Source organism: Sinohyriopsis cumingii, chromosome 19, assembly GCF_028554795.1.
Source record: "Sinohyriopsis cumingii isolate HCF-2022 chromosome 19, ASM2855479v2, whole genome shotgun sequence".
In the NCBI taxonomy this organism is placed as follows: Eukaryota; Metazoa; Mollusca; class Bivalvia; order Unionida; family Unionidae; genus Sinohyriopsis; species Sinohyriopsis cumingii.
Window position 1 is genome coordinate 18951363 of NC_142979.1, and position 144179 is coordinate 19095541.

The following is a 144179-nucleotide window of genomic DNA, read 5'->3' on the forward strand; positions in this document are numbered from 1 at the left end:
CCTCGACATAGACAATATAACTTTTAACAACTACTGTTTAATTCAACAGATATAATCTAAAATCTCGAACTAGAAAATAGAACTTTAACGACAAGTATATTTGATACAATACGTGATATTGGAATTCTTGACATATGACATTAAAATTTAAACGGCAACGTTCTGATTGGACCATATTTTGTCCGCTACGGCGCCTCGTTGAGAGCCTCGTTGAAAGCCTCTTGGCCTAATACACAAATAATTAAATTTTATTCAGATCGAAATTACCGTCTTTAGGCACGGTCAAAGCGTATGAATACAAATATATCTCTGGTAAATATTATTGAAAATTGACCCAAGAAGATACGGTAACTTTAGAAAGGGGTCAAAAAGGAATTATAGTTGTTGAAACCAAGTTGATACCGTACTTACTCGCTTATAAGACGAGACCAACTGCAAACTGGACAGACCCGGATCTACCGTCGCATAATGCCCCTGAATATCTTGTATATGCAGTTTGTTATGAGTTATCAAAAGAACAAACAACAGACACCTTGATCTACCGACACATAATGCGACGGCATATCAGGGTCTATATTGTTTTAGTTTAACTCGGCGTATACTCCAGCAGAGACGGTATGTTTGTGCATATTAAACCCAATACACATGCAATTTCCTGGCACATTTACTGTCATGCCTATGGGAAGCAAAGATAAAACCATCGACCTTTCCTGATGCAGTCGTCGTTGGAGTGGTTATTAGCTTCTGCAGAGAATTATTATTCATATATACTGTACAGTATAATCATCATCAACTTAGTCATCTACATTCAGCATCAACACATGCACTGATATGATACCTTACGTTTTAGGTATTGTGGTACCTCATAGTGTATTGAAACAGTTCTTACGAACTGCAATGGAAAAACTGCAGTGGAAATTATTTAAGAAATGCAATGGAAATTCCTTAAGAACTGCAATGGAAATTCCAGTGGAAAATTGTGGTAAGTAGTAGAAACACCATCATCAGCAGCGAAAATCAGCAGCAGCAGGAGAATCGTCATCTTCGTCATCAGTGTCATCATTTTATTCATCAATAATGTTAAGCATTATGATCTCATTGGTGTTACTTCATTATCTAAAATTTCTATCGATACACCTTGCACGGAAATCAAAACAAAGACGATTAAATCTTTCCGTAGTTGTTAACATCAGTCACGAGTTATTGCAGTAACAAAAATGGCCTCCACCTTGACTAAACATCATTTCCAGTATGGTTGCCATAACTCACTGTCGTCAGAATGTTAGATTTCGCCGTTTTGTTTGTTTGTGTGTGTGGGGGGGGGGGGGTTGTTGTTGTTTGTGTGTTTGTTTTTGGTTGATTTGTCTCCAGGTTAAATTTGTTAGGGGTACATTTTAAGTTTTAAAACTGATTGGATTCAACCATGATCTTCAATTCTCAACAATATATTTATTTTCTTCAAAAGATCTTAGAGTTTTTTACATTAAAGGACAATAATAATCGTTCAAATAAATTCGAAAATGAACCATGCCATAAAATCTATTTGTTTATACGCATGTCTTTGGATCCCATCAACGTAACAATAGGAACTATAGCTATAAAGATCATTGTTAACAGGAGAGTTGCGGTAAGGCAGTTGAGAGTGTCGGATTCGTAATTTAAGATTCGTGGGTTGAATCCCCACCTCCGTCAGCTCGGGTCAGCTGGTCAGAGTCTCCCTGGGAAAGGCGCTTAGCTCCCATAAGTAGTAAATGGGGATAGATTAGCGACAATGGGAATTAGCATTACAGAGACCTCTGGGTCAGATTAGCGACAATGGAAATTTAACATGGCGAAAAATCGTGGGTCAGATTAGCGACAAGGGAAATTAACATGGGAATAAATCGTGGGTCACTCTAGCGACAAGGGGAATTTAACATGGAACTATAGTGTGGGTCTGTCTAGCGACAAGGGGAAATTAACATGGGGAATAGAGTTCGGGCTTTTGGGATTTTTTTTTTTAAATTTAAATTTAAATTTAAATTTAAATTTAAATTTAAAAAAGGGGTAGGCAATGGAAAGGCTATCTCTTTTTGAGAAATATGGCTGGCCCTGAAAAGGGCCTTTGGGTTTTCTTCTTCTGCTTCTAATTTCTTCTTTTTCTCCACCAAGTTCTTATTTTATCTCCAACACTCTTTCTCTTCTTCTCTTTCTTTTTCTCCTGCTCTTCTTTCTTCTTCTTCTCTTCCTCCTCTTCTTTCTTCCTCTTCTCATTTTCTTCTTCTTTTTCAATCTTTTCGTTCCATTTGCTTATTCTTATTCTTTCCTCTTCATCCTCCTTCTCCTCCTTTATCTCTTTCATGACACCACTAATCTTGTCCTTTACCTTTTTTAAGTTATTAATTTCCATCTTTACACGATGGGGACTATAGGAATAATGGTCTTCAACCAGTCTTATCAACATCTGCTCCATCATTCCTAAGTTGTCTAAAACGTCTTGTAATGTTTGTATTTTGTCCATTTGGTTAGAAGCCATCTTCTTTTTTTATTCTTTGCAGAATGGTTTGAACGACGAATACTATGGGTTCTTATACTTAAAGCGCGTACGTGAAGGAAAACATCCCCCTAAAACGTAAAATTGATCTTACCTAGATCATGACCAAACAACGCGCGAACGTGAAGGAAAACATCCCCCTACTTTTTCATTTCATATAATAAAACCCAAACTATACTTTTTCATTTCATATAATAAAAACCCAAACTATACTCTCCACATACGCTAAGAAACAATAAACAAAATCCATAATCTACTATCCACACAATCTTACGTGAGCGCTTACAAAACCCAAACTATACTCTTCACATACGCTAAGAACAATAAACAAATCCATAATCTACTATTCACACAATCGTACGTGAGCGGGTACAAACACAAACACAAACACACAAACACAAACACACAAACACATACGCTAAGAACAATAAACTAATCCATAATCTACTATCCACACAATCGTACGTGAGCGCTTACAGAACCCTAACTATACTCTTCACCTACGCTAAGAAACAATAAAGAAACCCATAATCTACTATTCCCACAAACATACCTGAGCTCTTACAAGCACCAACACACAAACACATACCCTCACACTATCTTAAAAAAGAGTTAGTGTTTATAATCACACTACTCTACCTACACACATTGGCAAATCGATCGTTATTTCTTTTCTAGAGTATTGGGTAGCCCTGAAAAGGGCTGTTTTTTTTTTGTTTGGAACTTCATGGACACCTGGTTAATGGTGGCACCTTCCAGGCCTGGCGCCGCATACACATCTTATCCCCCAATTACTTTTTACCTTTTGAGGGGAGAGAGCAGAGGCAGGATATGTCGCTTCAGAATCCCAATTTTCGCTCTCTGGGATTCTGAAATTTCTTCTTCTTCTCTCCTTTTCCTCCTCCTCCTCTTCTTTGCATCTTCTCTCCTCCTCTTTGTATCTTCTTTCCTCTTCTTTATATCTTCTCTCCTCCTCTTCTTTGTTTCTTCTTTCCTCCTCCTCTCTTATCCTTCCCTCCTCCACAATGGCTTCCGCGGCCAGTTCATTTAATATGCGCCTGGCATATTCCAGATGCACATGAAGTTCCAACAGTTTCTCCAGTCTCGTGTTCATTTTTGGTGTTGATCAATCAACAAGGGTAGCTGGACTGCCGAACGAGTTTCAATTTATAGTGAAAGCGCGGACGTGAACGAAAACATCCCCTAAAAACATAAAATTGATCTTACCTACATCATGACCATAAAACAACGCGCGGACCTAAAAGAAACACTCACTCACTTTTTATGCTACCCATCACTATTTTAAAATTTTTTATAAATCACTTCAATAGACTATCCACATACGCAAAGCAATCCAATCTAACCTCAAATTTACACCTCAAACACCAAAAGAAAAAGACATCATTTTAATCTACTGTCCATACCAACTTACTTAACCACTTACAAACACAAACACACAAACACATACCCTCACATTTTTTTAAAAAAGAGTTAGTGTTTATTTTCACACTACTCTACCTACACACATTGGCAAATCGATTGTTATTTCTTTTCTAGAGTATTGGGTAGCCCTGAAAAGGGCTGTTTTTTTTGTTTGCTATGGCATTCTTTTTAGTTTCTAAGAATGCGATGTCCTCTGAGGATAGACTTTCTGGCGATAGGTCTGCTTCTTCGGAAAGAGAAGAAGAACTCTTTGGTGTCGATACGACAATCGACAAAGCCTCTGTCAGCTTCAGGTTGCTGCTGCTGCTCTTGTTGTTGTTGTTGCTGCTGTCTCTGAAGTCTGTACTTCTCTGTCCATTCTTCTTTTTCCCTGTTCATTTCTTCTCTGAAGAGCTCTTCTATCAGGTCTTCAGTGATTTTTAACATTCTCACATTCTCTATTTCTTCTGGCTTCGGTATCAGACTGTGTCTGACCCTATGCAAATTCACGTAGGCTTCGTTGAGTTTAGCTAGTTTGGAGCACATCTTCTTAGGAGGATGAGTCGACAATGGATGGTTAGACTGGAAACTGCCCCGGTTCTTAAAGTCAAAGCGCGGACGTGAAGGAAAACATCCCCCACACGGTTTTTGAGTCGCAACGTTCAGTGAGTGTCATGAGAGGGATAGTAAGAAATGAAAGAGCATCAATCCAACATTCTTATAGCTAAACAAAAGACAAAGGCATTTTTTTCAAAACACAACATTTTTTATTCAAAAATCACTTAACACTAAACAACAACTCTAACATTTTTAACAATAATCCAACAATATAACATCAAACAATTTTTTCAAAACACATCATTTTTTATTCAAAAATCACTTAACACTAAACAACAACAACTCTAACATTTTTTAACAACAATGCAACACTAAAAGTTTCTCCACTAGGTAAAGAGGGATAACAGTCTTCCATGGTTTCTAGTAATCTAGGATGACTTCTCTCAAACTGTTGATTTCTATGGTATTATCGAATTCTGCATACAGGATGACGTTCACCGTTTCATCAGGGTCTCGGTCTTTAAACTGAATTTCCACACGAATCTGGCCGGATTTTATAGGGTGGAAATGTCCCTCGTCGCTGCCTTGGTCTGGAGTGAAATCGAAAGCCCACAAAGCGTAGCCTCCTGCATAATCCTCGTACGTAATACCGTGACTGGTATTGGTTCCTAACTGTCCGGTGGCTTCGTACAAGGACAAGTACGATCTCAAGTAATTCTTCTTTTTAAAGTCAGGTTCGAAAGGTCGGGTACACAAGGTCTTGCCATCGCGACTGACTTCGATTTTGGACACGCCAAAGTGTTGAAAGTAGAAAGGATTTTTTTCGGCAGCTCCGTTGAAGGCTGTATTCTCGACGATACCAACGATCAAACGTTTGGGTAACTGTCCTTGGAACAGATGATCTTCGATCATGGATCGCTGTCCCTTGGGAATGGTGAAGGTTTTCACTTCCACGCGTCGTATCGGATACTTGGCGGTCGTTCTGCTCAACGTCTGACTGATGTCGTTTCCCACTTTAGGTAACACTTCCACACGGCGTACGTATAGTCTGGCTTCTAGGATTTTGGTTTTGTAACCGTCACTATCAGCCATCAAATGGAAAGCGGCACTGCTACGATTCAGTCTCAGGCGGACATCCACCCCGTTCAGCAAATACTTTTCTTGCAACCACATGTCCAAATGCAAACGATCCATCAGTTCTAAACTTGTGTTGGCTCCCGTGATTCTCTTTCTTCGTTCTACAAATCCATCATTGTTGTCTTTCTTTTCATCAGTTTCCAATATTTCAAACTTGGTAGGTTCGTCAGCTTCCCATACCACACAGGCATTGAGATGAGTGTTCTTGGCATCTATTCCGTACGTCAAGAGATTTTCCAGGTAGGCACGATAAGAGTAAGTATCCATGCTGCTACTGACCAGTTTGTTATTCAAATACAAGTCCACTCCACTGAACAAGGAATGCATGAAATTGTTGACGGGAGCTACTGCTTCATCGTCTATAGCACCTCCAGTCTTATCTAGAATTTTGACTTTCAGGTACAAGTAACTGCTATTCAGATCGATGTAATCTTCGGGCTGTCCTTTGATTTCAAACTCGATGGGAGCGGAATCGGTCAGTGAGGAGACGGGGTGAAATTCCACCCACTGGGATTCTTGCATCGTCATCATCGTGGGGGGCATGGCAAACAGATCCAGTTCCGTCTTGGAACAAGCGCAAGATTCTCGGTGCATCATTTTTTTGTCTCTTTTCTCAATAATCGAAAACGTCTAAGTCTCGAACGGTTCTTCTTTTCTTGGCCTTTCTCGCTTGAAGTCTGGTGAAAGGGTGTTTTCTTCGTCGTCTCTTTCTGCCTTGTCCTTGCTGAATGCCTGACTCGGTAGCGTGCAGGGCATTTATAGGTGTTTCTCGTTGGCCTAAAATGTCTTTGCCCGTTTGCAGCAAGACATTTTTGCCTGCCCTCATGAAGGCTTCTTTAGGGTTTTGTTTGTCGATGATGACATTTTGGAGAAATTCTTTGCCTTGTGTCAGTGCCGCATCTTTCAAGGCGTGCAATCCGCGTGTCACCATCGGTTTCAACACGGGGGCCACCGAACGAAAGGCCGATTTTAACATATCTCCTAAGCCGTGTCCTCGCTGTCGAGCAACCCCTCGGTACACTGGATACATGACTTAAGAGTCGTGAGAGAACCGTTTTCGAAAATGGAGTTTCACCGTGACTTTTCCTTTGGTGAATGAAATATTTTGTCCCAGATCTCCTTTTATAGCAATGTTGACCGTGTCCAAATACGACTTACTGACAGGCAAATAGTGAGGATGGACAAATTCGCGGTGGACGTGGTAAGTGTTTCCACCTTCCTCGTCAGTGTTCGTGGCAGAATCCACTTTGAAAGGAATGACACGCAGTAACGGTACGGAGGTGTGTCCCACCACGTTGTACTCCACCACATCGGAATACACGAACATCAAATTCAGTCCTTGGTTCAGTTCTACCGGGGCACGAAATAACTTGCTAAAAGACTCGTTGTCGTAAACGATGGGTAATTCGTTTTTCTTGATCATGGTCTTTCTCATGTCCATGTCTCCGCCCAACATGTCAAACAATTCAGGACAAAATAAAATGGACAGGATTTTACTCCGTTCAAATTTCATCAAGAAGCGACGAGCTGCTTTGTGGTACTCCATGGTGACATTTTTGTTGACATGCTCCAAAGCTTTCAGAAACACGACATTAAACCTGGAGGTTATGGTGCTGACCAAATGTTGACCACTAAAATAATAGCCTGGGGGAATGAACAAGTGATAGGTGGTGTACTTTTGTGTACGGGTTTTCTTGTCATACTTGACATTGCTATCCATCCACTGTTGCATTTGCTCGTCATGAACTTCCACATCAAAAAAATTTTGATTGGGAAGGACATTGAGGACTTGGGTCGGGTGAATCATTTCTACTAAAGCCACTTCCCAATGGGCTTCGTGATCTAACTGGATAGCTTGAGGTAATTTGGCCGTGTAACAGCACAACGTGTTCTTGGGAAACACCTCCATGGAACTGTCACTGGGTAAGGTTAAGTAAAATTGGTTTTGGTGACTCATAATTCCAGAGTTCTGTGGCTGTCCGAGGGGTTACTGGACGTCAGAGGCGTGTCTCCGTCTAAAATGGGGTTCTGGTTGTGATTGAAGTGGTGACTGGCACTGGCACTGGACACAAGGTTCCCGGGGTTCCCGTTCGAGGTGAATTTCAGGGAGGGATTAGGAAGCAGGTAACCGATGCAACTGCTCAATAAAATGGTCCACAATTGTTTGTCTCCTTGTTGCAAACTCAAATTGGCGATGGCTGCCCCGATGACACAATACACCACGAAGATTTGGCAGAAAAAGACGATTTGCGTTTTAGGCACACGTTCTCCACACCACACCCACAAGGGTTGTTTTTGTAAATCTTGCACAGAAGAACTAGGTGAAGGAGGAGTGGTCGACGTAGCTGCGTCTGGTGTGTGAAAGGGCATGATGGTCACTTCTTTTTATAGTCGATGACTTGCGAAGCGTCGATCCAAGAATCAAAACTGGGTGGATATCCTTTCCAACGTACTTTGACTTCTTTGACACGTCGTTTGCCCACTTTACGGGTTCTGCGTTCGAGAATGCTTTCGATGTCGTACACGTCGTCTTCTTTTTTGGTGACACGTTGTAACTCGGGCAAATAAAACGTTCCTTTGAGCACTTCTCCGTTCATGTCTTCCAATTTATAGACGGCAGGATGACGGCCATGCACTCGTCCAGTGACGCGAAACAGTTCGGTCGTCCAGTTAGGTAAGTAACCTTTGTCGAAAGTGCGTTTGGTTTTGCCAATGCGCACCCAATCTCCTACGGCCAACTCTCCACTTTTCTTGGGGACAGCCCTCGTCGGGGACGTACCAAACAGGTGCTCAAACACCAACACTTCGTTGTCGGGAGTCACGTCTTGCGGGGCACGTCCGATGCTTCGATGGTAAGATTGGTTGTACGCTTGCACCAGGTGCGGTAAGATGTCGATGTACTTCAGAGTGTGGTGATGCGTAAAATATTTCCACATGCGTTCTTTCAAAGTGCGTTGAAAACGTTCCACGATGCTGGCTTTGGTTTCGGGATTCTCGGTGGTAAAAAAATGAATGTCACGTTTCTTTAATTCTTTTTGGAAAGCTTGGTTCAGAAATTCGGTGCCTTTGTCCGTTTGCCATCGAAGAGGGTGACGACCGCTTTGTTTCAACACCCGTTGCAGGGCTCGCACTAACTCGCTGCTCGATTTGGAAGTCAAGGGCACGACCCAGGCAAATTTGGAAAAGACGTCGATGACACAAAACAAATATTTGTAGCCACGATTGTAGCTGGCCAAATGAGAGACATCGGCTAAATCGGCTTGCCATTGATGATCGATGCCTTCCACTCGGGTGCGACTTCTGGCAAACTTGCGTCGAATGGGTTTGTGTAAAGTGTAGGTAGCTTGTTCTTGTAACCATCGTTGCACTTGAGGTAAACGGAGACTTTTCAGTCGCGTTTTGGCAGCACGATACAATTTTTGAACTCCTGCGTAACCTGCAGGATGGGAGGGATCGTAGTAAATGCTATCTAAGACTTTTTCCATTTTTTTTGTGTTGGTTGGTGTGTTAATAAGACACCCACTCTTGGAGGATGCTACTCTTTTTCTCTTGGGGTACTTTCTTGGATTGCAATGCTTTGTGTGTGCGGCCAGCAATAGGTGTCGAAGAGGAGAAGGATGTCTGAGCGGGGGATATCGGTTCTTGTTTCACTTCTGTCTTCACTTTCTTTTTCTCTTGTGAGGAAGAAGGGGTGGCCATCATCTTTTTAATCCATCCAATTCTGGAGGTAGGTGGTGTTGTTAACTTGCGTACTTTTTCTGGTGGAGTTTGAAACCCTTCCTCTTCTTCTCCTTTTTCTGTCTTGGTCACGGGTACTGGTGGTACTGGTACTGGTACTGGTGATGGTGCTGGACTTTTCATCAAGGTCTTAAAATCTTTCAGAGTGGGTAGAGCTGTTTCGTCTAAAGCTTTCTGGTGAAAGAGTTGCAGTCGTTGCAAGAGTTGACCGTACTTTTGCGATTTTTCTGTTTCGGACAAATCTTGGCGATTCATCAAGGACTGCAATTCGTGTTGTAACTGGGACATCTCGCTCAAATGGGGATTGGGAGGTAATTGCGGGGTGTGTTGTTCTTGCCACCGATGGTATTCCATCCATCGTTTGTAAGGCACTAAAGCTAGTTTTCGTCCTTCCATGGGGTTGTCAGGGGTCAATTCTGAGATCTTGGGACTTCCGAGGCCTTTTTATCTTGCTCCCACCAGTCCTCCCAACATGGTTCCCAAGACTCCTTTCAGTATGGGGCCTAACAAGAGAGGTAAAATACCTCCACGTTGCACTAACATCTTCTTTTTTTGACGAATGGGAATTTTCTTTTGAACCATTTGGCGAAGAACGTGACGATGTTTGCCTAAGCATTGTTTCTGGTGTTTGGACAAAGGGATAGTGCCTTTCAAAACGTTCAAACAACATTCGCACACGGTATCGATGACCTCTTTGGAGGCTGTTTGAATGAGTTTTTTTCGTAGGGGTGGAGAAGCTTTGGACAGGACAGATAACATGTCCCCATGTTTGGCTAAACGTGGTGGCAGTCCTTTCCTTTTCTTTCCTTGGGGTTTTCTGGAGGGTGACATCTTTGAGTCTTCAGGAGCACCAAAAAACACTGATACCCGACTTGGTCACAGGCCTTTTTTATACTGGAACGCGTCGCCACTGATTGTCTTTACGTCGTATTAGTTTGAGGACAGGCATGACACGTCGTGCAGGGGTACGTAACGGACTAAATCGAGCCAGTTCTTGCTTGGACAAATCCAGTAAACTTTGTAACATGCCCGATCTTTCTTGAACTTTGATTTTGGGAGAAGGTACTTTGTGAGCAGCAGCCACTGCCACTAAATTGGAAGGTCCTGCCACTGGGGAAGTTCTTTTGGGGTCATCAACGGAGAAGTTCTTGGTGTGATCAACGTCTCCAAGTACTCTTCAGTTCTGGGTGTCATTAACGGAGAAGTGGACAAACGTGAAGCTGCCGGAGACGCAGTCACTGCCGTGGCAGGTCGTGGTTTGCGAGTGTAAGGTTGCGTCCTGGCCGAAGTGCCTCTCTTGCGACTAGTTTTCTGTGGACTTTTCTTTTTCTGGGGGCTTCTTTTCTTTTTCCGGGGTGGTGGTGGTGTCTGGTCAGAGGAGGGTCCTGCCACTGGAGAAGTTCTCCTTGGGGACCTGGTCTTTTTCTTCTTGGGGCTTCGTTGGACTTTTGTCTTGGGTATAACTTTGGGGGCATTAGGATCCCATCTTAAGAGTGAGCGAATGATGACCCCTCCTAGAGTACCGCTCCCTCCAGGTTTCAAAATGATTTGTTTTTTGGTTTGAGTGTCGATGCGGGGATCGGCCAGTTGGACCAAAGCGACTTTGTTTCGATCGAAAAAGCGTTTGGTTTGATGAGGAATCTGAATGATTCCTTGGAGTAATTGACGTGCCGTCACCGTGAACCATCGTAAGACTTCTTTGAGACTAGCTTCTAAGACACGAGCTCGTGTTTGTGGATTTTTTTCTCGACTGATGCCATACAAGGCACGAATCAATTTGACGGGAAGATGCGACTGAAGGGACGTCATTTTCGCACTATGTGAGACAGACGAAAAAGGGTCTGAGGTTTTTATAGATTTTTTTATGGGGAGTGAAATGAAGTCGAGGACGGAGACGTGTACAGTACAGGCCCTCCGTCTTGGCACCAGTGGTGAAACAAGTGGGTACGAAATCGCAAATCCTCGGGGGTCGTAGGTTTCAAATCGACGAGTAAATAGGCGTGTGGCGTTTGAGTGGCATCGTCGTACGCCTGAGTCAGCCAAGGCGTTCCTAACTGTTTGGCTAAGACTTGCACTTGCGATTTATCTCGAGGGCTTTTAAACAAGACCACGTAATGCGCATTGAGACTGATGGTGCGATGGGCTTTACTTTGTTGAAACAAATTTTGGGTGATGTAAACGACACTGGCATTACGGTGATGCCCTTTGCGCGTGAACCACAGTTTAATTTCTTCTTCGTCTTCTCCTAACATGTCGTCGAAAATGACCAAATGGGTTAGACGGGAGTCAGAGACGATGCCGTCGTCTTCTTTAGGAATGCCTTCCACAAACACGATGGAATCGCCTTCACTTTCTCGCAAGAGGCTGTACGCCGATTGCCACTCTTTGTAACACCACACGATTCGTTGAGGGGGTCGATCGATCAAATGATGTTTATGTTCGATCAAACGTTTGACGAATTCGGTTTTGCCTGAACCGCTAGGTCCAGCAATGAGCATGTTAAAGGGATGGCGAAGATACAAAGCCTCCCAACTGGCACGATCTAAGTGTTCGTCGATGACTTTGACAGTAGAGGAAGAGGGAGCAGAGACAGCAGAGGTAGCCATGGTGTGAGAAATGTCACTTGTGACACGAAAAACAAACAAGACAAGAGTTTATATACTTTTTCAGAACACGTTTATTGAATGTTTCAAACATGAATACGAAAGACAAAAATGCATAAAAGCCAAAGGCTTAAGTACAAGAATAAAAGGCACATGATAACCATGAACGTGGAATAAACACAAGTGTCTGTACAACATGTTTTGGGTAAAGTTCTAACCAGTTCTATAGTAGGGGTAAGGTCACACAATTGTCCTCCCGAAAGGGTCTTTCAGGCCTGTCCACGACAGTCCTGTCCTGGGTGACGGGTTCTTCTGGCACCGTCACTAACACAGGTTGAAAAGTAACTTTTTTCCTTGAATAACTCTCGTGCATACTGGGCCACCTCTTGTGTCCAAGCCTCAAAACCCTGGTCTCGGTGATGTCCAACATTTGACTCCTAACCAATCTGGTTTCTTCTTCGTCAACGACATGGTAAGTTACTTCAATGAACAATGAACTATCGATCTTGCCTAGGGTTCCTTTTCATATACAGACCAATACCGACGTGACCGTACGGTAAGGTGAAGTGATTGGGAAGTCGCACTCGCTTCTGGTATACAATTTGATAGACTTTTTCCAAGGGTCGACTGACGATGTGGTGAGTGGGTAAACGTACAATCTTGTTCGGTTGATAGGTGGTCACTTTAAAGTTTCCATCCTCTCCCGATTGCAAGGCTTCTTTCAATACCCCAAAGTTGACCACTCGACTGGTACGATGATTCAGAGTCAGTCCTTTCACTTTGCACGTCGTGTGCACTTCTCCTTGTTTGTCCCGGTATTCGTAGCCGTAATTTTTGGGACCACCACTGACGAAACTTAGAATCTTGTCGTCGGGATGCTCGTCTGTCCAGGCTCCTAAACGGTCTCCTTCGATGTCAGGGTGCTGTTGAATCGGGTGATGGATGTAAATGCAACTGTCCGTGTCAAAGTACAGGACGCGTTCTTCTAACAGTTCTAAAGCTTCGTACAATTTTAAGCGAGCATGAGCTGTCACGTAAGCCGCAATGATGACATTTCCAAAAGGGTTGTCTTGTACAAAGTCCAGATCTTCTTCGTAATTGATCAAGATCAAATCCTCTCGAACGACGTCCACGTGTTTCATGTATTTGGTTTTGTCGTGAATCATCTGGAAGTAGCGGGAAGGTTCTGTCAAATATTCCGTCTTGGGTAAACACGGTCGTTGTGCCATTTTACCCCACAAGCAATTTAACATCACTTTGGCAAACGATCGCCTGCCTTCGTTTTTTTCGATGTGGTCTAAAGAGATGCCTTCTTGTGCGTAGTATTTCTCTTTGAATTGTATTTGGTCTTCGGGAGTGTGACACCAGGAAGGATAGCCGCTGGCTTCTTGTTTCAGTTTCAAAAAGGCATCCACGTAGTCGGCGAAAATGCCTTTCTCAGTAGGGTCACCCTTGTGGTACTGTTGTGTCTTGGGAAAGTGGCAAATTTCGTACACTTCTAACAGTTGGTATCCCATGTCCAGAGCTTTGAACAATTCCACGCTGACCCAGGTTCCCGTCAAGGCACGTTCTTCCTGGCTGTGATGGCAAGGTTGGTCCTGGTTGCACGTTTCGGCACAAGTACGGCACAAGGGAAACATCAGTTTGCCTTGACAATGGTGAGGTAAGACGGGATGGTATAGGTTCGTGGGAGGCAAAACTTTACACTTGATCAAGCCTTCGTATTGTCGAATGTTTTTCAGGTCAATGTGTTCCGTCAACAATTGCGGGTGCCCTACAGGAAAGCGACAATATTTGCACACGTAGGGATACAGCGAACACACGTCCAAGTATTTGATTTCTTCTCCTTTCTCTTCGTCGGCTTGGTACAGCAAACAGGTGGCATTGGTCCTTCCTCCGTACAAACTATCCCTCGGGTTCAGCGGGTCCATGAACTGGTAACTTTCCACGAGGCGTTTAAACTCGGGATCGGTTTTCAAACGGTGATCGTACTCGTGTTCCCACATTTCCACCACTTGGTATCCTTGCTGTTCTAACTTTAGGCGTCGCTGACAAGTGTCCTGGTACAAGTCTTCCATGGTTCGTTGCAAAAACTGATTTTTAGTGTCACGGTCAGGGTAACAGACGGGACATCCGTGAAATAAGCAACCGTTAAACTCGTACACGATCTTGGGGTTTTCTAAGTCCCAGCCATCGACCGAATACGTTCCGATGGTCTTTTCGCCTCCTCCGTTGCGGGCATGCTGAATCCATTTGTCTTCCTTGTCGCACAAGTAATGTAACCAACGTAGGGCTTTGACCGAGTATTGACGCTTGACATAGTGGGTCGTTTGAGGACTGATGACAGCCACGGTGTTTTCAGGCATGAATCGTTGGCGGTACACTAAGGAACACGCTTTGGCAATGGTGCAAGCTTCTTTCAAAGGATCGACCCCTCCGTGTTCCATGAACAGTTCTCGAAATTTTCCACAGCAACGTCGTAAAATGTCCACGTCGGAACGACAATACTTTAGCATTTCTTCCTGAAAGTCGAAAGGGTCGGAGGCATGAGCCTGGTACCAAGCGTAGAAAGCTTCTCGTTGTTCGGTACGCATGTTGTCGGGGTCGTAATAGTGAGCCTCAGGCAAATGGGGTAGAACGGCATGTTGATTGGCTTCCGTATTGAAAAAGTGTGGAAAGTACCCTTTAGCCATTTCTGTCATTCCAAACGTTTTAGGCATTCGACTCAAAGGCATGGCCAAGTAACTCATCGAATCTTTAAACTGTACTTGTCCCACTTGCATGAAAATGATTTTGGCTCCGTTCAAAGTGACTTTAGGACGCTCGGTGCCTTGTTCCGCATAGTACCTCAAAAGAAACTGTCCATCGTATCCGGAGAAATTGTGAGCCATCACCGTGGCATGACGATGACAATCTCCGTAACGTTCGATGTCCTCTTGGCTCCACGTCTTGTCGATGGGGTCTAAGACCCATTGGGCAAAATCGGCTAACGTGTTTGGTCCCCGAAAGATTTTTTCACGCCCTCCGGGAATCTTGCTGCAGTGAGGGCAATGACTGAAGATAGGTTCTTGAATGCACTTCTCGCACGCTCGATGAGCCACGCAGAAATTAGGAATGTGAATGCCGGTCTCTTGCATACATTCGAAATCGAAAAAGATGAAATTGCCTTTCTTCTTGTGACCGTCCTCTTTCTCTGGTGGGGGTTGGTATTTTTGCACGTAGCATTGGTGTTCCAAGTCCACGATGCGGTGACAAATGTGACATTTTTTTTTTCCTGAACATACGTGTGCCTTGGTACTATTGGTACGTATGCCTTGTCTACACGTAGGGCACAATCTCAAGAGTTGACAAGCACATTTCTGCTGTGAACCTTGCGTCTTCAGATGTTGTTGGTAACAGGTAGGACTGACAAACGTGCGCAAACAAGTCGAACAAGGCACTGGTCCTTCGCTCAGACAGGGTGGAGAGGCCAAACATCCTGGGCATTTCATTCCACAATGCTTGTGTTGCTCTCGATTGTTATAACCATAGTCACATTTCTCACAATAATAACCGTATCCCAGGAATCCAGTGATACTGGTAATGGTATCGAAATGGTCATCGTGATGATAGACATGAATGTATTTTCCGTCCTTAAAATCTTGGCCTCGAAACAACAGAGTTCCACGCATTTCTTGAGGGTGCACTTTCAAGGTGTAGCGTGGAGCTAGGGCATCTTGCAATTTTTGCATCTCAGGAATGCCACAGGGTGTGTCTTTGGACAGTCCGGCTTGTTGTAACAGGAGTTCTGCTTCGTTTCGTTGTTTGGCTCGATCGCATCGTTGAATAGTTTTCCAGGTTCTTTTCCATTCTACCGTGTCGTTCTTGTTGGCATAGGTTCGTCCCACCACGATGGCACGGGCTAAACACATCTGGTCTTGAGGGTTGTTAATTCGGACGAGACTCTTTTTGGTGTTGCGAAGGTCGTCCACCAATAACATCTTTTTGCATCCAGTTCCTTGAGGAGGAGAGACGTGGGCCATTTTCAGTGTGGCTTTACCATCGGTGATGTCAAACTGGTCATTAGATTGTTGCACCTGTTGTATCTTGTCCATGACTTTGGAAGGGGTCAGTTCTGCGGGTCTGCTAAACTCGATCCAAACAGGGGATTTCAAACCGTCGTGATCTATGGATAGTGTCAAGCGATCGTCTTCTTTGGCTTGACATTGTCGCTTGAGTGCGGTGAGCAAAGAATCCCACATCTCGGTGATGAACCCTTCTGCTTTCTCCAAGGGTACGTCGGCCTTGAAATCTTTAAACTTCACCGTGTAGGTGTAAGCCGTGGTTCTAAATTTTCTAGAGGAGCGCTTTTCCGTCTCTCGAATGGAATAGTACTTTTCAGGGTTGACTAAGGGTGGTGAACTTGGTTTAGAGGGTTCGGATTCTGGTTCACTCATGTCCTCTTCAAAATCACTGGCATGAATTTGTGCCAAGATTTCAGCCCTGGTACGAGGCGATAGATCACGTTTCTGCCTCTTACTTTCTTCTTCTTCTTCTTTCTTCTCGAATGAATGGGATCGTTTCATCTTGAGTGCAAAACGTCAAATGACTCAAGTTTAAACACCATAGACTAATTTATAGTCTTGGCAAACCAGCGTATATAAAAAGGGTGTGTGTCTTGTCCTTTCACTATTCATTTCACTCTCAAGCCGAGCACAACGATGGAAGAGACTACCCAGATGGAACGTTTCGTCAGAGCTTTGCGAGGGGTCATTAGAAAATTCTCTTCAGACCAGCCGACGGACTACTCTCCTTCCTTTCGAGATAAAAGTCAAGATACTTGCTATATCTGTCAGAAGAAAGGGCATTGGTCTTCAGAGTGTCCAGACCGTCAAAAAAAAAAAAAAACAGGGGCTAAAAAAGACAAAAGTCAAGATACCTGTTATTATTGTAAAGAAAAAGGACATTGGTCTCCAGATTGCCCAAAAAAGAAACAAGAGGAGTCAGAAGAAAAGAAGGATTCTTCAGAAGAAGAGAGGGATTCTTCGGAAGAAGAGAGGGATTCTTCAGAGGAAGAAGAGGAAGAAAGAAGACAATTCTATTTAAAAGAGGAAAAGAAACAGGAGAAGAAAAGAAGAAGGGAAGAAAATGAGGAAAAAACGGTGAAGAAATTGAAAAAACAGAGAGACTAAATAAGGAGAAAGAAGAAGTGTAAGAACTTTTTAAAGTGTTCTGTGGTGAATTGTGAATTAGATTGTAAAAAATGGATAAAAGAATACATGAATGATATAAGGTAAGTGTCTTTGAGTTTTGATTTTAAAATAAGAAGCTACACTCAAGCACTCATACACAGACACGTACTATAAGGGTAAAATGGGTGGGGTTTATTTTTGAGTTATTGGCAAATTGAAATTGTATTTCTTTTCGAGAAATGTGGGTGGCCCTGAAAAGGGCCTTTTTTCTTTATGGTGTAGGAGTGAGTTTAACCAATCAACTTTAACTGCCTTAAGCCTTTGCCACGGCCAAGGCCTACTTCTGATGATTGGGTTGAAATCACTAAGGGTGGTACGACAGGCTTAGTCACAGGGTTGGCGTGTTTAGCTCGGGAAGGTCGTATTCTCTTCGGTCGTGATAAAGAAGTCTGATACATTTGTTTCAGACTTCTTAACTCCGCTAAAATGTCCAACAGTACCGTAGCCGTTTGATTTTCACCCTCTTGTTTCTTTGCTGCTACTTCTTCTTGCTGTTGTTGCTGTTGTTTTTTTCTTACCTCTTCTTGTTGCTGTTGCTGTTGCTGTAGGAGAAAAGCTTGTTCCGCTTCCTTTTGTCGTTGCATAAATTTCTCCAGTTCTTCTTTCTGTCTCTGTCTAAAATTCTCCACTTGCGGTAATGAAGAAGGTAACGAAGGTTCCGGAACAAATTCTTGCGAGGTAAGAAAATCCACAAAATCCCAATGTACCTCTTCTGAAAGTAAGTCCGGGTTCCCTTGGGCAGTCTCCCCTGCTGGTGCACCCCAATGGATCGTTTTCTGAGTTTCCGTCATGTTGAATCACTGTCGCATAGATTGACTGCACACAAGCGCTAACGAATCTATATAGACCACGTGACGTCACAGACTGCTCTCTTCGGATTGGATGCGAGCTGACTGAATTTTGTAACGCGTGTTCGGATTGGTGAATGAATTCAATCCGTTTCAATCCTTCCTGTACCTATAAATAAGCGCAGTTCGCTGCATTGATTCACTTGTTCTCGTCGCTTCAAGATGTGGACCGATGTGCAATCTTCTACGCTTGTGTCTTCCATGATGTTTAGGACGGACATGCTCATGTATGTCCGATCCAAGTGGACCGTTGTCCACAGGACAAACACCAGCCTGTGGATACGTAGGATCTACGTTGAAAGACAAGGATGCCTGAAAAGAGTGCTGATTTACGGACCAACAGTGAGACGTAGCCTAAGGACAAGAAGAAGACCAATGCGGTACCATTTATGTTAATGAATACATTAACATAAACCCAAAGGCCCTTTTCAGGGCCAGCCATATTTCTCGAAAAGAGATAGCCTTTCCATTGCCTACCCCTTTTTTAAATTTAAATTTAAATTTAAATTTAAAAAAAAAAATCCCAAAAGCCCGAACTCTATTCCCCATGTTAATTTCCCCTTGTCGCTAGACAGACCCACACTATAGTTCCATGTTAAATTCCCCTTGTCGCTAGAGTGACCCACGATTTATTCCCATGTTAATTTCCCTTGTCGCTAATCTGACCCACGATTTTTCGCCATGTTAAATTTCCATTGTCGCTAATCTGACCCAGAGGTCTCTGTAATGCTAATTCCCATTGTCGCTAATCTATCCCCATTTACTACTCCCATATGCTCGACATGGTATAGCAAATAATGAGTTAGAAGGGCCGTTAAACCAACTAACCATCCAACCAACTATAAAACACATTTGAAGCAAAGGAAGAAACTGTTGCCGAGTGTTGTCACCCATTTTAACATTCCACAATACCCAACTTATGCATTAAAAATGTTTTCTATTGCAATGTTTTTAAAATTAGGATAATATATTTGTAGTGTACTAAGTGCTTCAAGTACTGGGCTGAACCGGCTCAATTAAATGCACAAATTAATTTCTGGAATTTTGTTATTATTTGTTTTTATTATTTAAACTTTATAAATAATAATGATTAGTATATATAATGTACTTCAAATGCTGGGCTAAGCCAGTTCAATTAGATGCACAAATCAATTTCGGGAATTGTTTAGTTTTTTTATTTATTTTATTATTATTTTTTTTACCCTGGGGGAAAAAGTGTTACGGTCGATAACGAAAAACAGGGACGGGCGGCGAACCGGAAACACATGTATAATGTTTGGGGGTTGGGGGTTGGCCCTTTTATCCATTGACATATTTACTTTCTACACTTGATTTTCTTCAACTGTCCCATTGAACTTCTTTTTCACTCGTCAAAAGCATAAACCCTGCTTCTGAATAAATAGGATAAAAAGTTTTTTACGATCGATTTTTCTGGTCACGTGAGATAAAAAATATATGTATAAATACTTAATCATTAAAGTTGCACCTGTTGATTTAAATATGCAGAGTTGAAAATAAGTAACGGATTTGTGCACTTTTAATCCTGGATAGAATATCCAATACGCACTCCTATATCGTCTACGGCTACCCGCTGTGCCTTGATTTCTCGAAGAATGCCCCCCAAAAGTTCATGAATTTATAATAGTTAAGCAGCTTTACGCTTAATAATGAATGCACATTGCAATTACAGGGGTAACAAATACAGCGCGTGGTATAATATTTTCAGTCCGATTATGTTTGTGTAGAAGCGAAAACTAATAATTCTAAACGATGTGACTTCCGTGCATACTAATAGAACGCTTGTCCATTTTAAGTTATTAACATGCTGGGGTTTTAATGAGTCATTTAATATGCGTTAGGCAGAAACAATTATTTGATAAAAGAAACCATTAAATCAGCGAAGCTTACTGGTTATAAATACGCAAACGAGTTAATCGGTTCGCTACATCTCTACGGACACACTCTGATACTTGGATTACCTTTTCAATGATTGAGCCTCGTTGTCGATTTAGACACAATGCCTCTACCGTATTAAGTTGTATCATGAATCCAAATATTTTAACATGGAACGCGGTGATTAACTCGGGTTTCCCTATAGAAGAATGATGGATGGATTTTGTATTGGAAACAACTTAGACATCTCTAAATGCGACCTTGCTGTTGATTTTGATCGCAATGGAACAAAGAGGGTTCCAAAACAGTCAACGAGCCATTGACACTTCAAATATATTAACTTCAGATATATTAGTGGAAGCTCCAAGACGAGTTAATTAAAAATCGGCTGACACTCTAGTAGTTTGGGAGTATTCGTCGTGATCGTTCACACTCTCTAATTCATAGCTTCTTTGTTTTGGATTTTGTAAAAGAATACAGGTAAGTTACCTTTATTTTGAATTTTATTGATGTGATTTAGTTATATCTATATATCTGTTATGAATGTATTCAAATATACAAGGTAGACAAAGGTATGCTATATAGTGCTACCTTGACGTATATGTAGCTACATGTATTAAGACAGCGTCGTGTACAGTTTAAATATATACGTATCGAATATATTTTCACACAATTCTCTCTCTCTCTCTCTCTCTCTCTCTCTCTCTCTCTCTCTCTCTCTCACACACACACACACACACACACACACACACTTATTTCAGTTTTATTCTCCACTGGAGTCATAAAGCTGGTATGCAGGAACCTTCCTTTCATTACAACTGTTAAACAAGTTTGGTAATTTTAGTAATTGTAGAGACAAGAACCAAACCAAGCTTCTTCACAGTAGAGAACTGCAATGGTTGCAAAATGTAATACGTTGTAATCAGTGGATAGAGTGATTACAAGCAATATTGGGCGTTGGAAAAACGTAAACATAACACAGGGTTGAATTGTTTTCGCATTGTGATTTTTTTATTCATTCTTTAATGCGCTTTTTAAAAATAATATAAACCCTAGTATCCTTAACTTTGATCAAAAGTAAGGGTTTGTTACTATTTTGGGGCGGAAAGGATGGATAATTGTACCTTGTACCTACATACCTAAATACATACACACATACATACACAAACACACATACATACATACATACATACATACATACATACATACATACATACATACATAGGTCTAGAAGAGGATTCTTGTACGGTACGATTGAAAAACGTACCCATTACGTTCGGTTTATTCCAGTAATTATACGAATAAGTAATTGGATACTTCTAGCTTGTCGTGCGTGTAATCTAATGTAATTATACGATTAAGTAATTGGATACTTCCAGTTTGTCATGCGTATAATCTAATGTAATTATAGGCATGAATTTTGTAATTATAGCTGTTTGCTGTCAAAGTATCTGATTTCAGTTCATATGAATTATTTTTAAAAAAAACAGCTCACATCTCCTAAGTCCCAATAAATTGCAATTAGTAACAAGTCATATATCTGTGTCTTTATTATACAGTTGATTTCACCTCGCTTATTATACATGGCATGTGTTTCAAAGATATATATATATATATATATATATATATATATATATATATATATATATATATATATATATATATATATATATATATATATATATATATATATATATATATATATATATTATGGATAAACAACATCACACCCGTTACCAGTGATCGTAAGATTTCATGAAAGAAATTTGAATGTTGAACTTCATTTGGCTGTACATCTTAAAAAACATCTAAGGTGAATGACTCCTTTAATTGTTGTATATATATGCATTAATTCCTTCAGAAAATGAAGAACTGTACGGGGGTTAAGAAGCCATATTCTCAGTCTTGCAATAAATACATGCTTACAATATACATATATGTAGATATATGTAGATATTTTGGAGAGAGAGAGAGAGAGAGTAAGAGTAAAACGTGGTATATTTATATTACTTAAAAGTCAATTGTACTTTTATATCGTGCAAATTGAGCTTAGAATAATTATAAGATGGACCATAAACAGTGACCAGAGGTCATCCTGGACGAATCAAAGGCGTGATTCATAGCGTAATGGAATTACCTAAGTGAGGTTTATAGAAGTCACTTCTCTAAATTTGTATCCCGTCTATTAAGTATCCATGACATATATTTTCAAGTTTCATAAAGGATGTTTATACATTTTTGGAAGTTTTGCGAGAGGGACGAACGTTTATCAAATCTCATGTTTTAGGTAAACCATTTACTTTGCAATAAAATTTGTTCCAAAACTCTATGTTTTTGATTGTTATTGTTGTTGTTGATTGTTGTTGCTGTTGTTGATTGTTGTTGTTTTCATTGAGCACGGAGATTAGGATTTGGAATACGTGGACAATTATTCAAAATCCAAAAAAGCAAAGACTTCTAGAAAGAGGCATTTTCATTGCACTCAAACTAAATGATTTAATGTTATGGAGGATTTCTATTAAAAAAAATGAGCAGAAAGTGTCTACTGTAATAACAATTTAGAATAGAAAATTATTAGTTGCTATAGTCGGAACTGTAACTGATGACGTTTTTGACTTTATTTCTGACTGAGTATATTAGGAAAAATGTTCCTCTGCGATCATGCAACTCGGGAATATTTAAATCAAGGCATCATTTTTTATTTGGGAGGGGATTATAAATTTGTGCATTTCTTCTTTAATAGAGATTATTTTTGAAAAAACTATTAACAACCCTTATCATTTTGTTAAAGATGTTTAATATGGAATGCACAGATGTGACTAATACAAATATTTTCATTTTCGAATTATAGATAATTGGTTGATACAGTTTTTGCTACATACAGACTCTAAACAGTGACTGCATATTTCTTGTAATTTCTCCTTTAAAAAATTGTCTCATCAGAATATAAAATACCAGTAACATCAGCGATGCCTTTCTGGTACCTTCTTTTTACATCGATGTAAGGGGCTTCGACCTTTATTACATCATTAAACCAAAGAGGTCCAATACGTAAGTCAGCATAATTATTTTACCTATGTGTTTCACAAACGTTTTGCCAAGTTAGTTATAAAAACGTCGTTCCAAAATTTGGCTCAAAGCATACAAAAGATGTTGTCGATAAAGTAGACCCCAACCTGTGAAAATCTTTTTAAGTCTGGGTGTTTAGTGTTAGTGTCTTTCTGCACAATATTTCTTATCTAGAATAAGTTTTTGGGGGATTAATACAAGTTGTTTTTTAATGTATCATTGTAATACACTTTCTTGATTCTCTTTACAAACATGACTCCTTTTGATTTTATTAAGTGATCCATTCCGCAAGTATCAGAAAGAGAAGAAAACAACGCATTGTTTGCATTTACAATATTATCAGGTGAATATATTTAATGATACTAATAATTTTTTTATACTGTACCGAGAAAAAAAACCAAGAACAAAATAATTTTCAACATGGTATAATCATTCGTTTGGATCAATATGTTAATATACTTCTTATTTCTGTTTTTATTTTATTTTATAGGAATAACGCTAGTTTCACGAGTTCCATAAGTTGGTAGAAAATATTACTCCCAATATAAACAAATTCTTGTTTTTCAATTAATATGTAATTCCCCATATAGCCAAAGATTGCTAATTTCCATACTTCCAATCTATGCTAATTTTATGTTATCTATATTTACCTGAAAGATGGAGAGTTTTGCAAATATCTCCAGTACTAGCCAGAAGTAAGGAAGCGTGTCTGCGTACAAAATTCGACATCTCCTACTTTAATTCCCTTTATCTTTGTTTTATTTTTACTCATAATTGAAAATATTTCTACGCAGAGAATAAATAAATATGGCGACAGATGCTCTCCTTGCATACACCCTCTACCTGTGTCAAACCAAGATGTTGATGCCCAGTGGCTATTACACCAGATTGAATTTTAGTATAAATACCCTTATCCATCTTATAACAGGTACACAATAATCTTATATTACATTCAATTATGAGATACTAATAGTGTCCTCGTTTGCTGCGTATTTTAACCTGATTGTAATAAAGAATTTGTCGCTAAAATACTTTTCCGATGAATTTCAAGGCTAGAAAATCGAATGCTTTTCAAGATCAATTAAGAGAAGAAGTCCGGAAATTAATTCCTCTTTCATAATGCAAATTAAGAGGTCATAAATGATTTTTATGTTTTCCACCAATAAACATGCCTGATGAAAAGAAAAACAGTTCGGACTTCATGTATACAGAACTGGCAAAACGTGTTTAAATCTCTTATCTATTTTTGGCTCAAGCAACAAGCTATGCTGAGGCAAGGTATTTTGCTTAAGTGCAATCGAAATAGAAATACGGTATTGAGGTTTGAACCTGAAACTCACCAGATACGAGTCGGACGTTTGACCTCCTGGGCAATCCCGCTTCTAATAAAAAGTAAAATAATTCTAATCGTGAAAAGAAAAACTAGATTTTTATGAGAGAATTATGATTATCGTTGTTCAAATATGAATAAAGACGATAACAAACCGAAACTATTCGAGCCCTTGATCTAATCTTGAAGAATTCAGAAGTTGACTGAATGTTTTTGTATTTAGACCGGGTTCTGCTCAGAGAAATCCGTCGTCGTTCGCATATAAGGGAAATGGGGCTGGGGGAAGGGATTAAAACGGACAGAAATACAGAGGAATCAAGCTACTAAAGGGTTCCACTTCTCTTGTAATACAGTCCAAATAATGTCAGCTCAAAGAAATGGAGTGGGGCAGGGGTGAGAAGTAAGAAGTTGCCAACAGACTGATTCAATCAGCTTCTGCCAACGATCTTAAATAGGATTTTATGAAATACTGTGCCACTTTATATCATTGTTATCATGTCTTGTCGTATTATCTTCCTTGCTTAACGATGCAGACAACGTCTCATCCTGTTACTTATCCTATCAATCCAAAGATTTTTCTGTGGAAGTAGTGTATTCATATTTTACTGCGATTGGGACAATTTCATTTTTAATAACGTGTACTGTGTATTATGTATCTGATCTACAGTAATTGCGGTAACCTCTGGGGAAAATATGCAACACGCTGCAAACCGTGATCTTTTCTTTCGCTTACTACCATTTCCTGTGAAGGATTCTGCCAATACGGACTTGAAAGTGCCATTGGAGATGAACCAACAACAGACCACCTGACTAAAATATATATAGTCATGAGGAGCTCCTATTTTAGTCATCATGAGGCGTGGGTTCTGGAATCTGGGAGAGGGGTAGTATTCGGTGATTTGTTATTCTTGGATTCAAAAGACGGTCGCATGTTCCTAAGTCTCTGCGTGTTTAAGGTTTTCCAAATCTGATGAGTGCATCCTCATTTAGAAACAAAGAACTCGGAAGCTATCTGATCAATGCAATCGATTTTTCCTAAGAAAACTTAGCAACTGAATACGTGATCCTGGTTAACTAAGTCAGCACGTGCAAAATGCCGCCTGACTCTTTCTACACCGGTTCAGATAGAAACCTCCTACCAAGGGATATGATTTCGAATGGTTTGTACATATTCAAAAGAATCATAGAACTTTTATCTATCCCTTGATCTCACAACCGGTGATGGTTGGTGGGACGTGGGGGTGGGGTAGAGGGAAACGGCGCTGGAACGATGATGATGTGCTTGATATTTCTTCATGAAGCAAGTTTTTAATTTATTTCATTTGTACCTCTTTTGATCGAATTAAATGATGGAACAGACGGACAGATGAGGAAGAAAATATTATGAAGGTCGCAAGAGTTCTGACATTTAGGCATCGTTGTAGAAAAAAAACAACCTAATTATAGGTGCCTAATAAAGCAACATTCTAACTGCCTGTGTTCAGTTAGGCTACATCATAATTACGGTGCTCAGTAAGGCAACATTATAAGTATGGGTGTTCAGTAAGGCAACATCATAACTACGTGTGTCCAGCAAGGCTACCTCCTTATTACGGGCGTTCAGTAAGGCAACATCCTACTTACGGATATTCATTAAGGCAACATCCTTATTACGGGTGCTCAGTAAGACAACATCATAAATACGGGTGTTCAGTTAGGCTACATCATAATTACGGGTGTTCAGTTAGGCCACACTATGAGCACACATGTTCAAACCATGTGTTCGCTAATGCAGGAACCCAAGCATAGATGTTCAATAGCGTCATACTCTAATCGTGTATGTTCAGCAAAGCAACGTCCTAATCACAGGTGATCAATAAGGCAACATCCTAATAATGGGTTTTCATCTTGGCAACACCCTAATAACATGTGTTCAGCAAGGCAACATTTTACTCATACTTCAACTGGGCAACATCTTAATCCCAGGTGTTCAAACAGACATCACTATGAGATGCTTAATAAGGCAACACCCTAATTACAGGTGATCAGTAAGCACCTGATTACAATTACTCAGGGAGGCAACATGTTAATCATTAGTATTCAATAAAGTAATACCGTAATAACAGGTGTTCAATAATGCATGAAAAGGCTTAACAAAACTTATCACATAATACGCTTTATCAAGCAGGTTCTTATCCATTATTGTCGCATACAGGATAATGAAGAAAAAAACGTTGATGTTGACCCTGTATAACAAGCTTCAATACTTATCTCTTTTTAAATCTACTAATGTTTTTGTTTTAAATGTATTTATTACGTATCAGAATAATCCAATGGCAAATTATTGGAATTGAAAAGGTAGTGTCAGTTGTCTGTTTGAAAGAAACACAGCCATGATTGAAAAAGTCATGAGCAACTGACTGGTTTTCAGGCTATTTTAGTGGTTTACTGGAGAATATTTATTGTAGGCTTCAGCAATCCAATGAATGCGCTGTCACCCATGAGCTTCAATTAAAATCACGAAAATTTGACTTGAACATTCATACTAAAAAACGTGCATGCAAGATTATTATTAGTGTATATTTCTGGTTCAATATTCTGAGATGTAAAGCATCTTCTTTCAGAAAGAAAAAAAACCAACATGGTAAAGCTAATTTGGACCAGTCTTACTAAGAGTACACACGTGTGAGAATCACGTCTCGTGTTACGAAATGACATCTTGTTTTGGTTTTTGTTTCAGGGCGTTTGGTGCAGATATGTAGTTAATGGATTAACATTATTGCAAACATATGGCATATGACTTCAAATTATAGAATATTTTTTTATTTAATTTCATGACGCACTAAATGTAAAACGACTTTGTAAAATATTGGAATTTATATAACTAACATATATGGTACTTAGGCCTTAGATTCTTAAACAAAAAAATACATACACTGAGAATATACATTCGGACAACTGTGTCACTCCCTGTGGCCATGAGGCAGCAGATACCAACAAACTACTCTCTTTGGGGAAAAAAGCACACTAATTCCTGTGATTTTCCCATTTTGCATCGCACCGGATGCGAGAGACCGACAACCATTCATTACAATTCAGCATGAAGTTTTCCAAACCTAATTCAGACTGGTCTGCCATATAGTAAAACTGACGTCATTACTAACTAGTCGTGAGACAAGAAATTGTGTGAATACCAGTCTACAATACTGGCTTTCTAATTCAGACCATGCACCTGTCAAAGAATGTACTCAAACCTGCAAAATAAAATATCTGCAAAGCTATTAAGATCCAGTGTCATTCAATTTTCAGGTCAAATTACTTTCAATTATTCGATATTACATCAAGATGTGAAAGCTTTAGCTTGGGAGAAATTATGGATTTTAATCAATTGAAGGTCTGATTAAAAGTTTCCGGCTTTTTCTAAACATTTTGATTGCTTTTTTTATAGTTTAAATACCGTGCCAGATTTTTACTACGACTTACGCAGCCGAGGTGGGTTAAAGCTCCTATAAACTGGAACTTGGAAAACAATATTTAAAAGAAACTCTTTCAGTATTTAACAAGTTAGATAGTTTGAACCGAGTCTTGAACATGGAATAACCCTACAGCATTTGAAACAACTTACGTTCTTGCATTTCTTTCTGGCCGAAACCTAATTCATCGGTGAACGTACACCTGAAATACCTTAAAGTCTTTTAGGTACGAGACAGATGATTTTCATTTGTATTTTACGGATATAGCCGAAATTCTTGTGCAAGGAGACAATATATTATTATATACGTATATACCAAATAATGGTACTACACTTTCAAAATACTACCAATTAACGAATTAAATTGTCTTTGCAAACCACTTCGTAAAATTTGTAAACCGAAACAAACTAAACTGGAAGAGGTCGCGATTTACAAAGGACGTCTAGAGAGCCGTTTACCAGAGACATTGAAGTACCATGGATGATTTCCTTGTCTGAACGGCTCTGAGTTCTTGGGAACGTTTGCCAGTTGCTTTGATTGCATTACACAAAAACTCACTGACAAAAATTGCCCCGATGCATTCAGCATGCCCGTAACGTCGGATGGTGAGATCGATTGGTTAAAATTTCATTGCTTTCTTTGGATTAGCATCCCCTTTTTATTATTTTCTAAGCCCACTAACATGTGCCAGACAAAGAGTAAATAATCAATGCGTTACTATCTATTGTTCCTATTTACCTTTTATAACAAATAGTGTCATATATGCTTGAACATTTTACGTAAAATGTTATGGAACACGTATTAGCTGCATACTATTTTTTTTAAAAACAGTCACATTGTAATTTTGGAGACTAACAGAGATCACTAATTTCCAATGTGCCGTCACTCGCTTTCCGTGTCACAAATGACTCAACTTACGTTACAAACTTTGCGTTAACTTCAATATTTGCAAATCTATATCCGCCTTCTTTTGTTCTTTTTAACAATTCTGTCCGACACTAACGCCTTTATTTCGACCCAAAACTGCCTACAATAGCAAGCTGGTGTAAGTTACGATATGCAATCTAACGTAACACATTTCTGAACTAGTAATACTCTTGGTCGATGAGAAAAAGAATCTTGTCTGTGAAAATCTAGACATGGTTCTATAAACGAAAACCAAAAATACTTGCCAAATGAACAGCTCACAAGACAATAAGGAGCACAAACCGGTTAGGCGCGACATCTAACATTTTCAAGCGATGTAAACGTTTACAAATTCAACACTAGTTTTTTGTATTTATTGCTTGTCTCTTTTTAATTGCCTTTGACAAAACTAAGTAAGAGTCGAGTAGAAATCTATTTAAAAATTAGTGTTGCACTGTTCGTTGTCATATTCAGTCCTAATTCGCAGGGACTTCGGGTGGCCGAGTTATCTAAGGCTCTCCGAGAGCATTTACAGACCACTCACACTTCAGCAGTATCTTACCATCGGTGGTTATTCTCTGGGTCTTTCCGGGTTCTTTCTGCACTAAATGTACTAGCCATCATGTATAGCCAATCTAAACCACACAAAAGTATAAAACCCGATTCGTCAGTTTATACGTTCCACTCATATGGCACCTATTTCCATAAGGCATTCTCTACAACAATGTTCTGGTCCCACTGGCTTCGTTATATAGACCACAATATGATCCATTACAAATGGTTTGTTTTATTCGCTTAGTCTGTAATCATGCTGACTTCAAAAAGCGCATAGTTTTATGCAAACTGAGGAAAAACCATTACAGTTCTAGAATTGTGGCGGGAAGAGCACCTAAACGGAATTTGCAGAAAAATGGAATAAATAACGTTTTACTATCATGTGTATATACCTCGTATATATAAATGAGTGTTAAAATTCCGCTACCTAACGAGTGAATCCTCGAGTCCTTACCTTCGAATTTGTTCCATCCTTTTAGAAGGATGAGTGCGTGGATGTGAGAACCTTTGAATTAGCCAATGGAAATGCAGATTTCAGAAGTCTGAAGGTGAATCAGATCGTTTGGCATATATTGATGCTATTCAGCCATACTGCTATATCTCCCAAACGCGAAGATATAAGACTTCATCTGGCTGGCTGATAAAATTAACGATTATGGTAATAACATGAGACACCAGAACTTGACGTCTAAACGTCGCTGTGAGATCTTCACATAGGAGAGTGGAGATCTGATTTTAATCAGATTGGATCATAGGTACCGTCAAATGAGGCACGGGTTTTCATTACAACTCTCCAACCTTTTAAATGAAATTGATGTCTACATAGGTAAAACTTTTAACCTTGCCTTTTGCATAGCATTTTCCACTTGGTTTCATTTTCTTTACCTATACTTTAGCCATGAATTTGCGGTTGTCCCACTGGCATGAAGCTAATCCCATTGACAAGAAGATTTATATTGATTTATGCATACGTTCGCAAGCTCAAGCTTTTGTTCGAAACCTGCGAAAGCGACATGTGAAGTGATACTTTTGACCAATGCACAACTTACGTTAAAATAGATACCAGTGTTGAAAGATAACAGTAAAGGTCCATTAACTTGAAACCCAGTCACGCATAGGTAACGCAATAGTAGTTATTCTACAGTTCCTTCGATCCAGTTATTAAAGACTTAGTGAGGTAGATCGAGGGTTATATGTCACATTTAGTACCAATTGGACAATGATTATCAATTAAATGACTGGACAACTTTCTCTCCTTTCATGTGTTCTTCTGGAAAGCAATGTTCATACTACACAATGCTTACAAACACTTTTGTCAATGCAGGCCAAGTAACAATTCTATTCATCAGCTGTTAGTTACTATTCTTGGCAAACATATATATGAAATATGAGACACTTCGCTTCGAAAATGAAAACACACAAAAGCAGTACGTTATATTCATACATACATACACCACACTGAATGTCTGGTTCCAGAATGTACTAACCGGAATCAAATTACTCACGGTGGGTCAAATTACCAATGTGAGTAAATTTACTCATGTGTATCAAGGGGGAGGGGCAAATTGCTCATGGGGTTCAGATACATGTATACGCCCACAACTTTAAATTGTTTCAGAATTTTTTTGTCATAATAAAATAATTACCTGACCATTTGCTTATGTCACTGTGTAAAGGAACTGTTGGAGGTTTGCACTAGAATGAATCTACACACATATTCCATCAAAATATTTTCTGCAGACCGTACTGAATCATTTGGATGAGAATCATTCTTATTTTTGTTGTTGTTGCGTGAGCTATATCTTTTATGCCCGATGTCATGGTACAAGTAATATAGTGCAAAATTACATTTTTATATAAAGTCAAGTCTGTCGATCTGATTGTGAAATAGATTCAGTCACGTTTACCAAAGACGAGGCAGAGAATGAAAACTAAATGTTAATTGTATAACAAAATGCGCTGTATTGTATAAGATGAATGGTCAGTCAATGCGAATTTTTCCTATATCTTGGAACGGTTGGAGCGGAGTTGGAACCATGAAAGACCTCATCTCTTTACTCACTTTGGTGTATGAGGTATTTTTTTAAAACAAACTCATATTAACATCAAAACTTTATGAAATTTCGAAAATTTAACTCTTTATCCTCAGTTACACCTCACCCACTTCTGCGAAAATCATGCTATATCATATGTAATTTTTCACCCCACCCTCTGAGCCAAATCATTATTTATCAACTACTTTTTCTCAAGTGTTTCTGACACTTCAAAGTGATACAGACATTGTCACCAGAAGTATTACACCGCTCCGGTGGCCTAGTGGTTAGAGCGTCCGTCTCGGAAGCGGGAGGTTGTGGGTTCGATCCCAGACCGAGTCATACCAAAGACTTACAAAAATGGTATTTACAGCTGCCTCGCTTGGCGCTCAGCATTAAGAGGTTAGTGTTAGGACTGGTCGGCCTGGTGTCAGGATAATGTGACTGGGTGGGACATCATGCTACATGTCTTCGGCATGATGCCCCATTGCAAGAGATCACTATAAACTGCCACACTGCAGATATCGTAGCGATATGACTTAAAAATTGTTAAAGCTACGTTAAAAATCCAAATCACACACACACAAACACACACACACGCTGGTATTACAGTTATGATAGAAAACAAAAAGAGAGAGAGAAAATTATATATATATATATATATATATATATATATATATATATATATATATATATATATATATATATATATATATATATATATATATATGAGAGAATTCAGTACATCAATAAAGAATGTAAAGGTCAGAGCAACTAATCGATGTAAGCTATTATTACAGGACACTCAAATTATATACTATTATCCAGCGCTGACACTACATATCGCTTAATTTGGGTCCGTTTGCACTGACTATAAGATATCGTCATTGCAATTACAGTTATTAAAAGCTAAAATGAAAAGATATGTGACGGCTTAAAAGTTCAATACCAATGGAACGCCAACGTCATTTGTATCGTTTATTATTTTGGCGACCAAAGATATCTAGCGAAACATTTTTGTCAACAACTTAATCCAGTAACCATTCATTATAACATACAATATTTTTTAATTGTGGTCATTTGAATACATTTTTATCCCTTTTCAAGTTGGTCTGGTATATTCTCAAAATATGCTTTTTGTACGAGGACTAAATACATGTTATCAAAATGGTAAAGTTATTGGAAACATATTCATTGGATTTTTCTGATATATTCCTGTATGAACTTTAATTTGGTAGCATCTTAAGGTGAATGGTGCTAAACGCTTCTACCTTGACGAAGTACTCTTTATGGAAGTAAGTTACTACTTGCTTCCAATTTACATTCTAGCTTGTACACACACACACACACACACACACACAAAGATAATAAATGTGCATAGTTCATTTCTTTTATTGTATCAACAAGTCTGAGGTGTTGCTATGTTGACTGTAAGTTATGTAATAGAACGTATATTTTAAAGTCTATAGATGTGGGCAATGGGGAAAAAGGGCAGTAAACTGGGAAAATCGCACGTAATTGAACTGAAAAGAAAACAGAGACCGTGTGTATCTCCTGTTCATTAATTTTGTTTATATACTGAATGTTGTCCATTACACATTATTAATTTACCAAGAATGGCGGCCACTGCATTTGGCATACAAATTGGATGAAGAAAATACCTGCATAGTTTATTCGTTATCACCTATTATTTGAAATTGTGCTGTTAGTTACAACCTTTACTGACCTTACAAAGAAAACTATCATTTTGGAAAAATTATATTTTTACTAAAATGATGTAAAACATTTCTATTTTGGCATGACCCTAGTATCTTCTAGAACTAAAATCTCTGGCATCCACGGGCGGCATAGAATTGAGATAAAGAGAGGTGCTTTTATATTTTTTTCGCGGGGGGGGGGGGGGAGGCGAGGATATACATCAAGTACCATAAGGCCCCCACCCTCACCATTTTGAACCTGATTAAAGATTGTTAAAACTTAAACTTCTAAATAATATCAATTGTACCATAAACTCATATATATTCGTGGACGGTTTGAATTTGCTCTGTGTACGTGCTTACGTATATATATATATATATATATATATATATATATATATATATATATATATATATATATATATATATATATATATATATATATATATATATATATATATATATAATTCTTTTTCTCTCTTTATGTTTTCTATCATAACTGTAATACCTCTCTGTGTGTGTGGATGTGGGGGTGTGGGGGTGTGTTGGGGTACGTAAGTAATAAATATTCAAGAAATTAAACCGACTGGCAAAGAAATGTGTTATTTAGTTTAAGTGTTACGGTAAATATTGTGACTCCAGGAAATGTTATCCATTGAAATATTATTCCTACGATTATTTCTGATTTTACAGTTTTAAAGGATAAAGTTTCTTGACGTATATAAAGAATAGAACTGGAATGAAATACGAGCATAATATCAGTAGCTACAAGAATGAAAATTTATATTATTGAAGAATCAGTTGCTACATGGTAACTAAAATAGCCTAATAAACTAATGTACACGTGGAATTCATTTATGAAACTCAGGTCTTAACGTGTCAACTGCATCAGTGTATAGCACACACATGCATACCACAGCGTGAGACGGACAGACAGACAGACAGACTGAGACGGAGAAGACAAGTTTAATTTCCACCAGTGGAAGGGGGTGGGCATGGAATTTCGATGAATTTATTCTACAATGTGTTTCTATAGTTACTTTAATTTTCAATGGCTTCCTTGTTACAATTAATTTTTGTTCCTACTTTTTTCTTCCAGCTGCTTGCAGCGGGTTAAAATAGAAAATGTATATATAATGTAGATCTTTAACTCGTACTTTTATCTACTGAATATATAATATTCTAGATCTTATTATGCACCACTACCAACCTAATATTCTGTGCAAAATTTGGTCAGTCCATACTTAGTGAAATAAATCAAATTAGAGGTAAATACCAGTATGCAAACAAAATCATTCGCGAAACCCGCTTGAATCAGTTATTTTCAATAACTCATGCTTGTCAGTATTTACACAATATTTTTTCAATTTAAAAGCAGACAACAAAAAAGAGAAGTATGGATTAATTAATAGAATTACTAGAGTATCACAAAATCAGAACCATGATAACTGAGTAAACTAAGTAGACAATTGCTATTTTTCTTTTGTGACCCTGCTAGATGCTTATGTGGCTTGCCCACATACATACATACATACATACATACATACATACATACGTTCTCGTCTTCTCCCTCTTAGTCTCTCTTCTCCGTCTCACGTTGTGGTATGCGTGTATGTACATACATAAGCACGTACGTACGTACATACATACAGTTTTGCAAGCAAATCACAAAACTTGGTAAGACTAGAAGACCTTAATGCGGTATTGTAGCAGTCGCTCCAATGTTCAAGCGAGGAAGACAAAGAGATAACGGTTATTAGAAGCGATAACGATCGGGTTGCCATACGTTCTCTTTTTTTCTTATTTTCGGTCCTTACATCTCTATACATATACTGATTCAACAGATACTCTCGCTCTCATGAGTGTCCTTTTATTTGAAAGTTCAAATAAGGAAACCTCAGATAACGAGCAAGAGACACGCGGGAACAAATTGCTAACGTTATCGCAACTAGTGTACAATTTGGGTTTTCTATAAAAAGATGGATCATTGTACAACACTTGGCGTGGCTTAGTGATTGGTAAACACTGCATGTGGCCTTAACACTGTCCTCTCGTCTTTTATACCCGTCTCTTCGTGAAAATGTATTCAGTTAAAGCCTGCGACTCACCCTACCGTGAAGAAACATATGTGTATGACTTGAGCTAATATCGGTGTAAAACCATGGCGAATTTTTGTTCCGCACGTCATCGATATATTTCGCTGTTAACATTGTAAGGTCCTGTCTTGATCCTTTGTATTTCAGGGTTCTGTCCCTTTTGTATTTCAGGGTTCTGTCCCCTTTTTGTTGTTGGCCTCATTGATGATATGCATCCACAACAGAGTATAAGCTAGCATTAAAATCACACAGTTTCTTCTGTTTTTATTGTCTTTCTCATAAATTTGCTTGTTACTTCATCTACACGATCAATACGTACCAATTTCAAGTTTGTTCACATAGTTTGACGGTTACACATCGTCGCCTAAAGTGTACGCTTGTAAGAATATATCATGTAGTGACATTGGTATCCAGGTGGATTGTGCTTCTCTATGCTGCAGCGGCAAGTTATCATCCCAGTTTGTATGACCTTCTTCGTTGTCTCATTTTCAGAAATAAACCAATCAATTTAGTCAGTTGGATTCCGGATGATAGGGTGTCATCCTAAGTTGTGCTATATGCAGCTGACGAAATCCACTGCGGAATAAATCGCTCTAGTAATTGCCACCCTGGCAAGTATGCACCTCTAGAGGCATTCCAAAAATTTGCCACTATCCCGTTTACCGGTTTTTCTGCAATCGCATCGCTGACCTGGTTTAATATTAGATATGCTTACACCCGCCTGCTGAACTAATTAATGACCACCAAAGCATATTCCTTACAAGTGGAGCTTACAGAAAGTTGATCCAGCGCGTCTGACTGAATCCTAGATAAAGGACAACAGCAATAGTGGAATTTAAAAGGAACTTCGGGATAGGAGCTTCTTGTCCAAGCCACATCAGTTACAGCTTTGAAATGTTTCCTCGTGTTATAAAATTTGAATCACTTTTTCACCATTTCACCAGTTCTAGTATACTCGTAAATGACTGAAAAGTTTTTCGCGTGCTACTGTGTTGAATTGTTCGGCTCTTACAACAGAATATCTACAACACTATGAAATGGCATCGTAGATCATATAACGAGTAATTTGCTTAAGTAACATATATGAATTTTTTCTGTTCATGCAATAGATACGAAATCATCATGTTCACCCTGCATATAGTATGAACCTAAGAAGAAAAGAAAAAACGATGTGCAAGCTGTCTAATCCATTAAATAAATTTTTTAAAAAGTCAATCCTTATAATTAAATTCAACACATTCTTTTATTTAATCATATTTTGAATTACATTTTTAGGACGCAATAATACAGACGAGTGAAGATTCATGATATAAATAACACCAGTCAGAGAACAGCATTGTTCATACATGTATGAACCCAACAAATTCAAAAACGCCTAACCAGTCAGATTGTTGTAAATCGCAATGACAAAAGAAAAAAATATTGTATGAAAATGAATATGCATCTACTCTGTCATAAGCCATGTCTGACGCTTAGTTACACAGCCAAGTACTAAAAAGTCTTCAATATGCTGTTACTGAATTGATCTACAAATAGAACGGCTATTCAGCAGTATAAAATTATGTTGTAAACACAACGAGTATTACATTTTTCTGTTCACATAACAGATATACAATTTAATGTTTAAACAAAATATATGAAATTATTCGCTCCTACAGCTTCAATACTGACATTGGACGAGTCCATTATAGTATTAAATATGCAAATATAGACGCCGAGACAAGCGTATCTTTTAAACATCTTGTAACGTTGCCAAAGTATCTTTGTCAAAACCAAAGCAAGATTATCTTAGTTCAATCCGTATAGAGATGCGACTAATTAATCACCACTTCGTATGAATCTACGATAATACCTCTTCATGCCAAGTAATGACTATAGTCTTCACCGTGCTGATTTTGTTCCAGTTAAGTATGAGGCGCCGTAGCGGACAAAAAGCTGGTCCAATCAGAACGTTGCCGTTGAAATTTTAATGTCATATGTGCAGAATTCCAATTTCACGTGTTGTATCAAATATGCTTGTCCTTAACGTTTCATTTTCTAGGTCAAGATTTAAGATTGTATCTGTTGAATTAAACTATAGTGGTTGAAAGTTATATGTTCTATGTCGAGGTTTTATATTGTGCCGTTTTAATTACACGGCGGTGGTTGAAAGTTCAGTGTCACACGTCGAGAATTCCTAATTTACGTATTGGTTCAAAGAGTTCATGTTGAAAGTTCCATTTCACATGTTGAGTATTTACATTTGATCTGTTGAATTACACAGCGCTGGTTGAAAATTCGAGTTTTTAGATTGTATCTTCTGAATTACACGTCGGTTGTTGAAATTTTAATGTCATATGTCGAGAGTTTAAATTTAGCATGTTGAGTCACATTGATTATACTGAAAGTTCCATTTCGTATGTTGAATTTTTAGATTGTATCTATTGAACAGCGGTGGTTGGGCGTTTTGTTGTGCTTGTCAGAATTGTTATTTTTCTATGGTGAAATGATGTGTTGGTGTTAAAAGTAGCATTGCACAATGTCCATTTTAACAATTCAAAATAATATCGATTATTAAGATACATCAATCGTGTATTCAATTATGATGCGCCATTACATTTCATGCATTCACAGTTTGCAAGTTACCATTCACAGGTCTAAAATTACTATGAATTTCTTCGCTAGAGGTCGCTCTCGTGAACGGGCCGCGTTATTTTTTAAACAAGGAGGCTGCTTCTCGTTGCTGTGAAATTTAACAGATAAAATCTAAATACTCGCCATATGAAATGGAACTTTCATCACAAACAGTTACATTCAAAGCGTGAATTGGGGATTCTCGACATACGATATTGAAATTTCAGCCTCCGCTGTGTAATTCAAAATAAACACTATAAAACGTTGACATAGGAAATAGAACTTTAAACCACCATTGTGTAATTCAACATATGAAATCTAAAATCTCGATCTAGAAAATGGAACTTTAAGGACATGCAATTTTATCCAACACATGATATTGGATTTCTCGACATATTACTTCGAAAGTTCAACTGCAACTTTCTCATTGGACCAGCTTTTGACCGCTACGGCGCCTTATAGTTGATGACATCTTGGGTCGATTCGGGATTGATCTGAATCCTTCTTTCATGTATTATGTACCCTATAAACTAAACAAAACTACTCTTTCGGGGTTTCAACTTCACGCCGTGATAAAGATGTCATTCTAGCACTTCGGATAGGAGCTGAACATATTTTTCATATGTCCTTCCTGTCACATTGATGCCATCAAGAGAGATTAATATGTCTCTCTGTAATCCCCTTAGGACCAACTCCTTGACTCTCTGAAAGGTTGTTAATGGCAGCATTGCACAGCATGAATCGCATAGGCGCGTACTCTATAAGCCCCGTCGAGTGGTTAATACCGTCTTGTGGTGGTCTTCTACCTGCTACCTCGCGACAATCCGGCAGACATCCTCTCGAACGGCTTGAGGAAATAGTCAGTTTCTTATGCTCATTGATAAGATAGTATTATCTGTCGTAGGGTTTGATGATTTGTTGCCAGTGTTATACACTGAAACGTACTTATGCCTGTCCCTCCTACTCTACTCTTGCCAGTTAAGTCGTCTGGCACTCTGGGTTAGCATTGCGTGTCTCATTATGACTCGTAAGTATTCCTCTGCAGGTCGAGTGGTGGTGATTGAGTGGCATGCAGTGTAACACTAACGAAAATATTCATAAGAGAAAGACTGGAGGAGCAAGTATTTATTGCGTCTCGAACTTCTCGAATGTTTTGCCATGAACTTAACACGCAAGTTGCTCAACATGGAATTGTTCATTTTCCTGGACACTGCGCACCAAGGTTTTAATCAAGACCCCGGGGTAATTCAGCTGATTTTGTACACTTAGTAATTGAATATACTGATCCAGGATGAAGGACCTCCGCCCCGCTAGCCCGTCTTCTTGCAACTCACTAAGTTCTTGTTCATCAATCTTTAAAACAGCCAGTCTCTGAATCAGAGCGCTCTATAATGATGTCCAACTGGAGTCTTCCAAATCGCTTCTTTCACAGTAATAACCGGGGGGGGGGGGGGGGGGCATCTCGTATGACTTCAGCAAATCACCACTGAACGTGTGTGTAATGGTTCTTATTTTAGAGTTTCAGAACACATATTTTCTCGTTAGCAGTGAAATCTGTAGAAAATAACCCCTGTGCCTGAATCTTCTGAAATTAATTTTTTTGTTTATTTAGCCCTTGAAATTGTTGTACTGTATCACTGCATATGCAAATTCATCAATAAATTTCACTCGATCACTCTGTTTAGTACATATTCACGTATTTGTTTGTATATTGGAATAAGCTGGGTGTGGGGGTTTTCATCACCAAAAGATTCACGTATTTGTTTGTATATTGAAATAAGCTGGGTGTGGGGGTTTTCATCACCAAAAGATTCACGTATTTGTTTGTATATTAAAATAAGCTGGGGGTGGGGGTTTTCATCACCAAAAGATTCACGTATTTGTTTGTATATTAAAATAAGCCGGGGGTTGGGGTTTTCATCACCAAAAGATTCACGTATTTGTTTGTATATTAAAATAAGCTGGTGGTGGGGGTTTTCATCACCAAAAGATTCACGTATTTGTTTGTATATTAAAATAAGCCAGGGGTTGGGGTTTTCATCACCAAAAGATTCACGTATTTGTTTGTATATTCAAATAAGCTGGGGGTGGGGGTTGGGTTCATCACCAAAAGATTCACGTATTTGTTTGTATATTCAAATAAGCTGGGGATGGGGGTTAGTTTCATCACCAAAAGATCGTATGTCTCTGTCAGATTATCTTTATGTAATAAATATACAGGCTTGAACATACACAACAGCTATTACTGGTATTTGTTCTCTATATCCGGTAACATGGTCTGTAGCATCCTATAGCACCGTTCAGCTGTTGCACCTCTTTCATTGCAGCATCCAATAAAACCATGCAGCTGTTGTACCTCTTTCATCGTAACCGTACAGTTGCTGCATATCTTTCATAGCAGCGTCCCAATCACCGTACAGCTATCGCACCTCTTTCATAGCAACATTGCATAGCTCCGTACAGCTGTTGGACCTTTTTCAAAGCAGCGTTCCATAACACAATACATCTGTTGCACTTCTTTCATAGTATCGTCCAAAGCACTGTTTTGTTGCACTTCTTTGATAAACATATTCTACATGCAAGCTGTCTTTGTTGCTATCACAAGATTCCAGGCATGCTTCATTCACATCATCTAAATTAAAGGATAGTAACTGCGTGTCTTCTGTGTAAATTTTCTTAAGTCATGTTTTTGTTGTAGTTGTACATTCAAAGAGGTTCTGTTGTAATGAAAACGTTTAGTACTACAAATTTTACATGCAGCGATAAACACAATTCTAAGTCTTCATAACGGGCGTACTACAGGGAATAATTGCAGTTGGCAGAGGGTGAGTTTTAAGTCTGAAGAATCAATACTAACATACTGGAGAGGGGAGGCTAGTTTTATACGAGTATTCTAATTATGTTACAACTAAACACTGTACTCTAAGTAAATATAACCTATTTACTTGAGAGGATTTATGATCTTTGAAAAGCAGCAAAGAAATGCCCACCATTTCGCCGTGAAAGATGCATATTCTTCGTTTGTCCTCGTAGAAGGGGTAGAATGTTAATGGTGTATAGATATTTACTATTTTCTTTTTTCTCCAAATTGTATTCTTTTTACAAAATAAAGCTGAAGACAGAAAGAGTGGAAACTAGGCATGAACTCAGTGTTGTGGTTATACAAAATGCCGGACTAATAAAATGGTATGCACCCGTCTACAGCTGAAACATTCCGGAAAGAATACGGATTCTAGCTGAGACAGAAGTCACAGATTACAATAAGCTGTTTAGGAAACACTGGCTTTACCGCTACACTGATCTGCTTCTGACACCACTGACATGTAGCCAGTGTATCTGAATGTTGCCGAAATAAATGCAGCAAGCCGCAAGACCTGTATTGACTTCAAACCATTCTTGCGATATGGTCGAAGTCGCCCTGACTCTAATGTTCGTGCGAGGACGACATACATAGAAGGAGCGATCCTGGTACGTGCGCGAACAAGTTGATAAATGTCACAACCAGTATTCGGGCTGGGTTCTCTATAAAACTTTATCATAACAATACGTGTCATGTAGCAAAATTTAGTTCCTAATAATAAATTTGTACTTTCCGAAGAATGAAAAAAAAAAAAACGGGTAGAGAAAGCAGTATTTACTTGTTCCAATACAGACTTAATTCAGTTTAGTACCATCCCTACTCGATTATATTACGACTTCATGTGCAAACTGCAGAGACCCCGATCTTCCAGCGCATTGTGCGCCTGCAGATTTGGGCCTGTGCAGTTTGTTAGGAGTAATCAGTAGATCAAAGAGCCCCTAATCTACAGGAGCTGTATGTTACGGTAGATTATGATCTTTGTGTTTAGCAGTTTGCCTCGATTTATAAACGAGTATATACGTTACATTCCCAGTAAAAGGAAGCACTGTCACAAAAGTCAAAACTGTATTTCGCGTTAACATTCTTCTTAGCTTTCCTTACAATGCACACATAAGGGGTGATATAAAGCGTGCGTTATGCTGTATTGACCGATCTTCACGATATTTGACATTAGGCTGAAAGTAAATCTTTAAGGACAACATACACTTTTGAAAAAGAATGTATGATGGTGTACTTTCAACTATACAAATTGACTTTGGATATATATATATATATATATATATATATATATATATTGCCTTCCTTTTGCTTTTCCTGGTTTACTATTTTCGTCTAAAATAAAACCATACTTGTGTATATATTTATAAGAACAAAAATAACTAAGATGTCAAATTATAGTTGTCTTTACTTGATTTCTCTTGTGATTGTTGGAATAATTAATGAAAAGGTGCTTGCTTTTATCTACATAATTTAGTCAAGATTGACCCACAAATAGGACTTCGCCACGTAGCGCAAGGATTGGGGTTGGTGTGGGGGTGATGGTAGGGTGGAGACCCATTTGTCTAGCAGAACATATCACATGCTATGTACAGATTCAACTAAACGTTTATTGCGAAAAAGAAACTGCACTGACATATTTGCAGTTGCTGGTCGGCCACGGTTTGCAAGTGAAGTCAAAGGTCACATGAGAAAGGTCTTTTGTTTGAGGCGTCGTAACGGATACGAGTTGGTCCAGTCAATGTTGCCGTTGAAATTTTAATGTCATATGTCCAGAATTCCAATTTCATGTGTTGTACCAAAAATCCTTGTCCTTAAAGTTCTAATTTCTAGGTCGAGATTTTAGATTGTATCTGTTGAATTAAACCATAGTGGTTGAAAGTTATATTTTCTACGTCGAGGTTTTAGATTGTGCCGTTTGAATTACACGGCGGTGGTTGAAATTTCAGTGTCATACCTCGAGAACTCCTAATTTTCGTATTGGTTCAAAGAGTTTATGTTGAAAGTTCCATTGCATATGTTGAGTATTTAGATTTGATCTGCTGAATTACACAGCGCTGGTTGAAAATTCGATACCCAATATCGAGTTTTTAGAGTTTGTCTTCTGAATTATACGGCGGTTGTTGAAATTTTAATGTCATATGTTGAGAGTTTCGATTTAACATGTGGAATGACATTAATTGTGCTGAAAGTTCCATTTCATATGTTGAGTTTTTAGAATGTATTTCTTGAATTACAGAAGTGGTGGTTGGGCGTTTTATTGTGCTTTTATCAGAATTGTTATTTTTATATGGTGAAATGATGTGTTGGTGTTAAAAGTAACATGCACAATGTCCACTTTAATAATTCAAAATATGTCGATTATTAAGATACATCATTCGTGCATTCAATTATGATGCGCCATTACATTTCATGCATTTACAGTCTGAAAGTTACCATTGACAGGTCGAGAATTAATATGAATGTCTTCGCTAGAGGTCGCTCTCGTGAACGGGCCGCGTTATTTTTTAAACAAGGAGACTGCTTCTCGTTGCTGTGAAATTCAACAGTTGAAATTTAAATATGAAATGGAACTTTCATCACAAACAGTTGCATACAACGCATGAATTAGTGATTCTCAACATATGATATTGAAATTTCAACCACCGCTGTGTAATTCAAAATATACACTGTAAAACGTCGACATAGGAAATAGAACTTTAAACCACTACTATATAATTCAACATATAAAATCTAAAATCTCGATCTAGAAAATGGAACTTTAATGACATGCAATTTGATCCAACACGTGATGTTGGATATCTCGACGTACTACACCGAAATTTCAACTGCAACTTTCTCATTGCACCAGCTTTTGTCCGCTACGGCGCCTCATACTTTTGCACATTTAGGTATAGTTTACAAGACTCATATTCATGTTTGTTTACCCGCGAGGTTATTTTCATGCCCACATAATGGCAACAAAGAAGCTAATAAGATAGTGTAGACCAGTTGTTTTATGTTTTTAGCATCGGTTTCATCGATTAATACTAGGACCGACAACAACATGCAGCTAGGTGAACACTACAGATTCTTCGGGGCCCCGAGTGGCCGAGTGGTCCAATGCGCTCACCGTTACGGATCGCTGCCATCTCACCTCTGTCTTCGTGGGTTCGAGTCCTGGGTTCGGCCAGTGTGGGTACGTGAGAAAGCTTGCCAGTAGCTTCTCATGGTTTGGTGGTTCTTTCCGGGGTTATCTCGGGTTCCTCCTCCACCTTTATACTGGCCGCCATGTATGGCCTATCTTGTGCTGAAAAATGGCGTTAAACCCTACAACAACAAGAAAAACAACAACAACAATAGACTCTTCAACTTAACATTTAGCCTCGCTTTCAAATCGTGGTCAAACGTGACCTGTGCGTCTGCTTTGGTGTTCGGACTACAGGTGTCTGAAATCAATTGTTCCAACTGTGGGTTATGTTCACTTGCGAGAACGGATATGGTCGGAACAAAGTTAGTGACCTCGTGACCTTCATATTTCAGCAGTAAATATAAACTACAGCTAAATAAGGTTGCACTCTGAACCCCGCGGTTACACTGTGGTTGGACCAATGATGTCAAACAACCACAACCAATGTCGCCAGAAAGGTTGACCAAAAAATCAAAGTGAATCATATTCCTGGCCAGAGCACGGCCTAAACACAGCTCTGTATAATGTTTTGTATAATCAAGTGATGTGGCGTCTGATTGGCTGTCTTTGTTGCCGTCTTAGACGGTGTATGTCTAAATATAACTTGATGAAACTTGGTAAAGAAGCCTATTCTTATATATTAGTCCCTGGCCTTTTATATTCATTGTTTTAACTAATTCAGCTTTGCTTTATTTTCACGTTTGTTTGTTTTTTTTTCCACTCAAACTTCAAAGTTCTGTGAAATATCTGGTGATACTGATCGGGAAAAAATGTGTAATGATTAATATTTAACACATTTAACACAAGTAAAGGAAATTTCTTAGTACATGACGCTTTCTTTTAAAGGGCTGTTTATTTTAACTTGGTAGTACTCGACTCTGACTGAAATTTAAACACGATAGATTCTACTTAATTCATGTCAGGCAATTGAACACGCCTACGACATGCGTTTAACTGAACGTAGATTATAAACATGATTCGAGGTACTTCAATATAAGAATAGAGAACATTTATTTTATTTTTTAAATAAGATACCCGTGTAATTTGACACCATTTCAGACCAAGGAATATATACATCTTCACTAAATCACAAGCAAGACACACTGAAAAGTTGGATAATAAATTGCTCTCAAGGACAGCTTTCAATGTGTGACAATATCCCGTTATCTACCGCTAGAGGTGCCGTGTACCCTACCTGTTTAGGCTCTACCCGTGACAGATCGCAAGGCACGCCATGTCGAGGTCAGTGAGTCAAAAGAAAAAATCAACATGATCAGAAGTAATCCACTACTTGGGTTTTCATCCAAAATGAATGATTGACGCGATGGTTAAAATTGTATGGACTTCGTTCAGTATCCACTCAACACAATAGTAGATGGTGTTTATGTTGTTGTTGTTGTTGTTGTTGGGTTTAACGCCATTTTTCAGCACACGATAGGCTATACATGGCGGCCAGTCTTAATGGTGGAGGAAGAACCCGGGAAATCCCCGGAAAGAACCACCGACCCTCGAGAAGCTACTGGCAAGCTTTCTCACATATCCACATTGGCCGAATCCGAGACTCGAACCTACGCAGACAGAGGTGAGATGGCAGTGATCCGTAACGCATTAGACCACTCGGCCACTCGGGGCCCCAGATGGTGCTTATAAACTACATGGTTTAGTCGAAACTTTTGAACTTTATTCAAGTGAAAACTACTATCTGGGGGTGTGGTACTAATTTGAACAAAACTCAAAGACACTGATTTGAACATTATTGTTAACTGAGACAAGAAGAAAATACTCGAAGCCAAACTAATATTGTAACAAGCTAGGAGTTACAGTTAGTTCGTGAGTGCACATAAACACCGAGCGTAAAAAGCCTAAAACAGAACCAAATGTTTAACACACCGTTTGGATTTGGCCTGATGTTACAAAATTATCTATATGTCTGAACACTTATACTTAAGAATATCCGTAGAAATCATCGTTTCAAGAAATCTGACAGCCACCATTTTACAAACCATTTTTGTGCTGCCATAACGTCCCGTGAATACTAATGTGTGATACCTGTACATAGTACATGACTACTTATTCGGGACATAGAAAGGTTTTCTTTCCATTCCTTCTTTAAATTTGTTGGCTTGTAAGGGTACAGTAGCATGTTAATGCTGTAATAAGTTACTGTCTGACATTATTACAGTGTTTCATGATAAAAAACAATTAAAATACATCATTAACATGTTTCAGTGTTTTCAACCTCATGCCTTGATTAGTCACATCTACCAAATTATATAAGCATACATTATTATTAAAGAGGAGAGAGCTTGCAATAAGCATCTGGTTGTTGCTCGACCCTCTATGTCTCTTCTTTGATTTTATGTACATCCCATGATGAGTTCTGAAAATAATACGGTTGTAAATCAAACGACAAAGTGTTGCAATTGGAAGGAAAGCAAGCACTCCCAGTGTGTTTGTTAACTTGTATATCTGTCACGAGTCACTACCTATCGATTAACTATATGCAAACGTCCGATGCATCTTGTTTTACAGGCGATTTTTACATTCAGCAGTCATGTCAGAACCTGTCGAATTTAACTTAAAATATTCAAATATCAAAATTTATCACTATTGTTTCTCGTTTAATGCAACCAGTATTGAACTCCAACCTGACTTTAACTGACTGACTAAATTGTTAATATTATCTGTCCATCTTATTTTTTTCTTTCCATCTTCCTGTCTCTCTTGACGGAGAATACTTTAATAATGAAACTCGTAGAAAAGAAGTCGATCTCTGTAAAATCTCCTCCATTATCAAAGACTAATATAAAACCTCTGTATCTCTTGCATTTTATTGAAAGACATAAACACTAAGATCAAAACCTTGATATTCCTCATATCCCGATAATGTGGACATGTGAAATCAGCAATAAAACAGCACACAATTTTATCGGCATGTCACAAAGTCCTTAGTACTATTTATTTTGTAGATATAAAACAATTAACCTGGATTGACACTCCTTTTGAAAGAATTTCAGATATTTTTAATAAGCAACCTGAGAAGTCTCCAACCTTTTGTAATATTTTTCACATTGGAGAATGAGCCTTTTGAACTCTTTTATAACGCACTTAATGGGTTTGCTTTCAGATTTACCGTATTTTAGCTCCTTCAAGTGAACACTTTCTCCATGTTCATACGGAAAACTGCGACATTAGTTTTGGAGGAGACAGGAGATGGGTGGGTTGTTGGATATATATTGCATCTTTCTTTTTTAACTTAGAATGCTGGTTATGTCGCTCGATTATTAATGAATTTTCAGGCGAGGGAAACACTGTGATAAAATTCAATTTCTGTGACTACCTTTGACCCGTACTAAAATATATTGGCATGTAGATACTTTAATAGGAACATATATTTGAGAAATAATTATGCAGTCATTTTGAATACATAAACCACAAAAGATTCTTACCAAACCGGGTCAATCCGGAATTAATTACCAGGTAGTGGAATGTGATATTTGAAGTATGTAAGCAGTAATATTTAAGCAGTAATGTAAGTAAGCAGTACTATTTGTATGTATGTAAGCAGGTGACAGGTATGACTATCTATCTGAATATTCATTCTTTAAATTACATTTTTTTAAAGCATCCATATCTCGACTAACCATGCAATGTACAATCCACTTTCTAACGAAATTTGTTTAAAAAAAATTATTGTCCACTTTTCATTTGTTTCTTATGGAACCAATATAAGGTATGTGCTATTTATATTTTCGTCTCCGTTTCTAAATTTGTGGGATTTTAGTGATTATTTGTTTGACTATAATGACTTGGCGTTGGAAAGAGATTTTTTATTCCCATCAAACAAGCTTTTTAATTGGGAGGGGGCAGAAACCGAGGATCCTCTTCGCGAATCAGGGCCCACGAGCTGACCGAGCCAATTTTCATTGTCAGCAAGACAGTGACTTTAATTATTTTACTTCTAAGAGCAATATTAACTCAGCTCACGAAATTCAACAAATAAATTAGCCTTCATCGCAACATGCTGCAAGCATTCCCATAAAGTGAATGTAGGACAAAATGCCCCCACCCACAACCGCAATCTAAGTTTTTAAACTTTTTAAACCGTCATAAATATACTGGCCTATTTTGAGATGTTTATCCATTAAAAATTATGGTTTAGCTTTTAAGTACTTACACCCTAGGGGGAAAAAGAGGAAATGTGAAGTATTGATATGAAATGGAAGTGTTCAAATTGTTAGGATCGATACTTATCAATGCACGTGTGCGTGTAATTAGTGTTTAGATTAACACGATCATTATGCATCTTTATATATATAGTCAAAATGTCAGAAATCTCCGTTTTTCTGGTTGGAAGTCCTTACTTTCATTTGTACACTGTACATTTCTGTCGACGTATCATCCACTATTTACAATCGTTGTTACTCATTTCAGTGTCAACATCAAACTGCATTTGAGAACAAGAAAAGAAGTTATCAGCTTAAACAAACTTGAAATTAGCCAAGTCGATAAAGAGCCAAAACTGTAGACAGGTGTGTCTTTCATGAGAAAATAATTCGACTAAAAGCTAACTCGTTATATCAATAGACTCGTTTTCGTTACAGCTGCTAAAAGAAAACAATCTTTTCAGGGATGTGGGTGGGGGTAGGTGTCTCAAGAGGCCTAGTGGACTAACTCGCTCGCCATTACAGATCACTGACATCTCACCTCTGTGTGAGTTCGAGTGTCGGGTTCGGCCAACGTGGGTGTGTGAGAAAACTTGCCAGCAGCATACCGTAACATGGTAGTATTTCACGGGTTCTTTCTCCACTTGATATACTGGCCCCCTTTTAAAAACTGCTATCATATGCTGAAAGATCCACAAAGCAAATGTTATGTTTACGAAGTTAGTAAATACAGTATACCATAATTTTATGTCTTTTCAAGATGGCCTCTTCACGGTAACATAATCTTACAAATGTTTGTATTATATATTTTGATTTATTTTTTAATAGTGATTTGTTAAGTGACTATTGACTGACAAGCGCTATGTGATTTTTAAATCAACGGATTAACTATTTCGAACTTGTTTTGACGATCATTCTGATGGGCAATTCTTATTACTTTCTTGAGTTTTTATGTAAGCGTAACTGAAACTTGTAAACATTAAATTTTGTATCAAAACTGATATGGCTGCTTGTTTGTTCCGCAGTTTGAAAACTCAATAACAATCTGCCAAGATTTTAATCGGGAATTTTTGTCTAATATGTATTAAGTCTACTTTAGAATTCGTATAGTGCTGTTTTGGTAAGCCTAATCATTCGGCAAACTGTTCCAATGATTCGCCGCCCTATCTGGGAATGAATTCTTTATTCTTTTTTGAAAATATATTTGTCTGGTTTCACTGATGTGGCCCTTGTGATTGATATCAAAAACACCCCCTTAGTGAGAGTGAGAAGCTTATAGATTTTCGTGATATCAGCCCTTCTATACTGCAAACTTGCCTTTCGTTTCGTGATATCAGCCCTTCTATACTGCAGACTTGCCTTTCGTTTCGTGATATCAGCCCTTCTATACTGCAGACTTGCCTTTCGTTTCGTGATACCAGCCCTTCTGTACTGCAAACTTGCCTTTCGTTTCGTGATATCAGCCCTTCTGTACTGCAAACTTGCCTTTCGTTTCGTGATATCAGCCCTTCTATACGGCAAAGTTGCATTTCGTCTGATACGATTTATATGTAATACTCTTTATAGATCTTGTGGATATGTTCTTTGAACATTTTCTTTTTTGTATCTTCTATTCATGTTGGAAAGTGCATAATTCAAAGCATGACGAACCAATGCTTTACATAACTGAAGAAACCGTTACGTTTCCATAAAGGCGAGTGTTCTATGAATGAATCCTTAAACTTGATTAGCCTTTATAACACGGAGCTTCAATTCCAAACTCCTATCAAAAAGTAATCTCATACTTCTTTCCTGATCAACCCCATCAACATCTATATTGTTTCCAGAATTATTCTTTATCGAATAGCTTTGAGTTTTACTAACTTGCTTTAATCTATTGCCAGGTACTTGACATCTACTGTACAGAGTTCTTTGAAATACCATTTTCTCTTCATTTCTTCAGGAACATTGCGGATTTGTTTAAACCAAAAATACAGAACTGCTAATCAATTGTTCCATTTTTCGGTACCTATTTTGGCCTCTGTCTTTGAAATCGCTTTCTAATTATTTGTGGCTATTATCATCTGTTTCCAAGATAGAGCCTGACCCAGATAACGGAGAACGGAAAACTAAAAAAGTCAGTTTGGAAGTCAAGATATGTGTTCAGACTAGCCATGTATATAATATTTAACGTCCAAAAATCAAGGTAAGTCCTTGAATAATCCTGCCATGAAACACGTTTAAACACCTGATGCATATGCATCACACCTTGTCTTGGAAATGGACAAATAAAATAATAATAAGTTATTTCCAAGACTCTGTCAAGATATCTACTGCATTTTTTATATTTTCATAATTGTTTAATTGTCGGAGTCATAAGTTGAAAGACTTGATACACCCTCCCCTCCGCGCGTACACACACACGCCTTGGTAACAAACAAAAACATAATGGATATACTTATTCATAACTTGTAAATAAAATTAGTATATTAACCGATATAATTCCCGATAAACAGGATTAGATGTCCTCAGTTTGCCAACAAATGTTATTAAACTTTATTTATGACATGCAAACAGGATTAAATGTCCTCATTTTATCAACAGATGATATTAAACTCGCGATATGACATGCAAACACACCGCTTTTTGAAAGATACCTTATTTGATTTTTTAACTAACCAACTCAGTTTATATAATTTTCCATCAATCTTGGTATACTTGACTAGTTATGATGGTTTCACCATGCGGAGATAAAATTAGTGAAATTTACAAAAAGAACCCATCAATTGGCGCATACACCGGTAATCATTTTAAAGAACATATTGGGGCAGAAAATTTATTTATTAAGTAAGTGAAATATTTAATCACTTAATTCATATATCTTCGCTCGAATATGATTTCAACAATACTTGTCAACGTGGACTGCTGCAATGTAATCTAACCGTTGTAAACAGAATGAAATAAGATTTTGACGTGTCTATGATTGGAAAATACCCATACAAGTATCATAAGTACATCCAAAATAAAGTCTTGCAAAACCTGGATCTGTGCATTTTAAGCTTCCATTCAAAATAAAAGTATCTACAGCGCGATAACTAATACCCATATACAGATTTTATTAGAACGGAGATTCTTACGAACGCAAATGTCCCACTCCACCCTACTATCAAAGTTCTCCTGATCTAGGTCAAAAGTCCCACCCCACCCTACTTTAAAGTCCTCCTGATCTAGGTCAAAAGTCCCATCCCACCCTACTTTCAAAGTCCTCCTGATCTAGCGCTTTTAGAAAAATAATTGTTAAAAACGTAGCTTTGAGTCGACTTTTAGTGTGTCCTACCCAACCCGATGACTATTCGCATGTTAAGGATGCATGGCTACCTTTGAAATTCCTATCAACACAAAATAGTACCGCCTGTACTTGCTTATAAGTTGAGTCCAACTGCAAACAAGATAGACCCTGATTTGGCGTTGCATAAAGCGTAGACATGTTAGCGTCTGTATTATTTTTCTACTGATTACTTCTAACAAACTGCATAAATCGAGACCTGACGGGGCATTGTGCGGCGACAGAAGTTAGTCTGTACACTTTGCAGTTGGAATCGACTTATATGCGAGTAATAAGGTGCTCACTTCTTATATAATTCGAATATATGTGTTGACAGAGACGAGATATCATAAAAGCGATATTTGCTGCTCAAATCGAAAATTAAATTCTTAACGCCAATAAAAGGCACAGATCAAATGAGTGATTGAAGGGTCTATTTTAAAAGAGATTCATCGCAGGGGAATTATGTAAATTATAATCATTCTTGTACAGAGAAAAGTGCCAATAGTTTTCACCATATAATGTACATATTGAAATGTTTTGGGAGAATTGCAAAAAATCCTGCTTTGGACAAATGAGGAAAGACTTTAGCTCGATAAGTTAGCATAAGTGGGGGAGTAAACAAATAGACAAGGTGTCCGTTGGAAACCTCCATAAGTTCCCGCATAGTAAGCTTTTCCAGTAAAGAATGTATGTGTGTTATTTGAATTTGTAACGTAATTTTAACAATTTTTCAGTCATATCTCTTCGATGTCTGCAGAGTGGCAGTTTATATAGATGTTTAGCACTGGGGCAGTCTGGGGCATCATTCCGCAGACATGTAGCATCATGTCCCACCTAGTCACATTATCCTGACACCAGGCCGACGAGTCCTAACACTAACCTCTTAAAGCTGAGCGCCAAGCGAGGTAGCCATTAGTACCATTTTATAAGTGTTTGGTATGACTCGGCCGGGTTTTGAACCCGCGACCTCCCGCATCCGAGGCGAATACTCTAACCACTAGGACACTGAAGCGGTCCAACTGTAAAGAAAACTTACTTTTCGATACTTTCTGGTTTTCATACTCATTTGATTGTTTGCTTAAACAAATTGGGGGGAGGGGTAGCGTACGTTCCATCCACCCCATCCCCAAGATCTGTCCCTGCTGGGTTCTTTGACCTTGTTGAACTTTTCAATGTCAAAAGGTAACATGTCGTGTCCTTAAAAAGACGACATCTGTGTGCAAGACACATGCAGTATCGTAGAACCAAACCTGACCTAATTTCATAGAAAATGCATTGGTGATTAGACCTAATTAGCCCTCAGTGATCTGACCTGATTTGTAAGATCAAAAGTTAGCATCTTGTGATTTGGCTCGATTTGTACTATCAAAAGGTAACATCTTGTGATTTGACCTAATTAGTAAGATCAAAAGGTAGAATCTTGTACCCAGAACTTGACGTTAGCTTATGGGCTAAAGTGTCGCCATGTGAACGGAATTCATTTGTAACACTGCTGACACAATTTATTTTATTTCACCTTTTCTCTTCATTAACTCAGTTATCTGTACTGTCATCTTAGGATGACCTGTTTGTCATGGTAGTTGTATAATATGATCTCTTTTGTTCCCTTCCTAACTAACCTTCAGGTTTATACATCGAATAAAGAAATAATAAAACAATAGCATGTATGTAAGATTGAATAATATTTGTAGTTTGACCGGTTTGTTCAGTACAGGACACAATAATGATCGTTGCCTGATTTGTGTAATTGTAGAAGCTACTTTGTTCATTAAAAGAACTGACCGTAAGACGGCAAATAACCTGTTTATGGCACGTGCATATAGAATAAGTCAACCGTTTATGTGCTAGTAGTTATAAAGACAAACTATTTAAGAAATGCCTTTGTTACTTTTGTAACAAAACAGAATGAAACAGAGTATTTGCGCTCTGAAATGTAGTAGTTCAAATAATATTAAGTAGATGTACTTATCTGATAAAATAGCAGTCATGTATTTGTCGAATGGTAGTGAGTAGTTGAAAGAAATATTCCAAATAATCATCAATTTTATTTACTAGAAAACGATTTTTTCCCTCTGGGCTAATTATGGCCATGTGTGAGTAACGATTCCATCTTCCTAAAGTAACACGTAGTAGTGTCATAATAGCAGTCTGAAACCAACTGACTAGCTCCGGTTCCCAACCCCCCTAAACCTTTCTATGACTAGATGACTTTTTCCCCCACTGAATTTATTGTATAAGGGTCCGAGACCGCCGCGAACTTGTAGGTTCCTTAGGTATAAACCCGCGCGAGACGTGTTCCCGTAAACCCACACGAGACGTGTTCGCGTGCAACTGCAGCATATTGTATTTTGATAGTCAACCACAGGTTCGTAATGTGACTTAAGTTAGCTATTAGACAGATATATGCACATACCAACAGATCGATATAGTCCGGCAACAGAAGGTTTCAATCGTTCATTCGAATTTTACTCAGTGCAAATCAACTATTTGTTCTGCGTTCCGTATTTGTGCTCAATGTCGTCGGAAGTATTCCATTTCGGTCAGGGCCGTCTCAAAATCGTTTGATCTTCGATGGCCGCCGAGTACAGCTTTGTTATTCTGCTGAGGCTACTCTGGGCAGCATCGACTTGTTACTGACACACCAGGGTGGCCCCAGCTATCAATTTTTAGTTGGCCCTTGGGATGATCATATTCAAGTATATACGATGATTGGTTAACGCCACTCTGACGCAGATATTCGTCGACGAGTGGAACAAAATCACCATCGATATTAGAATCCCCTTCATGCTGATCCAATACCACGTCATCAAATTCAGCAACATTGTCACCGCGTGACTGTTAGAATCCATCACGTATATGTAATGATAAATCTTAAGTACTGAATTCCAAACATGGTTAAATTCCCTTCCTGATAGACGCTAAGGTCTTCAGACTGAATTTCATCTGATATCGATATCGATGCTGCCTGTGTCAAAGATTCTTCAACTTTGTCGTCTTTGATGACAAATATTACTAATGGACTATTACGCCAGTGATCATTTATCAACGGTATCATTGATGCCTACCCGCCTCTAGATCCGGTTAAGATGAACAAGTACGATCCAAAAACTCGAGCATCTTTAAAATGTGAAATTTAGTTCTATCAAAACCATATCCGACTACAACAAGAAAACAAGTCGGCCATTTGCTGTGTCGTCATTTTTTCCTACTCCTTCAATGGTTAAGATGAATAAGTCCCAAGGATTTGCCACACGCATTAGCGACAGTAGAGCGCCTTTGCCCGATCCGCAGCAAGGCAAATAATATTTTCCTCCGTCGAGCTTCACCACGACAACCCCTGCCGCTGAAATATTAAAAAGGTTCTTACGACGTTGTTATTTGTCTGCTTCGAACTGCTGCACCTGTATTAGCGTCAACATCAGCGGTGTGTTTCTGGATAGCCTGTCTGGGGAAAGTTTAAAATGAACTCTGGATTGTTTTTTGTTTAGGTATTTTTTTTTATCGCGGCTGAGATTTTTCTTAGTTGACCTCGACTCAGCATGACAACTTTAAGCTTGTGGAACATTTTATTTTGAACTTACATATTCAATCACCCACTATAAATGTTTGGAAGACTACGTACGTTTCAAAGGCGTGTCCATGACCCTCATTTGACAACCTGAGCCCTCAAATAAAGTCTTTTCTGAGAGAATCACTGCAAAGACAACTTAAACGTGTCTAGATGCTCTAGAGAAAAATAATAAATCATTTACAACACAGTGACGTCTTTCTGGGAAATCTGCAAGCTAGTATCAATGGTCTGGTCTCGGCTCATGTATTTTAACAGCCGATGATAAACGCACTCACGTGCCTGTTTTGAAAGTCAAACTTGCTTCTGTGGCCAATGATGGATACTTTGAGTGCATCCAAAGCGTCAGCTTGGATAACCAAACTTTGTCATCGATGACGAGAACATCATGTCAAAGTACATCGTCGTCGTCGTCCTAACAAATTAATACGACTGTCTGATTGGCCCCGAAAATAACTTTACGAAAGCCTTTGCAGAATCCGAAAAAGTTTGTGGGTGAAATCATGCGGGAAAATACCCGTTGGCCATAATCTGGCCTTGTCGCGCTATAAAACCAAAACTACAATTAAGATTATCTTCGGGTAGACTCCCGCTGACACTGTTATATTTGACATGATCACGATGTTCAGTTGTGTCCTTGGTAAACATCATAGACTTGCCTGAGGACCTTGCATAATTGTCGCTGTACTGAACGAGTCCTAATTTCGTTGCGGCAGCATCGACGTTATCCAAACATGTTTCTGTTTTCTTTCAGTCGATAAGATAATGTACGTTGTTAAACAACACCATGGTGCCGTTGTTAACAAGTTCGGCTTCATCGGAGAGAAGAAGCCTTTCTTGGACGTCCAGTAATGCCTCGCATGGACAAAATACCGAGATGTATAATGTTTATCTTGTGACGTTCATGATATCTTTGGCGCGTAAGGTCGTCTTGACAATAGAACAAGACTGTGTTTTAGTCCCCATCATATTTTTGTTACTTGCAACTCGGTTATGCGCACGGGCTTGATTAGCGGCGCAAACATTTGTTTGAAACCGGTTTCCCGTGTGTCCGGTTGCTGCTGAACCGTGTGTCCGGTTGCTGCTGAAACGTATATTTGACACGTTCCTGAACATTTATGTAATCATGGAACCTTGTGGAGTCGGTCAGTACCCTCTGCTATAACGACCGCTGGATGCTTTCTGTTTTTACGTGGCGGTGTAAGAAAACTGTAACCCCGTCAAATTGTAGAAGCGTATTTAGCTTACAAGTATAATCCCACACAAACACGTCGAGATACTTCACTTGAGGCTGCGTTACAGCGGAAATTGTCCTCTTCTCATATTCATCCACTTTTTTAAAAAAAAATTGGAAAATCCTATGGCAAATAATTGAGGGAAACGCCAGTTTCATGCTTATTCAACAGGGATTTGGGGACGGGTGGGATGATTGGAAATTACACTGGTTATGAATTGCGATCTTTACCGAAAATTCGGAGTGCTATTGCATTTGCTCCATTTCATTATGCAGTACAAATATATGTACATCATGAAATTCGTGCAATTTAAGTAATCAGTACAATTATATGTACAGAGGAGCCTCGTTAATTCGGACATATTCACTGGCACGAAGGTGTGCGGATTAACGAGGCTCCTCTGTACATCATGAAATTCATGCAATTTAAGTATCTTCTGTAATTAATATTATCATGATTTTAAATATGCGTATTCAACGTTTTACGAAATACTTAGGAATCCTTCATGTGCTGTAATTTTAGTTTTGCTCAATTTCAAAATATAGACTGTTTAAATAACACAGATTGTACTTAGATTCCACCAAAAGAAAACCTTTGATTGCCTGGCATTGACTGATTACACCCCCATCCATACATCCAAACACGATGCAGAATGCGTTTCTAATGACAACAGGTATTAACAGAGTGGCTGAACACGTGTATTTTAACTTGACCGTTTGCATTAAGGCCCTGATGCCGGTTGATAACACAGATAAGCAGTCGTGACACCTGTAATACATGAAATACAAAACAGATGAGAATCTTACAAAGATCATTTTTTGGATCAATCGGGTGAATGTTGATATCAACCAAGATTAAATCCATCAAGGTAAAATGCATTGTTAATGGTAGGTAAGCAAATATCCACCTTTAATTCTCTTAAATCCGACTAGTTTTATATATCTATCGTACTATCTATTTAATGAATAGAATACAGTTTTATTAGATATGCATCAATCTACCTATGCCATAAATACCGTGACATAATTCTGTGCAATTGTCCAGAGATAGTATTTATGGTGTACTATTGTATCACTATAATAATAAAAAAATGTTCTATGTGTTAATTTTATGGAGCAATATATTTAATATTGGCGAATGCCACACATGTGGTTCTCTAAAAAGAATTTAAATCATCGTCGTCGTCGTCGTCATCAACATCCTCATCGTAACAAATGAATGAATGAATGAATGAATGACGTAATTAATTATAGTACTCTAATGAAATCCGGTGCAACCGTTTAAATGCCCCATACCCCGGGGCAACAAAATAAGCACGATATAAATAAATATGAATTAAAAAAATCATTTAAACGGTTAATGCATTGTAAAAACCAGAATTTAAATTTTTACCGAGTTTGTTCCAGACTAGTTTTACCGTTTAATTATATATATATTTTACCGGTACTAACCTTTCGGAATGAAATTCTCTAGCACTGTAAACACATACATTAAAAAAAAAAACAGTCTTAAGAATTCATCACGAAAAGGTTTCATTGAAATGTTAACTATATGTCAGCTGTGTGGGTAAACTGTTCTGTTAGGGTAAATTAATTTCCTTCGGAATTATCGCTTATCCATTCATCTTTCCTTAACTGTTTCGCTTCTTTGCGCGTGTTATCATTTAAAAAAAAACGCTTCAATAAATCAATAAATTCAAAACCAATAAATTCAAATATAGATCAGTTTATAATATAAAGTCAGTTATTGTTCTCCTCCCCGGCCGATTTTCGATTGAATATGATTCTATCACCACCTGACAATGTGCATAGATATACTTCAATCCAGCCGTTTGAATGTGATTCTATCATCACCTGTCAGTATGCATTGATATACATCAATCCAGCCGAGACATAGATGATAAAAGTAGATACAATTAAAAAAGTGTTTGTAATTTGAAAAGAATGATATATGAATTCAATTCTACAATGCCGTGCTCAGAAGTATATTTTGAAAAGTCGCTCTGATCAAATGCATGTACAATATAAAGACTGTGTTTTGCATAACTTAACCTTGGACTACTGCATAACATCCGCGTGTACCCAACCCATGTGTTCCACGCCCTTTTGCCTTCTCTCTCTCTCTCTCTCTCTCTCTCTCTCTCTCTCTCTCTCTCACACACACACACACACACACACACACACACACAGAGGGACCACCCTTCAAAGGTTGAGAGAGGTCCGTCTGTGCCACTTCTGGAGTTTGAGGCCCCTATGCCCTTGTTGTATTGGAATTTGAAAATGAATGCCAAATCAAGCCCCTATAATTTACTATATAGTGATGTAAAAGACAACGAGAGTATTTAAGATATCTAAAACTACTGATAAAATGGCCCCTTTCAGGTTGAGGGCTGGGCCATATGACCCCCTCCCTTTGACTTGGCCTGCACACAGACACACACAAGTACACACACACACATACCTGGTATATCTCTAATTCCAGATTAAATATCCTAGTCTACATCCTCACCTTCGGTTTATATGACTTTCCTTGTTTTTTTGTTTTTTTTTTTGAGGGGGAGCCTTGGTTTCAAATCAAATAAACAAAAACAAACAAACCAACAACAATTTTGAAAGAAAATATAAATGAGTGGGTGTTAACGTTTTCCATTGTTTGCGTCCTTTTCTCGTTTGTACTGCAGCGTGTTGTACATATATTTTCTTCTCTAAAATTTGATACCCACCTTAGATGTAAAGTAAATATTGACGGAGACCAGTCTATAAACCTTATTGTAGAATCTTGTTTTTCTTACATAATAGTTAGAGAGATTGAGTTGTTGATAATCAGAACGACGAGAAACGAGGATTTTAACATCAAAGTTGTGGTACAAGTCGTTGCATTGCTAAAATTAATCCTTGTTTGCTGCGGTTGAAAATGTTCAGCGTATTTTGTATTAAAGGGACCATTAAAATTCACATTGAATAATTGTGGGGTTTTTTTTACATTAATTATTCGTGCTGTAAGAACTTGAGGCATAATCAGTTGTTCTATTGTTGTGTTCAGTAGTTCGTTTGGGCTGGAATTTTATTTATTCAGATTATTTATTCATTGGAAATACAAAGTGCTCTTCAAAAATAATATTCTTGGAAATAAAGCCACTAATTTATAGTGAAATGTCAAATAAGGATATATTATTGGATTGTATTTTGGTGATCCAACAAAAGTCGCTTGGTACATGTTATGTATATTTGATTTAATTATATCTGATTTAATATATATTTATTTCAATTTAATTGTTTGTCAGTTTTAACAATTTTCATTTTTCATTACATGATATTGTAATACAAATTTATTCGCTAGAGATGATACTTTTTTTCCTACAATAGTTTGACCTTGACAGTTAGGTTATAAACACCAGGTGTTGATCTAAATCCTGACCTTGTTTCAAAATTTGTAGCATCCACGTAAACAAGTTGTGTTTTATTTTAAAATGATTGGTTGTTGTCGAGGTCATGATGGGACTTTGGGTTTAAGATGTAAACAATTTTTATTTTTTCATTTCTCAGAGTAAAATAATTGGTTTTCGTCAGGGTCACACTGGGTAGACGTGATCTTTAACAAGAGTTTAGCTTATATAAACTTCCAGAAGATGATCACGTGACCCCTTGTTTCCGTTTTACAAGACCATATAATCTCTGTTTTGGATAATTATTCTCAGTTGCAGCTGGGCTTTTTCTTACACTAGAAGTTGTATGTAGTGCTGTTTGGTGTTATTTCAAATTACGTGGATTTATAAGGATTAATTCTGTATTTTTCTGGAAAATACGTGTGCTTATGTAAAGTGGTTGAACAAGGACAGTTTTTTTATATATAAAAAAATTATTCAGCTATCAGAAACCGGAGTGATAATTCTTGTTTCTACAAGGAAATGTAGACTTCAACACTACAGATTGCAGCATACGTCATCGTCTTCCATCTTGGATTCTTCGTCGGGATTCGAACGTGAAATCAGTAGAACATTTTGTTATTAGGACTACTAAAATTGTATTCTTGATTATTCTTGTATTATTTTTGGATTTGATTGTAAAAAACCGTAAGTTCATATTTTTTTCATTTTTGCATAATTTTTCCAGGGAAATAAATTATTGTATTTTTTAAAGCTTTTTGTTTTCACTTTTTCTTGTGTTACTGTTTATTCGAGCCTTAACACGTGACATAAGAGTACATCACCACTAGACTGGCCACCAAAGGCACATCAACGGCTTCAGCGTTGGATTTAATTTTGGATTTCCAATAAAGTTTATTCAGATCTGTAATCATTAGGACGTGTGTCTATAATTGTATGGTTATTTATGATTTAATTTCCAATACCGTAAGTTCTTTTTTTACTTTTTCATGTTGTATTCTTGGTAAATAAATTATTTGTTGAATTTATAAACTTGTTGCTTCTCACTTTTTTTCTATTACTTATTTTAAGACCATAGAGTCTTAATAACTAAAATAATAAGTATACAGACGAATCCTGCATATCGGTTTTTATTGACTACATTTTTTATCAGTCATTGTGCATTTAAAATTCGTAGAGAAACACATAAATTTAACACAAGACAATCTAAATATAAGGTTAAAGGCCTGTAATTTGTAATCGTTACTTATGGACAAGTCATCAGGGCCGACAAGGGGGGGGGGCGGGGGGCTGGCTGAACAACACTTTTTAATTTTATAAAAGAAAATTTTTGTTTGAACAAGAACTAGGAGAGGCCCGGGTGTTTCTTTTACCCCAGGGCCCTTGATAGCCCTCAGCGGCCCTGTATGTCATTTGCAATCGTTACTTATGAAAATGTAATTTGTAATTGTTGCTTATGGACATCTAAATTGTAATTTGTACTTATGCACATGTAATTTATAAACGTTACTTGTGGGCACCTTCTATTTCGTAAACGATGCACCTTTCTCTCCTTCTTCGTAGCTTGATACTGTTTACAAGTACTAATAATAAGTGGTTTTCTACTATTAGTACGATGTCCTACGCGAAAAATCACTCCATGCCATGATCCTTCTGAATTTTTACGTTGAAAATCACACCTTGCCAAGATCCTTACGAATTCCTACGTTGTGTAATCAAATGTTTACGTCAAAAAAACCACCTCATGCGTGTACTTCGGATTTCAACGTCGAAAACTACTTCATGCGTGTACTTATGATTGATACAGGTGTTTATTGGAAACAGAATTTTCTCCGAACGAAATGCTAAATACTAAAATATATTGAAACCATAGTAACATAAGTAAGAACTTTTTTAAAATATATGTTTGATCTTGCAAACCACCCAGTGACAATCTAGGCCGAAAGTGGGTCAATGGCGATTAGCATGCATGTCTGACCCGTCTAACTTTACATTTATTTGGCATATATCTCTCATCGAAACAATATACCGTTCAACATGGTTTTACAACATATTAGTTTGCTTCAAGTTTATATCTGTCTGATACCTTGTCAGAGAATTGTGTCAAATATATCTCTTGGCATAACATCAAGCCAGACAATAATTAGGCATCCTTACTGTTAGTGAACAAGTTATTCATTGTTTTAGTGTCTGTTATGTGACTATCAAACTTGGACTATATTTTGAGGTCATACCATTTGAGACATGAGACCTTGTCATTAATAAAGACAAACAATTAGAAAGAGTTTATTTACATATCATTATTTTACATTTGATCGTAAAATACGGACGATGGGATTGGAAAAGAAGACATTAGAGCCAATTACGGATAATAACAGACGTTGTTGCTATTTACTGTTTTACTGTTATAGGGCGAAGTAAATAAACTGTTGTTAAGGATCTAATGACCATTATGTATTGGAAAAATAAGTAGGTAGGTAAATATATATATAAAAATGTGTATGTATGTATGTATGTATGTATGTGTGTGTGTTTGTAGGGAGATTGGATATATAAATAGGCAGGTAGGTATATAGATAGAAAGGTCGGTTTAAGTGTGTAGGCTGATATATATATATATATGTATGTATATATATAAATTATAAAATAAACAACACCAACACGTAGAATGTGTGACCGGTTTCGCTTTAATGCTTCATCAGACTGAATTCAAACTGAATTCAATATCATTGCTTACGTCATTAAATATGTTGTTTCTAAGTGATCAATGAAATAAACAATGATATAAACAAGATGACGTCATAGCTTACATTTTTAACGTAATTATCTAATACTTTAACGAATAATTTACATGGAGATGTGCATATACAGCAAAGATTAATGATATCTTAATACATAAATATATATATAAAACTGGATCTTAAAGATACATATATCTCTACTGAAAACTATATATATACGATTTATCAACAAATAGAGATAAACAGTTTTAGTAATATTAGTATTATGTATAATACATGCTTATTAGAAGAAAAGAAAACAAATTACACAAAAAAAAAATAATTACAAAGATAAATGTAATCAACATATACACTAGTATAATCTTTATAGCTGTTAAAGTGGTTATCAGAACTCAATTTATTTAATAAAAATATGGTGTGCATTACGGTTACTATCAAGTATTTTATAAATAATTAATCATATTATATTGATAATTAATTACAAATTCAATTTCATTTTTAAAGAATTAGTAAACTTATTTTTATGTTATTAGATTATACTTTTACCAATTAAGATTTTCTGCAAAGTAAAATAATATGAAATATTCATATCTAATTGTAAACAGGGGACATAATTCAGAAAAAAAAAAAATTAAAAATTAATAAAAAATTACTAAATGTCATATAGTGTTTTTGAATTTAGACCTTTTGGATATACCGTATTAAGACGGTGAATCCAATAGGTTTCCTTTAGTAGACGTTCCATTTCAGAATCAGCTTTAACAATAGGTTGGAAGGAGAAATCTTGCAATGTATGGGAATTTTTGTTAAAATGTGCGGCAACATGAGATGAAAATGATTGATCGATATAATTTTTTATATCTGATCTATGTTGGTTCATACGTTTAGATATTTGTTGACTGGTTTGTCCAACATATTGGATGCCACATTTTTTGCATGTTATCAAATAAATAACATTTGATGTTGCACAATTAATGTCACAACGCATATTAAAAATTTCTTTCGTATTATTACTATTAAAAGAAGTATTTTCATTAATAAATGAACAGTGTGAACATCTAGGTCTATTACATTTAGTTGATGATCCTATTTTATATGATGGTTTTTCTAATTTGGAATTAGTTAGGAAATCTTTCAGATTTTTAGTCCTTTTATAAGCAAGTGTGGGTTTGCTATCGTGTAGCGATTTAACACTTGCTTTACATGATAAGTTTAATAAATCCCAATATTTATTGATAATCTTACCTATATTAGGCAAACTTGGATTATATTCAATAACAAAAGGAATGATATGTTCATTTCTATTTTTGATTTTATATTGTAAAGATTCAAGCTGTGTAAGAGAAGATACCTTTTGGAAAGCAGTATTAATGATGTCAATAGGGTAATTTCTATTTAAAAAATGCTGACCTAGCTCTGTCAAAGATGATTTAAAAACAGCATCATCCGAAATAATTCTTCTGTATCTTTTTGCTTGACTATATGGTATCCCATTTTTACATGATTTAGGATGGCATGAAGAATATTCAACATATTGATGAATATTCGTGTTTTTAACATGAACCATGGTAGTAATTTCATTATTTTCATTTTTCATGACATCAACGTCCAAGAATGAAACTTTAGTTTTAGAGACATTGAATGTAAATTTTATTGTTGGATGTAATTTGTTTAAACTGTCTATAAAGTAATAAAGGTCTTCTAATGAATAACTCCAAATCATAAAAATATCGTCTAAAAACCTTAACCATACATCCGGTTTTAAGAGGCATTTATTTAGAAAATCATTTTCTAATTTTCCCATAAATAAAGATGCATAAGCAGGTGCCATAGGACTACCCATTGCTGTTCCCATTTTTTGGAGATAGTGTGTATTACCAAATTGAAAAAAGTTATTTTCGAGCACAAGTTTTATCAAATCACAAATATGTTCTTTGGATAGTTTATATGTAAATTCGTTATCTTCAAGATAATATTTACACGCTTCGACACCATCATTGTGTGGTATATTCGTGTAGAGTGAAACCACATCAAGTGTAACAAGGAATGAATTTTCCGTTAGTTTCGGTAAAGATTTCAATTTGGTAATGAAATCAAAAGTATCTTTGACGTATGAAGGTAGTGATTTCATTAGTGGTTGTAAAATGTAGTCAATATATTGCGATATATTATTTGTAACTGAGTTGTATGTAGAAATAATGGGTCTACCTAGATATCCTAAAGGTAGTGACTTATCAACAGCTTTATGTATTTTTGGTAAAATATAAAACTGAGGTGTGCGTATTTTATTTGGGAAGATATCTAGTTCATCATATATAGAACAGTTGTGTACAGAGATTAAATTAATACATTGGCTTATTTTTTCTTTCGTTTCTTCAAAAGGAATAAAGGAAAGTTTTGTGTAATATTCTTCATCATTTAATTGTCTTTCCACTTCTTTAATATAATCCTCCTTATTCATAATTACTATGGTGCTAGACTTATCCGCTTTTTTAATAATAATGCTTTCATCTTGCGATAAGCTACGTAAAGAATTTAATTCTTCTTTAGATATGTTTGTAAAATGTTTTCTTTTAGGACTGCTATTTAAAATTTCTTGTTTAGTTGCTTCAATATAAAAATCGAGATAAATATCACGTCCACTAGAAGGTGTAAATGTTGATTCTTTTTTATTGTAAAAGGGCTTATTTTGTAGATGGAAACTATTTTCATACTGCTTCTAATAAGCATGTATTATACATAATACTAATATATATATATATATATATATATATATATATATATATATATATATATATATATATATATATATATATATATATATATATATATATATATATATATATATATGTATATGTATGTATGTATGTATGTATGTGTGTGTGTGTGTGTGTGTGTGTGTGTGTGTGTGTGTGTGTGTGTGTGTGTAGTTAGATTGATTACTTAATTAACTGACAGAATGATATTGAATGATTGACGGAGAGGTGAATATCTGTAAATAGCAACACTAGAAGGATAAAGAAACAGAATATATGTATTTCCACGGTCAAACATACATTTCTTAAACTGCTGTTGCAATTTATGATAATGCAGTTGCTGCAAAAATGGATATTTGCATACATAAAAGTATATCATTTCATATGAATATTTGCAGAGATGAAAATCGTTCATTAACAAAAATAGAAATTGCATACATAAAAATCAGTCGATAAAAACAATACCGCACCATTAATTTCTTCACGCAATAGAGAGAAATATTCAGTGTACATGTTCATTGTTGAACATATTTCCTAATTATATATTTGTCCTTCGATAAATCTATGAAAAAGGGTAACTCTAACAAAAAGTTATGGGCGGCGAACAATCCTGACATTTTATGAACCAAACCAAATTAATTACGGCGGTATAATAAAATCACTAATCAGATGAGATCGAAATAGCTCCACAAACTAAATACGTACCGTAGCACAAATGTTGTTTTCACCTGTGATGAAGTAAAAGTCTAGATTAAAAATATTTTGTTGCTTTGATGTTTAAGGTGGATTATTACATTGAATACAGAGTTGACCTCTCTCTCTCTCTCTCTCTCTCTCTCTCTCTCTCTCTCAATTCGATAGCCTCATAACATATTGGTGAAGTTGGAACACATCAGAGCTGTATTTATGAAATGTTTCCCCAATTAAACTTGTATGTAAGTCTATATAAATGAGATTCACCATGTTAATTCCCACATATTTATTAAGTAGTTTGATTTTGTATGGCCTTGTCTGTCCTCGAGCCTCCATTTCTGAATAGACTTCGGTGAATCTGTCATATACACATGAGTCACAGAAAAGACCCAGTGTGTGTGTGTGTGTGTGTGTGTGTGTGTGTGTGTGTGTGCGGTTTATGTGTTTGTACTAGGCCGATTAAGGTCAGCTGAGAACCCAGCGAATTCATACAACACTACACTTGGCATCAGGTGGCCATGCGAACTATCCGTCAAACGTGCGGAACAAACTTTAAAACAAAACGATGACTGGGTATACTAGTATTATATGAATGGGTATACTAGTATTACATGACTGGGTATACTAGTATTACATGAATGGGTATACTAGTATTACATGATTGGGTATACTAGTATTACATGACTGGGTATACTAGTATTACATGACTGGGTATTCTAGTATTACATGAATGGGTATACTAGTATTACATGACTGGGTATACTAGCATTACATGACTGGGTATACTAGTATTACATGAATGGGTATACTAGCATTACATGACTGGGTATACTAGTATTACATGAATGGGTATACTAGTATTACATGACTGGGTATACTAGTATTACATGAATGGGTATACTAGTATTACATGACTGGGTATACTAGTATTACATGAATGGGTACACTAGTATTACATGACTGGGTATACTAGTATTACATGAATGGGTACACTAGTATTACATGATTGGGTATACTAGCATTACATGACTGGGTATACTAGTATTACATGACTGGGTATACTAGTATTACATGACTGGGTATACTAGTATTACATGATTGGGTATACTAGTATTACATGACTGGGTATACTAGTATTACATGATTGGGTATACTAGTATTACATGAATGGGTATACTAGTATTACATGATTGGGTATACTAGCATTACATGAATGGGTATACTAGTATTACATGACTGGGTATACTAGTATTACATGACTGGGTATACTAGTATTACATGATTGGGTATACTAGTATTACATGACTGGGTATACTAGCATTACATGACTGGGTATACTAGTATTACATGAATGGGTATACTAGTATGATATGAATGGGTATACTAGTATTACATGAATGGGTATACTAGTATTACATGAATGGGTATACTAGTATTACATGACTGGGTATACTAGTATTACATGACTGGGTATACTAGTATTACATGACTGGGTATACTAGTATTACATGACTGGGTATACTAGTATTACATGATTGGGTATACTAGCATTACATGACTGGGTATACTAGTATTACATGAATGGGTATACTAGTATGATATGAATGGGTATACTAGTATTACATGAATGGGTATACTAGTATTACATGAATGGGTATACTAGTATTACATGACTGGGTATACTAGTATTACATGACTGGATATACTAGCATTACATGACTGGGTATACTAGTATTACATGATTGGGTATACTAGCATTACATGACTGGGTATACTAGTATTACATGAATGGGTATACTAGTATTACATGAATGGGTATACTAGTATTACATGACTGGGTATACTAGTATTACATGACTGGGTATACTAGCATTACATGACTGGGTATACTAGTATTACATGAATGGGTATACTAGTATTACATGATTGGGTATACTAGCATTACATGACTGGGTATACTAGCATTACATGACTGGGTATACTAGTATTACATGAATGGGTATACTAGTATGATATGAATGGGTATACTAGTATTACATGAATGGGTATACTAGTATTACATGAATGGGTATACTAGTATTACATGACTGGGTATACTAGTATTACATGACTGGGTATACTAGTATTACATGACTGGGTATACTAGTATTACATGATTGGGTATACTAGCATTACATGACTGGGTATACTAGTATTACATGAATGGGTATACTAGTATGATATGAATGGGTATACTAGTATTACATGAATGGGTATACTAGTATTACATGAATGGGTATACTAGTATTACATGACTGGGTATACTAGTATTACATGACTGGGTATACTAGCATTACATGACTGGGTATACTAGTATTACATGATTGGGTATACTAGCATTACATGACTGGGTATACTAGCATTACATGACTGGGTATACTAGTATTACATGACTGGGTATACTAGCATTTCATGACTGGGTATACTATAGTCTGATAATACAAACCCGTTTGTTTGTACCCACTACCGATTTAAACAATGGAAACCTTTAATGTGATAAAAAGTGCAAGGAACTTCAATTCATTCATTGATTTACAGTTTCTAACTGACTCTGAGTAGAGGGCCCTAGCACCATCATCTTATGCGCGTTTCATGCTTAACGGAAGTTTTCAGTGCAATAGACGGACATGGTCGGATCCATTTCCAGTTTCTGGACAAGTCCATTTTCAGCAAAGGGGTGTATCACGACGTCAGATGTACATAGATAAGTCGTCCGCTTCCGATATTTACAAAGTCAAATCAAGCAAAGGAAAATAATGACAACTAAAAATTTGCTTTTCATGTGGATTTAACAAGCGGTTTAATTTATATGTTCATATATGCAGAGGGGTATAATTCCAAATTCTCAACGTGATGAATTTACGCAATTATTCAGCAGTTACCGAACAGGATGAACTACGTCATTATGTCGTCTGATGGAAATAAACTAGCCTATAGTGTACGCAATATGGCGCCGTGTTAGTATGGAAAGTCCGTTAAACATGAAATGGTGCAGGGGATGCTAGGATTAGTAATATTCTGTCACAGTCAGTTAGAAATTATAAATCAATGATTCAATTGACTTAGTTCTGTGCACTCTTTATCACATTAAACATTCTCGTTTTTGAAATCGATTGGGGGGTACAAACAAACGGGGTTGTAGAGTCAGACTATAGTATTACATGACTGGGTATACTAGTATTACATGACTGGGTATACTAGTATTACATGACTGGGTATACTAGCATTACATGACTGGGTATACTAGTATTAGATATTTGCTCAGATTCTTTCGTTAATGAATATCAATGATTAATCGTTAAACATTCTCTATAAAATTATGTATTTTTCTATATTTCATTTCTTATGATGACCAAGGTCATTTTTTACACCCATCCAAAAGGAGATAATTCATTATGCTTTCTTGATTCAATACGAATGCTTCGTTAAACCGAGAAGGAAATATATTACGAACTTATTACTGGACATATGACTTTTCACATCTCATCCCAGCCTCGACTCCGCACGAGGAGTGGGCGTTGAACTTATTGTCACCAGAAAAGCAACGGGTCTTGTCATCTCTGCAGGCCGGATTGAACCAATTTTAACTTTACGACCAGTTCCAGTGTTGTAAACCGGTCACTTGTATCTGGGTGCGCCTCTCCAAATATGGAGCAAAAATATCGATCTCTTTCTCATAACGGTGAAAACTGAGCATGTCTGTTGCGCGAGTCCGAAAAGCTTAACTGCCCGATAACAGCAGACGCGCTTAACAGCTGTCTCATATTCTGCGCTTGATTAGTAACTTGGGCGGAACTGAAGCCACTGGATCTTCGCGGCTGAAGCCGGCTCCGTGTAGGAGATATCGGTCGGCCAGAAAAACGTTAAAAAAAAAACGAACAAAAACCTCTCGACCTCTTCTTTAGCTCGTTTTAGGTGAGCCGCCGATGCAAACCAACATTTCAAGGCCCATCAGGGGAGTCAGACCCTTATGCGTGGGGGAGGCGAGTTCACAATACCGTAATGCGTCTTCGGAGGTTAGGGACAACCTCGTGGGTGTCGAACAAACCATACTGCACATCTGGAGGTGGACCCCAGATCCAGAAATGTGGTCCCATCTCCACTCCTTTGCTGCTCTGTGTTTAATTTTAGGTATCGTTGACTGTTGTAAACATGCTCATAGCACCATGGGTGGATAAATCAACCCCAAACCGTTATTGATACTGACAGGATCCTTCGGTAAGTTTTGGGGCAACTTTGTAAGTCGAATATCACCGTAAATTGAAGCCCGGGCTTAAAGGGCTTAAATACGAGCTTTGCTGTCGACCCTTTTGGTAAACTAGTTATCTCCCTCTCGTATTAGGTTTTTACTACATCTAGTAGGTAATTATGCTGCTGGACAAGACGATAAATGCTGTCGTCACTAACGAATCCGTCTTTGCCATGTGTTTTGTATTTAGTTATGTTAATCATGACGCATGCGTGATTTCTTGACCCTCTAAAAGTATACAATTACTATGGGGGAAAAGACTGGAGAAATACATACGTATACTCTCTCTCTCTCTCTCTCTCTCTCTCTCTCTCTCTCTCTCTCTCTATATATATATATATATATATATATATATATATATATATATATATATATATATATATATATATATAATACTATGTACAAGACCTCCGATTTCGTCACTTTTTAGACAGTAATTACTAGACTCAAACCGGAGATCGATCACAACACATAATTTAATACAACTATTATACCTTATATCTTTTTTCTTTTTCTGTACGTAAATAAGCACAGCAAATTAAAATATATAAAATGGTCATTCCTGAAAGAAAACACCATATAATATGATTAAAACAATCTAGCACGCACATATCACACACACAATACATTAAATTTGATCCTTGGTCATGATCACAAAAGTTTAGGGACCATGATATAGAAACCAGCCGCAAGACCTGGTGTCTGAGGAAGGAAGCGTATGTTATAAAGAAATATACCGGGAAGGAAAACAAAGGGACCAGCTCCAGGGACCTTGTGAGTACGACCCACCAAAAAATAATAAAACGTAAATAGCAAAGAGCAACCCCTGAACAACAATAATTATAGGTTACTGCATTTGTATGGGAAAATATGAACGAGTTTTGGGATGGAATACTGCACGACCTTGGGAGTGCAGTATATCCTTCCGACAAAACGAGTTCATATTTTCCCATACAAATGCAGTAACCTTTTTATTATCTGCTCATTTTCTTTATTCTACCTAAGGTTTAATTATATAAATACAATACACTACAAGAAACAACGTAAATGAATGTATGCCGCATTCTAAACTAAATACACAAGCGCATATTCATCATTACACAAATCAACATTATTACTGCGCACATAACTCCGCCCAGATAAATTTGAACTTAGTCGCGCGCTCGACTTTCGAAAGAAAATGGCGTGTCTAGTTAAACTTTAAATTTGGAGTCATATTGTGAATGAATGTGCATTGCAACAACTTTTCCATTTGATCTTGAATGAATATATTTTTGTATTTTTCTCGATTCTAGGAAATTCCGTGATTATGGACTGGATTTGTATGTGACGAGTCCACATAAAATACATGAGATTTAATAAGTTAGGGAGAAGCGTGTTGACATCTGCAAATGTGTTTCTGTTTCTGTCATTGAATGTTTGAAATCATAATGTGGGAAAAATATGAAGTCTTTCAACTGCAATTATCAAAAAGACGCTATGAAATTTAATGCTTATTTCAATTTGAGTGCAGTAAGGAGGATGCAGTTGCACTTTTCATCGAAATTACAGCACAATTTTGAAATGTGTAATCCAGATTGAAAACCTATGACATGAGGTAGAAAATGAACTTGATTTTGGACAAGGTCAAATCCAACATACAATGTTACATTACCAATAACATACAATGAAATAGTTTGTTTGTTTTTTTTTTATAAAAAAAATGCAAACTAACTAACAAAAATGCAAATTAAATGTACATAACATAGTATAAATGGCATTATTGGTCGTGAGTCAAGATAATTGATGTTTTGTACTGGATAGTTCATATTATATGAAATATTGTACTGTTCTGACTTGTATTGACTTCGATTTAATCGATTTTGTCTTTCTAGCTTTTGAAGAAACAGTTACTATGTAATTTGTTCATAGTATGTCTGTTTAAAACTGACTTTTTTTGGAAATATTGATTCCTAACATATTCAAATCATAGTGATTGTGAGGGGAAAATTATCGACATACAGGGTACGATCAAACGTCTCAAACGACTCCATTAATTTTTTTTGTCAAACTCGAATTGTTCGAGCTACTTTATATCAATATTTGTGAACGGTTGTTTAGAATATGTAATTTAAATTTCTTTTTCTTTCTTTTATTAGGCACTGCAGCAAAGCCAAAGCATTGACAGAAGAAATGCTTACTCCTTCCTTTTGAAATAGTATATTACGGTTGGAACGTATCATCTTTGTGACCATTTTTTCTTGGGAATCATTACCAGGTTAAGTTTCATCAGTACGCAAAGGAAAAGAATATACGCCTAGTACACTGAATACATATACTGTGCAAATATATGCGATTAGTTGTACCAGTTGTTAGTGCGTCCTTTTTCATTCTTGAGAAACGGAAACCTAATACTTCAGAAATCCAAAGACGTCTGAAAAAAAAAAAAACATTTTGTTGCATTTGTAGGATAATACTCATTGGATATTGAGAGGGTTGATTCACCGCCAAGCTGGCTGTTCCAGGCATGCTTGTGTTTGGGGTTCATGACGGGGAGCGAATCTCCGTAGATGTCACCATTGGCCTCACCGTCGGAGAAGTCAAGAAGATAATGCAGGAGAAGCTTAACATATACTTTGACGAGCTGGTGAAGCAGGACAAAAAAATCCTGGTCCTATCCTACGGCGGCTCAGACCTTGACGATTCATGGGTCTTCACGGATTTAGGTATCATTCCCGGCTCAACAATTAGGGTTTGCATGAAGGAGGAGGTCAAACCCGTATTATTTGTAATATGTTCCCATAACAATGAAATACTGGAAATAATAGAAGATTATAACGTTGAAAGAATGTTGGTAGATGATTTGCGTACGATTGTTGCCAAGAAAACTGGTCTCCCGCTGACGATTTTTCGTCTCACAACTCTTTCCGGTAAGAATATGTTTGATAGGCATATTTTGATGGATTATGATATTGAATGCGGGAATACAGTCAAAATGGAATGCTGGGATGGATGGACTGAGTTTATAAATATGAGTATCATGGGTCATACATCTCGAGTAATTTCGCTACTTGTTCAAGACGAGATCCAGTCGAGATTCCAAATGAAGGTATCTCTGTACATTGCTGCGCATTACGGATGTGTTGATTTGGCCAAGACTTTGATCCGAAGCGGTGCTCGACCAGACGAACCCGTCGGGGAACACCCAAGTCGAATGTGGTGTAGTGAGCTCTCTCATATTGAAAGTCAAAGAGCCCCAGTGCACGAGGCAGCAGAGTTTGGTCAACTGGGAGTTTTGAGAATTTTTGTGAACCATGATATTACCTGCTCAATGGCACGAGAGGGGCATAATTTGACTCCATTAAATCTGGCTCTACGAAAAGGTCAAAAAGCATGTGCTTCCCTTTTACTAACAAAGCAATGGACTCGTGTTCCGGTTACAAAAACACAATCGATAACTTTGCAGACATTACGAAAAATCAAACTTTGGAGTGACAGGGCAAAGGAAAAGGCATTCATGAAGTTCGGTCCCAACGCCTCTTCGTTAAAAAGACGTTCATTCAACACGGGTCCTCTCGTCAGTCATGGTGTCATTTTAGACGGATTCTCCCAAAGTCCGATGATGGGACAAAAGAAAATCCAGAAAGAAAAAGAAAACATCAGGAGGGTTCCAGAAATTCAGGATCCCGACCCAAATGGTCCGGAGAAATATTTCCGAAACCTAACAGCACTTCAAACGTATGGACCGAAATTGCGTCAGAATACAAAGTGGGGCAAAATGATCGGAAAAGCATCAGCAGGGATTTTGGTAGGTCAAGGATTGAAGAACTTAATTGGCGCAGGGGCAAAAGTTATCGATGATAAAGACAAAGAAGACAAAGCGTCCTCCGGCTCCCCAGAACCCATAATGAAAGACATTGTGTCAGATGACAAGGACGAGACCAGAAGTACGGTGAAATTTCCAACAGTATTGCCCAGGAGCCGACTTGTGAGTGTGTCCTCGCAGATTATCCCAATCCAAAAACGACCAGCAGAAAAGGACGAAAAGGACTCCAAAGAACCAGAAACAACAGAAGCAGCGGAGAATAAAGGCCGAAAGTACAGGAAAACTGGCTCAATCAAATCTAAAATTGTTCTGAGTGCTTCCACACCAAACATGAAGATAGGAAAAGATGGTGACACAACACGTGCTTCGCATCCAGTGTATGCACGCAGCGAATCCACTCGTTCGGTAAAATCCGATAAGAATAGCACCGTCTCGAAACGTAGCACTAGAAGCAAAAGGCACCTTCATCCCGAATTGTTGATGAGCAATGTCAAGAAAGCTGTAGGTGGTGTACCTTTACCGATTGTAAGCAATGAAAGTTCGCCCCGCCCATTTTACTATTTTCAAGGAAAACGAGAGGACCAAATAGTGCAACCGCTTTTAAGTGCGATCTCCAATCACCAAGGGTCCGATCCACGTGACAGGGCCATAAAAACTTTGGCCATCGCCAACACTTTTAAGGATAAGCCATGGCTTGTGCGCGTGCGTATGGCAATGAGTCTCACGGCATCAACCATGAAGCGTGAAGTGACCAATCTTCGACATAGTTTTATTGAATACCGTGAAAAACCAGTAGACAATCGAAGCAACGCAAGTGCACTCATCTGAGTCGTCTTTCAAGTATACAACAAATGAAAATAGCTCTGAAGCATAATATACAAAGAATAACAGAAGAAATCATGAGAACTCGTTACAATTCTAATAGTTTTCTAAGCTCCTCTCTCTTTCGATTCATTATTATCCATCTGATTCAAAGAGATGTTTATTGAATGACATTTCAAGACTGACCATAATACGAGTTGAGATGCTGTTCTAACATTTGTGCGGATTTTCTTTAAGCCAGAGTTCAGTTAGTATCCACGTGTACATCTTAAGTTTCCTGTCAATATGAACAAGTTAGATATCAGTATGGAGCAAAGTTTTAAAAGCCATTTTTGATTGCATGAAGATTTATTAAAACAACTTATTTGGAGATATGATATGTAAATTGCGTAAACGTTACACATGAAACTGAAACTGAAGCTATTTGTTTGCAACTAGATAAAGTCCTCACTGAATCTCAATTTTGAATTGTACCCTGTGACTGGGAAAAAAATTATCTTAGTGAAATGCATGGAAACGTATCAAGTCATTGTTTCGTGCATGTGCATCTCGTTACTGGTCTAGCAAACAACACTCAAAGCGTTTAGCTCACTTTTTTACGGAGTATTTAACAATATAAAAGCGACAACCAAATGCGAACGGAATAGACCCAGGTCTGCCATCGTATAATGCGCTAGCAGATATGAATCTTTGCTCTTCGAATTGAATCACAATTAGAACCAACAACTTAGACCCAGCCTTATTACGTAACAGGGCTTGTCCCCCAAATGAAAAATATAATTTCAAGTAAAAAGTTGGAAAATCATTCATGCTGATGTTTGTGTAGCTGTAAAAACTAATAACTAAAATGCATGCTGTCTTGCCGTGTTTTTTGAAGTCACTTAATATGATTACAATTTAAAGATTAAAGTTTATACGTATTTTGTAAATATAATTAATACAGAGATATTTTTCATTAAAGTTTCGACGGACTATTTTGTAACTAAGGTTTTCCTCAGAAGTCTAGATATATCCACGTAAGATATATATATATATATATATATATATATATATATATATATATATATATATATATATATATATATATATATATATATATATATATATATATATGTATGTATGTATGTATGTATGTATGTATAATTGTGATAAAAAGAACAACACAAACGCCGAAAATTCTGTGCAACTGGTTTCGCATTTAATGTATGTTTCTTCAGGCACGAAATGTTTTGAAAGTAACGGATGACGTCTTTTATTTTAAAACAACAATTACGTCATTACGTAACGTAATAAATGATATGCATCATCATAAGAATTATATATGACAGGATCTAAAAGATACACGAGTCTCTAATGAAACTTGAATTAGTAAAATAATAAAATAAACTAGAGACAAACAGTCATACATATAACTATATTGTTATAAAGGATATACAATATATCAATTTAAATTATACAATTTTATATAATGCATTAGCATTAAGTCCATTAGGATACAGAGTATCTAACTTATGAATCAAATAAGTTTCTTTTATGAGTCTATTCATATCACCATGCACAATATCTATTGGCATGAAAGAAAAATCAAGTAGAGAGTGATTATTGGTGTTAAAGTGTGTTGAAACATTAGAGGAAAACTGAGGATCTCTATAATTTTTTTATATGAAAGCGATGATTATTCATTCTCTTAGAAACTTGTTGTAGTGTTTGTCCAACATATTGCATGCTACATTTTTTACAGGTTATTAAATAAATCACATCAGTTGATATGCAGTTAGTGTTATCGCGTAGAGAAAATACCTCTTTTGTATTAGCACTACTGAAAGAAGTACTTTCTCTTTTGTTTGCAGATTGAGGACACCGGTGTCTGTTACATTTAGATGACGAAAAGTGTATTTGTTTATTTTCTGTCTGTTTAGTTCTGATTTAAAAATCTTGCAAATTCTTGGGTCTTCTATAAGCGAGAACTGGTTTAATTTTGAAAAGTGATTTGACGCTAGTTTTATTGGATAAATTTACGAGACTATAATATTTATTAATTATACGACCTATATTAGGTAATGAAGGATTATATTGTATTGTGAAAGGAATTACATCTGTCTCTATTTTACATTCTGCTGTGTTTAAAGCCTCATGTTGAGTAAGATTACAGGCTTTGTTCAGTGCAGAATCAATTATGTATGCAGGATAATTTCTATTTTGGAAATAAGTTCGTAATTTATTCAAAGAAGTTTGTAATTGACAATCATCTGAAATAATGCGTCGGTATCTTTTGGCCTGGCCATATGGTATACCGTTTTTACATGACATGGGATGACATGAAGAATATTCTACATATTGGTGGATATTAGTTTCTTTGATATGAATATTTGTAGAGATAGTGTTATCAATATTTTTTATTACATTTACATCTAAAAATGAAACATGGGTATATGATGCAGTATAAGTAAATTTAATTGTCGGATGAAAATGATTCAGGCGATCAATAAATTGTTTCAGTTCTTCATTTGAATGGTTCCAGATCATAAATATGTCATCTAAAAATCTAAACCAAACAGATGGATTAAACTTTTCGTTTTGAAGAAAATCTTTTTCTAATTTACCCATGAAAAGGGAAGCCTATGAAGGAGCCATAGGACTACCCATTGCTGTACCCATTATTTGTATGTAATTCATATTATTGAATTGAAAATAATTGTTTTCCAAGATAAGTTTTATTATTTTACAAATATCTTCACTAGATAGTGTGCTATTATTAAGATTGTTATCAATAAAATATTTACATGCTTCAATACCATCTGCATGCGGAATGTTGGTATATAGTGATGTTAAGTCTAATGATACAAGGATTGAGTTATCAGATAGCTGTGGAATAGACTTCAACTTTTTAATGAAATCAGTGGTACCTTTAATGCATGAAGGAAGTGATTTCATTAAAGGTTGTAAAACACTATCAATAAATTTGGATAGGTTTTCAGTATATGAATTATAACCTGATATAATTGGTCGTCCTGGATAATTTAAAGGTAAATTATGGTCAGGATTTTTATGCGTTTTGGGTAATATGTAGAATTGAGGTGTACGTATGTTAAGAGGTAATGTATCAAATTCCTCAATTACTGAATTATTATTTTTAGCAATCTCATTAATGCATGTTGAAATATTTGATTTAATTTCTATTGACTGTTTTTTGTCAATATGTTTGTAGTATTTTTCATCATTTAATTGACGTTCAACTTCTTTAACATAATCATCTTGATTCATAATAATAATAATAGTGTTTGATTTATCAGCCTTTTTAATAACTATACTGTCGTCATTCATTAGATTATATAAAGACTTAATTTCGTCCTTAGAAATATTACTATGATATTGCTTTTTATGATTATCAGTTAATATCTCTTTTGTGATCGCGTCAATATAAAAATCTAAATATGAATCATGTCCACTAGCTGGTGTAAAAGATGATTTAATTGTGTTAAAATAACGCATTTTTTTTAGAATGAAAAGAAATCGATTTACTCTCTGAGTTCTTGTATGCTTTATCATAAAAAAAAATTCTTTTAATTTTAAGCGTCTAGAGAAATTAAAAATTTCTTCAGCTAATTTAATTTTATTGTGACATTTTGGTTTGGGACAAAATTTTAGCCTTTTGCATAACAGTATATAGTCATTATCAGTTAATATTCTACGTGAGAGGTTTAAGACTGTTTCTTTACCTCTCTTAATTTGTTTTCTTCGCTTTTTTTTCTTTTTTCCACTCTTTTCTACTTTTGAATCTGTGGAACCTCCTATTATTTTGTCTTGTGATGTCGTCTCTATTAGACCTTCTAAAATCTTTACCAGGTTTGGCAGTGTCTTTCTCATGGTCACTGTTTCTGATTCCCCCCGTTTTACGGCTTCTGCGTATGTCTTCTTTGTTGTGCCCCGGGGAGTCAAGTTTTTTCACTGTTGTTCATCCTGTTGGTTCTTATTTGAATTTTCAAAATTCCTACTTATGTTGACTCTTTGGGTTACTGAAGTTTTGGGAGGTGCTATAGGAGTATTTCTCTTCCTTCCAGTAGTTTCTATGGGTTTAGAATACTTCTTTTCTTGCTGTTTATTGCTCTGTTGTTGTGTTGATTTGTTGCTTTTATGATGTTGTTTATTCTTCTATTGTGATAATTTGTTGTTTTTCTGCTGCTGTTTTTTCGGTTGTTGATGGATTATATGCTGTTCTCCATCTTTTTTTTTTGACTTGTTTATTTTTCTCTTCTTTACCCTTTCGTAAATTGTTCAGTTTTTCATTTTGCTTCAGAAGTATATCATTTTTCGTTGATTCTGTTTTTTGATATATTTCTTGGTCGAAACTGAAAAGTCTTTGCCCATCTGTTTTCTTCCTCAGTTCATCCCTAACATTTTCCATCTGTTTTCCGACGTTTTGTGATATTTTTTGTTGTTCTTCTGCTAATCTCTCAACTATGTTTAGCGAGACTTTATGTAACAGTCTGTCGATAGGATCTTGGAAATCTTCATTTCCACTTCCTATGTATATCTTCAGTTCCAGTCGTAAACCTGATGGAACGATCCCCTCCTCAACACATTTGTTCAAGAAACTGCTGTGAAGGCTGCTTTTCATTTGTTTTTCCAGATAGTTTCAATATTTGGTATTTCAAGGACGTCATTACTCTCGGCGGATCATAATTTGATGCCATTATGTTGTTGAAAAATTTAAGAATTGTGATAAAAAAAACAACACAAACGCCGAAAATTCTGTGCAACTAGTTTCGCATTTAATGTATGCTTCTTCAGGCACGAAATGTTTTGGTATATAGTGATGTTACGTCTAATGATACATTGCAGATTTTTTAATCAGAACTAAACAGACAGAAAATAAAAAAATACACTTTTCGTCATCTAAATGTAACAGACACCGGTGTCCTCAATGTGCAAACTTAAGAGAAAGTACTTCTTTCAGTAGTGCTAAGACAAAAGAGGTATTTTCTCTACGCGATAACACTAACTGCATATCAACTGATGTGATTTATTTAATAACCTGTAAAAAATGTAGCATGCAATATGTTGGACAAACACTACAACAAGTTTCTAAGAGAATGAATAATCATCGCTTTCATATAAAAAATTATAGAGATCCTCAGTTTTCCTCTAATGTTTCAACACACTTTAACACCAATAATCACTCTCTACTTGATTTTTCTTTCATGCCAATAGATATTGTGCATGGTGACAAGAATAGACTCATAAAAGAAACTTATCTGATTCATAAGTTAGATACTCTGTATCCTAATGGACTTAATGCTAATGCATTATATAAAATTGTATAATTTAAATTGATATATTGTATATCCTTTATAACATTATAGTTATATGTATGACTGTTTGTCTCTAGTTTATTTTATTATTTTATATATATATATATATATATATATATATATATATATATATATATATATATATATATATATATATATATATATATATATATATATATATATCCTACACGAATGATAGAACGCGTAATATGTAAACCCAATTACAATCTGATTAAAATCAGATCTCCACTGTCCTAATCTCCCAAACGCGAAAGTGTAAGACTTCGTTTGATTGGCTGATAAAATTAGCAAATATTGGTAATAATATAGGTCACCAGAATATAGCACGTAAGCGGTTGCTGTCATACCTTCACTTGGAACAATGGTGATTTGACTTTATTCAGATTGACCCGACTAAGAACAAACACGTCATTCGCTAGTTACGATGTCGTAGCCTCAACGTGGTACGTTCTGTTCCTATACTTTGCAATGGAACAAATAAAACTATTGCGAAAGACGAAAAATTACCGTAGTTAAAATCTACTACATAAGTAAAGTTAGGTGTTTCAGTAAGTTTGGCTCATGATACACTTATTAAACCTATACCAGGTAAATTATATTGGTATGTTTACGCTAACCGTACCTTGTCCACCATGACAGTTATCACAGATTCTCGAGTTAAATCATTTGCAAAATAAGGCTTGCCATGCCATATTTTTATATTCTACATTATTTTGTTTAATGTATACCATAGTACTACCTTCTGTTTATGTTTCCAGATCAGACGACAGTGTCCTTATATGGCATACAAAATACTAGGTTGAAAATGGTAGTTATCAGTTGAACTAATATTGCGGATGATTCAAACGATAAAACTCATATAAAGAAAGTAAACGATATTTTACACGTATTTCTACAATGATAAAAGCAGCGATTTTTATTTTAAAATATAGGAAGAATATTTAATTTCCCTTGGTATGTGTGAAGAACATGTTCAAATTGTTTTACAGTAGGCTGAAAAAGCGCCGTGCGTTAATCACACCTGGCTGCTCCGTTGATACACATAAGCTTGTTAGTACCTCGTCAGTCACGAAGTAGTGATACCAATAGTAGTGCTAGTAATATGCATGCTAGATGAAGAATCTGATTACAATCATATCTCAGCTGCCTTGCATGAACGTAAAACAGCGACTGCGTACAGACCATGTTCTAGTGACCTCTGCTATTACATAATCGCTATTTTTATCAGCCAATTAGATGAAGGCCTGTACCTTCGCGTTTGGGAGACTGAGCAGTATGGCTGAAGAACAGTATTGTGTGCTGAACGATTTGATTCACTTTTGAATTTCTAAGGTCACGAGAACACGACCCCTAAGCGGTCGCTGTCATATCTTTACGTAGGACAGTAAGAGTCTGATTTTAATCATACGGACTAGATGAAGGATAAAACACGTTACATATATATATATATATATATATATATATATATATATATATATATATATATATATATATATATATATATATATATATATATACACAATATGAAAGAACATGAAATAAATAGTCCCGATGATGAATAGAACACCTAATATATATATAAGAGATGAAAAATGGAGCCCGTAATATGCATACTAGATGAGCATAGATTACGTCATATGCATACTAGATGAGCATAGATTACGTAATATGTATACTAGATGAGCATAGATCACGTAATATGTATACTAGATGAGCATAGATTACGTAATATGCATACTAGATGAGCATAGATTACGTAATATGCATGCTAGATTAGCATAGGTTACGTAATATGTATACTAGATGAGCATAGATCACGTAATATGTATACTAGATGAAAGATAGAACACGAAACATGTATTCCCGATGAAGAATAGAGCAGATAATATGTATAATAGATGAAAGATAGAACACCAAATTCGTATACCAGATGAAGAATAGAGCACGTAATATATATACTAGATGAAAGATAGAACACGAAATATGTATACTATATGAAGAATAGAGCACGTAATATGTATACTAGATGAAGAATAGAACACGTAAAAAGTATACTAGATGAAAGATAGAACACGAAATATGTATACTAGATGAAGAACAGAACAAATTTTACTCATGAGATGTAACATACTTTAAAGAACAAACTTTAATTTCTTGCAGGAATCTTGTTCCTTTTTGGTTTAATCCCGAGGGTGTGGGTGAATTCAAGATAACTTTGATAAATAGCATACGCTTTATGAGCTTCGTCCCAACATTATATAAAAGACCAATACATCACACAAATGACAGGTCAATGTCATAGTGATTTACAACATACACGTGTTAAAAGAAATAAGATGTCACGCACATTCCATGTTTCTTCCAAAAACTGATTGGAAAAGATAGAATAACGGTATGGTGTTACTTTTATCGTACTCTTTATCGATCAAACTCAAACGAGGACGTAGCCCATGCCTGATTCGAAGTTTTGGCAAGTAGGCGGTGTATAATTAGTTTCAATATGTTTCGAGCAATCTCCCTCTTATTTGATATAAGGTGAGACGTTATTATATGCCCATGTCTTAAAATCGAATCAAACAACTCCATATTCGAACCTTGTATGTTAAGAAACACTATAGAAGAATAGGCAATCTGCCAGTAGAAGAACAGAGCATCTGCCAGTAGAAGAACAGGTCATCTGCCAGTAGAAGAACAGAGCATCTGCCAGTAGAAGAACAGGTCATCTGCCAGTAGAAGAACAGAGCATCTGCCAGTAGAAGAACAGGTCATCTGCCAGTAGAAGAACTTATCATCTGATGGTAGAAGAACAGAGCATCTGCTAGTAGAAGAACGGAGCAGCTGCCAAAAGAAGAACAGATAATCTGCCAACAGAAGAAAAGAGCAAATACAGAGCATCTCTTAAGAGTAAAGAGCATCGGCCAAAAGAAGAACAGCAATTGGCAGCGGGCGTTCCTTAATAAATGTAAAAAGTCTTGATTGTCGACGAAAATAAAACAAAACAAACAATTATTGGGTTGAGTAAAACAAAATGATTGGAAATTAGGTAAATACGGATGCTGATGTTGAAGCAAAAAGCAAATGATGTGTGCTTAAGAAAATACGGATTTTTTCAAGTATTTTCATGTTACTCTTATATGCAATAAATAATGGCATCGTGATAGTATCTGCGCAGATGCCGACTATTTGTTTATGTTTTTGTCGTCGTCGTGGTGAAATGAGATTGATGTCATAGAAAAGTAAAGTTTTGTTGATACGTGTTGGACGAACTGTTTCTTTTTATAAAATTAGCATTTTGACTATGTTGCCTGATAATAAATTTTCTTTTGGTGTTGCATTTGTAAACACTGTGATACTGTGATGTTTGCTGCTAGCAAAGTTCACATTAAAATTACTATTTTACCAGCTTTGTGTATTTTGTGTATCTGTTTCGTTTTGCTTTTTTGTTTTTACAGAAAATGGATCTCAAAATGAACACTGTACATTTGGATAGAATTTCCCTCATAGTACAAACATCCACATATACCATTATGTTTTTATTTATTTTTGCTAACATCAACCAGAACATAAAATCTTGACCGAAAAGACATATCAAAAACGATAATTTTCAAGGCATCAGAATATTAATCACCTAAACTTTCTGACAAGTATAATAAGAATGTAATATAATTTCAACAATTACATTATTTAAAATGGTACAATCATCCTCTGGATAAACTGGACGGCTGAAAATAAATACACGTTCATTTTGAACGCAGACACAGAATATATGTTTGTTACGAGAAACATCAATGTTTAATACACTTAGTTTTACACACGGGTATTTAGGCTGTTTTTATTTCCGGAAGTAAAAGAGTACTTCCATGTTCAGCTGTCTTTCTCACCTTGATTAAGAAAGGTTTGATAGCAGAATTTGTTTACCAGGAACATATGATGCAGGCAGAATGTTATGCACGATAACATTGGACTTCGAACCTTAATGCAAGACATAATTACATCGTGTACTCCATTCTTACGAAGCAAAAGAAGCAGTGTGTACGATAAGAATCTATTTATTGATGAAATGTCCCCGTTGCGCTTCCAGCGCATACATAGTTGGGAAGACGTGGGTTTTGTTTGGGGTGGGGGGCATCGAAAGAATCAGTTATAAAGCAAACTTCATGCTCTGATAATGTATTTCAAGCATGTTGATCTTATTTGCTACATGGACATCCTTCTTCATTTAGACGTGGAACACTTTATAGGTAGGTTCAAAATAGATCTGTGCAAACGTTCATTAGAAGACGTTATTTATGTCAGCAGCTAGAATTAGGGGTGACACGTCAAGGAACACCGCTTCATAATTTTTCGTAAGTTTAATTTTAATTGGTTTCTTCTGTCTGATTAAAAATGTGGAAATATAGTAATTTTAAGATTGTGTTCAGTGCACATAGTCCGAGAATGTGGAAATATCGTAATTTTAAGATTGTGTTCAGTGCACATTGTACGAGAATGTGGAAATATCGTGATTTTAGGATTGTGTTCAGTGCACATAGTCTGAGAATGTGGAAATATCGTAATTTTAGGATTGTGTTCAGTGCACATAGTCCGAAAATGTGGAAATATCGTAATTTTAGGATTGTGTTCAGTGCACATAGTCCGAAAATGTGGAAATATCGTAATTTTAGGATTGTGTTCAGTGCACATAGTCCGAGAATGTGGAAATATCGTAATTTTAGGATTGTGTTCAGTGCACATAGTCCGAAAATGTGGAAATATCGTAATTTTAGGATTGTGTTCAGTACACATAGTCCGAAAATGTGGAAATTTAGGATTGTGTTCAGTGCACATAGTCCGAGAATGTGGAAATATCGTTATTTTAGGATTGTGTTCAGTGCACATAGTCCGAAAATGTGGAAATATCGTAATTTTAGGATTGTGTTCAGTGCACATAGCCCGAAAATGTGGAAACATCGTAATTTTAGATTGTGTTTAGTGCACATAGTCCGAAAATGTGGAAATATCGTTATTTTAGGATTGTGTTCAGTGCACGTAGTCCGAAAATGACGTTTAAAGAAGATCAAGCATAGACCTACGTAGCGGTTTCTAAAGTAGATCATGACTGTGAGTAACGTGGTCACATGACGCGGTTTAAGACGCAAATAGCATGTAGGTTCATTTATGTGGTACTACAAGGCTATTTACTGCTGTGGCTAATGGGATGAAATTGTTTTAATGCACAGTACTGTATTCTTCAAGGAGTAAAACAGTTTTGATTCGCTGTTTCCAAAGCAATAGATGAATTATTTGTTGTGTAATGGGATCGTATTCTGGGGGTCATGTCAATGGAATATAAAGTGAAAGTTTAGTAATGCCCTCTCTCTCTCTTGTATTGCAAAATATGCCAGACACATTTTATCGCTAGTACTCAGTTTCCTAGACATTTTTTAATGTTCATACAATTTCTTGTGCGCATTCATATTTAGTACGTCCTCATTTAATCTTACACGCTTGAGTTTCATACAGCTGTTAAACCCGTATCACTCATCCAACTTCAATTCATTACGTGTCTTCTTTGACGTCCGTGCACAGGTGTTAGGCGCAGTGATTCGAACTTTTATAAACCCCAATTCGTTATGAATTTCATTCATACAGCGAAGCTAAAAGCGTTTAGAGAGGGTAAAGAAGGGGGGGGGGGTAGTACGTAATAAACAGAGAATACGTAAAAACCTGACGGCGTCGAATTATCCGTTCTCCATATCAAACTCGTTTTTGCAATTTTGTATATTTTTCACTGTTAACTCCAATAAAAGTAAACTGTGGTTGTAATGACCTATATTTCTTGTTAAACTGACTATGCCAAGTTTTGGGATTATGTACAATACAGGCGATGCAGGTAAGAGATCGTTAATCAGAATTACCTGTAGGTTCATTCTCTGTACACACCTGCAAAAATTTGTATGCAATTAAAAGCACGAAAGAAGAGACAACGTTTTTTTTTTTTATATATTTGGATTGGCTTCATGCAATATTTCACTCGTGTCCTCTTCCAAAAAGTGTCAGTTTATCTTGTTTCTGCTTTACAACAGACACATTGGTTCTATTAGGCATTGGAAACGAGTGGGTTCTGAGTCTCTAATTATCCTAGTTAAATTGACATCATATGTAGGGGCAGTAACCACAAGTGTGACTCATATTATTCTGATAGAGCTATTTCCCTTTCATGTCTTTCTGTGTTTTTCGGTTCAGATTTATTAACAAAACAAGTTATTATGACGTATTCCGATAAACCAGACCCCAAATATGTGTTGATACTGATGGATGACAAGTCCGTCAGTATCAACACACAGGTGCTCGATGCGAGTTTAATGTTCACCAAAAAAAAAGAAGCAATAACGAAGGGGGAAAAAAAATCATACCGAGTGACAAAATTACATAAGACAAATTACCTCCCCCCCCTCCCCATGACCCGTTCTGACAAAGGACCTTGTCGATAATACTATAAAAGAGTCTTTTTTAAGTATGATAGACGGGATCCTTTGTCAGAATGGGTCATGGGGATAATCTGAGGTAAGTTTGTCAGTCAGTATGATTTTTTTCCTTCAGGTTATTGCTTTTTTTAACATTATGCTCGCTTCCAGCACCTATGTATCAACACAGATTTTGGGATCTGATTTATCGGACTAATTATGACGTTATGTATGACAATTCTTGGAGTATGAAAAAGTGAACTATATTATAATATTTTTTTCAGTAAAAACTTTCTCGGCTGCGTCCAATATTTGCAATGTCTAGCCTTAATTCTTCTAAGCAAATTGAAGAAATAAATAGGAGGAACTCTTGTATACGTGTGTTCAAGGGGACTTAAATAAAAAAAATTACCGAATTATTGAGATTTTCAAAGACAGTGAACTACATCACATCTGTTGCTTGAAAATATAGACTGACCCAAGCAAGAATGGCGAGCGTGTTGCAACAGAAACACCCGTTTGATTTTGAAAAGTTGACAGAGTTGGGGACCCTCTGGCGAGAATCAGGTTAGATCTTATAAATCAATGAACAAAATGACTAAGTTTTGTGTATTTTTTATATCCTTGATATCTTCGGTTTTTAAAATATTAGGTAGGGGGTTCAAACAAACGCGATGGTTGAGAATACCTTAAGTTATAAAATACACATAACAACGGAAGTGCAAGGAACGTCGTCTGCTTCCGGTCAAAACCAATATTTATGAGTTTATTGGTTGTTGACACTGAAGGAAAAAATTATATCGTGTCGCTCTACAGAGCTGGTGTCAAAAGTAAGGAAAACACCTGATTTATAATGAGCATGCAAGTACCGTGTATCGATCGGCGAACAAGTAAATAAAAACACTTACCTTCAAGATAATATTGTTGTTCTATGCTATTTATTCAAATGCATTTAAATTTCCAGTATAAATCAGATGATTGCAAGGGGAGCAACTCTAATATGGTAGTAATCCCCCCCCCCCCCGTACGATGGCATATTCTTGTCCTCGTGTTGGGAAATTGATGTACATGTTGCACGAAGTATTACTAATCGACATAAAGAAATAGATGCTACTTCCATGGCCATAATTCTGCCACCTGTGCCCTCCAAGAACAGAAACTTATCTGAGAGAATTAAAGCAACTGGGAAGTGGCGCCGGGATTGTCCTTGAGAATGGGCCCACCAACATGAGCGTGATGTCGACCGCAGACTTTTTAAACTACTCCGGGTGTTCTAAGAAACATTTATAAATTGTGTACAACAAAGTTTCAAAGTCATCACCAGTCAAATGCGAAAGCTACCAGAAAGCAACAACGTTAAATTACTTCAGATTTTGACTCTTAGGTGCTATCATATATTCGATCGTTTACTTCTTGACAAATGTGGTAATGTGTGATCTGACTCTTTCATAACATCACTGGATATTATCAGACGACAGATTGTTATTGTGACATATCGATGTTAAGAAGACAGATTCTTTTTGAGTAGATGGAGGTACGGCCATGTTTGGAAACAGTGATATTCATGGGTACGTTTTTAAAAAAGTGACATTTTTCCGAAATGAACTGGTGAGGCATCATGGTCATCCAGTGTATACAAGAAAAGAACACGACAGGTGGCGCTATGCACAAAAATACCGAAAACTTCGAATACCGCAAAACCATAGAACATGTGATATCGTAGGAAGCTACTTTCAAAATCGCCTAACTTCCTGAAGTGGGGGGGGGGGGGGAGAGATAAACAAAATATTAGTTTAAGTCTTTAAAAATTGTATTCAGCAAAATGTAGAAACTAAAAATCTAAGGGGCATAGTAATTTCAAAGGGCATCGATTTTTACAAGTGTGTGTGTGTGTGATACAACATACATATTATACACATACACACAAATATATATTTGCAACTAAGTTTAAGACTGACTACAGTGTGTATTGACAGAGGGTGTTAATTCTTCATAGTCCTTCCCAGTGCGTCTGGGACAAAATGTATTCACAGAATTTCGTCTGTGGGTCGCAGACATAGTACCTTCTCTATCATAATATATAAGAGAGAAGGTACGGAACTTCCAAATACTTCGTTCCACCTGTGACCCTCGATTTCCTTCTGCTATTTCGTTTTTTAAGGCACACGACCATACTGTATGGCTTGCTTTACTCCTGAGATATTTTTCTATTCATCAAGCCATTATTGACTTTTCTGCGATGTACCAAACTTAAGTTACGGGCTCCGAAACGTACGATTTTTTACTCTGAGACAAGTTCGAGCTCATGTGATAATAAGTATAACCTTTTGAGCCAATCATATTTCGGCGTTGACGTGTGTGCCGCATAGTTTGCCTATTTTGAAAATAGAGTCGCATGTATACTATGTTTGTGCAGTGAAGAAAACAATGTCTAATTCTTGCATGGAACAGGATTCCTAAAGTTGAATTGAGTTAATGGTAAGTAAAAACTTACTTTTGCATCTACCACTGTTCTGTATTTCAAGAAGGGATGCACGATAGAGTTGACAACATGGTACACGTGGCTCTTTTCACTGGTTTTCACGTGTGCACGCACTTGTCCAAAACGAAAAAATTCGCGAAAATCGCACGTTTCGGAGCCCGTAACTTCAGTTTGGTACAACGCAGAAAAGTCAATGATGGCTTGATGGATAGAAACATATATCAGGAGTAAAACAAGCCATATAGTATGGACGTGTGCCTTAAAAATCGGAAATAGCAGAAGGAAATCGAGAGTCATAGGTGGAACGAAGTATTTGGAAGTTCCGTACCTTCTCTTTTATATATTATGATAGAGAGGGTCCTATCTCAGAACGGGTCATGGGGCGTAATCTAAGGTATTTATGTCACTCTTCACTGCACATACGTCGTATACATGCGACTCTATTTTCAAAACAGGTAAACTATGCGGCACACACGTCAACGCCGAAATATGATTGGTTCAAAAGGTTATACTTATTATCATATGAGCTTGGACTTGTCTCAGCAGGAAAAATTTGCGAAAATCGCACGTTTCGGAGCCCGTTACTTTAGTTTGGTACAACGCAGAAAAGTTAATGATGGATCGATGAATAGAAAAAGTAGTTGTTTTTTTTTTCTCAACATCAAGCTCGCGTCGAACACCTGTGGTCACTTACGGTATCACCCATTTTTAAAGCTAAACATTTTTATTGCAAATTTTTACCATTTACATATATATCCTTTGTATGCTTGTATAGCTGATACACTAAGTAATCTAGGTTTTTAAGAAAAATTATTAATTAAAGTGTGGTTTTGTTGTTATCAGTAGCAAAGTATGGTCGCCCCTGCAAGCAAGTGCTTGCAAAATTGAGCGCAGTGGTTGCTACCGAGACGGCAGCTACCCTGCGTACGTCATTTTTTTCCCTGCCAGGCGCAGAATTCTGCTGAAAGTATGAAAGGGCTTGTCAGCATCTGTGTTAGGGTTTCCGATGGTCGTGTTAGGAGTTCTTGTGTTCAGACAGTGCGTGAGAAAGCCGTTTTACTACTTTACTACGAATTCCATATAATGCAATGCGCAAAGAAAAGATAACTCTTTTGTTTATTACTTTTCCGTGAATCTGCAATTTACACGATGCTTTTAAAAATACTTAAGCGGAAAATAATGCTTGTTCTTAGTAAATTTTGGACAGATCAAAAATTTAAGTTTTGAAATCTGTATATGCATAAGCATTAACTTTTCACGATATTTATTCGTTTATTTTTGTTTTAAATCAACAAAATTAGCATAAATATCTTCATAGTCTGTTAAATTATAATCAGAGTATTTTTTTCTCTCATGATTTTGTAATCTTACAGACCTTATTAAAATAGTAATACTTATTACAGTTCAATAAAAACTGGAAATCAGATTAATAATAATCAGTGCAAGTTTGAGCATGAAGGCTATTTTTTTTTTAAAACTAACCAATATAAATATAATTAAATGTTAGCCAAAGTGATTCCAAATGCTTCACAGAACAACAGCTTTAATATAAATTCTGAACATGAAAACTTCGATATTTGTAAATGTTTATATCAACTTCTATTACAATAAACTATTTTTAAAATTAAATACGTTTATTCAAATGCTCATTACCACTGTGATATCAAATCAGTGAATTATTGTTTAGAAGTGATGCACCGTATCTTGCAAAGAGAGCAATTATTTGTGTAATTCTTATGGAAGGAACAATATGCGACCTTTACTGAGGATTAGGCATAGTTAAGTCACCGTCTCCCAATAAAGACAGGTCCCGCAGAAGGGCATGTCTGACAACGTTGTGCGTCAAACAGTCGTTGAAATACTTGAAGATGGAGACTCTAGGAGAGGTACTAGGCCGATAGAAACAATCCGAATTTGAAAGATATCTCGTCCTCGACAATACCACATTGCAATTCCTTTGGTTTGGGAAGATTGGGATGTTAGGATACACATCATTGAGATCTATGGATAGGCCCAGTCATTCAGCCGGATGGCTTTCCTGGCCAAAGCGGTCGTCTTCAACCGCTCTTCCAGTGAGGAAAAGGTAAATGATGGGTCGAAACTTTATCTCTTTCTTCAAAACTAAGAAAATCCGTGAATAAAATCCCCGACTTCTCTTGTTCTTGATACTCTCTGCTGCTCCCTTCCACAGAAGGGAGTACAGTACAGCTCTTCCCGAGACTGGTAGAACAAAATGAGTGTCGTTGAAAGAAGTGGAGGTTCCCAAATGTGAAGCCATTAATCCTTCCATATTGTGTAAAGGTCACGCGCGTCATCTGAGATAGCCATCCAAGCCTCTGCCAAAAGGATTTATCTGGAACCTACTCGGACATTGGGAAGAGTAGACACTGACAGGAGAACGTTTCTCCTTAGGCGTGATTTCCCCTTCCTTAGGGACGGTGGCTGTGTCCATAGACTTCCTCAGCTAATCCATCTTACTATCTCGTTCTCAGATTAACGGGCGGAAAAAGGTTTTAAATTAGGGTGATTTATATTATGTTTCCATGTTTAAAATGCTTAGTGTGGGGATCTGTTGACCTTCCAGAACGGGAACAATTATTCTTAAATTTAGCTGGGCCTGCTACCACGGCCAGAACAGTTGTTGCTGATCCTTGAAATCCTGGCGTAACTTCTGTAAGGATTAACCTTCCAAATGTCTTCTCTGCATCAGATCTGGCGTCATGTGAAAGACATGTGCTGTGACCCAGCATACCCTTGGAGGTCTCCAAGGCCACATCTCTCCTGAGGTGGAGTTTTGCATCAACATCAAGAGCGCTTCCCGGTGTCTTGCCAAGTGTGTGTGTGTGTGTGTGTGTGTGATATTTTGATTTTTAACATAGCTTTAGCGATTTTTCAGTCATATCGCTATGATGTCTGCAGTGTGGCTGTTTATAGTGATGTCTAGCACTGAAGCATCATGCCGCAAACATGGAGTATCATGTCCAACCCAGTCACATTACCCTAACACCAGGCCAACCAGTCCTAACACTCACATCTCAATGCTGAGCGCCTAGCGAGGCAGTGTTAGTACCATTTTTGTAAGTCTTTGGTATGACCGAGGTGGACTCTATCAACTTAGGGCAAAAGAGCGGTCGTCTTGCCAAGACAGATGGAGAAAAAACTATCTCCCTCAACAGACTGACAATGGCAGCTAAAAAAAAAGATCGGCATGCGAGGCAATGGTAACTAGTGTCAACACCTTCAGCTCCGGAACCTCGATGGACTTGACGGGAACACAGGCCAAAGTCCCTGCCAAACTTTACCACCTGAGAAGAACATGAATCCAGTAGAAAAAGGGGCTTTATGGTCCACGTGGGCGAATGGAGATTGTAGTTACTGGATCAGACCAAACGCTGATGAGTATAGGATGGAATATGCCACTCCTTCTGCTGTTTAACTGAGCAACTGTTATAGTGCCAAATGAAGACAATGCAACAGTTCAAAAAACAATAAACAATATATGCAATACAATATGTAAGTATTCCTTTGATCACATCTTCATTTTGGAGTGCAGACATGACTTTTAAAGGATATAATTTGAATAAAGTAATTCGCGTTATTGTTTCTGGACACCGAGGAGTGTTCAGGCAACACCTTATATAACAATCAATTTACAGAATAATACAAAGAAATACAAATCTTTCAGGTTTATTTGTTTTACCGGTGTTCTTGTATTGATACAGAATAACAAATAATATATACAAAAATGCAATGTACAATACTGTAAATGTATTCTTCCGAATTCGCTAATGACACATTAAGTACAATGTAGGATGAATATATTAATGTAAGGTGATATATTGAAGTTATTAGCACTATATCGCATTGTACAGTACCAAAAATTTACAAAAATGCATGCAAAGAGAGACAAGACAAATTGTTTGATATCTGATTTATAAAATCAGGAACCATAAATAATTTATAACTTCAGACCTTAATCTAAAATGTGCTTTTATATCTTCAAGCTTTGATATTTTGGGAAACTTAACATTTCCTGCAGAGAACTTAATACGAGAGGTGCAAATCACCGACCTATCTTACATAAAGTAACAGCTGGCCATTTCATTAATCAAGCCAACACATTATTGTAATGATAGAATCGTATGTAAACCATCGAAAACCATTATAATATGTCAATTTATACATTTTACTTGCATTTGTGGGCTGAGCCATGTAAAATGTTTCTGATGCAACATTATGCACGTCATAAGAAGGGACAAATGGAAGCAGCCATTTCGACCTGGTATGTGTCCAGTGATAATGTTCATGCTGAGGTGGTCTTGGACTTTTTAAAGAGTTTGGTTTATACGAAATAGTTTGATCACATATTTAAAGAACTTAACCCTTTATTGCCACTATTTTTCATGCTTTTCTTTGGTTGTTGAAACTTGCCCAGTACTATTTAGCCAGGGCTGTGCTGACATAAAGCTGAAACCTACATTCCTATTTTAACAATGCCCTCATGATGATTCTTTTCTAACGCAAAGGTGTAATTAATTGTACGCATATATTATAGTAATAATTGAATTCATCCAAGGTCTTTATGATATAAAACTATTTGACAAGTTCTATTGAAATCAGATGAGATATAAAGTTTATAGAGCTGGAACAAGCCCAGCCAATCAGAAGGGAGATAACTGCATTAACATCAATGGGTCTCACGCGTAAACAATTTCAGCGGAGATCTTGATGAGACAGAACTCATTACTGAGTTCTATTGAAATCAGACAAGATGGATTCTATACAGAGATGGAACAAGCCCTGCCAATCAGATGCAAGATAATGACATTAACATGCATTTGTCTCATTCATGATTAAAATTCAGCTGAGATCTTGATATATAAAGCATACAGTCCACGTCTGATGAAAATACCACATAGTCACTTGGTCTTGTGGCCAGCTGAGCTAAAAAATGAGACTATTAGCAGCTTCACCTTGCTGGGAAAGTAGCTTAAAGACACAAATAATCATTATTAGCATGAAAATGAGGATCACGATGATGAATACAATTAAATTTTGATCATCATATTTTGGGTGACATATAAATGCTACCATACAAGGTCTTTTTAATGTTTTTGATCATCTCAAATATTGTGAAATAAAACAGTAAAAACCGAAAGCGCCACGATGTTTTCTTTATGGATAGAATTTTGGCATTAGTTAAATATGTTTCCCCAAATAAAATTGGATTCAATTTATGAAGAAAGAACATGGAAGAATTTTACTCTGCATACAAATAAAGAGAAAAAAATATATCCCAAGTTCAACAAAAGTAAATTATTTAAACAAAAATCCACAAGATGCATTTATGATTGCTTTTGTACTGATGTATTTCAATGAATTTTCTCTCAATGAATTTGGAAATAAATTCTTTTGGACAAATAACAAAACTCTGGAATCCTCAGACTGCCACATCAACTTACATAATAGTATCATGAATAACAAAAGTTTGCCAGCAAATGCAGTTGATGTACAGATCTAAATCACATAAAACACAGAATCAGTAAAAATCTAATTAAAAATAAAATGTACAATTTGACCAACAGCAAGGCATAAAAAAGAAAAACTATATGCATACATTGCAATGCTATATATGCATGTGAATTTTGATTTAAATATAATATAAGCATCATGTAAAATTGTTTAATTTATTTTACTGCATCTATAAAAGGGAAATAACTATTGGAGTAGTAATTCATCAATAATGTTAACATGATTTGCCATGGTATTCTCATTATTTTGGTGCAACACGGGCTTGACTCATGCCAAAATTTTCTACCTTGTTACCCTAATGAGAAGGAAAAAAAAAAGAACTAGAATTACCCCAACCCACCTCATATCAAGTGAAAGGTACTCCCACCCAAAAACATACCATGAAAGAACTTCATTCTGAATAAATTGTGAAGTTTTATTATCAGTATGCAAAAGGTCCTCATGCTGAAACTTTTCCTTGTTCACAATATGTTTGCCTGGTTCTGCTATTATATAGGTGACACGAGTCTTTACTGTGGGTTGATAGCTTTTATTGACCAGTATATGGTTCATTAAAAAAGAGGATAAAAAAGTTTTACCGTTGGATGGTTACTGTATTGCTGTAATGAGCAGAAACTGGAGGTAAATTTTGTAATGAGCAACCCCCAAAAATGTATTTAACATGTAACACTTACACAGCCTATATCAAGATTGTTTAAAATACCAGCTAAATTTCAGCACCCACTAAGTATACCAATGCAGGAAATTTTCACACCCCCTTCCCCCGAAAATGTTACCAGCTTATATAGCACCAAAATATGCGAGTACTGCTCCTGTAGGTACAAAATTGAGGAATTTCTGATGCCCACATTCAAACTCAACAATTTCGTACACAAATGCACAATATTTATTCATTTATTAACCAACTGCAATTAATCATCAAATCAGGGTACTACACCACTATAGCACTGTTTATGGGAATCTACCATTGTAAAATTAATCATCAGATCAAGGTGTTACCCCACTACAGCACTGTTTATGGGAATCTACCATTGTAAAATTAATCATCAAATCAGGGTACTACCCCACTATAGCACTGTTTATGGGAATCTACCATTGTAAAATTAATCATCAGATCAAAGTGTTACCCCACTATAGCACTGTTTATGGGAATCTACCATTGTAAAATTAATCATCAGATCAAGGTGTCACCCCACTATAGCACTGTTTATGGGAATCTACCACTGTAAAATTAATCATCAGATCAAGGTGTTACCCCACTATAGCACTGTTTATGGGAATCTACCATTGTAAAATTAATCATCAGATCAAGGTGTTACCCCACTATAGCACTGTTTATGGGAATCTACCATTGTAAAATTAATCATCAGATCAAAGTGTTACCCCACTCCAGCACTGTTTATGGGAATCTAACATTGTAAAATTAATCATCAGATCAAGGTGTTACCCCACTATAGCACTGTTTATGGGAATCTACCATTGTAAAATTAATCATCAGATCAAGGTGTTACCCCACTATAGCACTGTTTATGGGAATCTACCATTGTAAAATTAATCATCAGATCAAGGTGTTACCCCACTCTAGCACTGTTTATGGGAATCTACCATTGTAAAATTAATCATCAGATCAAGGTGTTACCCCACTACAACACTGTTTATGGGAATCTACCATTGTAAAATTAATCATCAGATCAAGGTGTTACCCCACTATAGCACTGTTTATGGGAATCTACCATTGTAAAATTAATCATCAGATCAAGGTGTTACCCCACTATAGCACTGTTTATGGGAATCTACCATTGTAAAATTAATCATCAGATCAAGGTGTTACCCCACTACAGCACTGTTTATGGGAATCTACCATTGTAAAATTAATCATCAGATCAAGGTGTTACCCCACTACAGCACTGTTTATGGGAATCTAACATTGTAAAATTAATCATCAGATCAAGGTGTTACCCCACTACAGCACTGTTTATGGGAATCTACCATTGTAAAATTAATCATCAGATCAAGGTGTTACCCCACTCCAGCACTGTTTATGGGAATCTACCATTGTAAAATTAATCATCAGATCAAGGTGGTATCCCATTACAGCACTGTTTATGGGAACCATAAAAGTTAACCACCTAAAAGGTGAGGACTCAATGATACTGAGGTATTTTTAAACGTGTTACTATCGAATAATGAATGACATGTAATCCATGTCTAAACCCACCTTATAAATGGGACTGCCTTGTACTGCATTGAGTGAATGACATGTAATCCATGTCTAAACCCACCTTATAAATGGGACTGCCTTGTACTGCATTGAGTGGACATGCTATTCATTTGGCATATTTTGAAAAAGGAACAATAAGGACTTGGATCAGTTGGTGCATTATACTGAGACAGATCTGGGTCTATGTTGTTTGCAGTTGAGTGCACATCATATAAGGACCTGGCATTTTCATGAAGAAACCAAGGAATGTGTTACAAAAACTAGCATATCTATGTCTGTTGTTCTCTTAGGAAAATTCTGACCAAAAACTGACTGTATCCAGAAATGTGAGAAAATATTGCTGGATAAATAAATGCAATGATAAACAGCATTGTTGATGCAAATTTAGCACACAAAAAAATGTCTAAAAAAAACTGACATAAACAAAAGGAAACCGAAATTTATATTTCTGGTATTAAAATTGCATATCTCATATGCCATCGATCATTGGTTTTTGGTTGTTTTTTTTTAAACTGAAAATTCATGTCATACAGAGTAGGGGTTGTCTTTTAAGTGCAACAATATAAAATTCTGATAAATCTAGGGGTAATATTGGAAACTCTAGATGTTCGCAGTACATACAAAATACTGTAAATTCAAAAAATATATATTTTTACATTTTCAAGCCACTGCTGACATCCAGAAATGCATATATAATACACTGTTTAAAGGTTTCATGGCAGTGCTCATTACACAATAACTGTATCTACATTTGGATTTTGATAATATTAAAATATTAAATTATATATTACTCACTAAAAAGTGAAGTATTTATCAATGTTGTTAACCAGTTATATTGCTTCTACTGTTATGTAAGTCTGAACAACCCAAATTTGTATTATATTTTGTTTTGCTGGATTGTATTTGATGAAATAGAAAGTTTTGATTCTGATTTGCATTTGACCTTTCCAAGGGTAAGATTAACTCCTATGTGATATTCCAAACTTGCCTGCTAGTGCACATGGAATGACAAACCCATGGCTTGAAAAGGCAGCACCCACTTTGTTTTCCCAGTTAACAACTCTTACCAAGCTGCCAATGTGATGCATTCTCTGTGCCTATATTCAGTTTACTCTGCTTGATACATGTGATACATTCTCTGTGCCTATATTCAGTTAACTCTGCTTGATACATGTGATACACTCTCTGTGCCTATATTCAGTTAACTCTGCTTGATACATGTGATACACTCTCTGTGCCTATATTCAGTTTACTCTGCTTGATACATGTGACACATTCTCTGTGCCTATATTCAGTTAACTCTGGATGGTTCTTCTAAGCAATTTAACAACTCTCCATACATGTCATGCCTTAATCCCTTGGACTGTAAATGCAGCATCCACATTCTTTTCCAAGTTGACAATCCTTTAATTGATACTTCTTGAGTGCCAATTCCTACATTGTCACCTATGGGTGATTATTTAAATTCCCTGCTGAACAAATGACACCTCTACAGTTTGAGTGATCCTTTAATGAGATTTTGCAGTCTGTTTAACCAAAGTGTTAAAGTCTGTATAAACAAAGTGTTAAAGTCTGTATAAACAAAGTGTTGAAGTCTGTATAACCAAAGTGTTGAAGTCTGTATAAAAACCAAAGTGTTAAAAACTAAGCACAAACTCGGTCTCCATACAAGTATTGGTCCAAATTTCTGAACTGTCAATGTTATGTCAGTTACTGGGTACCTTGTTAGTCAGTATTGTGTATCATATAAAGGTAAACTTTGGTAGTTTCACTAAGAAAAGAAAATAGAATATTTATGATACAGCACTAAAAGTTACAGACTTTGCAGAGAAACATTAACTTTGCTGTACAATGTGAATTTCTGATGTTATCCATCAAGCTAGTTTGGATTCTGTATTTTTCAAAGTGTAACTCTGGCTCCCTCATGTTAAGTTACCCCTTGAAGAATGGGTTTTATTTGCAAAGCACACCTAAACTTAAAGAAGGGTGAAAGAGAAATTAGATTTTTGCACCCCTTTGTCCTCATATTCAAGTCAACTTATAACTAAGTATATAAAGCAACTAAGAATTATTTGTATCATAAATCTTTTCATACAAGTGTGCAAAAATAAGCCAATGTGACCTAATTTTGGTTATATGATATGGTACTTTACAAACACACGTGGTGCATTTACCAGCAGCATCTGTACCAAATATGTGCTGGAGATTACAGTCTGTTCTGAATATCATACATGGATGTCTGACAATTAGAACACTCACAAATTACAATGAGGAGTAAAATACCAATAAAGCGGCATCAGAGAGGCACCATTGTGTGGTTTAGAACTATCAGTGTCAGTGTAATGCTAATTAGGTCCTCTAATTGGATTAGAAATGAATAAAATGAATATCTGAATGAGATTTCAGTACTCCTATCTGTACAGATGCTACACATGTACAAAGTATTGAGTATTACAAAAATTGCACTCTTTCAGGTACTCTTTTCTACCTCAGCTAAAACTATATAATTAGTCTTTGATAAAATAAATATATCTCTCAAGTTTACTAAAGCAACAATTAAAATCTTTTTCAAATCCGAGCTTGAATTTTTTTAAAAACTTTAAATGCAATAAATACATAAGGGTATGTACAATACAATGACAAAATTAGAGAATTGTATTCCAAGATATGTTCTTGAATAAAAAGTTAAACAAAATATTTTTTTAGATCTATAAATATTTACATCTGAGACATCAAAAATTAGATAACTGTATATAATGTTTTCAGATATCTTCTGAAATTTGTACATGAAAGTACAAATGACTGAAGTGCCTTGATGAGCTTCATCGGACGTTATCACAAAATGACGTATGGTCTTCAACCATACTGATGGAAATGAAAGTTATAATGTAACTTTTTATTAAACAAGTCTTTTTTTCCAACTGATAAATTCTTGATTTTTTGGGTGAGTGCTTATTCAAATATATCACATATAACACAGCTTTAAATAAAAAGTCTAAATATACTTGTCTGTATTCATTCATTCAATTAAAATAAAGTTTTATTGAAAACTTTTTCAGTGGGATTAGTGCAGCAGGAAATTTTGCCTTTTTTGTCAGCATTTCCCATAGAAATATCAACATTTGGATGATTGCAATACCACACAGTCTTTGGCATACTTTCTTTTATCTGAATTAAACAGTTCTCTCAGCTGGTAAATGTTTTGATTGGCTGTCATGTTTGGAACACCTCCATTAGTAACCCTCACTGGCATTTGCTCATTGGCTGATCCATTTGGTACTGATGCACTTTCACCATAATCAAATGCAGGATTATGGAATCCTTGACTCTGAGCTTGAGTTGTATGCTGATTTTCAAGCAGCGTTCTGGTATAATCCTGACTTGATTCTTTGTCACCGTGAGTTAAATTGTGTAATCTGGTCATTGCACTAGATCTCACCAATGAATTCACACTTTTTCCTGAGTAAGGTTTCACCTCAGGTTCTGTCCTTGATCCATCCACCCTTGCACTACGCTGAATGTTTGATGAATTGCCTAAAAAGTTTGATGTCCTACTTGGAAGGTTTGATTTTGTGCTATTGGAATATCCTCGGACCATATTATTGGGAGCCCCTGGATATTCCCTAATTCTTGGCTGTCCCAATGCAACACTACCAAAAGCAGACCCTCTCGAATTATTATCAGCTAAATAAATTTGACTTTTGCTAGTACTTGTGGTTGAAGGATACTGAAAATTATTGCTACTAGATGGAGTTGGTGATTCAGAAGGCTCAGAGTCACTGAAGCTGACTTTTTTCTTGGGTTTACTGCCTTTTCCAGAGGTGGATGATGAACTGCTGAGAGCTGGGGAGGCCTCACGTAAAGATGCATTTACAGAATAAAAGTTATTGCTGGTTTGCGAACATGAATTAGATCCTGAGTTTTGGTCACTGGATGAGTCATAGGACTTGACACTGGGAGAAGTGTTTGCATGGGGTTGGGGTTGAGTGCTTGGTGGATTGTATATCACAGTTTTTATAGAGGAAGGTGTGGAACAGTAGCTACTAGTGCTGGTTGAACTATCTGGTCGATTCTGTGTCATCAAAAACTGTGCTGCACTTTGATCTGCAAAACCCATCTGTTTTGCAGGTCTGAAGGAACTCGGTGATGAACTGGAAAAACTGGTGCTGGATGAAACACTCTCTTTCCTCAAAACATTGTTGAAAGGTGACAATTCACCTTGAGAATTCATGCCTGTATTTCCTTGATTGACTCCAAGAGGTCCTTTTGGGACAGACACTAACCCTACAGAAGAAGCCTGTGGAGTCACTGTCAGAGATGATGCACTAATGGATCTGCTGGAAGATAATCTTTGTCTGGAATGGCTGGTCATGTTCGGTTGCTGAGATTGTGGATGAAATGTTGAAAATTTAGACTGATGCGATTGAGGTTTGGTTGGTACAGGCGGAGGCACTTGAACTCTCATGTTCCTCAGCAAGCTTGGTGAGGAGTGAATTTCTGTGAAAGTAGAGGTAAATGAGTGTATCTGAGATACTGACTTTGGTGAATGTGGAGATGGATTCATCCCTTTTGTATTTATTAGGGAACTATCTGCAGATGTAAGATTGGTTTCCCTCTCTGTATACGAGTCTAAATTATCTGTGTTAGCATCCTGATCAAAGAGCTGTTTTCTTAAAAGATAAGAATCCTGGCTTAGCTTAAGAGCGCTAATTTGCTGCATACTGTCCAATGCAGCTTTTTGATCTGTGACCTCACTCATGATTTTAGCTGCTATCTCTTGTGGGTCAAAGTGAAACTGATTTGAATCACTCTGATGACTGGCATCACTCTGATTGGAAGATGTGGTCTCCGAGACAATCCCAGATTCACTGGACAGTTGGTGAATGCCAGGATCTTCTGAAGTCTGTTTGAGGAACATTACCAAATCCTGCTGATTTTTTTGTGTAAGTCCTCCTGCACACCCAGAACTCAAGTCTGAAGTATCTGAACCTCTTTTGCTGTCACTCCTCTCAAAAACCTCTACACTAGTCCCACTTTCATCAGACACATTTGAGGTCCGAGTGTTAGTATTTCTTTTGAACACACTTGATGAGCTACTGTCCAGCACATCACTTCCCTGCCGACTGAATATAAATTCCTCTGAGCTCAAAGAGGACTTTAAGCTAGGAATATCAGAACTCCAAGAAACATTGAATTTCTCTGAACTCTGTCCTGATTCAAAGTTTGTACCTGGTGTTGATTCCAAGTTTGATTTGCACTGAGACAGGAATTTGTCACTAGTATTACTGTTACCGAGGTTGAAACTGTCGCTGACAGACTTTTGGGTGTCACTGTCACTTAGACTCATTACTGTAATCTCACAACTTTCACCCTCAGTAACCGAGGGATACATGCTTTTGATTTTATTCTGATAGTCCAGGTAGATAGAAGGGTCACTGCTTCCTGCCTGGCCTGACTGGGCACTTACAACCTTCCGAGCAGTTAGACCACCCTAAAAATTAAAATTAAAAATCATTGTCAGACTATTATCATAACAGACATACATCTTCAAAATTTCTCAGTAATGTTCATCATGGATAAATCCAGCGAGGCACTGGTGTAAATGAGCATCCAACCTCATATATGCCATCTAGAAAATGCAGACCCATGAATACATTTATAACTATATAAAATCCCGAACTCAAAACATAACCTACCACTATCTGTGCCTGTTGTCTCATTGCAACATAATTCTGTTGATACAAAATCAGTCTAAAAAAGATATTACAAGAGAAAAATTAATCTCGACAGCTGAAAGCCCTCAACTCAAAGGGAACTAACTCTTCTAATACTCGTTATGGTGACCCTGTTTATGACTTAGTTGGAGTGACCATATCATAATGAGCTGCAACTTTCTGGACTTTACCCAAAATGCAACTTTTTATGTGCACAATGCAGATCTACAATATCTCATGGCACATAAGCTTTACAATATGTGTACAACTAACTGGCAAATCCTGAAAATTTAGTGTGCAAATATGATAATTTAACTTAATCTGAACACATGAACAATTTGCACTATATTACCTGAGTCATCAGATTTAATCTGTTAGATGATCGTATTTTTTCCATCTCAGCAGGATTGAAGAGTGACTTCTTGCGTCCTCTTGGTGACATTTGGGGTGTACTGCCACGAGATAAGTTGGACGTGGAGGTTGAACAACTGCCACTGTGAGAGCTGGAGAGGCTTTCAAGACTGCTCGAACTGTCCTGTGACAGAATCCTTGGGGCCTCCATCATATCTGCAAGAAGAAGAAATGTGTTTTTTAAATAGTTAATTCAGTACTATTCACCTATAAAACTTTCAGGAAGACTTGACACGTATTTAGTAACAATAGGATTTAGATTTAGACAAAGAACAGATACAGCACTCCCTTGTAGTCTATGATAATACAGACTATGGAATATAATAACACAGTCAATGGAATATAAAGAGACAATCCATGGAATATAATGAGACAATCCATGGAATATAATAACACAGTCAATGGAATATAATGAGACAATCCATGGAATATAATGAGACAATCCATGGAATATAATAACACAGTCAATGGAATATAATGAGACAATCCATGGAATATAATGAGGCAATCCATGGAATATAATGAGGCAATCCATGGAATATAATAACAGAGTCAATGGAATATAATGAGACAATCCATGGAATATAATAACAGTCTATGGAATATAACGATACAGACCATGGAATATAATAACACAGACTATGGTATATAATAATACAGACCATGGAATATAATCATATAGACCATGGAATATAATGATATAGACCACAGAATATAATAACACAGACCATGGAATATAATGATATAGATCATGGAATATAATAACACAGACTATGTATATAATAATACAGACCATGGAATATAATAATATAGATCATGGAATATAATAACACAGACCATGGAATATAATGATATAGATCATGGAATATAATAACACAGACCATGGAATATAATGACATAGATCATGGAATATAATAACACAGACCATGGAGTATAATAATACAGAGCATGGAATACAATACTATTTACATGATTAGCATGACCACCAACAGAGATATCACTTCGTCATTATAATCCCGTTTGTGGGAGCTACGGAGTAAAATGCCTTTTAATGAAGCATATTATACACATAACATTACTATCATTAAATAAAATGTGCTCTTTCCTGACATATTTTATCCTTATAACATTCTTATAAATCTGATATTTCACATAGCATGGTAGTGCTGTATCATTCCTGACATTTTTATCCCATAACATTCTTATAAAATCAATTTATCCTAGCGTGACATGACATTCATCAAAATCATGGGCAATATCATTAAGCTTTGCAGTTTTGCAACAAATATTTGAAAATCAAGTCACTGTGACATCAATTTCTAAACTACTTATTGCAGGACGATTGCACTTATTATTTCACCTTTATTGTAAGTTTCATACCTAATATGGGGTTATCCATATATGTCATTGCACACCGAGGGGGAAGGGGTGGTGGTGGTGGGGGGCATGACTTATTTGGTGGTGGGTGGGGAGGGAGAGAGACTTTTGAAAACTGTGATGTCACAAAAACATCAGCACCATCTACCAGAGAAAATGTAAACTAAACACATGTAAGAAGCATTGTATATCACACATATTCTGCCTTTCAAGTGCTGCTCTCCTTTCCCTGAGAATGGAGTTCTAGCTAGAGATCAGTCTAAAAACTTTAACCAAACGTACTTGAAAAATATAAATACAGTAATACCTCGAACATTCGTGAGGTTAGGTTCCAGAACCAGTTGCGGATCAGGAGGAATCGCGAATGTTTGGTACGAGTCACTAAAAATGCTAATAAATGCTTATTTCTAGGGTTTAAACCCTAAATATGACCCAAATCATGCTCCCAAAGCACTTTAATTTCATTTAAAAGTTAGCTTAATACATTACCCTTAAAAAGAGAAATAAATGGTTGACGTAAAAATAGAGTACAGTATCGCCTAATGGGTATTTGCCACACTAGCGCATTTACAGTACGGTACATGTATACTAATATTACCCCTATACTAATTCATTGGCTGCCGTTTTCTTTTGCACTCACAGTAAGGTAAAACCAAGTAATGAATGGGACTGTAAACTTAATGACTGACGTTTTCTTTGTCATTGTCAGCAAGGTAAACTTCACATGTCACAGAAGTCATATAACGAAGGTACAATTCAATAAAATAAAGAAAACATGTACGTAGAGGGTACCAATGAAAATTTCACGAATCCGTGAATTCGCAAATCCAGAAACACGATTGCACGAGGTATTACTGTATATTCATTAAGTATGGATGCCTAACCCCAGTGCCTGAAATTGCCTAAATGCAAAACTTAATCAAGGTGTGATGAATGGATGAAAGAACAGATGGATAAGGGTAACCCTGTATATTCCTACCATGCAAAGATGTGAATATTTGTTGTTTTTCTTGAGTATCCATATTTTTATTACGTGCTACCCTCTAAAAGGTTTTTTATTCCTGATAAAAGGGAGATGAATCCTACATACACATTAAAGACCTGAAGAGTCTTCATGAAAAATGTAACATTGCTTGTGTATGACTGAACTCCAACAAAATGTCTTGGCTGGTCATTTATCACACTTTGATTTTGCTATATTTTTGAATAGCTTTGTCAAATTTTGTTTTAAAATCTTGGTTGTACATGATTCAAATGCTGATGTTAAATTGCTGACAAGTACTACAGTGCTGACAAATCTTACCAAAAACAGCTACTAATGACTGTAAAGCAAACTGTAGCTGTCGTTTATTGGCTTGTTTTCCCAACCTCAGGGTCACATCATCATTTCCAACTTCTACCAGATCCAAACCTGAACAGAATAAATAAATCGTTTATCAGATAGATATGCTATTAACAGATCAAAACATATTGTACACCTTGTACATCATAATATCTACATCAATTTGCAACACAAATGGACAAATTTGATTACTGTCGTCCAGAAAACTAATACTGGGTAAATTTCAAGAAGAAAAATGAAGCAAAAATCTGATCATTAATTTACTTAAGTTCTGTTAAGAAAAGCAATGAGAGCTGTAACATACCAAGAGAGGCAAAGAATTCATGACAGCCTGGTGTCCTCCAAAGATTGACATTGACCTGAATTGCCACACTTGTTTCTTTGGCAGCCATGCGACTCAGGATCTCTCTCATCTGTATGGAAAAAAGGACAACACATGTAATATACTGAATAACGGCTGCTTTCTGCCCCCCCCCCCTTTTTAAACGAAATTTTTTTTCTCATAAACCAGAGGACTATATGTTAACATTCCATTCAATATACAAGTCAATGAGACCAACAACCATTTTCTTCAGAAATTTCTACTTCTATACTAAATAAAACCTTCAAGCATGGACCGGTATAATGCAAATGACAGAATTTATACTCAGTTTGGCAACATCAAATGAGAAGTTAGACATGAGAAATAGAATCAATTAAATTCAGATTGGATGAAACCAACTCAACTATTTCTGCAATAAAATTCTGTAAAAATGTTCTTTGTTTGAAAGCTTCATCAAGCCATAAAAAAACATGGGATTGCACCATGCATACATGTCACTATTTTTTGGGATGGGATGAAACATTTCTGATGCGTCAAGTACAAGATTGAAAATAACTGATAATACAGCTATGACACAAGTTTCCCCTCTATGGTTGACCATGGATAAAAATAAAATAAAATGATATACAGCTAACAATAGAACAAAATTTCAAACTATTTGTTGATGATCTGCTTCATTTCCAGTTGGCTCATTAAATTCACCCAAAATAACTGAAATACTATTAAATGTATATGCTAAATTTTGTATCAAACTGCAATACTTTATTTATGCAAATAGTGGTTAAGAAGCGGATGGCTTACAAATATCAATGAAATGAAACTAAATGATACGGTTTGGTAAACAAATATAATTATCTAGCAGGTGGATGGCATGCACCTCACTTATAATGAAGCTGTATTAAATTAAAAATGATTCCATTTTATCTATCACAGGATAATGCAGCAAATTTCCGATTCACACATTTTCATGTCTGAATGTTTAAATGTTAACATACATGCTGACCCTAACCCCATATCATGAAAATGATTTAAATTTCAGAATAAGGTGTCAAAATTCATATTTTAGCTTACCAAATGAATAATTGCCTCCCCTGCTTCAGTGTTTGGCAAGAATTTGACAAGGGCAGACAATGCACCTGGAGGAAGACCTAATAAAAGAAATAGAAGATTGTAAAATTATTGGGGCAAAAAAAGAATGATAGAAATATTTTCATGACACTTAAGAACAATGTACAAACAAAAAACAAAAACTTTCATCACTCTTAAAGAACAACTGATAAACAAAACCTAGTATAACCTTTATATAAACCGAGTATAACCTTTATATAAACTGAGTTAAACCTTTACTGTTTAATTAAAAAATGAGATGTACAATGTATATACGTTGTTGTTGTTACATAGTTTTCTGTATTTGCAACCTTTTCCTCCCTCTTTTAAAAAATTTTTTTGCCTTCCAGTTACAGTACTTGTGCCAGGGTTTAACAGCACATCATCACAATACTGGCTATATGGTGCTACATAAAAGTATTGTTCTGAACACGTAAATATAAAGAGCTGCAAAAAACAAAGAAGATAAAGCCATCTATATATACCATATTTCCTCAAAGGAAATGTCTTACACCATCATGTTTTTTCATCGAGTTCTCACCAAAATATGTATGTCTCCCAGAATGCCAGTTAAAACACTTGGCAAGGCTGTGTTCCATTGTATGGACCCTGGTCAAGGGCAAGGCTGTATTCTATTGTATGGACTCCAGTCAAGGTTCATCTTTTAGGATGTATACAGGAGTCAAGTATGTGTGTCTGAGACTAGGACATATGAGTGTTTGACTTTGTACTTTTGTTAATACAGAGTCTGACTCATAACTTCATAATGACATTTGGTCATTTGAAGAGAATGACATTTGGTCATGTAAAGAGAATAACATTTGGTCATTTAAAGATCACTCACCTAGTAATGCCTTAAGACTGGTACTGGCCTGTGTAAGTCGACCCCCTGGGTCTGTCAGTGGGAAAAACACAGCAGATGGCAGATTACCGGTGGCTAGTTCAAATCTGAATCCAACAGCCTGAAGTAGATCCTTCCAGCCTGCTACTACTCCAACCTTGTTTTCAATTGAAACATAGGTTGTGTACATGGAGTTCTTAATGCCTTGGTGGATCCGTTGTAAAGACTTCTCAATCTGAAAGAAGGAATTGCACAATTAAGCTAGATATAAGTAGCTGTAATGGTAACTTAATAACTGCACAATAAAGCTTGATATAATGGTAACTCAATAACTGCATAATAAAAAAGCTAGATATAATGGTAACTCAATAATTGCAGAGTAAAGCAAGATATAATGGTAACTCAGAATGAAAGTCAACTAGTGGTAATGGGTTTAATTTCAGAGAATTGCCAATTCCTTTCCCCATGCATATACCATTTAAAAACACAAGGTGCAAAAAATATGGGGAATTTTACTGAATGAATTTTATTCTGATTCATGGTCAAACTAGAACTGTGTTCATTTATAAGATGCAACTGAAGTACAAACTTCCAAGTCAGAGAGGGTTTTATGTAGATTGCTGTACCTAAAACTAGTTCCCCAGTGAGTCTGATGGTTTGAAGACCTGCCACATGAAAACCATCTCTGATATTCCAGCAGAATAAACAGTAAATTGTCATCAGACAGCAAAAGATATCTTACTGTGAAAACCCTACGCTGATAAAACCATCCATTCTGAATAAGTAGCAATAACATTTTGATGATGGCCATTACAGTGGTCATACTGCCTGTAATATCAGCACCATTTTCATTCACAACCAACTATATATAGCAAGATCAATACCATTTTAGTTAAGAACCCAGAAGCCATCATGAGGAGTCTTTTAGTGAAAAGCCAATGTCAATGTGTAACAAGATTTTTAAGACAGTGTTATGGCCATACTGTAAGATTTCCATTTTGGTCCAGCATGTCGTCATAGCAAATCATCTGGTTAATATCAATATGACTTTTGATTTAGAAAGAATAGCAATAAATATGATTTTGAAGATGATGTTCATATTGGATTCAGATCAACACCATTTTCAATGAAGACCAAACAGACATCACAATAACAGGGTTCGTACGGTCTTTGAAGGTCTTTGAGAGTTTGGGAAAAATGAGGTAGCATTTTCAAGGCCTTGAAAGTTTGGGAAAATTGAGCATATTACCCTGAGGTCTTTAAAAGTCTTTGAAAATTGAAATAAACCTAAAAATTTGTAATTTCTTTCCAGAATCACAAATAAAATTATCCGAGGTTGTTAAATTCGGATGTAATCTAGTTATCATGGTTATGTTCTTTTGATGACCCGTTCAGTTTCATTGCCGCCGCAATAACAAAAGAGGCTTTGTTTGGCCATCCAAAGTTGGCCTCGGCGGCGACTTCAATAACACATGCACTCTTCATCAAAGCAAGACGGCTACACACTTCATCAAAGGAAGTCGGAAATAAAATTGCCTAAGGTCGTTAGCTTCGGATGTAGCTGGTCTTCCTGGCTTCTTTCTTTTGACGAATCGTTCAAGTGCGCGAAAGTATTACGCTCGAGCATTCAAAATTTGTTCAGTCGATTTACATCTTCAGTGTTTAAAAATGCCAGGTCTTTGCTCTTTCAACGATATCTGGCTTGAACAAGAGAAATACAAGGAATGGCTGCAAAAGGATAAATTATGTAAACGAAAGGCGTTTTGTACATTGTGTAAAAAGACGATCAACTTGGCTTCAATGGGAGAAGGAGCCCTTACAAGTCATGCCAAAGGTAATTGCAAATTAGTAACTACATACTGTTTATTTAGTGGAACAAAGATGCAGAAGTATAAGCTATTGGTAGTTTTGGGAAAAATAATGGTAACTCATTACTTTTTGGGTATAAAATAAGATATTGTTTAGTTTGATGATTTGGGAGATATGGCAAAAGAGGGCCCGTTTAAATTTACTTATACCGTCGGTTTATTTAACACGTTTGAGGGACAAAAATCATTTTCGAAATTTTTTTTCTACATAATAATGTTCCTTGGTTTAATATAGAAACATCCATTGTAATAAATTCAATTCACGGATAAACAGTTTCAAAGTGCGCATGCGTACACTATAGTAGAGTTAAGCAAGAGTTGTTGTTCTTGAATTGCGAGTAAAAAAAAAAAAAAAGGAAATGGCGTTAACGTGTGCTGTGAAGCTTTAACTGTAGGAAGTCAAGTCATTTGATTAGGCAAATAAAAAAAAAGAATGAAAAAATGTGTTTCCAGTTGACGGAATGTCCCCGTTTCTCATTGCCAACCGTCGACCTTTTTCCTCAGTGGTATAAAAAAAAATTTTTTTTAAAAATCACATTGCCGGAATTGATTTGTGTATCTATAGTCTGACTATACATCCCCGTTTGTTTGTTCCCCTATATTTTATTTCACTTTTTCAGAAGCCATTTTTTAAATGGTAATTTGTGTCTAAATAGCGTTTCTTACTAGTATGTAAAACCGAATTAAAAATTACTTTCATACATCATGAAGTTATTTGTTTTCATTTTGATTCATTAAAATTCTTGCAATGATAATTAATTTTGTTTCGTTTCTAGGATATAAGCACCAACAAAATAAAAAATCTGCAGAACAAGTCGCACCAGAAAATAAAGCAAATATAATAATGCATTTAAAGCAGTGCTGATGTCTGTTAAGAGAACAATTTATTTTGAATTAAATCTGACACGTATGTTACATATTTCTGAAAAAATAACAAATGTTAACCTATTTTCCAGATCATTATAATGCTATTTTAGGAAATTAATTATAGTTTGACTTTAATCAGTAAACAGTATTGTAGTATTTGGCATTCGTTGTTTTCTCATATAACCTGTATACACAATGTTAGCAAAAATAGGTCTTGGAAATCTCTGTTTGTGGTCTTTGAAAGTTTGGGAAAAGTCTTTGAATTTATCATTCATAGTTCAGTATGAACCCTGAATAAGTCTTTGGTGAAAATCTTATGTCATTATGACCATCCATCCAGGAGTAGCAATAACAACACTTTCAAGAATGCCACCATGGCAGCCATATTGGGGAACAGATCAGACACCATTTTCATTTAGGACAAATTAGACATCAAAAGTCAAAAGCCCGATGTTGGTATCAATAGAAGCAGTGATAATAGGACTGCCATGTCAGTCATACTCGATGTCAGATCAGCAATGCTTTTGTTTAGGGCCAAGAAGACACAATACAAAATCAGGAGTTGTGATAGTAAGATTTTTAATATGGCTGCTATATTGGATGTCAGATCAGTGTCATTTTCATTTAGGATAAATTATATAGCAAAAGTTGTTTCTTGAAAACCCAAGGTTGATACAACCTATTTGTTCAGAAGGAGCTATAAGAAAATGTTCAAGGTGGCTGCCATGGTGTCCATATTGGATATCTGAGCTGCACCATTTACATTTAGAACCAGCTAGACCTAAGAGTGAAAGTATGAATAAAGTTTTATGGCAAACTGTCCAAATAGTTTTAGGAGGTGTAGTTACAACAAACTAATTTCTACTGGAACGATGGAAGACAGACTGGTTTATGAGTAAAAGAGAGAGAGAAAGAAAGAGAGAGAGACAGAGGGAGAGAGGTTAAAAATAAACAGAACCAATTTTGGGTGTTTTTGCTTCCCTACTCTTAAGTTTTTCTCATAATCAGTTCCTTCTGAAACAAGGAACCAGTCTAAATATCCCCTGCTAAGATTGTGCTAAATAGAAACAGAAAACTGAGGATTGACTACCATTTTAAAAAGACATGGATACATTTATTTACCAGATGAAGCAGGACTCTCATGGCTTCTCGGCACTGTAATGTAGACTGGAGAATCTCGCATATTGCATGACCCATCTGAGCCACCTTGCTGCTGAGCCGAATATCTTGTCCAACGAGAATCCATCCTCCCCAGTTGGATGGGTGTGAGAACTGCTTTGTTGACTGGACAGTCTTAACAGCCATGGATAAAGCCTGACTGATCAATTTACCCTCCTGCAGTGATGTGTACAATGTCCGCATGAGAAGTTTTGATGCTCCATCTGGAACAGGCCAGAGACAGTACAGAACACATTTAGCACCAGCCGAGAGGAATGATCTTGTTAATCCTACAACACCATCAGAATTAATCCGACCTGCACGATCGTCTGTGTAACCTGAGCTTAAAACTACGAGTTTGGCATGAAGTTTGAGATTCAAAATATCTGCAGCTGTGAGCAAATACTCAGACAAGGATGGTCCATCAAAAGAACTGATGTCACTAGAACTGTCATCCGAGTCAATGGAAGGAAACTTATGAGGCGGCGAAGTCAACTCTCCGGGGGCAAGAACAACAGAAGAAAGTTTCCATGAAACATGGCAAGCAAAATGGATCACTTCCACTTGCTCAATTTGGTTCAGAACAGCTCCTTTGGTGGCTTCTGTACCAATTAGAGGTCGAGCTGTTAACAACTCACCTACAATCCTGGCTTCATACTCCGCTGATGAGATATCATGAAGGTGCCAGTGCTGGATAATGTAGGGGGTCAATTTCGGATTTCCCACAATTATCGCACCAGTTGAAGTAATCACAGGTCGGCTAAGCTTTTCTGTTTTCTGCCCATCCTGTAGTGCCATAATTGATGGCACCATGCGAATATTAAATCTTTCGAACAGGTAATCCATTGTCTGATCCTTCCGCAGAATACTAAACGGAATAAGATACATATCACCCTGAAGAACCAGTGCAAGGTCTATCGGATTTTGTTCTTCATAAAGTTCCTTTAACACGTCCTCAAATGGCTCAATAAGAAGTTCATACACGGCACTTACTGGAGACTTGTTCCCTAATTTAGAACTCACGCTATTTTTCCTTGCAAGTCCTGTAGAATGTGAAGTAAGTCCATTCAAATTTGCCGAGATACTGAACAAACTACTGAGGCTATAGTTACTGCTGTTGAATAGATGATTTCGGTTCACGATTCGGAGAAAACCAGTGCGATCATTCTCAGCATTGAGTTTATCACCCAATTCCTCCAAATGCTGCTCCCAGATATCCCCAGCTTCACTATCTGTATCAAAACTCACAGATTTAAGTAGTCCTCTGAAAAATGACAGACGTAACCTGTTAAATAGTTATATTTAAAAACCAATGCTTGATATCAAAGGAATTTTTGATGTACAATATATCATACAAGACTTCAATGAAGATTTAGTTTTGTTCTTTCTGAAGACCAAACAGTAGTTCAATAAAACATGCCAATTATATAATATCTGAATCTACAGCGATAGATAAACCATATGACTACATTTAAAAGTAATGATCGATATGCCTGACTATTAAATGAAGAAAAAATTAAGAAATTTAAATTAAGTAATAAAGAAGGAAAAAATTGCATACAACACTCCCTCATTATAATGCTGTCCTTGGGAACCATTCAGTATAGTGCCTTAAAATGAGATTGACTTATAATAAAGTACACTATAAATAAAATGATAAAATGCAACTCTTTACATATTAAAATGGGATCCATGTCCAGACCCACATCACAGCAAAAAAAAACATGTCCTGAAGAGTACCATGTATACTGTACTTACACCATGTAATCTGTCCATCAAAAATGCTCACCATGTAATCTGTCCATCAAAACTGCTCACCATGTAAACTCCAACAACAATAGTACTCATGTAGACTGTATGACAAAAGTACTCTTGTAGGCTCTCTGACAAAAGTACTCTTGTAAACTCCAAAACAATAGTACTCTTCATGTAAACTGTCCAACAAAAGTAGTCATGTAGTCTGTCCAACAATAGTACTCCTCATGTCAACTGTCCACCAATAGTATTTGTCATGTAAACTAACAATAATACTATTGATGTAACCTGTCAGACAGAAGTACTCATGTAAACTCCAAAACAATAGTACTTGCCATGTAAACTGTCCAATAAAAGTACTCTTCATGCAAACTGTCCAACAATTGTACTTGTCAAGTAAATTGTCCAACAAAAGTACTCACCATGTAAACTGTCCGACAACCCACTCGAGTAAACTGTCCAACAAAAGTACTCACCATGTAAACTGTCCGACAACCCACTCAAGTAAACTGTCCAACAAAAGTATTCATCATGTAAACTGTCCAACAAAAGTACTCATGTAAACTGTCAAATAAAAGTATTCATGTAAACTGTCCAACAAAAGTATTCATCAAGTAAACTGTCCAAAAAAAGTATTCATCATGTAAACTGTCCAACAAAAGTACTCATGTAAACTGTCAAATAAAAGTATTCATGTAAACTGTCCAACAAAAGCATTCATCATGCAAACTGTCCAACAAAAGTATTTTTCATTTAAGCGGCCTAACAAAAGTACTTATGTACACTGTCCAACAAAACTACTCATGTAAACTGTCCAACAAAAATACTCTTCATGTAAACTTGCCTCTTTTCTTTTACTGATGCAGAAATTGTCTGGGATCAAAAGTCAAACCAGTAAAAAATTTACTGACATGCTGCTAAATTACAAAACATTGAAGAAATCTCTGCAGTAACTATAACATTTGAAAGTCACTAATTAAACCATTTTTTGAAAACAAACGTCAATTACCTTCCTCCACTGGGGGCATGAGTCTCCACTCCCATGGATTCTCTCACATGACCAACAAAATTGTCAAGGAGGTTGGTGGAGAAACTGACACTTTTCAGGCTGACAGCATCACCAGCATCTCCCTCTGACTCTAGCTCTGCCATGCTGACTTCATGGAACTTTACTATACCTGTAGTAATGATAATTACAAATGACACTGTCGGTACTTAAAGAGGGTAACTAAATTACCTATATGTATTTTAAGAATGTAGCTAAATTACCAAAAAATCTTCACTTCAATAAGGTAACAAAATTACCAACCTCCACTTCAAGAAGTTAACTAAATTACCAACCTCCACTTCAAGAAGGTAACTAAATTACCAACCTCCACTTAAAAAAAGGTAACTAAATTACCCATATTGAATTAAAATCTGTAACTAAATTACCAATATTTAATTAAAACAAGTAACTAAATTACTAATCTTTAATTAAAATCACTAACTGAATTATCAATCTTGAATTAAAATCATTAAGTAAATTACCAATCTTGAATTAAAATCAGTAACTAAATTACTAATCTTTAATTAAAATCAGTAACTAAATTATCACTCTTTAATTAAAATCAGTAACTAAATTATCAAACTTTAATTAAAATCAGTAACTAAATTACCAATCTTTAATTTTTAAAAATTAACTAAATTACCCATTTTTAATTAAAATCATTAACTAAATTACTAATCTTTAAATAAAATCAGTAACTAAATTACCAATCTTTAATTAAAATCAGTAACTAAATTACCAATCTTTAATTAAAATTAGTAACTAAATTACCAATCTTTAATTAAAATTAGTAACTAAATTACCAAATGATATTTTCAAAATTAGCTTATACCTGCATTATTTTTGTGGGTAATTCATAATGACAGTTTGAAAAGAACAAACCTCAATTTTAATAATTGCCATGTTAATGGATGCTGTAAGAGTTCATATAAAAAATTAGAATAATTATATTCCATGAAATGATTGGGGTGTATGAAGATTTTCCATGGATTCCAGCCCCAAATGGCAGCCAGTTCAGATGGCAAACTCCAACAGCAGTAAATGGCACAGCCACGAAGACACCATAGCACATTCTGCAACTGGAACATTTCCATGGTTATCAATTCATCCAGTGTGAATGCAACTGAAACATCTCCATGGTTATCAATTCATCCAGTGTGAATGCAATCGGAACATCTCCATGGTTATCAATTCATCCAGTGTGGATGCAATTGGAACATCTCCATGGTTATCAATTCATCCAGTGTGAATGCAATCGGAACATCTCCATGGTTATCAATTCATCCAGTGTGAATGCAATTGGAACATCTCCATGGTTATCAATTCATCCAGTGTGGATGCAATTGGAACATCTCCATGGTTATCAATTCATCCAGTGTGGATGCAATTGGAACATCTCCATGGTTATCAATTCATCCAGTGTGAATGCAATCGGAACATCTCCATGGTTATCAATTCATCCAGTGTGAATGCAATTGGAACATCTCCATGGTTATCAATTCATCCAGTGTGAATGCAATGGGAACATCTCCATGGTTATCAATTCATCCAGTGTGAATGCAATTGGAACATCTCCATGGTTATCAATTCATCCAGTGTGAATGAAATGGGAACATCTCCATGGTTATCAATTCATCCAGTGTGAATGTAATTCATCTTTATGGTTTTGTCCGTAGATGTTCAAAGTGTTTACTTTGCAGATTGATGTAAAGCTTCTTTCATTTGGATATGTCATGCTTGTTACTAAAATATGCTATCAAACATAATTATTGTGGAAAAAGTGCTGGTAATGGATTATTACTACTGACTTGCTGTGTAAATCTAATCTACATTTATGTCTTTGACCCTGACATTATATATTATATCTAAGGTATGAACTAATTAGTATGATTCTTGTAAATTTTAGTAGAAGCTCTGTATTTTTTATTTTTAAAAAACATCACTAATTTCATAGTCAAAACTGTAATACATAAAATATATCAGTTCAATAACAAATATCCAATATCTACTGACTTCAAATTTGTTGGTAAGCAGAAGTCTTTCTTTTTTTACCATCTTTGGGTGTGAGAAGCCAACTATATAAGAATCCTGCAGCGACGGAGAAGCACAGAACTGGCCCTTTTTGCTTGCTGACGGTTTCCAGGATCTGATTGGCTGTGATTGGGAAAGGGTGGGTGTCTTGGTTGCCATAGAAACCCTCCACTCCAGCCTGCCTTTCCATAAGTAGGTCAATAAATGCACGTGTACAGGCCCTCTCTGCCACTACCAATGCCTCTTCGTGGTGATCTAATGTGACTAGTACTCTCTGTCAAAATGAAAATATTCAGTTGAAAACTACAAGTTTTTAATTAGTGTAGAAAATCTTTGTAAATATAATGTAAATCAATATTTGTAGCATCATTTAGCTTTTTACAAATATTATACATTCAGCACATTCTGTATTTTGTCCCAAGCAAAATACATTTTTGTTACTGCGATGCTAAATGAGAAAAAAACTTGAAAACGTAATTACTTAAATTTTTTATTGTTTTTACTAAATTTGCAACATTTTATACTGGTGAACATTTTTCGGGTGAATGTTGTAATTATAAAAATGTAAAAGTTAATATAATGTTGTTTTTTAAACTACTTCTTGGCAGTCAAGTTATCAACACAAAAAAGTGAACATATTATGCAGGTAAGTTTCGAATGTATTACACAGCACATGTAATCTTGTAATATAACAGAAGTGCGTTATTTTATCCCTTTATTTCATCCCTGAAGGTGTCATCTCTCTTCAAGTGTCAAGGCTAATAATAATTCACTTGTTTCATTGGGTCACACTCAATTTATGATTGTAGTAAGATTCTTTCCAGTGAACATGCACGTGCCTGTCTTCTTTTACTAGTTTAAATGCCACTTTTGTCAGATGATAATTTGATCTTCAAAATATAAGCTATTGCTAAATGTAAAAGAGATGCCCATCATATGAAGATTGAGGTTCATCACCAAAAGCCGTTTCCCTGTGGACGTATATTAGTAACTTAGCTCTGTCACGTGTAGTATTTAGTTATGCTGTCTTGCTTATAGTGTTTAGTTCTTAGTTTTACATGTAGCTTTCAATTATTTTTACTTTCTGTGTTCTCTCGTTTCCCTCCAGCAGCTGAAAACCCTTGCACATGTTGGTCATTATTCTTTCCATTACACTTAACTTCATGGCTGTAACATGAAATAATTTCAAACCCATTATCTGACAAAACAAGCACAGGTTGGGACATTTTTGTGTGAAAGTGTCCAACTGCCTTGAAAATTTAAATAATTTCTCCTCTAATCCTGGTTTCACACCGCCACAATAAAGCAGATTAAGGTATACACTTCAATGCACAAGTGATCAACGCTCTAACGGCATGCGTATTGTCAAGCATCATAATCAAAATGACAATAAATATCATTGCGGATTTGTTTCAAATAAAGTATTGATCAAGAAAATGATAGGAAGTAAAAAAATCAATCAAGCAAACAAACTGTTTGTTTAGAAATAAAAACAACCAATAAAATAAGTTTGAAATTGTAAATCACCACTGATTAAGCATTCAACAATTTGTAACATCATAGGAAAGACGCAGCACTATTATTCTCACTAGAGTTTTCACAGACTGCATTAACAACCGTGAATAAGATACAGAGAGGTGAACAGGGTGAAAAGATTAATCCGAAGTCAAGAAGTTTCAACAGCAAATGGTCGAAACACTTCTCACAGATGAGATATGACAAAACACTGAATGCAATCTTTTGTGAGCTATGTCTGAAGATCAATAAGAGGAAAAACTGTCGTTCCTGGTGTTTTTTGAATTTGTGTAAATAAGGCCTTTTTGATGTAATGAACATACCTCAAAAGCTCAAATTGTGGCAAAAAGTAACATTCTTTTAACTATGTCAGACAAGGCACATGAAACAATAATACTTATCAATTATGCACCTTTTCTGCATTGAGTACAATGGCAGACAGATGCAGCACGGGAGTTCAATGCTTCAAGCATAAAAAAGGCTTAAAAGTGTTTTAAAGAATCTATTTAGCATAGATACAGGTATTTCATCCTTCTTTTTGTTAAAAAAAGAAACATCAAACTCTTGTGGATGCAATGATCTCAACTTCCAGCTTTTCCTGATTTCACACATGATTTCACAGAGTTTCTTTAGACATCTAATTTAGTAATCAGTTTCATTATGGACTGAAATGACTGCAAGTATACAACTGCTGGAAACTTTAATATGATCAAGCCAGCCCCCAATCCACCAATCACCCAACCAACATAATAAACTTTAATATGGTCAAGCCAGCCCCCAATCTACCAATCACCCAACCAACATAATAAACTTTAATATGGTCAAGCCAGCCCCCAATCTACCAATCACCAAACCAACATAATAAAATATCAAGTGTTTGATATACAAAAATATTCTATTTCTTTGCTATATGTTGTTCTGTGTGCTAAATGTAAATACTTGCTTAAAAGATGGGTCTAACTATAAATACTTGCTTAAAATACAGGTCTAACTGTAAATACTTGCTTAAAAGACAGTCTAACTGTCAATACTTGCTTAAAAGATGGGTCTAACTGTAAATACTTGCTTAAAAGACAGTCTAAATGTAAATACTTGCTTAAAAGATGGGTCCACCTATAAATACTTGCTTAAAAGACAGTCCAACTATAAATACTTGCTTAAAAGACAGTCTAACTGTAAATACTTGCTTAAAAGACAGTCTAACTGTCAATACTTGCTTAAAAGATGGGTCTAACTGTAAATACTTGCTTAAAAGACAGTCTAACTGTAAATACTTGCTTAAAAGACAGTCTAACTGTCAATACTTGCTTAAATGATGGGTCTAACTGTAAATACTTGCTTAAAAGACAGTCTAACTGTAAATACTTGTGTATAAGATGGGTCAAACTGTAAATACTTGCTTAAGAGACAGGTCTAACTGTAAATACTTGCTTATAAGATGGGTCCACTGCAAACTGTACAGGTACGGATCACATAATTCACCAACACATAAAGTCTACAAAGTTTGCAGTAGGACTTGCCTTGTAACCAACTATATATAGCAATTGATAAACTTCCTGTGCAAAATTACTAATTGTACAAGTATGTATGTATGCATGATCGTTGGAATTGTTATTTTTATTGCTTTAAGCCAGTAAAATAGTTCTAATGATCTCATGTTTCTAACTATGTAAATGCAAACCAGCCATAAATAAAATTTGTCTATTTATAGTGTCTTAAAAGTGAGATCACAGTTATCTCCCTTGCATGTCTGTTCTGATGAAAAGCCTGGTAAAATTTCTGACAATGCAAAATGCTATTCAGCGATTTTTCTAATGTTATTGTAAATGGGTCTGAGTCCATCATTATTGGGCAATTTATGGTGTTTTTGCGTAGGGGGGAAAGCTAACTATTTTATTATGTAATACCTGTCACTATTGTCTCTTTTGGAACAAAAGTAAATTTGTCTGAGCTCACAATTCCATCCTCCTGTTAGATGAAGTTCCAGAACATCAAGAACAGAAAGAACACAAACCCAGTCTGACTCCCATGTCATAGGCCTGTATGATTATACTGCTGAGTGATACTCACTGACAGGCAATCAAATTTTGGCTACCAATAATGGGGTAACAAATACTTACCCTGTCACAGGTAGAAGGGGAAGGTTATAATATGATCTGAGCACCACTAAATAAAAAGGTGCAATAAAGACCTCAATTCTAACATTCAATTTTGCAAGAGAGAAGGTATAATCTCTTGACGAAAATGAAAAAAAAAACTCAGATCAAATTGCCAAAATACATCTTGGGATATGAAAGAAGGGCAAATTATCCATGGGTGAACATCTGTGTGGGAAAAACAGAGTATTCCACATGGACCTATGACATGGGAATTAGACTGGGCTATGGTCCTATTCATCTGAGGGAAAGATGGAATTATGAGCTTGGATGAAGGTACATTCACCGAGGAAGAGGTAAGAAAGACAACAGTAACTGGTATTGTATTACTGCAGCCATTGAAAAATAATAAACGTGATATGGTCCCATTCATGTTGGAACTGGGGTCTGTTTTTCGACATTCAGAATCCCCAAGAAAATCTTTGGCACATAACATAACAATGCCATCTATATTTCCATAATGTACACCCAGACTGTAAACTAGCTGGATGGTTTCTAAGATGTCCACTTGTTAATATTAAAATATATCAATTCTGCATAAATCCCAATTCATTTTGGAATTCAATCACACTGTAAAGCTAACAATATCAGAAAGCATAAAATGGGGACATGTAATAAACAATATCAGAAAGCATAAAATTGGGACATGTAATAAACAACATTAGAAAGCATAAAGTGGGGACATGTAATAAACAATATCAGAAAGCATAAAATTGGGACATGTAATAAACAATATTAGAAAGCATAAAGTGGGGACATGTAATAAACAATATTAGAAAGCTTCAAATGGGGACATGTAATAAGCACATTACTACAGCCATGTTTTGTTTGGAGGTGGTGGAGTGTGTGTGTGATTGGATTTTTAATGTAGCTATAACAATTTTTCAGTCATATCACTACAATGTCTGCAGTCTGGCAGTTTATAGTGATGTCAAGCACTGGGGCATCATGCTGTAGACATGTAGCATGATGTCCCACCCGATCACATTATTTATGTTGATAGCAGGCTGACCAGTCCCAACACTAACCTCTTAATGCTGAGTGCCAAGCGAGGCAGCTGTTAGTACCATTTTATAAGTCTTCGGTATGACTCAGCTGGAATTCAAACCTGCAACCTCCTGCATCTGAGGCGGATGCTCTAACCACTAGGCCACCGGAACGGTTTGGAGATGGTGGAAAGAACTCATTCAATATAACTTATGAATACATCTTTGCCTTCTAACTTCGGTGTTTCCATATGCCATATCAAATGAGTTCTCTCTGCAGACATATAGTTTTATGCATATACCATTTTGATACTTTGTATGTACCTGAAGAGCCTGGTAGCAGGCCGTTTGAAGGTCAAAGAGAGACAGTTTGTATTCACTGTTGAACTGTGCATCTCTTCTTATGCTTTCAAATAACTCGGATGCCTTGGACAACTGCTGCTGGCACTCTTCAAAGTCTCCCTTTCCCCAGAGTGACAATCCAAGACGATGCCGAATTTTGGCTTCGTCCTCCATGCGGCCAAGCTGAACAGCAATCTGAAGGCCCTGTCGTAAATACTCCACAGCTTGTGGATGGTTGCCCATGGCATGGTGTATGCGACCTGAAAAAAAGCATAATTTTATAAATGAATTTAGATGAATCTTGAAGGTAAAAAATACAAAATACATTCTTCGTATTACATAGCAGTGATGGATCCAATATCTCATTAGTATATGACATAGCATGAATGGATCGTATATCTCATTAGTTATTTAACATAGCATGAATGGATCGTATATCTCATTAGTTATTTGACATAATATGAATGGATCATGTATCTCATTAGTTATTTGACATAGCATGAATGGATCCAATATCTCATTAGTTATTTGACATAGCATGAATGGATCCAAGATCTCATTAGTTTTTTGACATAGCATGAATGAATCCAATATCTCATTAGTTATTTGACACAGCACGAATGGATCCAATATTTCATTTGTTATTTGATATACAATAGATCCAATATATCATTAGTTATTTGATACAGAATCAATGGCTACTATATCTCATTAGTTATTTGACAAAGCATGAATGGATCATGTATCTCATTAGCTATTTGACATAGCATGAATGAATCATGTATCTCATTAGCTATTTGGTGTAGCATGAATGGATCGTGTATCTCATTAGCTATTTGATGTAGTAGCATGGATGCATCATGTATCTCATTAGCTATCTGACGTAGCATGAATGGATCATGTATTTCATTAGATTTTTGACACAGCATGAATGGATCATGTATTTCATTAGATTTTTGACGCAGCATGAATGGATCATGTATCTCATTAGATTTTTGACATAGCATGAATGGATCATGTATCTCATTAGTTTTTGACATAGCATGAATGGATCATGTATCTCATTAGCTATCTGACGTAGCATGAATGGATCATGTACCTCATTATTTTTTTGGTGCCACATGAATGGATCATATATCTCATTAGTTTTTTGACAAAACATGAATGGATCATGTATCTCATTAGTTTTTTGACATAGCATGAATGGATTCAATATCTCATTAGATTTTTGATGAAGCATGAATGGATATGTATCTCACTAGTTTTTTGACGTAGCATGAATGGATCATGTATCTCATTAGTTTTTTGACATAGCATGAATGGATCATGTATCTCATTAGTTTTTTGACATAGCATGAATGGATCATGTATCTCATTAGCTATTTGACATAGCATGAATGGATCATGTATCTCATTAGATTTTTGACGCAGCATGAATGGATCATGTATCTCATTAGATTTTTGACATAGCATGAATGGATCATGTATCTCATTAGTTTTTGACATAGCATGAATGGATCATGTATCTCATTAGCTATCTGACGTAGCATGAATGGATCATGTATCTCATTATTTTTTTGGTGCCACATGAATGGATCATATATCTCATTAGTTTTTTGACAAAACATGAATGGATCATGTATCTCATTAGTTTTTTGACATAGCATGAATGGATTCAATATCTCATTAGATTTTTGATGAAGCATGAATGGATATGTATCTCATTAGTTTTTTGACGTAGCATGAATGGATCATGTATCTCATTAGTTTTTTGACATAGCATGAATGGATCATGTATCTCATTAGCTATTTGACATAGCATGAATGGATCATGTATCTCATTAGATTTTTGACGCAGCATGAATGGATCATGTATCTCATTAGATTTTTGACATAGCATGAATGGATCATGTATCTCATTAGTTTTTGACATAGCATGAATGGATCATGTATCTCATTAGCTATCTGACGTAGCATGAATGGATCATGTATCTCATTATTTTTTTGGTGCCACATGAATGGATCATATATCTCATTAGTTTTTGACAAAACATGAATGGATCATGTATCTCATTAGTTTTTTGACATAGCATGAATGGATTCAATATCTCATTAGATTTTTGATGAAGCATGAATGGATATGTATCTCACTAGTTTTTTGACGTAGCATGAATGGATCATGTATCTCATTAGTTTTTTGACATAGCATGAATGGATCATGTATCTCATTAGATTTTTGACATAGCATGAATGGATCATGTATCTCATTAGATTTCTGACATAGCATGAATGGATCATGTATCTCATTAGCTATTTGACATAGCATGAATGGATCATGTATCTCATTATTTTTTTGGTGCCACATGAATGGATCATATATCTCATTAGTTTTTTGACAAAACATGAATGTATCATGTATCTCATTAGTTTTTTGACATAGCATGAATGGATTCAATATCTCATTAGATTTTTGATGAAGCTTGAATGGATATGTATCTCATTAGTTTTTTGACGTAGCATGAATGGATCATGTATCTCATTAGTTTTTTGACATAGCATGAATGGATCATGTATCTCATTAGTTTTTTGACAAAACATGAATGGATCATGTATCTCATTAGTTTTTTGACATAGCAAAAGTGGATCAAAATTGTCATGATTCTGATATTAACTATATGTAATAACACATTATTTGAGAATTTGTCACTTGAAAGCACATTTTGGAGAAATCATTTTTTTTGTTTCAACGCTACAGTAGTAAAAGCTTCCAATCAAATGGGTCTTTAATAAGAATGACAAAAACTGCTACAACAGCTGTTTAGTGATGATTCAGGTGCACAATACAATGTGATGGCTCAACTTTTCCCACATCTTCTTGGGTTGTCCTGACAACAGATGACACAGTAGTCATTAAGCATTCCAAATTTCAATATCAGCCTCTGATTATACAACACTCAATTAAACATCAACATACTGTGGCAGATCTGGAAGGAGTTTGCATGATTCAGTTAAGCCTACTTTTTCCAGCTATACAACTGCTTATAAGAAAGTTCCAACTGAAAATTGCCAAGACCCAGATCTGCTGGGTCCATGCAATTTGTTAGGAGTTATCAGTAGAACAAACAATATTGAACCTAATCTGCAGGCACATTATGAAATGGCAGATCAGGATCTATGTTGTTTGCAGCTGGACTCGACTTATAAGCAAGCACATATGGTAAAGGCAGGCAGCTTTGCTGCTTCATCTGCACTTTCATTACCAAAATTACCCATATGACTAATCAACCAACAAAATCTTATTGAGAAGAAGCTGATGATGTAACTACCAAGACTGCTATACGCCAGTGTCTTCGCCACTCTGTCGTTCATCTGGGCTGCAATAGTAAGATGTTGTTCCTGGTATTCTATTGCCTCCTTGTAATTTCCCAGGGATTCATGAGATAACCCAAGATTGCCAAATGCTCGACCTAAAATGAAATAATCATTATACAAGTTTAGTATATATGTATCATTTTTGGTCAGTAAGTACCAAAATTTAAAATTTCTGTGGAATTTTGAAAATTTTTGGCATGTATATAATTTTGAAATGTGAATTTGCTTTATACTTGACAAATCAAGCTCATTTTAGATGTTGCTGAATTATCTGAAGGTGCAAAAATCTAAGACAATACAACATATCTCAACTTTTTATAAGTTTACATAAGGTTAAAACACATTTAAAATACAAAATGTCTTCCTCAAGGTTCGACAAATAAAGTTTAACATAAGAAATCTAAGACACATTATTCCATAAATATGAACCTAACATTGAAATTACCAACAAAAAAAAAAGAAAAAAAAAAGGTAAGAATTCTGATGATCAATTGACATGAGCCAATCTTATGTCACAACTGGTGAATCCCCAAACTCCATTTATATACTTCCAGTGGTCAGTCAAGCATTGTGTCGTGAGGATTTTAAATAAACTGTTCTGCTGATTAGTACACATGGTTACATCTGATTTGGTGATTCATCAATTCTGACTTCAGTACGAGTTTCAGTGTGAGATTTTCTTGCATTGAAATCTTGGGGATGGCTATAGTACATGAATGCAGTCATATAGATACTAAAATTTAATTGTAGCTCTAGAATTTAATACTAATATAATTCTGGCAAATTAAGTTCATTCCCGATTGTTAATTGCACTTTAGATGTGATCAAAAACATTCCAGTTGAAAATTATTGATCATTTTGGACTTTTACAATGGTGAATGGGTTCTAATCTCAGTTAGGAAAAAAGTATGTCAGGTTTCATCATTCCCAGTACAGGGTAGTACACAGTTTTTCACAATAATCAGTGCTTTTACTGCAACAGCACAGCACATGGCATTCAAGTTGGACTCATCTAAAATGTAAACATATTTTAAGACTGATTTTATTGCATGCATTTTGTGAAGCAGTTATTCAGTCCTTTATTTCAAAAAGTTTCTTGAATGCGGAATAATTCGATAAGAGTTTTCCAAGAAAATTAAAACATTCATTCATTAGTTGACCTACAGATGACAATTCCAACAACACTGTACAAAGTAACGTTAGCTTTACAGCAAAAACAGGTTATAACCATTTGTCTTAAACAGATATAAAATTACAAACAATAAGGAATACTAGTATTTCAGATACATACACTGACATGCCATGTTTTCGGACACCTCTGCAATCTGCCGGTCCATCTGATGGTACTCTAATGCCTTCTCGTACTCGCCCATCTGCTGGTACACCCCACCAAGACCACATGCCGCATCACCCTCACAGAGCCGATCCTTCATTTCCCGGGCAATATTAAGCTGATGTTGTAGGCATGATATTGCCTGCTCAAAATTGCCCAGCAGACTATGAAGGCAGCCCAGTTCACCATAGGCCGAGGCTTTTGCAACGGAACTATTCAGCTCATGTGCCACAACAAGGCGTTTCTCGAAACACACTAAAGCTTGCTGGAGATTGCCCACTGACCGATGGGCATTACCTAGTCCTCTATATGCTTTATCTTGATCCGATTTATTGCTGACCTTTTGAGCTATGGCAAGATACTGTTCGTGACACTTGATTGCTTCCTCGTAATCTCCCAGAGCCTCGTAGCAATCACCAAGATTGCCAAAGGCTCTACCTTTATCAAATAATGCTGAATTTCCGTGAACTTGTTCTAACATTGCCAACTGCTGCTCAAACAGCCCAATAGCCTCTTCAAAGTTTGTCATGTTCATTTTTGTGATAGCAAGATTTCCACATGCATTAGCCTCCAGGGCACTGTCCTGAAGCTCTCTGCTTTTCTCAAGCTGTTCCTGGTAGCACGTGTAGGCATTCATGTACTTTCCCAGAGACATATGAACATTTCCCAGATTACCATGAGCCCTACACTCACCTTTCACATCACCCATGTCTTGCCTGATGCTCAGTTCCTGAGTATGAAAACCAAGTGCTTTATCAAACTGTAAGAGCACTCTGTGAGCAGTACCAAGTGCTCCATATGCAGTGGCCAAAAGGTCCTTGCTATTGCATTGTCTTGCGAGCTGTAGCTGCTGGTTGTAAAACTGAATTGCCTCAGTAGTGTCACCTGTTTTCAGTAAAATATCACCAATATTTCCCAAGCAACGAAATTTCCCTTTTGTATTTTTCAATGTTGTCATTAACTGAAGAGCTTTCTTTTGGCACTCCAGTCCTTCTGAATAATTATGCAAGGCCTTTTGTGCCAGGCCTAAATTGCAGTAGGCTCTTGCAACGCCTAAATTGTCTTTTAATTCTCGTGCAAGGGACAAATCTTGTTCATAATATCTCACGGCTTCCACATAATTTCCCAGTGCAAAATGAGCATAGCCCAGACTGAAGCATGCCTTTGCCTCGCCTTCCATATCATGTAATTCCTGAGTCAACATTAAATACTGCTCATAATATGGAATTGAGTTTGTGTATTCACCACGAAAACTATGAAAATTTCCAAGGTTACACACGGCTCTTGATTCACTCATTGTATCTTTCAACTCACGAGACAGTTCAAGATGCTCAACATAATGATGATGAGCACTGTCATACATTTTAAGAGCTTGATATGCCACTGCGAGATTTCCATGTGTTGCTGCCTCGGAATGACGATCGTTAACCTCCTGAGAAATTTCCAGTTCTTGTTTATGATATTTGACAGCTTGTTCATATTTTCCTAAAGCACTATATGCATTACCTATATTGCCAAGGGATCTACCATGGCTTGCTTGATCACACAGATCTTTAGCAATTGACAAATGAACCTTGTGAAGCTTTAAAGCAGCTTCGAATTCTCCTAACTGGTGATATATTATTCCTAAATTTGAACATGCTCGACCCTCAGCCACTTTGTCCCTCGTCTGAAGTGCGCTGTCAAGCTGTTTTTCATGATAATTCTTGGCTGCTGCATAATCATGCAAGCATCTTGCTGCATGGCCTAAACCAGCATAGGCCCTAGCCTCTAAGGATTTATCTGCCCTCTGCTCTGCAATTTTTAAAACCTGTTTATGAAACACAATTGCTTTCTCATAATCTCTTTTATAATGATATGCACTTCCAAGATTACTGTACGCCCTAGCTTCTTCAAGAGAATTTTTTAATGCTTTGGCAATCTTGAGGTTTTCGTTGTGGCATTCTACAGCTTTGTCAAAGTTACACATTGCCAAGTACACAGCACCAACATTGCCAATCTCCCTTGCTTCAATGGTTTTATCACCACTCTGTTTCAAAAGTACTACACACTGTTTGTGACTCTGAAGAGCATTTGGATAGTCTCCAATGGCCGTGTAAACATGTCCTAGACTGCTCAGTGCTACTGTGGCAGTCTGTCTGTCTTTTAGCCTCATTGACAGAACAAGCTGGAATCGATGATTTGTCAGGGCTTCTTTGTAGTTTCCCTTGGAGTAATGGGCAGCACCAAGATTTCCATAGGCTCGGCATTCTCCTTCTTGGTCGCCTGAAATGGATGTAACAATAACTTAAAATGAACACATGGTTTAAGGCACAAAACAGTCATGCTAGTTAGTTCTTATGAGGTCATTCTTCAAAATCCTATTTTCTAAAGCCACAATGACAATCACTTTTAATTGTCTGACCATCACCTTTAACCTGCTGACCATAACCTTTAACATTCTAACCATCACCTTTAGCCATCTGATAATCACCTTTAACCTTTTGATGATCACCCTTAACCTTATGCAGCCCATCAAAAACTTTGGTCAAGGTATAACTGAAGTTATTAAACAAAAGCCTTTTTTTTCAGTGACCTTGACCTTTAACCTTATACTCCAAAATTAACTGATTTCTTTCTTACACAAAATGTAAATCATCCACAAACATCAGTGATGGTACATGGTCAAAAACTGACTTTTTCATGCATAACCAATGTGCTTCTTTCAGCCAGTGACCTTATCCCTGACCATCTCAATCAAAAATCAATAGGCTTCTTCCTTACCCCAAATGTATGCCATCCACAAAGTTTGGGCCAAAGATGTGATTTAAACTTAATGTTTTTGTGCAGAAAAAAGGTCTTCTTGTAGTCACAGTAACCCTGACCTTTAACCTTTCCAAAATGAAATCAATAGACTGTTTGCTCACCCTAAGTGCAAGCCATCAACAAATTTTTGGTAACTATAGACTGGATATTTCAAGTTATTGTGCAGAAATGAAACTGGCAACAGATGGATGATGAATGTAATAAAATAATTTTGTCCAAAATGAGTGAGTTCAAACCAACTGCATCTGAATATGTACAAACAAATTGTTGAGCTATGCCAGTTACAAGCAACATCCCACATGAAGATATGGAGTTAACTGCCAATGGCCATTATTGCTGTCCAATATGGCGTTGCGAAGACAACACTCGTAACTGTCACATCTAGGTCTGAAACCATGTAAACACCAATTTGCAACTTAATAAATATAATGATTCCTTAGCAGTGCTTGTTAAAAGGATCTTCTATACTGGCAACTCAAAACAGATAAAAAGAGCAACAACTCCATTAAAATCAGACCTGATGACAAAAAACCAATTAAACACAATCTATGACATCAGTAATTCACCTACCAAATGGCATGTATTTATTATAAGAGCTGCTGAGCTACGGTGGTTACTACATGTATAAACAACAGATGGACAAACACATGGACAGACAAGTTTATTGCTGTAGGGTTCCTCTATCTCAGTGTGGTGTCTTAATTAATAATGGTGGTTAAATTATGTTTATAAATTTGTCAAGCAGAAAAAATTTGGAGAACACATTAACTATAATTCTGTAGCAAAGTGGAATACAACTGAGCTGCTAAGTTACCATATAAACTTGTGTATAAGTCGAGTCCAACTATAAATAACATAAACCCTGATCAGCTGTCACATAATATTCTGTTAGTTGTTCCAGCAGATCTCAGGGTCTATGTTGTTTATTCAAATGATTACCCCCAATACAGACATGGATATTCAAGCAATTCCTGTGAATGCAGAGCTGGTTTCATGCAGCATTCAGTTGGACTTGACTTATAAGTGAGTATATATGATATTCTTAATCCAACTTCCACTATCAAACATGCACCAATGTCCCCAGACTCCAAATGGATCCAATTTAAAAAACGGTTCTGCACATCTTTCTACAGATCACACAAAATCATACCCCAAAGTTGAAATACCCCATCTTTAATGGTATAGTTGGACCTGCATGGAAATATCAATATGTATATCCATATAAATGCACATACACACGGATTTATCTTCTTAATGTTTTTTTTACAAGTTTGTACCTTGACTTTGAATTGGCATATATAGACAGTATTGTGCTGGTATACCATTATGTCCTAATATATGCATATGGGGGCATGTATGTCAGCACAGGCTGAACCACACAAACCTGAATTTTCTTTTACAAATGGTACACAAATAAAAATCCATAATTGCAAAATATTCCACAATTACTGTAAACAAGTGACTTGTTTGAAAATTGTTCAATAACAGAAAATTAGTCAATGCATAAAATATTTGGATAATTGACCACTAGAAGTCATATGGACCACTTGTATTTATTTTTGTTAATTAGATTGCTACTTGTCAATTGCAAGCAATGTCAAACCTCGATTCTTAGTACTTCCTAATTATCCCCAAAGTATGTCAAATGTAATGCTGATAGCAGTCATAAACTACACATATTTGTTACAAGTTTAAATTAACTTTTAAAATGCAAAGAAATATTTCAACCTTGATTCAAAAGAAAATTGGCAGTAACCTCATGTCAAGAATATATGAATAAAATAATTAGCATATCACCATATGTCAATTAAATCATAACAAGTGCCGATACCATTAAATTGCTCTATCAATGGCAAAGGCGTGATCACATGAATTACAGGTGCTCTGGCAGCTTCACAGACTTTCTGGCCTAATATCCGACACCTATCCAAATGTCATTATATATCATACAAATTTCAAAAGTTGTGACTGAAACATTTTTCTACCATTTTTAAATAAAATGTTCAATATGTACTAAAATATTACGATTAATTCACACTTGACAAGTGTCAACATAAAATACTTAAATTTAAAAGATGTCCTATGCTACGGATTATGGCAAGGTTATTGCCTCATGTTGGTTTTCTTTGGTATGGGGGTTGGTGGGAGGGTAGTACAATGGGAGATTTCAATTCCAAATCAAACTGTCCAGGATAGAACATAACAACAATATTTCTTTGGCCTCTCATGGGTGGCACATGAGAAACCTTGAATTACATTTACAGTGGTATAGCCTTTTCATAATAATGAGGTCAGGATTACAGTGTCAAAATTAATTAATGCCACTAATGACCGATGTACAGATGACAAAACAGCAGTGACAATGATTTTATTAGCAGTATTAATTATTTTTCCTATTTAAAGCTCAAACAACAGCACAAAAAGATTGGATATTAGTGTACAAGTTTTAAATTTGATCGTCCTGAATCAACAATTTGGCCTTCAATTCTGAAGTAAATACTATGTAAATTGGGAGTATGCACGAGAGATATTTTTCTTTTAGCTACAATGTTTTGTGCTCAGGTTTGATATGTTCCCAATATAACTGGAAACATTTTGTCAACAAAACAATACACCAAATTCCAAACATTTCTGACAAGAACATCTTACTACAAATGTCTATTCAACAGTTGTTCAGTCACCAATTATATTTGCTTGACTGGATCCTAAAGATTCCTAACAGAATGACTTATTACTTGTTCTTTTGATGGTACTTCATCCAAGTTAAGGCCTAAACAATATTTTCAGAGCTACCCCATTATCAGCATACTTGTAATGTTCTTAACATATATATATTTTCTTATGAGACAAACTGCATAAAGCACAGATCCAGATCTGCCATTGCATAATGCACCAGCACATCTGGGTCTGTGCAGTTTGTTAGAAGTAATCAGTAGAACAAACGACATACGCCCTAATCTGCAAGTGCATTATACTACAGCAGATCTGGCTCTTTGCAGTTTGTAGTTTCACTTGACTTATGAGTTAAGATGGCATTTTAATAAACTGTGACATGACCAGTGCTACCACTCTATTAGCATGTTTGTAATTTACTATTTTAATAAACCCTGACATGACCAGGGGGTAGTTGCCAATACAGCAAAGATGGTTTGCTGCTTTGTTCTGACTTCTCAGTCTGTCAAGCTCTGCATTATGAAAGTAATTGAACTGTCACACTGCTGGACATGAAGTTTGCATGACACTAGATAACTGTCACACTGCTGGACATGAAGTTTCAAGACACTAGATAACTGTCACACTGCTGGACATGAAGTTTTCATGACACTAGATAACTGTCACACTGCTGGATATGAAGTTTTCATGACACACAAGATGACTGTCACACTGCTGGACATGAAGTTTTCATGGCACAAGATAACTGTCACACTGCTGGACATGAAGTTTCCATGACACATAAGATAACTGTCACACTGCTGGACATGAAGCTTCCATGACACATAAGATAACTGTCACACTGCTGGACATGAAGTTTCCATGACACACAAGATAACTGTCACACTGCTGGACATGAAGTTTCCATGACACATAAGATAACTGTCACACTGCTGGACATGAAGTTTTCATGGCACAAGATAACTGTCACACTGCTGGACATGAAGTTTCCATGACACATAAGATAGCTGATCAGGGTCTACATTGTTTACGGTTGGACTTGACTTATAAGCAAACATAGATTGTATTTATCATGACAAATGATGACTGAATATCACTATTATAACCTACCTATGACCAATGATCACAATTATAGCCTACCTATGACCAATAATTACTATTATAACCTACCTCTGATTGATGATCACTATTATAACCTACATCTGATTGATGATCACTAGTATAACCTACCTATAACTGAATATCACTATCATAACCTACCTAGACTGAATATAACTATTATAACCTACCTATGACTGAATATCACTATAATAACCTACCTATGACTGAATATAACTATTATAACCTACCTATGACTGAATATCACAATAATAACCTACCTATGACTGAATATCACTATTATAACCTACCTATGATTGATGATCACTATTATAACCTACCTCTGATTGATAATCACTATTATAACCTACCTCTGATTGATACTCACTATTGTAACCTACATATGACTGAATATCACTATTATAACCTACCTATGACTGATGATCGCTATTATAACCTACCTCTGATTGATAATCACTATTATAACCTACCTCTAATTGATACTCACTATTGTAACCTACATATGACTGAATATCACTCTTATAACCTACCTATGACCGAATATCATTCTTATAACCTACATATGACTGAATATCACTATTATAACCTACCTATGACTGAATATCACTATTATAACCTACCTATGATTGAATATCACTCTTATAACCTACCTACTGAAAGAATGGCTTGTAAGCAACAAATAGTCCAGCATTAGGCACATACACAAGAATGTGTTTCCAATCAGACAACCATCCCAGTCTTTTGTTGCCAACCCTAGAACTTTTATCCCCCAGGGTTTAAAATTATTTTTTTAAAAATTTCCTGAAACTGATCCATGCATCTAATTGAGCTGGTCTAGCCCAGTACTTAAAGCACTAAGTACATTATATATACTAATCATTATCATATATATAATGCTACAAAAAACCTACCTACCCTAATTTTAAAACCCAAACAACAGGAAACACACCTTGTTTTTTGCCGTATAATAAACTTTTTTTAAATATTAATACATTCATAGACCTGCATGGAATAAATGCACTGTTAAGACTGGTCACAGTCTAATGTTGCAAGTAGGTTAAGGTAAATGCTGTTTAGTCTACCCCTGATTACTCTAACATGTGCAAGATCTTTTAAACAGAAGGGTCAGGTAAATGATTCACTTATCCTTGTTACTATTTGAAAGAGGTAATTCAAAGCAAAGCAATATAGCTATTTAGCTATTTAACAATTTATCGAGACACTTTCTGCAATTGTTCTATTGTATGCTTAAAAAGATACCATTAAGACACATGTTGTATGTAAACAGATGCCGATACAGAAGGCGTGTCTCAATCAGCAAATGAAACTTCCTTGTTTGCATGAAATATTATGTCATCTTATAACCAAATCACTCTTCTACATTGTGAGGAAAGTCTGGTTCAGGTATTACACTGAAAACTCATTTTCTTTCCAGACCTCCGTTTGGTGGATTTTCATGGAGCCACACGAGAGGAGTGGCTAAATGAAACTAAAGTGGACCATGATATGGTTTTACACTTTTCAAATCTAGGTGCACTTTATACTTAGCTAAATACAGTATTTGATCATGCAATTATTCTTTATAGCAGGCTCCTTGGTCCAAGGATGTGTAAAAAAAACAACCTTATTTTAATTAAAATAATAAATGTTTAAAGTAAGAAAACAGAAAATTTCAACTTCAAAAGAATTTTTGATAAAATTCTTAACAGCATTAAAACACTATATCTACAACTATATCTTTATAGCTTATAGTTTTATACAGTTTTTCTAACTTTCTGTCATAGGTTCATTTATATATCATTATTTTAAATATACAAAGTATATTGTTCTCACTCTTTAATATCCTTATCTGCAAAAAAATGACATTTTAGCAATAATTCTTCATAGCTTCAAATATTTAAAACTTATAGCATTTAAACTGTTGGACACTGTGGGTGAGACCAAAGTACAGCAGGGCAAACTTATGAACTCCATGTACTTCATGCATGACTACAATAGCCAATGCATTTAAACTGTTGGACACTGTGGGTCAGACCAAAGTACAGCAGGGCAAACTTATGAACTCCATATACTTCATGTATGACTACAATAGCCAAAGAATTTAAACTGTTGGACACTGTGGGTCAGACCAAAGTACAGCAGGGCAAACTTAAGAACTCCATATACTTCATGCATGACTACAATAGCCAAAGCATTTAAACTGTTGGACACTGTGGGTCAGACCAAAGTACAGCAGGGCAAACTTATGAACTCCATGTACTTCATGCATGACTACAAAAGCCAAAGCATTTAAACTGTTGGACACTGTGGGTGAGACCAAAGTACAGCAGAGCAAACTTATGAACTCCATGTACTTTCGCCAACAGCACCAACACAATCATGTATTTATTTAATAAATAATAAAATGTATATGTAAAGCTCCTCACAAGTGAGTAGAAATATGTTTGAAGAGACGTCTTGTTCTAATTATATTTATGACTAAATCATGCACAAATTCAGAAAGTTCATAACTTGCTGTAATTTTACCAACTACTCCATCATGATGGACCTGTTGTAACACTGTGTAGCAACAAACTTATTGGACCCTATGTGTGCTTAACACAAACCAATAAGTGTCTGATAATGTCCAGTAAATGGAAAATCACAAATCACCAGTTTTCATTTTATTTCTCTTTCTATGTTTATTAAATTGCCATGATTGATCAAGGTTTTCTGAATAGGATAGTATTTTTTCCATCCAAATTCCGTCCTCTTGTCATCATTAGTGCAAAAAACATGACAACTTTAAAAGCATAAAACTACTGTAGAGTTTCAACCACAGGGTAAATGTCAACCAAAAAGTACATGTCCAACATTTCAACCAAACATGTGCAAAATTTTCAAACATGTTTCAGTCATAGGGCATATGTTTGAAATTTCAACCATTTGTATACATGTCCAAAATTCTGACCAGAAGGTACATGTTCAAAATCAAATATGTTAAGTCTCAGAATTAAAAATAAATATCATAATTAGCATTTTATGCATAAAAAATGTAATAAAAATGCATAATGAAATTATTTTAATGCATCTGATGGAGGTTTTGAGCAATGTAACAAACATTAATGCTATCAGGTCAAGGAGTGAGATGTGTTCTGCACATTTGAAATGATGGTACTTGATAGCTGTGAGAATACTCACTCCAGCCATAGAACCAAATGCAGCTTGAATCAGTCTTGGTCACTAAAACACTTGACACAATGCAAAAATCCTTATTAACATCTTGATGATTAAAACTCAATCTGGGATTGAACATTGTGTTTTATGCTGTTCAGCATCAATAAGAACACAGTTTGAGTCTCGGGTGCGGCCAATGTGGGTATGTGAGAAAGCTTGCAAGGAGCTTCTTGTGGGTCAGTGGTTCTTTCCGGGGGATTCCCGGGTTCTTCCTCCACCATTTATACTGACTGCCATGTATAGCCTATATTGTGCTGAAAAATGTCATTAAACCCAATAACAACACCAAACCAAGAAGTACAATACATTGTTGATTGCCAAATCCTATCATTTTTACTTGATAATGAATAAATCATCCTGATTTTATTTCCTTCTACCTAAATCAAATGTGTCAATAGATCAATGTCAGATCAATTTATCATACCCTTGCTTACATGTTTTGCTTGGTAGAGAGAATGACAGATCATGCATAAATACCAGACAGCTATCAATCACCAGTGAAACATGAACAAGTCATTAAAACATCATATTGAATAGTTCTCTAATGATGGTGTGTCCCTGGGCAAGTCAATTTACTATTTTCAGAGTAAAACAAAACTTGTTTTGTTTTTATTAGTTTTAATGGCATTTTAACATATTGGCTATATCATGCTGAGGAAATATCTTTACCAGGACTCAGACTGGCATAAGCAGGTATTGAACCAGCAACCCTTAATTTATTAATCAGACACTCTACCAACCGAGCTTTCAGGTATGGATGTGTGGTTAAAACCGTTCTTACAACACAGGGCCACAAGGAAGATTAGTGGTTGAACCAGATGAGTAACTTTCTAGACATATACTATCATCATCATTATTATCATTACATTTGTTGTCATTATTATCTCAACTCTCTGAACCATTTCTGAGTTCACAAGAGAGTCAAAAAATTAAGTTTGTAATTTCACATGTTTATTGTGTACTCAAGAATTTGATTTGTACCTTTCTTCCCTTTTTAAAAAAAATCTATTAAATTCAGTTTAAACTTAAACAATTATGCTTTCAAAAGAAATTTGTTTGAAATTCTCCATGTAAAGCTATAGAATCTCCTTCATTTTCTCGTTACAAGTCTTACACTATTTCATTCATTAGTGTAGATAACTTCATTTGATAAAAAAACATAATGTTATCAATATTTTGCATAGACCTGGAGCTACATTTTTGTTCTGCTGATTACTCTCACAAAACTGCATGGAGCCCGACTTGCTAGTGCAATATGTGACTGCAGCTCTGGGTCTATGAAGTTTGCAGCTTAATTGAACTTAAAAGTGATTATATATGGCAACTTCAATAAACATGTATAGTCTGTGGACACATAAAGATATTATTACCCACAGACAGGTATTAACTGTTCACTTAAATCAATAATAAACATATTCCAAAAAAAGATGTCTTAACAATGTTATTACATTTTAAACAAACATTCATATGGATGAATAATAATTTTAACAAATTTCTAAGACAAGAATCTATTTCAATGTTCTAACGTATTTAAAAAAAATGAAAACCTATCCAACTATTCCATAATAATGCTTATGAAATGTGAACAAGTAAAGGTTGTAGAAAGGCATGTTTTAAATGAGTCATTATCTGCCTTTTGTGTGCAAGATTACCATTCCAATTAAGGACTGCATTATATTCGAAGGTCTTTTATAATCATGCATCTGAGTATCTTAGTGTTTTGTAAATATGTAATGAAGATTAGCACGAGGGTCCAGTTGAATGAAAACAGCGATTTATATATACCAAATGTTAGGGCAAAGAAATTTAAGAAAACTTTTTCTTACACTGGTACAGTGTTATGGAACAGTTTGCTGCATGACAGTAAACAAGCAATGAATGTTTCAGAAACTCTATAAATATATTAACGCGCATATCCTGATTTTACAAATGCATAATTTTTTTTACATGGTTGCTGTAATATATCTATGTGATAACAGTATGTCAATCTGGTATAAAACTTGTTTTATATGTATTCTTTTATTCAATAGCCATTAACTTTGTAAATTCTTTATTAATTACATGTTTATTTGTTTTATCTGCTGGGCCATAATGCTAGTTATTTGACTGGATAAATAAAGGATTTTCTTCTTCTTTGCACCTATTATTATCATTATTATTATCAACTCAACTCTGGACTATTTCAAACACTATTATTATTATTATTATTATTATTATTATCAACTCAACTCTGGACTATTTCAAACACTATTATTATTATTATTATTATTATTATCAACTCAACTCTGGACTATTTCAAACACTATTAACCAATGCATTTTCTTCATTATGTATATCACCGTGAATTGGGTAAAAGTCACTGTTGCATGGGTGAAAAGGCCATCCCTTCCAATGATATTGTAATGTTCTACCGAGTAGCAACTGACAAAGGATGAAATGGTACTACCATGATTCACTGTGTGTGTATGTGATTTTTAACATAGCGTTAACATTATTTCAGTCCTATAGCTATGATGTCTGCAATGTGACAGTTTACAGCGATGTCTAGCACTGGAGCATCATGCCACAAGCATGTAGAATGATGTCTCATCCACTCACATTATCTGACACCAGGCCGACCGGTCCTAACACTAACCTCTTAATGCTGAGTGAGGCAGCTGTTAGTACCATGTTTATAAATCTTTGCTATGACTTGGTTGGGGTTCCAACCTGCAACCTCCCACATCTGAGGTGGATGCTCTAACCACCAGGCCACTGGACCACGATTCAGGAATCCTTAAACTCACGATCATTATATTCTTGGAGAGACTATGAAACATAAATACACTTCCATACTCATGTGAAATCACTAAACTACATGGAAAACTTTATTTAAAAAGAAGAAGGGAGGACAAGGGAAACAATTCAGGGCATACAAAAGTGCAGCTAACTAGGAAGGAGAATGAGGAACTGGGATGGGGGTAGGTGGGGGAAGGGTAACCACCAAAATGGCTTTATACTTATTTTCTTTAAATCCCTTTGATTTGGAGAGTCAGTAAATGAATTTGAATAGAAAAATTTTTATCTCTCATTTGAGGAATATATGAATGGCATGAGGATTAATTAAAGTAATCAATGACTAATCAGATCAGGCCAAATGATAAAGCATTTCATTATCATTTTTAAATAATTGGTTATGAACAATTAAAGTTGTCTTCTTGGGAATAATTTTTGTTTATACCTTTAATTTTGGTCCTTTCACTGTATCATAACCTGCCATTAAATTAATAACTTACTAATTCAGATATAAATTCTCACTGGTTGTCAATCAACGGTATCAGATATCATTTGACCTTTTCTGTGAAAAAGTTTAAAAATATCTCCAAACAATTAAAATCAATCATATTTGATTTTGATGAACAAATCACTGATAAATAATTTGAAACTGAGTCCTAACATAAAGTTTTTACTGTGCTTTATTTTACTTCCTCGTCTTTCAATAAATCTGACCAAGTCAAATTTCCTTCATTAACAAAATAGTAAAAAAGTAATTCACCTTTTTATATAACACACCTCCACCTTTCAAAACCAATTTAACTTGTAATCAAAAGCCATAAACTATGATTTTTTCTATATTGGTAGCAACAGCTGCCTCTGTCAAAACATGAAATTGACCATCCATGGAAACCCGCACTCTATAACTATTGAGTACAGCACGCACCAATCAAAACATGTTTCTCAACGACCATGACTGAAATATGTGTTACATGTATACGATAAAATAACTGAAATTATTGTAAAGTGTCAGTACAATTGTTGTAGCTGCAAAACAAACATTCAATGCAATGAAACATAATGTCTGCTTCACGGTGATAGAAGGATTCAAGGACCAAAAAGGGGGACATGTCCCACAATAAGACGTACGGCAACCCTAGTTTAAATATTGTTAGCAGTTTTAGAAACAGATTGCGGCTGCAAAACCAAATTATGAAGGTGTTCCTGTTGATAGTCAATATGAATCAAAATGCATGATATTGTTTCCTTATCTGCAATGCCAAATTAACTTTTTAATAAGATGTAATATTTTTGTAACGTTTGTGGTAGTCAAACTTTTTCACTGACACTTTTCTATCAGACCATACATTTTTTTAAAGTTACAACTTAAAAACGTAAGCAAAAATATATTTGTAAAGAAATTAGAAGATGAAATTTTCGAAAATGGTTGATTATGGATCTGATATTTACCTAGCTCTTTGGAAACTTGAAGGTCCTTCTGCATGAAGGTGATTGCTTTGTCTATGTTGCCAAGGCCCCAGTGGGCACTACTCAGAGCTGAGAAGACAGAACCCCTCAATTTTAAACTGCATGTCCCAATCTTGACAGAAGCCTCCAGCATTTGTACCGAGGCATTATAGTGGCCAACCTGAAGCAGTTCTTGACCAATTACGGATATGATGACAAATGGACTCTTTTCAAGCTTTAGCTTTTGAAGCTGCTGGAAAACTGGCTCCAATTTTTCTGAAATGTTTCAAAATATTAAGAATGTTATAAATTAAAAATAGGACTGTTTTCTGTATCATCCTGCACCACAATTTACTGTATCCTTTCAGTCAAAGCATTATAATCAAGATGGTGGCATTTTCAATTTAAGCTCAATTCAATAAATCTATATTAAAAACTTTAACAGTTCAGCATTTTTTTCATTTCACAATCTGTCCATGACTGCAATTCTAGCTGGGCAGGGGAAACAGATGAGTCCATTTTTTTAAAAATAACTGACCACTCCATCTAGCATGACAACTTTCAAATGACCAAATATACAAACAAAATTCTAGAAATCTACTGATCCAACTAGTTACCCTGCTAGATGTGAATTTTAATCCCTAACACCATTTTTTTTTTGCCATGTGCTTTATCAAATCTGAAATCTCTGCAACTTCAACATCTCTTGTCCAACCTTCACAAAAATTAACTGCTTTCTTAAATGGGGCTCTATCACTTACCGCTGCTGATTTAAAAAAAAATCATTAGGTTAATTTATGAAAGAAAAAGTTTCATTTTAATTTGTTTTTCTCAATGGAAGTTAAGGTAGCCCAGCAGACAGACTTGTAATCTGATGGTCATAAGTTCAATACCCACCCAGGCCAGCCAAGGTCAGCTACCTCGGTGTGTCCTTGGGAAAGGCTCCTGGCTCTCAGTTTGGTAGTGTGTGATGTGACCGATAAAGTATTGGAAGTGCGGTTAAAAGCCAATGAAAGTAACTTTTTTCCAAGAGTTTTATTCTACTCTACAATAGCTTGAACGTCAAATACAGCTTGATGGAAAGCATGAAAACTATACATAACATCTTGGAACAGACAATATTTGAAACCACCACATACCAAAAGGACTGATTTATAACTAGACCGTACTGTGACTTTCTGGAGTCTTTATTAATGCATATATGCAGTCTATATCTGCTTATAAGCTGACTCAGCTATACAGACCTGGACCTGCTATCCAATTATGTGCCAGTAGATTTGGGTCTATCCATCTTGTTTGGACAAATCAGTATAATGAGCCAGTAGATCTGGGTCTTTGTTGTTTGCAGCAGGACTGGGGTTGTAGGTGAGAATATACCACTACCTAGCAAGTTTTACACTGAATTACTGTATATATCCGCTTATAAAAGGCGTCCAACTGCAAACTGCACAGACTCAGATCTGTTGTCGCGTAATGCACCAGCATATCTGGATCTGTGCAGTTTGTTAGGAGTAATCAGTAGAACAAACAATATAGACTCTGAACTGCAGATGTGTTATGCTATGGCAGATCAGGATCTTTGTTGTTTGCAGTCTGACTTGACTTATAAGCAGGCTGTTTCATGATATTTTAAACGCATTGAGAAAAGTTTGATTACCTGAAAATCATCGCTGTTCTGCAGCAATTTCATTTATAATATTGCCATTTTTCCATAATGTTACGTAACTCTTCCTCAACACATCTTATTATAAATATGTCTCTAATTACAGTGGTAAATTTTCATGCTTCAGTGTCAACTAAAACAAAATTCATTTTGAGCTCAAGATCTCATCTGAATCATGCTGGAAAGTAATACTGTTTCCCAAAATAACAGTTACGGAAAGTACTAACAGCAAATGTGACTTCCGGTTTTATATTTTTGGTTCTAACCAACTTCTTGTAATTTGCATGGCTCTATCTGGCCAAGAAAAGATGAATTTGTTTGAGTTTTATTGTACAATTTTGGACAAAAGATCATGAAATGATGGATGAGATGGCCAAAATAATAAATGAAATTGCTGACAAATGGCATTGTCATTTAACCAAAAAATTTTTGTTATGTAACATATATAACATATATATATATATATATATATATATATATATATATATATATATATATATATATATATATATATATATATATATATATATATATATATATATATATATGTGTGTGTATCTAGTTAAGCCCATGAACACTGCCTACCTTTGAGTGGTGACTTGATGGCCGAATCCATGAGACCTGCCAAAAGGCTGGAATTGCTTGCATCTTGGGCCAGGCCCAGAGCAAATGCTGCCAGGGCATCAGCATGCTGACCAAGCTGCTGGAGAGCACAACCCTCCCGAATGTAAGCCTGCAAGGACAATGGGAAAAATTACAATTAAATACTAATAAACCTATATAATATAGCCTAGTATGCATACATGAAACTTGTATACTTGAAATATATATATATATATATATATATATATATATATATATATATATATATATATATATATATATATATATATATACACACACACATAAAAAACCATAAATAAATATAGAAAATAAATATATCTACTGGTAGCTTATAGTCGTTCTGCATGCAGACAGTGAGGGGCCCAATATAGCCTGATATTGATCACACAGGCAGATGACACATCTCATCTTAACATATTAACCTGGGGGCCCCGAGTGGCCCAGTGGTCTAAAGCGCTCTCCGTTACGAATCACTGCCATCTCACATCTGTCTGCATAGGTTCGAGTCTCAGATTCGGCCAATGTGGGTATGTGAGAAAGCTTGCCAGTAGCTTCTTGAGGGTCGGTGGTTCTTTCCAGGGATTTCCCGGGTTCTTCCTCCACCAATAATACTGGCCATCATGTATAGCCTATCGTGAGCTGAAAAATGGCGTTAAACCCTACAATAACAACAACAACACATTAACCCCTGGAGGTTTTTGTCGTTTTCGTCTGAAATTCGAGTAGGAAACACATTTTGAAAGCTATTTCTGAATAAATCCCAAAACACCAACTTTCAGGTGATCTTCCAATAACATACTGCCTAGCTGTGTTAGAAACATCATTTTTCATTGGCTATTTGGCTTGGGCATGAGCAGAAGGGTAAAAGTTGGATTTGTAAAAAAATTTTACTTAATGGACCCATTATTTTCATATCGAGACCACTCTTTATTCCAAATGCCCATCTTATCCTTGCAAAGGTTCATCTGTCAGTTTGCAGTTCATACCAGTCTGCCTTAGATCTGAGACCAAAAAGTCTAAAATCCTGACACAAAATTGGATTCCGACCACCTTAAAGTAAGACCAACTCAGTGATCTCAGAAATTTTTTATAGCATCGGGGTAAGCAAGCAGCAGTTATGTTTTGATTTGCATTATTATCACAAAAGTGAGGAATTTTTTTTTAATATCAATGAAATATAAAAGAAATACAAGTACACATCTGCATAGTATTCTTTATTTCCTAAGTTATAACACAATACAATGTCTAAGTCATAATACAATAAAATGTCTAAGCTCATTAATTTAAATATGAATAACTGATGAAATTATCCAAGTTATGTTTTGTTAAATTCATCTATGGCAATTATGAAGAATGTAGAAATAGCTCACTTATTCTGGTTTTATTGCTTTTATCTGCAATTTGGACAAATAGACGATATAAGTATTAATGTAGCAACATACTAGATAATAAATATCACCACATAATGTATAATGTAACACATTCCAGCTGTAAACTAACTGTTTACTGTTGGTTTACACAATACACAACATATAAAAAAACGGTAGCTGAAATATTTATTCTTCAAACATATCAATGATATATCCACCTTATTTACAACTCTGGCACATATTGGGATCAACTCATGTGCCACACAATCAGCAAATCTCAAGCATCTGACTAACTTGTAAGCATACAACAAAATACATGATACATACAAAGGAAAAATACAGTTGAGTATCCTGCAACTAGCTATGGAGCTGCAAAAGGGACATCAACTCTGATCACTCAACAGGGACATTAACTCTGATCAT

General features: G+C 36.2%; 2 protein-coding genes across 3 annotated transcripts in view; one reads left to right on the plus strand and one right to left on the minus strand.

Annotated features, from left to right (window-relative positions):
* Window positions 1-790: 790 nt before the first annotated feature.
* LOC149775224 (protein ANKUB1-like) lies at window positions 791-75480 on the plus strand. Of its 2 annotated transcripts, none has more exons than XM_089943745.1 (2): window positions 791-982; window positions 72018-75480. In XM_089943745.1, exon 2 carries the CDS (start codon window positions 72386-72388, stop codon window positions 74510-74512), a length of 2127 nt encoding a protein of 708 aa, XP_089799871.1. In that variant the 5' UTR covers window positions 791-982; window positions 72018-72385; the 3' UTR covers window positions 74513-75480. The 2 variants fall into 2 exon arrangements, with proteins under 2 accessions (XP_089799871.1, XP_089799869.1); XM_089943743.1 differs by lacking the exon at window positions 791-982 and adding an exon at window positions 20009-20443.
* A 16962-nt stretch (window positions 75481-92442) lies between these two features.
* LOC149775225 (tetratricopeptide repeat protein 28-like) overlaps window positions 92443-144179 on the minus strand; it is a 167391-nt gene continuing 115654 nt past the window's right edge. The window contains exons 3-16 of the mRNA XM_089944263.1: window positions 142348-142495; window positions 140103-140375; window positions 126024-128330; window positions 124687-124827; window positions 121343-121620; window positions 116383-116635; window positions 114292-114460; window positions 111492-112791; window positions 107638-107869; window positions 106758-106834; window positions 105669-105777; window positions 105326-105433; window positions 102587-102801; window positions 92443-102011 (exon numbers count right to left, since the gene is read on the minus strand). Coding sequence (XP_089800389.1) covers window positions 99636-102011; window positions 102587-102801; window positions 105326-105433; window positions 105669-105777; window positions 106758-106834; window positions 107638-107869; window positions 111492-112791; window positions 114292-114460; window positions 116383-116635; window positions 121343-121620; window positions 124687-124827; window positions 126024-128330; window positions 140103-140375; window positions 142348-142495 — 7986 coding nt within the window. The 3' untranslated portion in view covers window positions 92443-99635. The remainder of the gene's footprint in view (window positions 102012-102586; window positions 102802-105325; window positions 105434-105668; window positions 105778-106757; window positions 106835-107637; window positions 107870-111491; window positions 112792-114291; window positions 114461-116382; window positions 116636-121342; window positions 121621-124686; window positions 124828-126023; window positions 128331-140102; window positions 140376-142347; window positions 142496-144179) is intronic.

What these genes read in the sequence shown, in the direction of transcription:
- LOC149775224 (XM_089943745.1), top strand. Translation starts at nt 72,386, where the DNA reads ATGCTTGTGTTTGGGGTTCATGACGGGGAGCGAATCTCCGTAGATGTC.